Consider the following 108168-nt stretch of genomic DNA (forward strand, 5'->3'; position numbering starts at 1 on the left):
TAGAGGAAAGGAGGGCAGGGGGAAAGGGCTACGAGGATGGACATCTGCCTGAGGGCAGGTGGGTGAGAATCTTAGGAAGACCTTTGCTGACGGCTTCTACCTCTGAGAGTAAACTGGACCGTGGCTGCTAAGGGAGAAAGTCAGCCTGTGGAGTTGGGAGGTTTGAGATGAGAGACAAATTTACACTGTGAGACTGAAATGAGGAGGTTGCATACAGCCTGTGAGTCGCCCATAAATTTCAGTCGCTTGCATGGGGTCATTCAGATTTGACAGGATGTATATGAAAGAAATGACCCATCAAAGCTTTTCTCTGGGCGTTTCATGAACTGTTGAAGTAGATGAAAGTGGTGTGAGGAAGGGCTGGGTTTGGCTCTGGATTCAGTAGGGAAGAACGGAACACAATTGAATGAAAATGAAAGAGGAATGAATTTTGTTTTTGAGAAGAGGGAGGAAATGAATTTAGGGTGAATATAGCTCCTTGGAAGCGGACATGAATCAAAGAAAACTAAATGTTTTCTAAACCATCTCCCAACAGTATTACGTGTATCGCTACAGAGACACGATCAGGAAAACGTATCAGATGCTCCCTCTAGATCTCCAGGATGAAGATTACTACCTAGAGAGCCTTCTAAGAGAAGGCCAAGAGACGTGTCTGCAGATCAGAAAAAGGCAAGAGGAAATGATTGGGAAAAGGACAGACCTCAGAGCAATCCATAAAGAACTCACGGAAATGTGCTACAAACCAGATGTGGAGCTGCTCCAGGTAAGAACGGAGCAATTGCCTGAAAATATATTATCTGAAGCTCACACCTTTGACTTCCATCAGATGGTACCAGCCCTACATTTCTTCATGTCTTGCATTTAAGGGGGGAGTCTCCCCTAGTTGGAAATATGAGAAATAAATTTCAAACCATCCAAATCACGGGTGAGCAGGCTTTATGGAACTGTGATTATGCAGATTCCGCAGGGAACACTCCTGTCTCAAACTCTCCTTTTGTAGCTTGTCTGTAAACAGCATACAGGTACAACTTACGGACTGTCATTCAGTTTTTTTGGTCTCCAATTGCACAATGGGAGGCATTGGGGGAAAGCTCATGTATATTTGCACTTCCTGTTGGGGATATTTTACGTCTGAGCTGTCCTTAGTCTGGGGCATGTTACCCTTTAGGGGCAGACCTAGGTAAGACCAATGTACACAGAGCTGAGGGCAGCAGCAAAACAGAGTCACTGCCCTTGTCTTTTCCCTCCCTCTCTCCCTCTCTCTCTCCCTCTCACTCTCTCTCCCCCTCTCTCTTTCTCACTCTATTTCACACTCAAGATTGCTAATTTTTCAAGAATTTAGATTCTGTCAATATGCTGTGCTGGAAATTCCTTCAGGGAGGAGAAGGAAAATGGATTTCCCAGACTGCTTTCTGGCGGTGGTGGTTGGAACTCTTCTGAAGTCTTCCCCAGCCCACAGACCGGTGGGCTATTTTAAAAAGAAGTCTAATCTTAAGCTTTTTATTTTTTTCTTGACAGGAACTGGGAGACAAAATGAAATGGGAAGTCTGTTCTTCTGTTGCCGACTGGGGCACTGTGAGGGCTGTGAAAGATCAAGCACATTTAACAAAGTGACGATATCAGTTACTACATGACCCTACATTGCCTGGGTGTATGTCGTATGTGTGGCTGAATATGATTTCTTGTTATCCTTGAAAACTGAAATTAGCATTTTTTGCTCCTGTGGCTGAGGGAGGTGTGTATTGTGAAGTTCAATGCAGAAGTTTCTAAAAAGCCAGTTATTTCTGAAGTTAGATTTAAAAATCATAAACACATAGAAGTGCAAGAACTAGGTTTTCCCAGGAATTAGGTGAGAAATGGAGGTGGAATCATGCCAAGAAGAATAAGTTAAAATTTTCAAAAATGGCACGAATTTAGCCCATGATCGTGCAGAATGGGATTTTGATGAAGACCGTTGAGCTGAAGGATGCTGACTCTCCTTAAACGCTGTGTAACGAAGAGTCCTGGGCAGCAGGCAGATTAACCCGTCGTCCCCCTTGCAGGAGTGAGTCAGCACAGCGGCACGTGCCTCGGCCTCTGCTGCCGGAACTCCGCGCACCGCCCATCACTGAGCTGATGGACCAGCTCAACTGCTTCCGAGGTGAGTGTCACCCCATCGCTGTGGCCGCCCTGCAAGGTCCTTCAGGAATGGTTTCCTATAGACCGTCTTCCCCTCTTCCTCCTTCACCTTGTTCAGAGGAACAGCCTGCAAATAGGCATGTGCAGACATACTAGGTCATAGAGTCACTATAATCGGGACAAAATCATGGAGCTGCACAGGCATAGATGAGATTCAGGCTTCACCAATTACTTATAAATTCGATAAATAATTTATGTAATGCAAAAGTACATGCTCCAAAAATGGCTCCTTGAGCCTTAGAAATAGCATCACATACAATGTCAGCTGTTCCCCGAGTCGTACAAAACTGACTCCTAATCCAGGATATTCCAAGTCAAAGTTTAAGTGGAGTTACTAAGAGCTGAAATGTATCTGCTTGAATGTTTCTGAGCAATTGAATGTATGATGTGCTTTCCCAATGACTAAATCAGAAAAGACCCCTACTTGGCCCCAAAATTCAATGCAGAAACCAGGAATTTGCGAACAACCACAAGAAAGCAAACTGGTGGCTGATGACCCTACACAGAGCTCCGAGATGAACCTACCCCCGGGGGGTGAAGTAGCAGGAAGTGGAAGGAGAGCCCTCAGGTCGGAAACACACAGCAAAGGCAGAGAATTCTTACAAGGCAGCCTCTCTTAAGAGGTTTTGTTTTTTCTAGGTTTTGTTTCTTCAGTGTCTATTTGCTAATCTAGCTGGAATACCGCAGCACTCCTGGTAGGGCCATCACCAGTCCTTTAGTCTAAGATGCACTTTTGTCCCCTGAGCAGGGGTGGGGGAGGCGGAGGTAATCACACTGCCCTGGTCTTAAAGGTGATCGACGCCCAGGTGTCCAGGCTTTTAGATCACAAGGAACTATGACCTCCCCCTCCTTGATGATCTCTGAATTTCTAGGGAGGTTTTTTCATGGTAACCAGTTATCTGCTTCCCCAGACATGCTGACAACTTTGGAACTCAATGCTTTCCAGTCAGAAAGGACCTTTGAATCACAAGGTTATTTTCCAGTGACACCCTGGGTGGACCCTCCCCTGCAGCAGACAACTATGTTTAAGACAGATTTTGCTGGAATGTTCTCTCCCCTCTCCACAGGGAGCGTTTCATCCAACAGCGAGGCCAGCAGTCGGCACATGAGGCTGCTGGACGAAGCGCGGGGTCTGAGGTACCGGCTCGCCGGCCTGGCCGGGCCTTCGGACGCCGGGGCGCCGCGGTGCGTCGCTGCCCGGGCTCCGGGGCTCCCCCTCGCGCAAGTTCCGCTGGCAGCCGGCCGTGGCGGCGCGCGGGGCGGGGCCGCCGGCGCCCGCGAGGCCTCCGGGCTCAGGACGGACGCGCGCGGGCTGCGGGTCGCCGGGGGCGCGGCTTCCTGCTCGTGCGCGTGAGGGGGCCCGGCACCGCCCCTGGGCCTCCGCCCTGCACGCGGAGCGGCCTCGGGGCCGCGCGGCCGGGTTCCCGGACTGCGACAGCGGGAGCGCGAGCTTCGTGGACGCCGCCAGGCGCTCCCTCGCTTGGAGGTGCGGGGACGGCCGGGCCCCTCTCCCCGTCAGGCCCTCCGTCCGCCCCGGCCGCGCGTGAGGAGGGCCCGGCCGGGCCCCGGGACTCCGGCCCCGAGGGCCCTTCCGTGTGGCCGCAGACCAAGGGCCCCCCGTCGTGTTGCAGCTCCTTCCTCGCTCATGTAACCTCCTCGTGTTCTGTATGAAGAGCATGTCAAATGCGCATTTTGGTTTTTCTTTCCATTTATGGCAATAGAATCTTCCCTGTAGCCATGTGTCTGGAATATCTGATGTGGGTGTTCACCTGCTCTGTGAGCTTGCGGGACCCCCACAATATGAGGCTGTGCCTCCCCCTTCCCGGTCCCCAATCCGGGAACACAGGGCGTGCACGGCCCGGGCAGACTGGCCACCTACCAGACCCGGTCGGCCTGCACCCTGCTCCTCCTTCCTCTTGAGCCGGTCTGTCCTCACATCCACTCACCCTCGGGGGAAACTGATTTGACAGGGAAATCTCCACTGCCCCTGAGACTGGGATAAGCCTTTCTTTTGGAGAAACCAGAATCTGCAGGGCCTTTTATTTTACAATCGTATAAGGGACAAGAGGTAAAGAGGAAGTGCCTCTTGTAGTCACTGCTGCCTTCTCAGCGGGTTACACGTGGGCTGGGACATGAGGGCCCCTGAACCAATCTTTGGCTGAATAATTAATAAATGGATGAGACAATTATGTTATTGCAGAGGAGCTTTGAGGTCAAATTAGGGACCAGAATCTAAAGTTAAAATTTTCAGGATTTAAAGGTGGCTGTCAGACACTGAGCTTGAGCCTCATCAATTTTATTTTACTGTACTTATTTTTTTAATTTACACATATGTACTGTTCATTGTTTCTCAGAACTTTTATAGCTTTAGCTTTTTAAACTCACATTGTTATCAGAGGAATAAAGCCAACCACAAAATACAAATTAATTCAAAAAGATACATACACCCAGCTAATAACAGCAACATAATGTATAATTGCCAAGATATGGAAGCATCCTAAGTGCACATCAACAGCTGAATGGATAAAGAAGATGCAGCATATAAATGTGATGGAATACAACTCACCCATAAGAAAGAAGGATTCTGTGCTGAGTGGAGCTCTAAAATCTATATTTTAACAACTCCTCTAGGTGTATTAGTGCCCAGAAATGTTCACTTACTCCTGTCTCTTTAAACTAATAGGGCTGATGAATGAAATTAGGTCCAAAAAGAGATGGAGTTAGAGGGACTATAAAATTGCTTGGACAGTTGAGCTTGTGCTAAGAATCTCAGTTGCCAGTGCTGTAGAACCTCTGCCAAATGGTCTCTACCATCAAGGTTATAAGAGAACGTTTCACATCATGAAATCCTGCAAGTACTTTCCTCCGGAGAGGAACTGCTGCCTGACTTCCAGTGCAGTCGTGATTTGACAGAGTGGTAGCTGGGCTCGGCCGGAAGGTCCACTGGCTGGGATGCTTTGTAATGTTTTTAGTCTCTCTGAGGTTTATATCATTGTAATTGCAACTCAGTATTTCTTTTTCCTTTCTTTTAATCTCTCCAAAGGCTGTTGCAACATCATCTACTTACATTTAACCATGTGTACAAAACCTGTGAAAACATGGCATATCAAAAAGTAATAGGGTCCCTGAAATTCATGCTTGCTTTGAGCTAAAAGCTGAAAGTAGAATTTGTTCCTAGATTAAACATCACATTTTTCAAAATGTGTATTCTATTTGATTCCTATAATTGAGTATATAGTTAGACGAAATAAAAAATTTCAAAATCTAAGTCTGATATTTAAGGCCAATTTACAAAACCATGTTTACATAATTTGAGAAATGGAAAAGGAATGGGATTAACAGTGCTACAATTTTGATATTATTTTCCTCCAGTTTTTAATCCATGTGTTTCATAATGTAATATTTCTAAATGCTACCTTTAAAATAATAAGCTTACAGCATAAATTTTTTTCGTATTGCTATACACTATTTTAAAAATATTTCTAGAAGAGGGTTAATTTTCCATCTAATGAATAAACTGTAATTTGCTTAACCAATTCCGCTTAAGTGGACATGCAGGTTGATTCTGATTTTTGTTGTTGTTTTGCTTCTTTTTCATTATTACTTAAGGCTGGATTCCTATAAGGACAGGCAAAGCTTATGAACATGTTTACAAACATTGCTAACTTCAATTCCAAAGAGTTGCATCAATTTACTTTCCCATCAATAATACAGGAGCCATAGTTTCTGTCCTCCCTTTCCAGCATTTCCAGGATTCACAAAACGTTACCTTCTCAATAATTTATTCAAAAACAGTTATTGAACACTCTACTGTGTGTCAGAGTCTGCATGTACAAAGAAGAATGACATCTGAATGAATTTCTGATTAAGTAGGAGAGACAGTTATTTTTAAAAATAAATGTTCCAGTTCAACTTTAAAAGTCCAGTAAGAGAGATTTTCAATCAAGATGGCACTAGATAATCATGATGGCAGTGCCCCATCTGCTCCACATATATAACAACAATAGGCAAAATATAAAAATATAAAATTTAAAAGACATGGCTATTAAAAGCCAAATACAGCTGAAGTCCCGGCCAACTAGGCTCCTGGTCTCTGATAATTGTTTGTGGTGTTGGTGCTGGAGGAGACTAACGTGTTGACAAGTCCCTCCCCCAGCCCCAGTGAAGAATGCATCCTTCTGTCAGAGTGCGATGTTCTACAGAGAGAGTCAGAGTGGTTCATAGATCTTTTAGCTCCACAATGGAAAATACCACCTTCTCCTTTTGCTTTGTTTAATGCTTAATTCATCCACTTAGAACCTTTTTGTTATAAACATTCCCTTAAACATGGAACGCTCACAGTCTCTCTAAATATTTTTATTCCACTTATGTCGACACTTACTGAGTTCAGTTAAAAATAACTCAAATATTTAAACAATTATGAATTTATTTAATTTTAGTCTTCTGAATATTTAATTGAATTCCAAACATAGAAATATGAAATTCTCCTAAAGGCTTTAAACAGTTTGAAGAACAGAAAACCCACACATAAAACAGCACACCAATTACAAATATTACAGTAAAATTAAAATAGTTTTAAAAGTAAGGATGAAAACATGTAGCTACATTATTCATGATTTCGTTTTATATTTATAGTCTTGTTTTTGGTCTTCCTCTTTACTGTCCCAATATTTCAGTAATTTTACCAGATGCTGACTTTTATACCTTTTTAAAGGTAGTAATAATCTTTCCAAACCCCAAATTAAAAAAATACTCTCTCAGACTTGCCAACGTCTAGTGTTACATTCTTGATAAGTTGATTCTTAGTTGAGCTGAAGAACCTAAGCAGTTCAAAGTGATAAAACAAAACAAAACAAAACAAAACTAAGCCACTTACTGAGGATAAGTTCTTTCTAATAATGACTCTCCCTTGTTAGGTTATGAGCATTTAAGTCCATGAATTTTATAAAATGCTATGGTTTTGAAATTCCAGGAACAATGTGCACTTTAAAATGGACAATAATTACTAATTCATTATCCTGTCATGAGAATTTTTTGGCATCACTGGAAATATGTTTTTGTAAGTGTTTTGTTATCATTAATAGAGACAGTAGGGGTGTCAACTTCCAGAATGAAATAAATGAAGCAGTGTGGGAGGACCAAAACTTTGTTTTACATTTAGAATTTATGAGAAGCACTTTTTTTAAAAATTTTTTTATTGATTTATAATCATTTTACAATGTTGTGTCAAATTGCAGTGTAGAGCACAATTTTTCGATTATACATGAATATATATATATATACTCACTGCCACATTTTTTTCTCTGTGCGCTACCGTAAGATCTTGTATATATTTCCCTGTGCTATACTGTGTAATCTTGTGTATCTATTCTACATTTTGAAATCCCAGTCTATCCCTTCCCACCCCCCGCCCCCTTGGCAACCACAAGTTTGTATTCTATGTCTGTGAGTCTGTTTCTGTTTTGTATTTATGTTTTTTTTTTTTACATTCCACATATGAGTGATCTCATATGGTATTTTTCTTTCTCTTTCTGGCTTACTTTACTTAGAATGACATTCTTCAGGAACATCCATGTTGCTGCAAATGGCATTATGTTGTCATTTTTATGTCTGAGTAGTATTCCATTGTATAAACATAGCGCATCTACTTTATCCAGTCATCTGTTGACGGACATTTAGGCTGTTTCCATGTCTTGGCTATTGTAAATAGTGCTGCTATGAACATTGGGGTACAGGTGTCATTTTGAAGAAGGGTTCCTTCTGGATATATGCCCAGGAGTGGGATTCCTGGGTCATACGGTAAGTCTATTCCTAGTCTTTTGAGGAATCTCCACACTGTTTTCCACAGTGGCTTCACCAAACTGCATTCCCACCAGCAGTGTAGGAGGGTTCCCTGAGAAGCACTTTTTTTAAAATTCAGATTCATTTTAAGGAGTAGGTATTTGGCAAAAACAGTATAATCCAGATTTACATAGACTTTTGTCTTCTCTATGGCTTGAAAAGAGCTGCTCTCCAAGGGACACTGTTATATTAAAGTCCACAATAATATTAAAGACCAAAAATTAGATTCTAGATATATCTGGGTGATGGGGATAGGAAACAGGTTATTTTAACCTCTCTGAATCGGTCAGGTAACTCTATGCTAAGTAGCTGCTGGGAGCAGCAACAATTCCTCTGAAAGAATAAGTGAAGGCAATGGGCTCACCAGACCCCAGGATCATGGAGAAGGGCCTGCTCAAGCCATTGTTGAAGTCACAACTGAAGCATCACCTAAAACAGGTGCTGGGACCGCTGAGAGGCTGATATTCAGCAAGTGATGAGACTCTTTGCTGCAGGTGACGGAAGTGCTGGAAGATGAAGATGGAGTGCCATCGCTCTTGCTGCTGGAAAATGCTGACCGAATGTAGAACAAGAAGTAAATTCGTCTTCCGCATTCCTGCCTTCCAAACTCCTGTCAGTACTTCCCACTGGTAGAAACTAACCAGAAGCTTGCTGGCAAGTAACTGGGAAAATGGAATACGCAGGCCCCTGGGCTCTTAAAACACATGGCAGAAAGTAGAAGGGCAGAAGTGGGAGCCAAGAGCGACAGGCAGATGATTGCTCCTCAGGGACTGCCAGTGGGTAGAACACATCCCGGGAGGTCACCTGTTTCACTTTTTGAGCATAGATCTATTCTCTCTGAGAAATCAAGTAGGTGTGGTGCCTTTTTAGCCTCAGTTGGCTGGTTTATTGCCATAGGTTTCCATATCTCCACCAGGTGGCGTTAGAGGCCAGTTTATTAAAGGGTTAAATTTAAGGAGTAAATTTGGTTGAGGGCTCCAGTTTCAGGATGGATGAAGCAAAGATAAACTATACCAAGAGGACTACTTCTTTTCTCTGCTGTTTCCTTTTGGAGATATTCCTTTTTGACTATTATGTCAGTGTGTCCCATTCTCTGGCTGGGACTTAGCATATTTCTGTTGCAAGGAAGAGACTCATTCCAACAGGCTTGAAGGAGAAATAATAAAATGGATGCACTTAGGCTGACAAATTCTTGGCTTTCTGCTTGCTCTTAGAACAGTCAGCAAACCTGACCAACCCGTTACTTCTCTCAGCTCCAGGCCTATTGTTGAATCAAAAGTTATTGATTTATTGTTTTTACTTTACTCTGGCAATTACAATTTATAATCATGTTTGGCTTCTGAGTAGTTCTCTAAGAAGAAGTTCATGGAACTGTAACCCTGCAAAATAGGCTAATTTTTCAAAAACAGACATGCCACAAGATAAAAAGATTGGAAAAGTAACAACTACTAGTCTCTATAGAATTGTTGCCTGAAGACGTCCTGACGCCAAGAAATATTGTGACAAGAAAAATCATTTTGTTGATTGTTATTTTTGTTTGAGCTATGACTTTATAACCACCCCACCCCATCTCCAAGGTGGGTTCACAGTTTTGAAGTCAACAGCCTGCTGGGAGTCCCCTTTGCCCGGCAAAGCAATAAAGCTGCCTCTTTTCTTCTAAGCTCCAAGACCCTGCCTCTGAGTTATTTGGCTCATCAGGGATGGGGGCCGATCTTTCTACAACAGGCTCAAGGAAAAAGAATACTGTTATAAACATACAAGAAGGAATATCACAGACATTTTTTGGAAGAGAAACAATATATAGCCAAGGCCGACCAAGAGCAAAGGCTGCTCTTTGCTTTCTCTTAGGGAAACCACAGTCGCTCTCATCTCTGCTTCTCTTTTATTCATTATTCCTGCATTGAATATGCACTGAGTCTCCACTCTGGCGCTGAGCATTTGAAATGGCAGTGGGGAGGGGATCGGGCATTAAATGGGAAGAGAACCATTAAACAAATAAAATGCATGCATAAAAAATTCTAAATTGTTATAAATGCTATGAATAAAATAGGCAGCTTTTAAGATAGAGTGCAACATGGGAGTTTAATTATAACTAAGAGGTTAAGGGAAAAAATTTTAATGATATTTAAGTACAGAACCTAAAAAACGGCCAATAGTCAGTACAATCAGAGGGGAACAGAAAGTTTGCTCAGCTATAAAGTGCTTGAATGAGGAAGAATTAAGCTATTTCCTATGTATACATGAACCCTGGGCTTATTATTTAAATAGCTTATTGTTTTAATATGGGTAAACATATCTGCGGTAAATGGGAGAATTCTACCAAGTCCAAACTTGCTCTGCTCACTGCATGACAGGCCAATAAATCAAGAGAAAAGGTATTGGGGCCACAAAGAATAACAACTTTATTTGGAAAGGCCACAGACCAAGAGGATGGCAGATAAATGTCCTGGAGAACCATCTTATCCAAGTCAGAGTTCAGGCACATTTTATACTAAAAATGGGAGGGGGTAGTTGTTGCAAACTGCTTCTTATCAGAATCCTTTGTTCTTGGGGCTGTCCACCTAAGTCGGGTCATGATGTTCCTGTAAACCTCCAACAAGACAAATGTTATTGTCTATTTTGCAACTTTTAATCTGTATATGAATGGAAAAGTGTTACACCCTTATAGGTGAGAGCCTTGAGAATAGGCTATCCAGGCTGTAGGCAACTGTCAGCCGAGGGAGGCTGACATGGGGTTCTAGGAGGTAAGTGGCCCAAATGAAAAAATGCACGAGGAGTTGCCATACCGCCAGACAGACTTCAGCAGGAGCCAGCCTGCGTACTTCTATTTTCTTTGTTCTAAATCTTACATAATCGACACACGCGTACAGCAATTATTTACCGCATACTACAAACATGCTCTGATCGTGGACTTAGGTCCCACGGCCTTAACTCATCTCAAGGCCAGCTCACAGCAACATTCTTTTACAAAAGGTGCAGAATCAGCATGACTCAGCACAGGAAACAGAGCACAGGGGCAGAGCCAAAGGGACGGATCTAATACAGAGTCTAATTTGTTCTCCCCTATTCCAGGAAGTTGTCTCAGAATTAGTGGAAAACCTTAGCTGCGGAGAAAAGCGAAATATACGTAGTTCTCTTTGATTTAAATTGACTCTTCGTTTCACGTTTGCTTTATATAGAAACTGAAGGTAGAAATCATAACCTTGTTATTAACGCAATGCCTCCCAATGTTCGTTCCTAAAGCAATTTGAAAGCGCATGAAAATGCCTTGCATTTCTCGTCGACTGACTCCCTGCTTCTTAGGGGAGACTTGATGTATTAAACTAGCTTTTCTGTTTTGGTTTTTTTCCTCTCTTGAAATGGCACAGAGGCAAACCTGAGCCAGGCGTATAACCAATGTCCCACCTACAAGTGACTCTTCTTCTAAGTCAAGTTGTTGAGAGCCCCCAGACTCTCCCTGACATCCATCTGATATTGCTGTAGACTCGGCTGCCAGAGATCTGACGTAGGGTCCCTGTCCGCCCTACCTCTCCCGTGCAGCTGGCTAATTATGATTAGGGAGTTGGCCACCCTGAGTCAGAGTGTTGCTGCTGGTAGCTTTACTCCCCGGGTCCTGACTTTACAGAAAAGAATCTCAGTGAAACCCATGGATTGAATAAAGCTTCAGCGACAATTCTGACTCACAGGTGGATGCTTCTGTACTTACTAGAATCGAGGTAGTGTACTAACAGACCATAAATACAAAGGAAAAAAAAAAAAACACAAAGAGAAAATCCTAGTAGTCTCCCGGTGTAAAAGAATGACTATAAAATGAACGCTATTCTTTCCTAGCTATCTAAGCCTCGCAAAAGGACTATTTACAAACTTTCTATAAAGGAAATATTCCACTCAGAAGATTTCCGTTTCCTGAGAAACACCTAGAAATTATAACCACTGTAAATTCACTTGCATTTCTTGAGTGATAGACTGGCGATGTAAACAAAAGCTTCTTTAAAGAGGAGGAGAATTCCAGGTCTGCTTTTTTGCCTGTTGTGAAGCCATTCTGATGAAAACAGCTGAATGTCTTTAGTCTCAGTCAATATCATTTTATTATCTTCATGGATTTTTCTGATCTCCACTGAGTTAGAGATTGGACTGCCAAAAAGATACACCAAGATATGAAATCTGTTCTGTTCTTCGGAATTAAAACATTTGTTCTGACAAGGTCTGAGAATGTTTGTGGTGCAGTAGTCAGAGTGCATGTTTTAGAGTCAGCAAGACCTAAGTTTGCATTCTGCCCTGAATTTACCATTTGGCCAGTGACTTTGACCAGTTATAAAAGCATCAGTAATCATTCATTCATTCTATGAATGCTATGAAGATTTCACAAGACAGGCAGTGTGAAGTGCCTTGTTCAGGACAGTGGTTCCTAGCAGCCAGGACATCCTATGACTTTGGGCTAGTGCCCATCCTTACTTCCTCAGCCCACAGCCACAGTCTTCATCTATAAATTGGAGATAATAACTTCCTTGCATGAGCTCAAGGAATAAATGAAACCATGATGTGCTTAGCAGAATTTAATAAATAGTAACTATTATTATTATATTTTTATTTCAGTGGCAAAAAAACTCAAGAAAAGAGACAGTTCTCTCTCTTGTCCTTTTCACTTCTGCCTTCTCCTTCATTCAGACTCCCTGAGAGTGGAGGAAGGAAACAAAAAAAGGAAATCAAAGAGAGATATTTAAAAATATTTTGACATATTGCAAAATAGTGGATGAATTTAAAGTTTCTTCAAAAAAAGAGTTGAATGCCCTTGTCCTTGTAGCTACATCGATTGGAAAAGCACTGAGGATATGTGACAAGAAAAAAATTAAATGTGATGATTACTGTCACCTCCTGCCGCTCTCTCTTCTTTTATGCACAGAAGAAGCTGCCAAAACATTGAGAAGTGGTATATTTCAAACACATGGCAGTGCAGGGGAGAAGAAATAGTGTGGGAGCTTTGCAGCCCATATTTCCATCAATATAATATGGAAATATTTCCTATTTGTGAGTGTAGGTGTGAGTGTGCAGGTGGGAGCCTGGGTGTGAGAGAGAGAGGGAGAAAGAACAAGAAAGAGGTTATGTTTTAATCACTAGGTCAGAGCTGCAACTTAAAAGGAAACTCACTGAGCCGTACCTTAGGATGGACTCTATTTGGGCTAGACTGAGTTTTATGTCAAACCTGGGGAAATCTCAAGGAAGACGAATGGAATATTGTTTTCATCCCATCAGGAGACGAGTTCGCCACTCTGCCCAGAGGGTCAGATACGTTGGTAACTGTAAGTTCCCTCAGATCAATCCCCTTTTCACCCTTCTTTTCTCTTCTCTTTTCTTTCTAATTTTGTTGTGGGATGAGACCCAGTTTATTATCTCTCCTATGGGATCTGTTCTTTGCAAGAAATGGGAAATTTTAAAACATCATAATTTATCGGTGCATCTAAGAAGCTTACTAAATGATACCACCAAGTTGCTTTTGGTGACTCTGAGGCCAGGGTCTAACACATGGAGTGGCCCTCAGGGACCCTGGGCTGCCCAGGCAGCCATGACAGCCACAAAGCTTCCTGAAAGAAACTTTTTAAAGGGACTTTGGGGGCCTAGAATCCAGTCCCTGGAAACCAATATTAAAAGATTCACACCAATGAGGGCAGATTTACATTACTCCGTCTTGTTTAGAGAAGACGTCCTGTTGGTCTCAGATTCACCTGCACGGTATGTTCTCAATAATTAACTTCCTGTTGATTGAAGGAAGATAGAGTGAAGCTAAAGTCATGACTCCAATGTGAGATGCGGGCTTGGGGTGTAAATGGTCCTTTGGGCACTGAGTCATGCCACTATGAACTTGCAGGTCTGTTTAATGGAGGGGGGCTGTCATTCTAGTTCAGAAGTATTCAGCCTTTTCTATACCCTTTTGCAACTAAAAACCTCTTATTGAAGCACACTGTATAAACAGATGCAGCAGGATTTGTTCTGGCTGGAGCCTGAGGGAGTAGGAGGTGTTCTCCCAAGCTCCAAATCTGGCTCATTCATGCCTTGCCATGCCCCAGAAACAGCCCCTGCCCTGCTCCACCGAGAGGGCAAGAGGGTGTGTGGGCAGTTTGCACAAACCAGAACCAACCCATTAAAAAACGGGGTGTCACTTTGAAACAAGACTCTGTCCTAACGATAATCCCTTAGAAGCCAACACATCAAAATTGAGACCACAAGGCATTATACTAAAAATGCAGGATTGGTTCCACACAGGGTGAGCAGTCACCTTCAACTGGACCAAAATTAAACAGGTTATCGGTGTAGGGACCACGGCAGTGGGGAAAGGGGTGGGGAACCAGGCGTATGTAGTAAGCAATTGTATGGGCACAGGGCTGACTTTTTAAGGCCATGGGGAAATAAGAACCAGGCAGGCAGTGTGGGGAAATGTTAGTGGCTCCTGGGGCCTCAGGACTCACTGAAGGGTCCCTGAAGGCTGAACACTCCTGACAGGTGCCCAGACAGAAGGAAGTGAGGGAGGAGATCAAGAGGCATTTTCTTTGTATAGGGAAACCTCACAAGGAGACCCCAAGCAGGATGCAAGGGTGCCATCTTTATGTCCACGTTACAAATGACAACTTCAAACTAAACTTGATCATGGTCCCACGATCAGAACTGGTAGAACCAGGATTTGAACTCAGAGTTGCCTGGATTTAGAGCCTTCAACCTTTTAATCTTACATTCTTATCTACAAAGTAGCAACTGAATTAAAACCATTTTCTTGACGAAGAGATTCTTTTCAAGTGTTCTGTTGCCAGTTGGTTTTGTGCCACTCTCTTGCCGTAACACACGTAGTGGTTACGGTGGCTGGGGAGCTGGGTGTGGTGTGTGGGTCCAGACACCTCAGGACCCAGAGGGCTGGGAAGGAAGATTCTTCTGAGCTCAAGAGTCCCTCTGGGTGTGGAGGTTTGACTAAGGAGCGAGTAAACCAAAGGCTGTTCAGAAGTAGGGCAAATAACAGCAGAAAAAAGAGTCGAGTTAACAAATGAGTGAGAACACAAACCCATGAATGGAGAAAGAAACGAAATTTGCTGGTGGAGGGAAAGCATGTAAGGACAGAGGGAGCGCATTGCTTCATTCTTAGGAACCGGGCAGGGCTCTTATTCAGGGCTCTGATGCCATACGAGAAAAGCCTCAAGCCTCCCATCCTCTCATTATTTTTTTCAGCTTTCTAGAGGTATAACTGACAAATTGTATACTTAAGGTATACAATGTGATGATTTGATATGTGTCTACATTGTGAGCAGATGACCGCATTCAAGTTAACACGCCCACTACCTCACACACAGCTACTTTAACTACAGTCACCATGCTGTATGTTAGATCTCCAGGACTCATTCATCTTATAACTGGAAGTTTGCGCCCTTTGACCAACATCCCCCCATTTCCCCACCCACCCGCAGCCCCTGGAAACTACCACCCTACTGTCTGGTTCTGTAAGTTCCCCCCACGTGGCACCCCCATTCTCTTGGCTTCCTTCCGCCACACGTTGGGTCATCTCGGTGGAACAGGGTAAGTCTGTTTGTGATGCTTTCAGAGGCTCTGGAGGAGGTCTTGTGCAACCCTTTTTCAGTCTGGTGAGGAGGACTCCCTTTGAATTTATCCCAAATAGAGTCTGAATGCCAGCTTCACAAGCTACTAGACTTATGACCTGGAAGAACAGAGTGCTTAAACAGCAGGAGTCTATTTTCAACAGTTCTGGAGGCTGTGGTTAAGACGTGGACAGGTCCGGTTTCTCCTAAAGCCTCTCTCCTTGGCGTGCTGATGACTGCCTTCTTGGCTGTGTCCTCACAAATTCTTCCCCTTGTGTGTCTGTCTCGAATCTCCATTATAAGAAGACCAGTGATGTTCGCCCACCCTAACGGCCTCACTTTAACTTAGTTGCCACTTTAAAGCCTCTTTCTTCAAACACAGTCACATTCTGAGGTACTGGGGGTTAGGACTTCAACATATGAATGCGAGGGGGTGGGAAGGGGGTGCTGCAGGCACAATTCAGCCCATCACATAATGTGACGGGAGGGTTGTCAGGGCAGCTGTCTTAGATTCTGTCAAAAAGAAAGGTTGACTTGCTGACATTTTATGGCTATGGGTAAGAATAACTTTCCAGGCATAAAGAAGATAATATTCATTTTGTTGAGGGCATGGGTGATCTGAGAACCCCAGCACCGGAGTTTTCTAAAGAACCCACGAAACGTCCACAAGAGAAAGTCAGAGGCAAAGACCGCGAAGCCAGAGAACCACAGTATGAGGCAGGTGAGAACCTTCCTGCCGCCACGCTGCTCCCTCCTCCCTACTCGGCCCATCCTGCCTCCATCACTAAGTAGTTATGATTTTGACTGACTAGCGGGCCTTAATATTCTAAATCCTGAATGTTTCTTAAAAATATAAAGAAGTTTTTTTTCCTCTGAGAGGGAAAGAAATTCATCAGTCTCTTGAAGTTCTCATGCAGGATCAGAAGATCTTTTCCCACTAAATATATTTTCAGAGGAGAGTGGGAGAGTTAAAAAAAAAAAAAGCTGCACAGCACTTAGATCCCTTGTCTCACTTAGTCTGCAGGCTACCTGTCTTAGGGATCATTCTCTAGTTCCAGCTATTGTCTCAGATAGAGGTCTGATTGGCTTCGCTGTGGACCAGGTATGTAACTTGACACCAGTCCCCAAGCCTAGGAAAATAAGAGCTTTGACTGACCAGACTTGGATTAATGCCCACCCGCTAAGTGAGAGGAAGTGCATGGCTTCCCACTTTCCCAAACCAGACGGAGAGTGGAGAAGAGTTACTTCTTCAAACACATACCAAGCTGGCAGAATGAAACAATGACCAGAAACTCGCAAGGCAGTGCCAACTGAAGATGCAAATATTTTATGGTTAGAATGTGACAAGCAGAATGAGAAATGTCCCCAGTCTACAAAGCAGCGATCCTGGATTTCAGTCATGATGCTGAAGGAAGATTAATAAAATGGCCGCACTTAGGCTAACAGATTGCTTATTCTTATGCTTGCCCTTAAAACGGTCAACTAAGCTGACCGACTGGCTGCTACTCACAACTGCAGGCCTGTTGTTAAAGCTAAAGCTATTAATTTTACTTTTTCTACTTTATTCCGGTCATTGGAAGTATTAATCATGCTTGGTCTCTGAGTTGTTCTCTGGGGAGAAGTTCACGGGACTGTAACCTTACAAAATAGCCTGAATTACCAAGAAGACCACGCTTTGGACTCATTAGGTAAAGAGATCAAAAGAGCGACAATCACTAGCCTCTACAGTTGTGGTCACCTGGAGACACCATGACGCCACTCTGATCTTATGAGAAAAAAATGATTCTGTTGATTGTTATCGATGTTTTATTGTTTGAGCCATGGCTATGTAACCACCCCACCCCATTCCCAAGACGGGTTCACAGTTTTGAAGGCACCAGCCTGCTGTGAGCCCCGTTTGCCCAGCAAAGCAGTAAAGCTGCCTCTTTTCCTTTAAGCTCTAAGACCCGGTCTCTGAGTTATTTGGCTCATCAGGGACAGGGGCCGATCTTCCGGCAACAACGCTGTCACTAACTAGCTGTGTGACAGCAGCCACCCCACTTAGCCTCTCTGAGCCTCAGTATCTTCACCTACACAGTAATAGGTATGTGCTAGATCCTTTCCCACTTACAACCTTATCTATGGCAGAAATGGAAAGATTTTGTTTCTGGAGGAAGGGGTCTGACTTTGCAGTCAATTTATGCTGACTCAAATCTGTGGCAAACAATCTGTCACAATCCAAAAATAAAACCACAAACTCTGGAAAGTTAACTGAAATGTGGATGACTTACAGAAATGTAATTTCAGTGCTTCCCTTTTACCTGTTGGATATAATCATGTCATAGCTGCTTACATTTTTTTTTCTTTTTTGCTTCTAAAACATCTTATAAACCAGGAGAAGATCAAATGACACTTTTGTAAGCCCAGCAAAACCGCTATCTTTCTTTAAATTGCATCATCTGTCCCCCTCCAGAATGTGATTCAAAATGACTGGAGAAAAAAAAATAATGCAACAATGGAGAGAATATCCTATAACCTTTTAACACCCTCTGCACAGTCATTTTCTGCCTATTCTTGCATCACAGATTCTTGACAACCTAATAGCACTTCATGCCATTAAGGCAGATACTGCCTTTTTGTTTGATGTTGTTCGGAACATGCGATTTTCCCAAGGGCGGTTGTAGCTAAACATTTTCATCTACCCCACCCTTTCTTCCTGAGAAAGGCTACGGCAGACCTCTCAGTTTCAGTTATATGAACTAGCCTGGGATTTGCAAGGTTCAGAGATTTTACATTTCAGAATGCTCAATGCCATAAATCCTCTTGGGGGAGGCTCTTTGGCTCTTCAATAGTGACCATTTTGCTTCCAATATTTTTTGGGGTGAAAGATCCAGAAATGACTCTAGCTTCCCACCTCCATCACCATTTAAACTTTCTTTTGAATCTTCTGTCCATCTTTTAGATATAAAGGATTTACAATCAGATTCTCAGGCCCCCAAGAAGGAGCTCTCTGTGGGATGGAGAGATGGCACTGTGCAACATGCTAGCCTTCCATTCTTAGGCTGTCCTCACCCATCCTGATTATTATTAGAAATGGTAAGAGAACAAAAAGCAATTAGGAGGTCAGCCTTTTGAAGGGAAAACAAATATCCCTTTGGGAGTGATGTTATGGGGCTGTCATTCCCATGGCACTGAGCCCTGTATCCCTTCCCCATGCAGAACTAACCCCATGCAGCTCTCCTTTGATGTTCATGGGCCAAATGAAGGAAGAATATCCCCGCGCCCCACCTTCCTCCTTTCCACCCTTTCCCCAACAGTGAACTACTGTTCTTTGCCATAGCTGCTTCTCTGGCAGGCTCTGACCTTAAAAGCACAGTGGGATATAGAAGGATTACTGATGTGAAGGTGCTGTTAGGGGCCTCAAGTACTTACATGGATTAATTTTCACAACTCTCTTAAGTTTTCACTGTTACGTCCTCATTGCAGTCATGAGATGAAGAAAGTGAAAGCTAGACAGCTTATTCCACCCAAAGTAGCACGATTATTCACATCAGAATTAGGAACTGGCTCTTTGATGCAAGTCTGAGTGATGCTACAGTCAGCTCCCATGTGCAAAACCTTTATGGTATTTCTTGTGAGGGTTGGTGAGCCTGCCTGTGGTAAGGAGGCTGTATTTCTGATCTGCTTTGATGATTCTTCTCCACCTGCAGCCATGCGATGTGTAGGGGCTCTGGCTCTCTCCTGGCTTCCATCCGTGGATCACTGGTGTCCATACCTTTTCTGTGATCCCCAGATTTAGGACTGGGAAGAACAAATGGCAAAGTCCAGTTGTGGCAAATCCAACATCGATGTTTTACACTTTAAAACACATTTTTTTGAAGTATAACCAGGGCTTTCAAAAGACCAGGGAGACAAAGGGCAAATTCATTCTATAAGTTTTATTTGAATTCCAGATGAGTACTCAGCACCGTACTGGAGCAAGGAATGTAAAATAAAAGCACAGCTTCAAATCTCAGGTTGCCATTTCTCAGTCCAGTGTGTGAAACAAGCAAGTAAATGGCGGGGGGAGGGGGGCGGTTAACAACTGAAAACAATACATTCTAAGTGAGAGATTCACTGACTGATTAGCTACAGGACACATAGGAACCAACTAACTAGAAGAGCAGTAGAGAGATGTGTGTGGTAAGACCTCTGAATTGAGGCGACCACAGTCAGGGACCACTGACTTACGTCGTAAAGAAATAATCACCAAAGTTAACATTATAAAAAAATATAGTTCTTCCTCCCCCTTCAGTGTCTGTGCCTACAATCTCCCTGGACTTTCATTCTTTATTTCTCCAAATCTTCCTTTGATTTTTCCCTTGGCCATAATTGCACTGTTAAAAATTTTTTAGATCTAAATTTTTCTTCTTCTACCCTTTTCCTTAAGATTTGATTTGCCTAAAAATGGGCATGTCCTTTGTTGTTGGAGGACATGAGCCCTAATAAAACGATTTTATCTCTGAAAATCAGCCGAGAGTGGCTTAGAAATCTTGAAATGTTATAAAAGAAGCATAATCACTCCACTTGGTCCAACAAGACCTTGAACACCAGAGCTCTGGAGATCATGGTTCTGATCATCACCAGGCAGAGAAATATTTGGGTAAATTTTTGGCTGGTAGGGCCAGTGAATGAGCGAGATGACAGCTTCTTCCACGTGCTTGTACTATTCTGCAGTTTGCGATTGCTTGACTGAGCCTGGTGCCCAGTTATTGTGGTTCACTGGTTCGGAATAAGGAGGATTCTGTAGCTAGACTGCCTGGCTGTGACTCTTCATGCTACTAGCTACGAGCTGTGTAACTTTGTCAAGTTAGTTACATTTTCTGAGCTTCAATTTTCCCACCTACAAGAAGGGGAAAGTCGAACTAGTCTTGTAGGGCTATTGAGAGAAGGTAATGGGGTAAGTCATTGAGTGCGTTTAGAATAGTGCTTGGAGGGAACTAAATGTTCTTGGAGCGGTGCTGCGGTCCTGTGGTGTTCTGCGGTGTATGATACTGTTCCGTGATACTCGGTGGTGCTCTGTGGTGTCCTGTTGTCACCGAGTCCAAGCTTGTTCTGCTCACTGCCCGGCAGGCCAATAAATAGGGAGACGAGGTGCTGGGGCAAGGAGTAACGCCTTTATTCAGAGAGCCAGCAGACTGAGATGGCAGACTAACATCCTGGAGTACTGTCTTCTCCCAAGTCAGAGTTTAGGCTCTTTTTATATCAAAAAGCGGAGGGGGTGTGCTTGACTGATGCAAACTGCTTGATGGCAGAATCCTTTGTTCTTGCAGCTGTCCTTTTAGGTCAGATCCTGGTGTTCCTGCAAACCTCCAACAGGACAAGTGTTATTTTCTATTCTAAAACTTTTTGTCTTTATATGAATGGGAAAGTGTTACACCCTTAAAGGTCAGAGCCTTGAGAATAGGCTATCCAGGCTGTAGGCAACATTGTTTGTACAAAATGTGCAGAACCAGCATGACTCAGCACAGGAAACAGAGCACGGGGTTAAAGTCAAAGGAAGAGATTTACTATGGAGTCAGATTTGTTCTATTACACTCTGGTGCAAGTAAGTGATTGAAATTAATTTGCATCGTTTAGGGCTTTAAGAAAACTATCATTTAGAGTTTTTCCTTTAAAGACAAAAGAAATAAATTCCAATAAATAAAATACATACAAACAAAATGTCACAATGCATATTATATAACTTCATTTTTTTTAGACACAAGGAATAAAATATAATAAATAAAATAAAATAATGCATGCTACTTTTTTAATCAAATTCCAGTTAAACATCTACAATGCCACTTGGGACCCAGGCAGTAACACAGAACTGGGAGACAGAATACAGAGGACATTAGCCACACTCTGCCAATGGTAATTTAGCATCCATTCAAGTGTTTCCATTTCTCCATGCCTCTGGGAAATGAAGTTACTGGACTAGAAGATCACTAGGTCCTTTCCCAGCTCTGACATTCTGTGGTTACATGAATTTGGGATGACTGCACATTGAAGTAATGCTAAGCCATGTGCTCTTACATCCACTAATTCTCATTGAATGCATACAGGCTGACTCTGAATCAATCACCAGGTAACCAATGTCACTGTGGGCTCCTGTCCTGCGTTTGAAACCAGTCTTCTCTGTTTGTCCCTCTGTTCCTGACTATTAGCTTAAAGATTAATCATGATGTCTGGCAACTCAGGGGTGAAAGGCAATTTAGTTCATATAATTAGCACCAACTCCACTTTGGGATTAAATATATTCAAATTTCTAACCTCAGCTCTAAGCCAAATTTTTTTTCACATTCTTCTCCATCCTGTTCTGTCATTGATGGCAAATTTTAACATTTATCTGACGGAAATGATTTTTTTTAATAATGTAAGGAATGGGCAAATCACAAATATGGAATTCTTAGATTAGCTATGTCACTGAAAGACTGAGAAAAAGAGCATATGGAAAATTCAAAGTCAAGGTCAAGAGAAAGATACTTTCTTTGCTGTCTAAAGATACTTTTGTTTTTTACAACAATGACAAAAAATAAAGACACTTTATTATTTTTGTTGATATTGTTATTATTAATGTAAGACATTCATTAGCAGATCAGAAATGTGATGGACACTCGTTACATCCTAGGAACCCTGTGAAGCATTTTACAAACATTATTTCATTTAAAGAGTAATGCAATTAGTTAAGTATCACTATTAATTCCTTCTTAAACTTAAAGAAATTGAAGTTTAGAAAGCTTGGCTACCTTGTACCAAATCACAAGGTCAATGAATACAGAACAGAGATTTGAAACCAGATTGCTGGGTTTCAAGGGTTTATGTGATTATGTAGAACATTATGTTTGTTTTTGCTGTTTTTAATTTTATTGAGGTACAGTCAGTTACAGTGTGTCAATTTCTGGTGTATAGCACAATGTCCCAGTCATGTATATACATGGATATATTCATTTTCATATTCTTTTTCATTAAAGATTATTATAGGATATTCCCTGTGTTATGCAGAAGAAACTTTTTTAAAATCTATTTTAATATATAGTGGCTAATATTTGCAAATCTCAAACTCCTAAATTTATCCCTTCCCATCCCCTTTCCCCGGTAACCATAAGATTGTTTACTATGTCTGTGAGTCAGTTTCTGTTTTGTAGGTGAGTTTATTAGTGTCTTTTTATTCTTTTTTTTCAGATTCCACATATGAGTGATACCATGTGGTATTTTTCTATCTCTTTCTGGCTTACTTCACTAAGAATGACGATCTCTAGGTCCATCCATGGTGCTGCAAATGAAAGTATTTTATTCTTTTTTATGGCCTAGTAGTATTCCATTGTATAAATATACCACAACTTCTTTATCTAGTCATCTGTTGATGGACAGTTAGGTTGCTTCCATGTCTTGGCTGTTGTATATAGTGCTGCTATGAACATTGCGGTGCACATATCTTTTCGAATTAGAGTTCCCTCTGGATATGTACTCAGAAGTGGGATTGCTGGATCATATTATGTAGAACATTATGTTGCTATCAATAGCCACCATCAGCTATTTGAAGGATTGCTAAATGAGAAAAGTTTAATAATTTATCTAAGATAATACCACTAGTAAGCAGTGGAACCAGAATTTAGACTCTGACTCCAAAGGTCAAGAGCTTTATACCTTTGCACTTTGAAAGGAAAGTCATTTACAGTATTGCTATGTGGCAATGGCTTTGTAACTAGTTAAAATTTAAGTACCTCCCCAGGTGTCATCAGAATGTAGGCAACCTGTTATTAAGGAAAAATATTCAAATAAGTAAGCTAGGAAGTAAAATGAAAAGGCACAATATTGCAAAAATACAGACAAGGGACAATCACTGATATCTTCAAGGGAACATAAGGCTTTTCTTCAAAATCGTCCAAGGGAGAAGGTATCGTTTTCAGCTTATAATATCCTTGTCAGTTTATCATGGAGGATGGTAATTAATAATCAAATCATGAAGTACTCATTATTTAAAATTATTCAGCCTCCTTTTCTCTGGTTCTTGTTAATTCAGTAACTGAGTTTTGTGTGTCCTCTAGAATTCTCTCCAGGCCAACAACACAACTTGACTAAATATTAGGCACTTACAAAGTACAGTAAGAAACAGTAAGACAAAAGGAAACCATGGTAAATAAATACAATGCATGATCATGAATTAAGTTTTGGATCATGGGGAGAAGGAAATGTCATAAGGGATATTAGAGGGACAATTAGAGAGAATTGCATATGGATTTTTCATATTAGATATTAGTATTTTATCAATTTAAGACTTTCTAAATGAAATAACTATACTGGGGCTTTGTGAAATAATTATATTGTTTTTAGGGAAAAGATACTGAAGTATTTTGGGGTAAAAGTGCATGATATTCAAGAGTTATTCTTATAAGTTTGTCTTAGGGAAAAAAATGAATCTATATAGAGAATGAAAATGAAAATGACAATGTGGGAAAATGTTAAAAATTAGTGGGTAAAAGATATATGAGAGTTCTTTGTATTGCTATTAACAGCTCCCTAAAAAAGTTTGAAATTATTTTAAATAAGTTTAAAAAATTACTTGGCAGCCTAATTAGACTTTTATTTTCATATTTAATATATTTTTCTAAACCTGATGAATCTTTAAATAAGTGACGTGAGCAAAAGTAAGAAAAAATTAAAATCCTGCAACTCTAGTGAAATCACTTCAGGCTAATAGCATGTCAGCTTTCTACAAACATTTCTATAAAACTCAGAGATGTCCATTCAAAATAAAACTGATCAGAGAGGCCAAGATGGCAGAGAAGAAGCCAGGGCTCACCACCTCTCACAAACACACCAAAATCACAACTACAGAACAACTATCGATAAAAAAGACTGGAACCTACCGGACAAGATCTTCCACAACTGAAAACATAAAGAAACCACAACAAAACGGGTAGGAGGGGCTGACTGGTGATATAATCAAACCCCATACCTGCCCCCCGAGGCTGGGCGAGCCACAAGCTGGGGCATAATTAGATTGCAGAGGTCCTCCCACAGGAGTGAGAGTTCTGAGCCCCACACCAGGCTCCTCGGCCCAGGGTCCAGCGCTGGGAAGAGGAATCCCCAGAGTGTTTGGCTTTGAAGGCTAGCAGGGCTTAACTGCAGAACTGGGACATGTAGACTTCACTCTTAAGGGAAACATGCAAAATCTCGCACTCACCCAGACCGAGGGCAAAGGCAGTCATTTCAAAGGAACCCGGACCAAGTCCATCTTTTGTTCTTGGGGGGCCCCCTGGGGAGGCGAGAGGTGGCTGTTGCTCACCCCAGGGACGTAGACACAGTGGTGGACAGACTGCGGAGTATTCATCTGCATGAACTCTCCATCTTGGAAGCAGACATCTTGCTTGGGTCATTATCGCCAAGACTTGACCCCAACCAATAGCCTGCAGGATCCAGTGCTGAGACACTCCAGGCCAAACAACTAACTGGGTGAGAACACATCTCCACCCACAGCAGATAGGCTGCCTAAAGACTTCCTGAGCTTACAGCTGCCTCTAGACATGCCCTTAGACACAGCCTTGCCCACCAGAGGGTCAAGATTCAGCTCCTCCCGACAGTGGTCAGACACCAGCCCCTCCCACCAGGAAATCTGCACAAGCCTCTAGACCAGCCTCACCCACTTAGTGCCCAGAACTTTTTAGGAATTTAATAAATGCTTGCTGTAGGACCGCAGTCATCTCTCTGAAATGTTGGCTACTGTTTTCAAGAATTCCTCTAGAAAATAAAATTGGTTTCTTTACCCATTTGAGAATGGGTGGATTAGCCTTTTATTTTTAAACAGACATTTATGCTCAATTTAACACTTGTTTTGAGTAACAGGGAAAGTACATCACCATAACCAAATCTCCACTTTAAAAACTCACACTGAATAAGAATCATGCAAGATTGTTTTTATTAAGCTTTACGATTAGATTACAGCTAAGTGTCTCAGGCATTATTTCATTGACAAGCAGACAGGCCATTCTAGGAAGCATTTCAGCAAACTCCAAGGACCTCACAACTACGGGGAGTAGAGCACATCAACGCTGCAGTTAACAGGTACGGTGAGTACTCAAGGGGTCATCAAGGGAAAGACACTAAATAACAACTGGTCTTCTGTAAAATGATGCTCCTAGACAAGTAGCTGCAAAGAAAAGCACATGATTATGACAGAGCTAGGGAGATCTTTTATCCAAATCCATCCTTTTCATTACAGGTAGGACTTGGGGGTCACATATCAGAAGGCAAATGATTCTTTCAGAATAAGCTACATGGCAAGTTTCTCTGTGTAGTATTAATGTTAATATGATTCTGTTAAGTTTAAAAAAATCAAGGAAGGAACAATTTGTCATTTAAAGCCCACTAATGACATGTTGGCTACTGTAGAAGCTGCTTAGCCATTGAGGGGTCGTCTCTGCTCTCTTGTCGTTTATGAGTTCTTCTGAGAAATTTTTATGGTGACCGTCTTGATTTCTGTGTATTCGTGGAGACCGTATTCTCCGCTAGAGAGAGGGGGGAAAATGCACAGAATTTAGCACACAGTGCAAATGTACTATGGTCAATGTTTTGGTACAAGTTTGTTCCTGCCTATCTGGCTAGGGTCAATGGAAAGTATTTTCTGTGTCCAGAAGCATTTCAAATAGTAGCTGGCCAACGATAAGATATCTGGTCTTACATAAATACCCTTCTGGGAAAATTGTTGTTTTTTCATCTACTTTGGTTATTTCACCCCTTCTAGTTATTTGATCTTCAGCATTCCAAGGGAAATGTGTTAGAAGCTGGGCCAGCAATAAACGAACTGTCCTTCAAAATAATCTAATCTTTGCTACAGCTTCTTGTACAAAATAATTAGTTCTGCCAAGGGACTCTCCAGTAATGGATATTATAAAGGAAAGGGACTAGGGAAGGGTGAAACCATTTGTTGAGTCTCCACTTTGTGACACTTGCAATGCTAGGGAATAAACATGCAGTATATACTTCAACTCTATAACCACTTTAAGAGAAATATTAACATCTTCATTTTAAATGTGAGAAAATAGAGGCTCAAAAGTTAGGCAACTTGAATGGGTCTGCATGGCTAGAAACTAGTAGAGTCAGAATTCAAATGCAGGTCAGTAAGTCTCCAATAATGCTTTCTTTACTATGCCTTGCACTTTTTTGGTTGTTGTTGAACTTAAATGTATTTTAATGTAGTCTAACTTCAGTTATTTTTCTCTTTATTGAAACATTTTTAGATTTACAATGTTGTCTTAGTTTCTGGTGTACAGCATAGTGGTTCAGTTATACATATATATAGCTTCCTTTTCATACTTTTTTCATTATAGGCTATTACAAGATAATTGAATATAGTTCCCTGTGCTATACAGTAGGACCTTGTTGTTTATCTCTTTTATATATATTAGTTTGTATCTGCTAATCCCAAACTCCTAATTTATCCTTCCCCTCTTTTCCCCTTTGGTAACAAACAAACCAAGTTTGTTTTCTATGTTTGTGAGTCTGTTTCTGCTTTGTAAATAAATTCATCTGTATCATTTTTTTTGGTTCCACATTTAAGTGATATCATATAATATTTGTCTTTCTCTGTCTGACTTACTTCACTTAGTATGATAATCTCTAGGTCCATCCATGTTGCTGCAAATGACATTATTTTATTCTTTTTATGGCTGAGTAATAGTCCATTGTATATATATACCACAACTTCTTTATCTAATCTTTTCTTCAATATCTTTTTGGGGGGGGGAGTAATTAGATTTATTTATTTTTCTTGTCCTTTTTTTTAATGGAGATACTGGAGATTGAACCTAGGACCACATGCATGCTAATCATGTGCCTTACCCATGAGCTATACCCACCCTGCACCATCCAATCATCTGTTGATGGGCACTTAGGTTGCTTCCATCTTTTGACTATTGTAAATAGTGCTGCTATGAACACAGGGGTACATGTATCTTTCTGAATTAGACTTTTCTTTGGATATATGCCCAGGAGTGGGATTGCTGGATCATATGGGAAGTCTATTTTTAGTTTTTTAAGTAAGCTCCATATTGTTTTCCATAGTGGCTGCACCAAACTACATTCTCACAACAGCGTAGGAAGGTTCCCTTTTCTCCAAACCCTCTGCAGCATTTATCATTTGTGGAATTCTTAATGATGGCCGTTCTAACTGGTGTGAAGTGGAACCTCACTGTAGTTTGATTTTACTATGCCATGCACTTTGATGAACTGATCTTTTGCCACGCTACCTCTCCAACAATACTCTAAAGCTCTCCATGGCTTTTCACTTCTCCACTAATAAAATGTAAGCTGGTTCTCTTGAATTCAAGGCTTGTTAGTTTGTATCCTATTTAACTCTGAAATCACACTTCCTCCCCATAAGTCCCTGCCAGCCTACCAAATTCACGAAGCCCTCAACATGCCACATGAAATGTTCCTTCAAGAATGCCTTCTTCTCTACTTCCTAACATCTCACACTTGTTTCATGTCCTAGATCAAGTCCTATCTTTTCTGTTTGGTCTTCTCTTATTCCATCCACTGCCATTAAGTTTTCATCCACTGAATTCCCACTGGGGTTCAAACCATAGAATCTAAAGCATCAAAAGGAGCTCATAGATCTTCTACTTTCTTCTCCCACACCTACCCTCACCACAAATGCTGACCTGGTCTGCCAGATGGAAATGAGTTAGAGACATGCCATAAACGTTACACTCTAGTGGTGCCCAGATTCTCTGTCCTCCAATAGTGTGCTCTGCAGTTTAACTCCTTCCTTCCCTCTATGAGGTGTGGACTCCCAGTCTGTTACTGTTTATTTCATCATGCATGTAGGTTATTTTGCACTATGTACCTTTAAAATTTTTTTATTGAATGAAAGATTCTTTAAATTTTATAGTGCTTTACAATTTTCAAGTTTTATACATATGATTTCACATAATCCTTAATAACTCTATTTTTTTCAAACCCCTACCCATATATTTCCCCTCCTCTTCCCTCTCCCCACTGGTAACCACTAGTTTGTTCTCTATATCTGTGAATCTGCTTCTTTTCTGTTTTATTCACTAGTTTGTTATCGTTTTTAGATTCCACATACAAGTGATATACAGTATTTTGTCTTTCTCTGTCTGACTGATTTCACTTAGCATAATGCCCTCCAAGTCTATCCGTGTTGTTGCAAATGGCAAAATTTCATTCTTTTTTTGTTGCTGAGTAGTATTCCATCATGTATACATATATACACACATACTGCATCTTCTTTATCCATTAAATACCCCTCCTGCCACCACAATTATATGGAGGATAAGACATGGTATCAGGTCTCTGGGGCTCCTAGGGGCCTCATATACATAGTAATTTCCTAATGAATGTATATTGGGAAGGAGGTTGGACCATTTTAATATACCCACTTTTCACTGGCTCCCCAAAGATAGCTGTTTTATTGTAATTTTCCTGATTTAGTGAAATGACAAATACGTGGCTATTTAATGTTCTCGTGACCTTTAAAAACTAAGATTCATTTCTACTTGCTATTTACAAAATGAGTAGCTTCACTATGCTTGAATAGAATGTCTTTTTATGACTAAATTTTTTAAATAAATATAAGAATATTTTAAGAAATAAAATGGTTGAAATTGCTTGAACAAAATTAAGCAATCATATTGTCACTACTTTCTCTGTATAAATATATCTGTGCACATTTTTTTTAGTAAGTCAGTATGTCCTGGTTTGAAAAGCAACTGAAGGCTTATAAATGCTTATATATAATATATATCTCCTCAATCTAGTCATGACTATAAAACATGTTTCCCTCAGTCAAGTTCCCCTTTCAGTTTAGATTTTAATACCAAAAATAACTCATTCAGGTTATTTAAAATTTTAGAATTTACATCAAAAATATTTCTATATATGAGAATCATTTCTCCTACACTGAAACATTTTTTGAGGTAAAGGCACTTAATTTACTTATGTAAGAGGCATATTCAAGTAGCTAAAGTGTTCTTATATTTGCACACTTCTTACAATCACCAATTTGTAGTTTCCACCTTCTTGCTGGAAACATTTCCCAAGTATATTACACTCATGTATATAGCAAACAATTCTAAAAGTAGGCAATATTTCAGTAACAATGTAAAGGGCTTAGAATGATCCCTTATTAATCATAGGAGCTTAATAAGTTATATTTCCCTCTGCCATCACCTTTTTGCACTTATGGGGTAAATCCAGCATTTAAAAAGCTATTTGACAGTGTGAATCTTCAGGAAAAACCAAAGGCAGGTTCTAATTCAAACAGTAACTAAGGATTAATTCCCTGGGAGTGATAACCATCTTTATCAAGATAATTGTTTATCTTAATAGAAAGTTATTCTTACAGTTCTCGTCCGTTGCCAGACATCTTGAATCCACCAAAGGGGCACTGGGTGGGGAGCATACTATAGCAATTCACCCTGAAAGGAGAAGGAGGACGTTATAGATCGTATTTAACCCATGAAACACTCCTATATTTGGAATGTTTGAAATTCAGAGAGTTCTTTAACAACTCCATTAACTTTAATATTACATACTCATTATGGGAAAAAGTAGCATTATAAATTAGAGAAGTATCTGTACTTTTTAACTGATGTAGGTGTGACATTCTTGGGAAGGGAAAATAATCTTGGGCTTTTGCTAGGGCTGAGGAGACAAAGTGAAGTTTGATGGAACAAAAAAATGACAACAAAGCATTTCAGAGACAGAGGGCTGGGCAGGGGATGCAAGTTTGAGAGGCCCAGCCTTAGTACATACATCCTCTGCATTAAAATACAAAAATCAGAGATATGAACCAGGTCAAAAATGAGACAGACATGCAGCTCAAGACTCAATACGTGCTTCCAAATCAAGACCTTCAGACATCTCTAGTAATCCCAGAGTGAAAACCTGATAGAAGAACTAAGTGTTTGTATATATAAGGGCCGTGAATAAGTATTTTCTTACTATCTAATTACTTTGATTAAAACAGAACTTTTATCTTCCCTGCGTATAGCATGGTTCCAAGTGCCTAGAATTACTTAATAACACTCATATTGCATTAGTCAAATATGAGTAAAATATTTTGGGCAAGCAATTTCAGAAGGCTGGATAGAGTTATATATATATATATATTTCCTTCCAAAAAGGCTTCCAATATAGCAGAGGTTTTAGTTTGTTTGTTTGATTTTTAAGATAACAACTGCTTTTCCAGCAGGTCACATGATTACAAATGAAAGAATCAAAGTCCAGAAAGGTTCAAAGCAGCCTGTTAATGTGGTTAACATTGAAAAGATCACATGACATGGGTCCGACTTACCATACTACCCCGGCCTGCAGAGCATTGGAGACCGTGATGGCCTTGTCAAGGTCTTTGGTAAAAACTCCTGCCGCCAAGCCATAGAAGGTATTGTTTGCTCTCTTGATCACATCATCTAAAGATTTAAACTTCATGATTTGCTGCACTGGTCCAAATATCTAGACCACAAGAAATGAATGAAATAGATCAAAGTAGTAGGTTACAACTAAATATTCTATATGATGTTGCACTTTTCTTTTTAATCTACACACTGTTCTAAATTGGTTAAGATTTTACTTCTTATCTCAAACCTCTGCGGAAGAATCAAAATGGTAGCTGCTGGCATGGTAGGTTAGGACAGGCAATAGTCATATGTTAAATTCTCTTTGGAACAAGATGGGATACAAACGAATTAGGCAATGATCATTTTCTAGAATTGAAATCTGGCTTCCAAGAACTTACAATTTTGCAGGAAATTATTAACTTCAGAATTTCTTTCCCATTTAGGAACATTGTAAATTCTCTCCCTAGTTTTTCCTCATCTTCCAAGTCACTACATAAACAGTAAACCAGAGAAGGTGATGCTTATTCTACTGGATAAATGAGGAGGCAATGACTGGTAACAGTTATTATGCTTCAAATATCAACGTCCCATCAACTGAAGTATCACGTATCCTACTGGACTTGGATCTTTTTATAATCAGACAAGTTAGGTGAAACTGTATATTTTGCTCATATTCTACTCGTCAGCCAAATCTTATGCAATTCACAAATATCAAACAGAATGATCCATTACTGCAGGAGCGTAAGTCCTCAACCACCCTGTGCTAACTAAAGCATGAGTTCCTTGGCAGTGACTGTAATCACAGGACTGAAAACAAAAATCCCAGTTTGCTCATTCCAGCCTAAATCGCTCTTCCACTTTCGCTAGACCCTCTAGGCAGCACAGCTCGAATGCAATTTATCCTGTATCTCATCCCCCGATGGGAGAAAAATAACAATTTTCTCTTCAAAATTATGCTCCTATATTATGTTTCCATAAAACATATATTAAAATTAAATAAGAGAGGGGCTCCTCTGAGTGTTACCAGAATTTTCTGGGAGGAAAAAATCAGAAAAGACAGTTTTCTGGTGTTCATCATTGATCTAAATCTAAATGCTGAGGGAAGGGTGGGGGCCACCGTTCAATAGAGGTTGAGTACAAATGCTAGGGCTGCAAACCTAACCAGGATACTGTAACCTGGGAACCAGGCATATAGCAGCTACTGTGTGAAATGTGTTACCGTCTTACGTAATTTTAATTTGAACACATCACATGACTCCAGGTTCCTTTAAAGTAGCAAACAATAAATGTTTCCTTGGTTAAAGATTTTTCCCTCGTCCTTTCTATCTGGTGTTAATCAAAGCATGCAAGAACAACAGCTCTAATAAGACAAATATTTGTCAATAAGTGCAAAGCTATAATTCAGTTGTGGGCTGAATCAATGTAGTAAAACTAAGTATGTTTGATTATCCATATCCATGTGCCTTTGTTTTTTGATCTTTTTCATTTTTTCTATGTATTTCCTGTTTGCAAATATGAATCTGCACTTTTCTCCTAGTTTGATGACTTTTTTGGGGGTGTAGGCAATTAAAGAAAATAATCTTCTCAGAGTCTCTGTTATATCACAGACTTGAAATACAAGTTTATTGAATGAAAAGATGACGGTTAAGTACATTTGAGTTAGTGCCTTTTTACTATAGTGCATTATGTAACATCTTCATAGCCCAAAGCCAATGAATCTATTCCTGTCTTTATTTAAATGCCTCTGTGCCTATGAGGTAGGTAATTTCTAGTTCCTAAAGGCAAACTAGCCTTTCCTAGTTATTTGTCAGATCTCTGGATAACATTCTTCCTGATGTAAATTAGTTTGTGTTCACCAAATATTTAGCTACAATATATTTGTCTAAAAAAATTAGGAAGGGCAACAGCTGAAAAATACAGCACTGAGAGCACATGGAGGGTGAAGAGTAGCATAGGAGACGAATGCTATTTTCAAACATATGGCTTTTATGTGGAAAAAGGCTATGAGGCAGATATGGGGCCAACAGGTAGAACATAATGGGAGGGATTCCTAGGGAGGCAGAGGCAGAACTTTCTAATGCTTAGCACTGTCCAGACATGGAAATGACTAAGAAATAGTGAGTTATCTCTTGCTGATGTTGTTTAAAGAGATCTTGGCTGACCACTGGTAGGAACAAACAGATGAATATGATGGGAGTTGGAGAGGTGAGCTTAAGTAATCATTCTAGTTTTATGATGCCTCCATAATTCTGTAACAGTAGCAAGTCACTTAAGCTCTTTGGATTTTAATTACCTTGTCTATAAATTTGACTTTTGGTCTGAATTATTCATAATGTTCCTTCTAGCACTAATATTCTATCAGTTTTTAATAGAATGGTTCTCAACCTAAATGGTTCCAATCCTAAAACATGGGATTCTCTCATGTTAGGTGGATTGAATGGAGAATAAAGTTAATGTGAGCAACAGTAGGTCAAGTAGAAAAAGTTGGGGAATGTTAGTGCTGCAAAATAGGTGGTGATCCCAAGCTGCCTTTAACTAGACATGTGACCTAACCCCTTACTTCTCTGGGCCTTGGGTTTCTCTTCTATTATTTAGGATGATAACAAGAATATCTCTAAATTGTAGTTGACTTTGTGGCTCAAAAACGAATTAAAGACAAAAAAGTTGATAAAAGTTTGACATGTTATATTTACAAGAGTAATGAAATACATACAACATGAAGGAGCTGAGAACTACCATGTCATTGTTTAGGAAAATTCTTGGATCAGAATATTATGCTTAATTTTATTTAGTTTCCAAATAACATAGGAAATTTAGACCTTATAAATGTTCTGAGATTTTCTCTGGAAAAATCATACCACCCTAGCTATGTGAAAATAATAAAAGAGAGTATTTGATTGTCTTTGGGAAGAGAAGACTCAATAAAGACTTTCTTCTAGTGTTGGAGAGATTTCATGAAAAGAAAAGAATATAATAATATTACTCTCAAGACGTTGTTGGGAGAATTAAATGAGAATGTTTAATATTTACAGAAAATATTTGATATTTGTATATAAATATATGTATATAATGTTATACATTATATAAACATGTATTTATTGATATATAAGATACAGTAAACTTTATACAAGTGAATATAAATTTTATAAATATAGATCTATATATAAAATATAAATGAAATATGTATATTTATTATATTTCATGTAAATGTTTGTATTATATTTCATGTAAATGTTTGCTTTATATTGCCTATAAGGCACTTGGCATATAGTGAGTTATCACTAAATGCCTTTTATTGTTATCAATAAAAAAAATAAAAACTACAGACCATATTCCTCAAATCAGAGACCAATATCAGCTACAGCAAATATTCCTAAAAAAAATTAGCAGATAGTGTTTGGCAATATCTACAAAGAATGATGCACCATCACCAAGTAAAGTTCATTCTGGAGATGTAAGGCTGGTTCAGTATTCAAAAATCAATCAATATAATACACCACATTAATAGAATGAAGGAAAAATACCACATAATCATCTCAATTGATGCAGAAAAAGCATTTGACAAAATCCAACTTCCTTTCCCCCTCAAAAAATTAGAAATAGAAAGACACCTCCTAAACCTGATTAAAGGCATTTATGAAAATCTCACAGCCATACTCAGTGATAAAGACCGAACGCTTCTCCCCTCACACAGGGAACAAAGCAAAGATGCCCACTTTTACTACTCTTATTCAACGTAGCGCTGGAATTCCAGCAAGTGAAAAGGGCAAGAAAAGGAAATAAAAGGCTTACTTATTCGAAACAAAGGAACAAAACTGGCTCCATTTGCAGGCTGTCTGCATACAAATTCCCAAGGAACCTCTGAAAACCTCCTAGAATACCTGAGCTCAGTGACGTCACATGATACAAGAAAATACACAAAAAATCAAACGTACGTGTGTATACTAGCAACAAACATGTGCCTTCAGAAATCAGAAATACCATTTGCAATCACTCAAAAAATACTTAGGTACAAATCCAGTAAAACCTGTATGGGGCTTATATACTGAAAATTCCCAAATGCTACTGAAAGAAATAAGAGAAAATATAAACAAATGAAGTGACGTACTCTGTTCAGTAACTGGAAGATTTAACACAATTAAGATGCTAATTCTCCCCACATTGGTATATATATTTAACACAATTCCTTTCAAAATTCCAACAAGATTTTTGAATATATATGGACAAGGTGATTCCAAAATTTATATGGAAAAGCAAAGAAATCAGCTTGGCTAAAACAATTTTGAAAAGAAGAATAAAATGAGAGGACTCAGGCGTCCCAATTTTAAGACTTCTTACACACCTACCATAATCAAGAGAGAATCTGTAGAGAAATAGACACATAGATCAACTGAACAGAGTGGAGAACCCAGAAACTGACACAAACATGCACAACTAAATTTTGACAAAGTTGCAAAAGTAATGGAATGGAAGAAAAATTGCCTTTTCGACAAATGATATTGGAGCAATTGGACATCTATAGACAAAAACAAACACACAGCCTTGATTTAAATCTCCCACCTTGTATAAAAATTAACCTAAATGGATCACAGACATAAAGGTAAAACATAGCTTTTAGAGAAAATTTTTAAATTACACAGAAAAAAAGTCTTTTGGATATAGAAGTAAACAAAAGGTAGTTCATAGAACTGATACCAAAAACACTACCTGTAACAAGAAAAATGGACAAATTGAACTTCCTCAAAATTAAAACCTTTTGTCCTGAGAAAGACCTTGATAAGAAGATGAAAAGACAAGCTACAGCCTGGGAGAAAGTATTTGCAAACCACATAGCCAACAAAAGATCAATATCTAGAATATATAAAGAACTTTCGAAACTCAATGGCAAAAAGCAAACAATCCCAGTAGAACATGGGCAAAAGAAATGAAGAGATACGTCATCAAGAAAGACATCAGATGGCAAATAAGCCCACGTAAAGATGTTCAACATCATCAGCCATTTGGGAAATGCAAATTTAAACCTCAAGGAGCTATTATACCTATCAGAATGGCTAGAGAGAAAAAAAAGAGTCACAGCAAATGTTAGCAAGGATGCAAAGAAACTGGGATCATTCATACACTGCTAATGAGAGTGTGAAACTGTTCAGCCACTCTGGAAACATTTGGTAGTTTTAAAAAGTTGCATTTACTGTATGATCCAGCCAGCAATTGTAGGCACTTATCCCACAGAAATGCAAACTGAAGTTCACACAAAAACCTGTATCCTGATGTTTTTAACAGCATTATTCAAAGTAGCCCCCAAACGGAAACAACCGAAACTTCTTCAATGGGTGAACAGTTAAACAAACTGTTTACATGGTGCATCCATGCTATGGAATACCATGTACTCAATAATAAGCAAAAACAAGCTATTCTTACATGCAGCAACCTAGATGAATCGATAGAGAATGATGCTGAGTGAAAAAAAAAAAAAAAACAATTCCCAAAGGTTGCATGAAGTATGAGTTCACTTATTTAACTTTCTTGAAATGACAAAGTTATAGAAATAAAGAACCAATTAATGGTTAAGTGAAAGCCAATGGTTGAGGATGCAGTGGCACCGGAGGGGCATGGATTTGACTATCAAAGGGAAACATGAGAGATGCACGTGGTGATGAAATGTTCTGTGTCTTGTTCTGTGTCATCGATAGGGACATACTTACTGTGATAGTATACTATAGTTTTGTAAGATGTTACCATTGAAGGAAACTGTGTAAAGAGTACATAGAATCTTTTTGTATTATTTCTCACAATAGCAACTGAATCTACAATTTCCCAAAATAAGGACTTTAACTTAAAAAGAAAAACTGCATATCACTTTATTCTTTTCCAATTATTTTCAAATCTATTATTTCCAAAGGAAAAAAAGCAACAATGAATGTGGAATTTTATTTTCTGTGAGTTTAAATATGTGAAGGAAGCACCTAGAAAATGTTAAGCATGCTGATCTGTGTTTGGTTGGAAATTCGCAGCCTGCCCAATGAATTCCTTACTGTTTTTAGTCTTAATCAAAAATAACTAATCTTTTATCAGTATTAGAAATGAAGAGTAGAGGGGAGGGTATAGCTCGGTGGTAGAGCACATGCTCAGTATGCACGAGGTCCTGGGTTCCATTCCCTGTACCGCCATCAAACAAGCAAGCAAACAAACAAACAAACTTAGTTACCACCACCCCCCCACCATTAAAGAAAAGAAGAAATGAAGAGTAACATTTACTGACAAAGGGGTTCAAAGAGCTGGTAATGTTAAAGGGATACTTTGTACACATACATGCAGACAAAATATGGTAACAACAACAAAAATAACAGAATAAAACCATTTACCTCCTCTTTGGCAATGCGCATCTCATCGGTAACATTAGAGAAAACCGTGGGCTGGATAAAGTAGCCTTTATTCCCCCATGGGCCCCCGCCACACTCCAGTTTGGCTCCTTCTTTCTTCCCACTTTCAATGAGATCCAGAATTTTTTCATATTGTTCCTTGTTAATCTAATTGAAAAATACCACATTAAAAGGGGAAAAAATAGCAACTTGTAAAGATAATACATTTCCCAGCCTGTTACTAAGGGTTTCAATATGCTAGGACATTGTTATGAAGTTAAATATTCAGCCAAAACTGCTGACAGAGGCTCAGATTCATGCAGTTGAGTATATTTTATTCTCAGAACTTTTCAGGGAAGAAATCTTGGAGACAAATATTTGTATTTAGTGTTTGTTTTATGCAAAAACAAAACAAAACAAAACTTACCGGCACAAGTACATGTAAACCTTTCACACAACTGTCATTTATAAATAAATGGAAGAAATGCCGGTCAGTCATCAACCATACTTACCATAACTGAAATAAAAAAGTGGACGAATAAAAAGAGGACTTTGACCCTGGGTTTAATTAGACATGGCAGTTGGGAAGCAGATGCTTTGGAACTTTAGGAAGATCCCTGGACCTCTGATTCTCCTAATTCCTGACCACGCCCTGTGGCCAGGTCCATGCTGACCACAGCCTGGGTTCACACCCGGCTCAGGTGCCCTGGGGCAGTCAGTGCGTCTGGTTCCAACGTCTGACCTGTCCTGACCACACCATCCTGCTTTGTTAAATGAGCCACATCTAAATATAAGGATTACAGAACTTACATGGTTTGTTAAACAATATTTTAATAAGGAAAGAAATGACTTCAGAGTTCTCGCCTGGAACATCAGGAGCACGCACCTCTCCTCCATGCACTGGAACCGGGGTTACCTATTGCCTCAGTTCCTATTTGGGGAGGTTGAAGTATTGGGTGCCTTTTGGATTCTACATCACTGCCTTGCCTCAGGTGTGGCTGGGGTTAACTTCTAAAGGAAAAACACTGAGATTCAAGATGAAGGTCAGGGCCTCTTGCCAATGTACCTTGTCTCTTCTCCCGACTTAAAGAGAGTTGTTCTTTATCTTCCTCTTTGACTTTGCAATCTCCTCCGCCTTCCAAGGCCCAGAAAAAAGTTTCATAAAGCTCCGACTGCACATAATCCAGCTCCCATATCCAATTAGATTAAGTGCTATTTGAAATCAGAAACTATTTTCTAAAATTTGGCACAATATTTGGTGCAATGCTGTTCAATGCTTCTAAGCACACCATATTTAATTGAACATTCAAAAGAAGTTTCCTTCATTTGCAGCAGATTAAGGAAGTCGAAAGTGCTGGCTTAATAAAAAGTAATATTTAAATTACTGCATAATATTTAACACAATCCGACTAAGGGGTGGTGTTAGGTAGCTCTGCCTGGTCAAGATATTCTGGTTTGTCAGTAAATACACAGGGATCTGCATACTTCACACAAAGCTTCCCTGGCCTGTTCTGAGATATTAATCTGACTATGCCCTCAAAAGTTAGGCTTTTTAATGTTTATTTCAAGGTGTGTTCCCCAAGTCATATCTTTTCCCTGCCTGTGACCAGAGTGGATACATGGTGACACTCCAATTCCTGCTTATGCAGTGGGAGGTAGAGGCTGATAGGGCCTGTTTGTTAGTTGGAAAACTTAGATGGTGACTAACTTCTAAAAACACAGGGCTTCATATTTTAGTGTCTGGCTACTGACAATGTGGTCCTCCAGTCAGCAGCTCCTGCATTACCTCGTAGGAAAACGTGATTCTCAGGTCCCACCCCAAGCCTGCTGCAACAAAATGTGCATTTTAACAAGATCCTCAGGTGATTCAAGTGCACAGGAAAGATTAAGAACATTGCACTAGAGTTGAGGACTAGTGATAGGAATCTTCAGTTATACTCAGGGACATACTCAGTTTGGTCTGCCTAATTTTGATTCACCATAACCACAGACCTTCTTCAGAAGGTTTCGGATTGACCATATCTGAACTCGGCCTTTTGTTGGCCCTCAGGAACCTCTCAGTAAAGCTAGAATATAGCAGGGGCCTTTTCTGTGCGATGGGCCATTAGCTCATAGGCTAGTCTGAAATGTAACAGGGTATGATATTGTTGTAACAGTCACAAAGTATACGTTCTGAGGTGTCTGAATGTGCAAGTTCTTTGATTCCTTACAGTTAATGAGTTGAAAAAGATGATTTTTTATGTGGATATCATAACTTCTTTTTCAAATGAAAATACTGATTTTTCCAACTTCTTAAGGAAACGTATATTTTGGTGTATGAAATCAAACTAGAAAAGGACTTTACCAAAGGATGCATAAAAATTTACATTATGTAAATTTACATTACACATTAGAATATCTATTAAAGCTTAGTACATGAGCGTCTCTTCCCGTAAGCTCTCTCTCATGACAACAGATGAGTATTTTGAAGGGTAAAGAAACCCCAGGGGCTTTTCAGTCTTTTGCTTCTCTAAGTCCCAGCATAGCTACTGATTCTACTTATTCAGTGTAACCTGTGATAAAAACCTGTTTACTTACAAAGATTAAAGTCTTATGTTAAGCAGTTAGGTCAAGGGATTATTTACTTAAGAATTCTATGAACAGGAATTTCCTAAAGTCTATTTTAACTCCCTTCTCTTAGGAAAAATGAACTATTCTAGCTCAATGTTTGAGCTCTGGTTAAATTTTGCAGATCTCCTGATTGGGGGGGGGGGAATACTGCCCACTAATGTGTAATATTAAGTATTTTCCCTTCCTCTCTCTTCTTTCCTTTCCTCTTCACATATATATTTCTATCCATCTATCATCTATCTATCCATCTATGTCTCTCTCTATATATATATGTGTGCATATATATACCTCAAATGAGACAAGTGCTTTACCTTTACCCTGATAACTAGCTAGCTAGCCACAGCTTTCAACTCATCTAGATTGTAAACGCCATGAGATCAGGTAGCATATCCTCCTTGTTTCTTCTCGCATTGCCAGGTACCTATCCCAGGACTTAGCTGGTAGTAGTGTTCAATTAATGTTGGTTAATTCAATTTACTTTTGGCTTAGTGACTAAGTCAAGAACAGTGTATGTTTCAAGTCAATAGCACTGAACAGTGTATAATCTTTAGTGTTAAAGAATAAAGACTCTAAGCTTAATGTCTAGATTGTAGAGCAGAATTTCTCAGCATAAGCAGCCTTATTGGCACTTTGTTGTGGGACTCTCTTTATGCATTGCAAGATGTTTAGAAGCATCTCTGGCCTCTACCCACTAGGTGACAATAGTATCACCTCCTTCCCCACTTGTGACAACCAAAAATGTCTTAGTCATTGCCAGACGTCCCCTTTTGGATAGAGTGTAAAACAGTCCCCTGCTGAGAAACTCTGCTCTAGGTCAGGATCTCAAAGGGCAAGAGTAAATTTAAAACCAAAGTTCCAGGAGCTTGAAAACAGACAATGCACAGAGAACTGTGTAAGGAAGAGGGCCTTGGGATGAGAGAGACACTCTTATTGACAATGGTTGTAAGTAGACAGAAGAAAATGGGAACTCCAGGGAGTAACTGGGTTTGACAACTAAAATGAGAAGTTTGCCACAAAGTTAGGAACTCAAGACTTTTCGGGACATTCGTACATTAGGTCAGAGTGACTAAAAACTTTGAAAGAATTTAGAGGCATGCCAGCTGCCTGTATCTGTGGGACAGAAGCTGAGCAAAGGATTGATTCTGAGGGAGAAATAAGTGGTAGGCTTATGTAAGAACTTCCAAGTGAACAGGAACTGTATACAGGAAGCCAGAGACATACAGACTGAGGAGAACAAATTTACTGTCTATTATTTTTCCTCATATCTTTGTTTTCAATATATTTCTTAAACTGTTTCTAGATATGAAAACTGGGCAACACAGAAACAGGAAGCTTTCTTTTCCTTTGAGAGTTAGAGTCACTGTTTTTTAATCACCAAACTGATACAATCTTGTCACCTAAGAAGATAGATGGATGGAAAAGAATTGCATTCATTAAAAACCAGGCCTCTAGAGGATACTTTATTCTTGTGCCCTGTGAATGCTATTTCATCCATTTTATACTCACCTGGGGGCCTTGACTGACTCCTGGGGTCAGAGGATTTCCAAGAACATACTTCTTAGCCCGCTCAACACTCCTTCGAACAAACTCATCATAAATGGATTCTTCCACAAAGAGCCGGGATGCAGCTATGCAACACTGGCCCTGGTGGTAGAATACGCCGTGGTGTGCAAATTCAATGGCATTGTCCACTGCAAAGGACATATTCATATTAAAGAAGAGAGATTTTCTAAAGATTATGTATTTTTATAGCTCTCAGACACAATATGGTGGCATAAAAAAGCATGGGTCATATGGTTAGACATAGTTTCAAAATATTCTATCTCTTACCAGCCAAGTGACAAATTAACCATTCTGATCCTTTATTTGCTACACAAATGATAGCAAAAATAGTAGAGTTTGAAAAAAATAGTGGTTACTGTTACAGCTTTAATATGGACAATATCAAGAATGTGGAAAGTGTCCTCAGATCAAATCTCACCGCAAATGATCTTATAAATATCTCCATTCATAATTACTTAGATGACTGTGAGTATTTCTTTCAGGCCTCAGGTTTTAACTAAATGACAAAGAAAATATTAATTACCCATTATATTAAATCAAAATTTCAAAATATTCTTAGATACCTTGATCAATAGAAAAAAATGATATTTCTGGGGAAAAAATTCAAAAAACTAATAACTAAGATTCAGAATTGCTCACCCACCTTACAAAACTAGGGAAAACATTTTCAAAATTTATCTAAAATGTGCCATATCATTTCATATGTAGCCATAAACTCTTTTTATTGGTTTATTTGAGATGGTAGAATGGGGCCTTAAAAGGAAGACACAGTTTGCTTCGTTAGTAGATCCTAAATGACCAGGAGAAAGTTTTATGTGCATTTTAATTTCCTAAATGCAGAGGATTCCATTTTACATTCTAGCAGTTGGTTATTGTTATCTTTATTTTGTGAACTAGTCACATCTGCGTATGTTGTAGCAGAAGCAGTTTACAGAAAGGTTTGGTACCATCAGAAATCTTGTCACATCATGCTCTAAACGACTTCAGTTAAGATCGCAGTACCAGCACTGGCCAATTCCATGCACCACTTGTGTTTATCGCCTCATACCAGGAATGCAGCTGCTAAAGAAACAGCTGGATGAATGTTTGCCCTTCTTTTTCTGCTAACCAACTCCCATTTAGGAGGGGAAAAATTGTGGGATTCTACTCGATAATATGGTCAGAAGGGACCTAGGATAGTACAGAGTGGAGTCACATCATAATTATAGATTTAATGTATGTAAATTCAACTATACCTGCTAAAAAAAAATGAAGAGGTTACTCAAATCCACCAGCCATTTCATTCAATGAACGTGTGATCCAGAGAGAAGGGAGACGACAAATGGGCAACTTGCTGTCTCTCCTGTTGGTCTCAGTGCAACGTGTCCGAGGGTACTTCACCATACTTAAGGTGATGCTAATATTTAAAGGGATGGAATTTTTAAAAGTACATTGTGGCCCCTAAATGCAAAACAGTTAGCTTCTCCAGAGTTCAGCTGAGAAAACAGCAATCTATTCCAAACCAGGAAGAAATCGTGTCTGTGTTAGACTTAAACTTACCCAGGTGTTGCAAAATTAGAACAATTTAAGATGTTTAAGAGTAATTTTGGACTCCAATTAGCGCCTTATACCTGGACATTAGAAGCAAACTCTTCACTGTATGACGTTACCAGACACCAAAAAGGATGAAGGGAGAGAAGTGAGCAGAGTGGCTTTTACTCACAGTCGGCATCAGCAAACACGATGCAAGGACTCTTCCCGCCGAGTTCCAGGGTCACCCTCTTCAGATTGCTTTTGCCAGCAGCTTCTTTGATCACTTTGCCCACCTAAAATGGAGCGTTACAAAGAGGAGGCTTAATCTGCTCTCATGAAGGCAGGTTTACTTAGCATGTTAAATTTTTATGATGTTTGTGCCACAGTTACGTTTCATTTGGGAGAAACATTAAATGGCATTTTCCAGATTTTAGACTTTCAGGTATCAAAGGCTCCTCTACCCAAGCGTAAACATATAATGAATCAGAAGAACACTCAAGAAAACAGATATACTGAACACGCTAGCTGATCTTGATGCACATGGCTTGACAGGAGGTTATTTTCCATTTTAATCACAACTTCGTCTTTCTTCTGGTCAATCTAACATATCATGATCCAACCATAACTGATCTATTTGTCTTTTCATCCCTCTATTGAAATCCAGAAACCTCTATATAGACAAACTGATACATTCACCACCATCCCCTCATCTCATCTCTCCCTGCTGCTCATTATCTGCCCACCAACTGGGGGGGGCCTCCAATCCTACCCTCCTTTGGGGTCCAGCTCATATCTTAGCTTAGTTTCACCTCAATGACATCTGCTTATGTTCTAGAAACATGTGTGAAAACCAGAGTGAGGAACAAATTATTAAGAGAACTTTTGTCTTAAGGAAATGCCGGGTTAAAAATAGTAACATGAAGTGGGTGGGAAGGGATAACTGGGAGTTTGAGATTTGCAGATATTAACTACTATCTATAAAATAGATAAACAACAAGTTTCTTCTGTAAAGCACAGGGAACTATACCCAGCATCTTGTAGTGACCTATATTGGAAAAGAATATGAAAAGGAGTATATGTGTGTGTCTGTATGACTGAAACACTATGCTGTACACCAGAAATTAACACAACATTGTGAACTGACTAGACTAATAAAGAAAAGAAAGGAAAAAAATAAAATACTTGGCCCATAAAAACAATAGTAACAAAGCATGCTTCTGACAGTTAGAGACGCAGATATTCTGAACTACTGGCCGGAGTAGATGATCTTACCTGTGTGGATCCTGTGAAGGCCACCTTGTCTACGTCCATGTGAGAGGAAATGGCTGCCCCTGCAGTAGGTCCGTAGCCTGGGACAATATTCACGACTCCGGGAGGGAATCCTACCTAAACGGTAACAAGTGAAATCGTTATGACAGAACTGATGATTCAACTGCAGGGAGAAAAAGAGGAGAGGATGGGATCAAAGCTGCCTCTTTATGCTCATTTTATGAGCTTCTCTGCAATGAAAGATTCACATCAGCGGTTTTATTATTTATTGTTATATCATTGTTTTGCCCACTTAAGTTAACCTCCAGGGTTGCACTGTTGAGGAACTATTTCTCCACAGGTTAAGTTCACGTTTAACTCTTAGGAATCATTGCCTCCATGATGGCTGTCTTAAATTCCATAATAGTAACTCAGAAAGATAGTATGTGTGGAAGTGCTTGGTAAATTACTCACACAGAAGGAAAACAATGCATTTATTATTCATTTAAAAATAAGAAACTAAAGAGATCTTATATTTTTAGTTTCTACCTGTTGATTGCTCCGGGCATACCAAACTGGGTTGCAAATTCCTATTGGCATTAATTAATTGAAAAAAGTTAGGTAAGGGTGGTCACTTCATTCATGATTAAGCTTCAAAGATTGATTTCAATCCCGCATAAAGTATTATCAAGTCTAAAGCAGTGTGGCAACTGAAATAACACATTAACATTTCACGTTATTTGCATCAAAATGTCTCATTTTGACATCTCTTGTGCCTCCTTTTATTCTGAAGTAAAGAATATTTTGAAGATGTACATTCAAATTTCCTAAATTTTAGATTTCTAGAGACTAGCGCTCATTTTTACATTTTTGGTAAGATATGAAAGACAAAGAACAATAAGTTGTTTGCAAGAAAAAATATATTTTAAAACTATCCGGATAGTTGATGAAAATAAATTTTATGTGCTCTTTTGCCAGTTTTTGAGCAAGAAGGTAAATGCAGAGGGAACCCTAATAGAAAAGAGGATATAAGCACATTCCGTCACAGGTGAATGTGTTCAGAAGTAACGTAGCCCAAAGCCACAAGCAAGTGTATTAGCTCTGACACCTGCAGCCTTTGGACAGACAAGTTTAAACGAAATCACAGAATTTCTAGGTCATTAGCAGCAGTTATAAACCAACTTACATTTGAACATTTGAAAGAAACCTGTATCAGTTTCAACATGAATTTCCACTTTTGAGAGTTGGGCAAAGGGAATAAAAAAGTGACTGTTTGACACGAAGCTTTTGAGTCTGGCTTCCAAAAGCGTCCCTCCCAGACAGGAGCCATTGGCAGACAACGTCGTTTACAGCAGCACCAGATGAGGCGTTCCTGTTGTAAATTAGGACTCCTGACTTCTTGTGTGTATTTTGATTTAGGAAACTTACCTCTTTTATTAAAGATGCCACGTGAAGAGCAGTGAGAGGAGTTTGCTCTGCCGGTTTGACGACCACTGTGTTTCCGCAGCTAAGGGCAGATCCTATCTTAGAAATGAGCAAGATCAGCGGGAAATTCCACTAGAAGGCAATAGATAACAAGAGATTCTTTGTATCGCTGAAAGCCACATTTGTTCATCTAACTTCTACATCACACACTCCTGGTACATGTTAAATAGGAATTGCAGTAGCTTTTACTTAATCATCTGGTTTTATTCTAATTAAGTACATCACTAACAGCAATTCATAAATGCTTAAAAAAAACCTTCAAATAAACTGGATACAAGAAGGGAGCAGGAGAAAGTCATAAAATTTTATCAAGTGCTGTTATTTTGAGTTCTTTCCCTACCAGGAAAAAAAAAATCATCGCATGGTTTAGAAATAAAGCCTTTCCACTAAACATATTACGAATTATCTATAAGTGTTTCAAAAAAGGTAATTATTCCTCCCTCCCTGTTCATCTTTAATTGTAACTATTTCCCCAGGAATAATATTTAGTGGTATTTGTTTCCAAGGCAAGTATCTTGCTAAAGACAAAGACGTCTAGGGCCTGGAGGATGACAGCTTGGTTCAAACCTCAGCTCAGTCACGAGCAGCCCTGTGAGCTCAGACAAGCTGTGGGCATTTGAGGAATGATTTCATCATCTGTAAGTGCTGATAAGAAGGCTGTCCTGAGGATTCACAGAGAAAGTGGGTCAAATGCTTAACGCAGTGACTGGTTCATCACAGGACTGCAGTAAATATTAGCAATTATTAGTATTCAGGATTGTGTCGTTTTTATGGATCTTATTGGGGTTTCTGAATTAATGAGCAATTTCATTCAAAATGTGGATTTCAATCTCATTGGAGCAGAAGATATGTCATTTGCCACTTCCCCATCTGAGAACTTCAGGACACTTTACCATCTTTTGCGTGGCTTTGAATATGTCAGATAAATGAAATCATTGATAGTCTCCTAGCTGTTGTACTTTAAAAGGAAATCTTCATGATTCTGCTTTAAAAAATGCTACTTTGTGTAAGAAGAATTTGGAGCATCAAAGCCTCTTATCTAAGGCTAGGATAGATTCCATACTGTGCTCCAAATGACTGTGGCACAGTTTCTTCCATTTAATTAAGAGCTTTCACTCCAGATTTAAGCACTCTGGTTGCTACTATTGCCCACGATGAGCAGTCCCAGTGAGGGGCAGAGGGTGTTACATTGGTGGCCGTATTACACTGACATGGCTGGTGTCCGCTTGCAGCAGACGTGCCAGCAAGGACCACTTTGCTATGTACATGGGTCTTAAAACAGTATATAATACAGCTGTTTAAAAACAAATCGTACAGTAAAAGATTAAGATTTGGTGATGCTGTGATACTGAAACACACACAAGAGAATATAGATTGGTTTCTGGACTACCTGGTTCATATGCAAGGGGCTCATCACAGGGAGTTGAACAATTACTGTATTTGCTTCACATTTAGCAAATGTCTAAGCATTCATTTTTGCCTGAGAAAGCTCCATTATGAAATGAAATAGAACTCATTATTCTTTTCAAGATTGAAAATTATATAGGAGAACAACTTACAGGAATGATTTGGCCACACACACCAATAGGTTCACTTCTTGTGTAAGTAAAAATATTTCCATCTGGAAAATAAAACACACGATCATTTACAGACAAATGTGCTTGACATTCACAGGATGGTGGTTTGGGGTTGACGTGAAAGGAACACATAGACAATAAGTTACAGAAAAACATATCTCCAACCATTTACAAAATGAAAAACTGAGCCCTCAGATAGTAATTTGAAATGAGAAGAATCGTAAAACTGAGTCAGGTCAAAGCAAAGGTGCAAAACTGGAAAAGATCTGTAAGATATTTACTCTATCTCTGGTCCTATAGGAGGGCTGTTTTCTCAATCATACTTATTCCCAGTTTTCTTTCTTTCATGAAAAAGAAAATAAAGGTGTGTGGCTAAGAAAGAAACTATTAAGAGTTCTGTTTCTGACAGTTTTAACTTCTACCAGAAATGGTAACATGTTTTTAAAGTACATAATATAATTTTTAAAATAGTAAAATTGAAAGTAGTAGAATTAAAAAAAAATCTCCCCATGACTGATAAGCCTTTCCTACCGACCGGTTCTAACAAAGTTCTCTTTGTTTGCCGACCAACTGATAAAAGCAAACTCTCAATCCACACACACACACACACACACACACACACACAACAAATGCCAGAAGTAAAAGACATTACTTTTCCACCTGGATTTGACTGATTCACATTCCTCACAGGCTGATGCGATCATCCTGAGGCTGCAATGCGCTCTGTTTTGTTCTTTTCTAATTTCCGCAAAAGCTTCCCGACTATCATAGCAAGAAAGCTCCTTAGCAAGATCTATTTGGCTTTAAGTGGCTTTTCCTATTTTGTCAAAGGATAAAGTAAAACTTTCTAAAATAGCCACAGTTCTTGGTCCCACTATGGTTTCACTCTCCCCCTTTCATTTCCTATCACTTCTAACCGGCTGGGTGCTCCAGCTAGACTGGAATTACTCATCAGGGCCAGTCCTGGAGGCTACAGTCAGTAAGTTTACATGAATTAAATTCCACTCTTAGTGTTTTCTAAATTGACCCTTTTTCGTATTCCTATCCCATTATGCGCATACTCAATTAAAATACTAAAACACATACACATTCACTCAACAAATTCTTATACTGGGCTATAAACATAGGCCCCTCTTTCTTTGAAGCTATTTGAAACAGATCAATGTGAATTCATTTGTTTAATTCATCTGTTGTAATCACACTGAGGTGGATGAGGCCCAGGTGACCATAACTGACTCATACTGGATCATACAAAGGGGCTTAAATAATTAAGTTATAGAAAGGATATAAATGTCCCCATTGGAATCAAATACAAATAAATAATTTCAGAGGCCAGACTTGGAAAGGTTGAGCCCTTGGAAAGAAAACTGCCTTAAATCAGTTGTTGTGGGCACACGAATGTTCACACTTTAAATATTTTCTAAAATATCTGTAGTGTTATCTCCTGCATGAGTATGCTGAAACAATTCTAAAAGCCATCTGATGAATCTTCCAGGTTGAGAACTGCACTGTCTCAAAATCAAGAAGAAGATCATTTTGCCCTGTTTGGCTGACATCTTTAAAAGGGAGAGTTTGGGAGCGTTCATTTCTACAGGAATCTCCTCAGCCCTGCAGCTCCACCTGGGGCCTGCCCTGCGACCCCTGTTCCTGGGCTCTCAGATGTCCCCCTGCAACCCCGCAACAGAACAAAGTGCACCTTTCCTGACGGGCATTTTCCTTAGCACCGGTAGCCGCCCTGGGAAATGACTGGCTTCACCGTAGCTCGGACTGACCTGTCTCAGCCCACTGTCCTCCTTATGGGAACATAAATTCCACCTTGCTCGTGTCAGCCCGTGTCTCCATTTACTGGAGTCCTAAATCCACTCTCCTCCCATATACCAAAGCCCCTTACCTCACATGCAGCCAATCAGTGTTCACAGCCCCTCCCCTGGTAAAAGACCCTGCACACTCACACTCGGGGGACACGCAGGTACCTCTTGTCTGTGTAGCAATGTACCTCTTAAACTTTCATTTGTTCTTGAACTTTCCTTGCCTTTGGTAAATTCTTCTTACCAACCTTCTTGGTCCCCAACGCCACCAAGTGTCCCCCAAAAACTTCGACCCTCACCACTGGTGGTTCCCCAGAGCTGCTTACCACTGGGTATCGTGCGGCCCTGGATCTTGTCGGCCCAGCCTGCACAGTAGCGTAATATATTGATGGAATTTCCTAAATCCATTTGATATGCATTGGGAAACAGTTTTCCACTGTTTATCGACTCCATTGTCTGAAAAAGGGATCACATTCCAAATCTAAACTTCCATAGAAATCTAATATGAAAAAAATAGTCAATACTTTGGGTAATTGTGTGCTAGAGAATTTTAGCAAATAGAAGAAATTCAGCAAGCAATCCTGTCTAACCTCCTTTTCTGAAAAGTTAAAATGACTTGTTTTAGAGCTTACTTGCTTGCAGACATAGCAAGATCTAAGTAGAAAGGGTAGCGAGAGTTTTGTCTCTAAACCCTACTGCTCTGTCTGTCTCATTCTGAATGTCCCCAGCAAAGCAACTTCCTAGGAATTGGTCACAGTTTGATATACACACAGCTTGTAAGAGTGGCACTTAGTGACTTCTTAGTCAGATCAGAGTTCCAGCAAGATTTCACTTATTGTGTGATACAGCTGTGGGTGACAATTTACTGTCAGAGACCATTGATAATGCCTCAGTAATTATTTTTACTTTTTAACCTTCCATCTGGATATAACCAATCAATTCACACAAAGTTAAGTGACCCCTGGATTTTTTTATGCATGAGCTTTTCTTCAGCAAAATTTTAAGTTGTGAAACTCCTACTTTTGCCACTAATTTTGAAGGAGAAATAATAAAATGGCCGCACTTAGGCTAATAAATTCTTGGCTTTATGCTTACTGCTTGCTTTTGGAACGATCAGCAAACCTGACTGACCAGATGCTACTCCAGCCCCAGGCCCACTGTGAAAGCTGTTGCTGCTACTGTTTGATTTTTACTTTGCTCTGATAATTAAAATTTACAATCATGTTTGGCATCTGAGTTACTCCCCCGGAAGGGAGTCACGGGACGGTAACCTCAGGAGAATGAGCAGACCCCCCCGAGTTCCTCCGTAGCGCCAGATGACTCTGACCAGATAAGGAAGGTCATGGGCTGATGACCTTCCAGATCACGCGAGGTCCCATGATGCCAGATGGACTCATCAAGATTCAGGAGGAAGTTTCATCTGAGACCCTTGTTGATCGTTACCACCTCTTGTGCTCCCACCAGTTGTTAGCATCACCTTTCATGCTCCACCTTGGTCATCTATGAAATCACTAAGCCCTAACTCCAAGGGGCTTCACAGTTTTGAAGGCATTAGCCTGCTGTGAGCCCCCTTTGCTGAGCAAAGTAATAAAGCTGCCTCTTTTCTTCTAAGACCCAGTGTCTGAGTTATTTGGGGGCCGAACTTTCAGCAACAATATCATAATTATTATTTGAATGGTCAGGCTGTAAAGTTCAATATTTTCTAGTCTAGTACCCAATGGTTTTAGGATGACCTATCTCTTCTTTTCTTCCTTTTCTTAAGCATAACTGTGAAGAGCTCTTTAGGTCATAATGTTCTGAAATTGGTTCCTTATCTACTGTAGTCTTCTGTCTCTGCATTACACTGTATGCCACTTCAAAACTTAATCAAACATGATTTGGGGATGTTATTTTAAGAATTTTATTTTATTTTATTAAATGTCTATTTTATTAGATAACTTTATTTTACTGCGAGATAATTAGGTTTATTTATTTATTCATTAATGGAGATAATAGGGATTGAACCCAGGACCTCCTGCATGCTAGGCATGCACCTTACCACAGCGCTACACCCTTTCCCCCGGTATGCTTGCTCTTTTTTCCCCCTTAGGATCTTATGCTGACAGAGGCAGTCAGCATTCTGTAATCCACAGATCAGATAAACTGGCAAAGGAGAGTTTTAACAAATTCTGTTTTTTTCCTACAGGGCATTTTGGTTCAGGTTGTTGCGTTGTGCACAACTTCTAATTTCCTATTTTTGCATACTTTGAATTATGCTGTCCTTGGATAATAAATGACACTTTGATTAACTATAATTGCTAATGTTGATTTAAAAAAAATAAGCCTCTTGTTACTGCCAGTTAAGAGTCTAAAGGTAATACAAATTGACTCTGAAGTCTGACATTAGTGTGGCTTTATGTTAAAGTGGCTTCCCTGTAATGCCCACTTAAGGGAAAAACAAGGGAACACCTCCCCCACCATTTTATGTGCTGATTCATATAATTGTTCTGATGGAATTTTTTTTAAAAAGCAGTATGTGTAAAAATATAATTTTTATAAAGACATGAATGGATTTTTCTTTATTCTTCACTCCTTCACTTACAAGAAGAACATAATTTAATCAAGACCATTGTGACCATGCACATTTTAGGAAGAGAAAAAGTGGTCATTTATGAAGTGTCTTGGTGGGTGAAATTACAGAGAAATAAGCTTCATTTTAAAGAAGTATTCTGGGTACCTCTAACAAACTCTATGAGATTTTTCACTCAAAGGGTCAAGTAAGTTCAAGAAACCCAGTATATTATTCTAGGATCTTCATACTGCATGTGACTTTGTTAAAGGCTCAGAAATTCTAGAGTAAAGGAACAAAATTTGTTTAATCTGATTCAACTCAGGGTCTGCCAAAATTCAGACTGCAGAATCTGTTCTGGGAGTAGATACTAATGTTATCTGGAACCAGAATGCAGACTACTTACTGAGAATAAGCTCAATGATAACATTTATATACAAGAGCTGGTACAAGTTTTTTCATTCAGTTTGCAGAGAGTGTGTAATGATTACTAAAGCCAAAACAACTCGCCAATCCAAGCTATGAATGCTTTCTAGAGATTACGAGACCTGCCCGGTTTGGTTAATACTCACTGCCAGGAGCAGACGATCTCTTTCAATTAAATCAGCCAACTTGTATAACAGCCGTCCTCTCTCTGAAGCATCCATAGTTCGCCATGGAGATCCAATCTGAAAAGCTTCTCTTGCAGCCTTCACTGCTTTGTCAACATCCTCCTGTAAGTCACAGGGAGTTCAATTCGTGAGCTAAACGTATTAGCAGGTCCAAAGGCAATAACCCTATACAGTCAGTAGACCGAAGCCCCTCATAAGCAAGTACTGTGTCTTCATCAGCTCAAAGTCTACCACATCGTACAAACTCAAATACCACATATTGGAATTACACCTGCTGCCTAATCTTTGGAATGATGTGTTCCATACACATAGTACATGCTGGATTTCCTAGAATAGTAATATATTTCAATAGTTGCTACCATTGGAGGGCTTACCATATATCAGGTGACATTCCAATAGCTTTACACACATTAACTCATTTAATTCCCAACGATTTTATGAGACAGACACATTCTGCCTTTTACAGATGAAGAAACCAAAGCAAAGAGGAGATTTGCCTAAGCTCAATAGCTGAATTTTTAAAGGTATTGATTAATATTAATTCAATGATTTTTAATGAATAACTTGGCAATATATTGTTACAAAAGTTCTATATTAGGTTTTCTTTAGTTTCTCTTTGCAATTTAAGAAAAAATATATGAAGAAAGGATATTTCTGCTTTTTTAAACCTATGACCAATCACTTCATATGCAGTCTGTTTGTACAATAAATATAGACAAGATTTTAACTGAAAAGCAAGCAAGGAAAATAACATGATAAGAATCACCACACCCAGAAGCACCAGCTCATCATCATTACATGACTCCTGAGCGCACTTTATGTACCAAGACGCCCTGGAAACCATATTTTCATGACACGTCTATTTGAACATGGAATGAGGGTTGGGAGCTCAGAATGGTAAGAAATAAAGAAACCTGGCATAAAATGGAACTAGTGTTAGAAAACTCACCTTATCTCCTTCTTCCACCTCACAGAGTTTCTCCTCAGTTGCAGGATTAAAGACCGGAAATTTCTTGCCACTCACTGAATTATGCCACTCATTGTTTATGAAGATCTGTAGATACAGAGAGATGGTAAGTAAAAAGGCATTTAAATGTGCAGCAAGGTGGGGTGGGTATAGCTCAGTGGCAGAGTGCGTGCTCAGCATGCATGAGGTCCTGGGTTCAACCCCTAGTCCTCCATTAAAAAGAGAAAAAGAACAATAAAAAACAATTAAAATTATGCAGTAAATTTTGGACACTCTTTTACAAACTAAAGCACTACAGAACACCTAAGTGAAGCCAGTGTTACAACCTCACCTTCTTCACATGCCCCCTCCAAGAGGTTTTTGGCTGTTGAAGACACTTTACACACACATACACACATCACACACTAAAACAAAAAAATTTCACTGAGATGTGAGGTTATTTAAAGAACAGAAAATACAGACTGGAGAAAACAATCTAGAAAGAGATGCTGTTATCTGAAATAACCATGAATTTGAGGCAAAAGCAAAGGCTTAAGTCGGCTTGGTTTTTATGAATCACTGTTTTCTACTTCAGGTTCTGAACATGCTCATTTTTGGCTACTGGTGATTTGGTAGCATAAGTGACTATTTTCTGATCCTTTATTTTACTGTCTCAAAAGTAGCCTGAGGGAGGATTTTAAAAGAAGATTGCTTGGAAAAAATTTGGCTAGTGATATATTTTTCATTGACCTTTTGAAGACACATGGGTTTCATTCTCCTTTTTAAAAGATTATCTAATAATTTATTTGTCTTCAGATGAAATCAAGTACTAGATTTCTTAGTGATATCTATGAGAAAGAGACATGCATCTAAAGAAATGGAGGTGTCCAGAAAACACTGGAGTTTTGTTCTGTGTACGCAATAAAAGAACAGGAATATTAAGAAGTGTTAGTATGATTCAGCCATAAAAAAAATGAAATTTCGCCATTTGCAGCAACATGGATGGACCTGGAGGGCATTAGGCTAAGTGAAATAAGTCAAAGAAACACAGTTACTGTGTGATATCACTTCTTTGTGGAATCTAAAAAATACAACACTCTAGTGAATAAAACAAAAACGAAGCAGACTCACAGATACAGAGAACAAACTAGTGGTTACCAGTGGCGGGGAGGGGGCAACATAGGAGTAGGGGATCAAGAAAAAGTTATCATGGGATAATACGAAATTATGTGTGTGAAATTGCTGAAAATTGTAAAGTACTATAGAATTTAAAGAACATTTCATTCAATACAATTTTTCTTTTAAAAAGAAGGGTTAGTATGTTATCTTCAAAGTCTGCTTCAACTTTTGCAGCCCTGAATTTGCATTTCATTATGGAGCCTGACAGAACTTTGATATCTCATTCATCTTTTCCTAGAGTAAAAATATTTAATGATGCCAAATTAAGAATTACCCCTTTTGTTATGAATAAGGTTATACTTTGTTTCTGACAAAAGCTAGAATTTCTTCTCAATCCTCTCATCCCATTATTTCTTGTTTATTTTCCTTTTTCTTGTTAAGTATTGAGTACAGTATTGAATAATATGTATTGTAACTTTCTGTCATATTTTTACAACATGAACTAGTTTATTTAATTTTAAGCCATAAGTACTTGATCCATGTGGCTTTAAATAAAAGGTGACATACGCACTGGGTTTATAATATATATCTTAATTCAGATACCTCCTCTTATTTAATTTTTAAAGATGTTATTAATAGTGCAATTTTGAGGGAGAATGTGTTGAAATACTGCCCTCTAAAGTTTAAATTTGTTGTTATACTAAATATAAATTATTTAGCTATTAAAAATTCCCCAGTGACAGCTATCAAGATTACACATTGTTAAATTACTTACATTGTGCATATTTGAAATAAAAGTAGTCTTTTTAATTAAACTATGAGTTTGCACTGACTTAGCTATTCCATTTTACAGTGTCCAAATTTAGCTTAAAATTCTGCCAAACTAATCAAATGTATATTACCATGCATCCCCAAATGCTTAAGTATAGTTAATTCTATATTCTGTGATTTACAAGATTATTACAAAAAATATCCCTGGTCTCCTACATTTTTATTGTAACATTTGTCACTTTTTAAAAAGTCATTTTTAAATGTCTGCCTTCCCTTCTAGGCTATAAGTTCTATAAAATAAGGTCAAGGATTGTTTTTCTGGTTTATCCTCAGTGTCCACCACAATTTCAGCCCTGAAATGATTTTAACCTCAGTAATGAATTATTGAATAAATAACTTAAAATTGAATTAAACAACTCAAAATTCAGTAGCTTCACATGGGTGAGATCTATACTATACTACACATGAGTATAATATACTGCACATGAGTACACGCTGATTTTTGATTTGCTAAAACACAGAAGAAGGATATTTGCCTGTTCAAGCCAATACAACCCATTTATTTGGAGACATTCAGAAGAATTGTAGTACTGACAGCAAAAAGATGTCGGCATGAATAAATAAAGGGGCAGGGGGTTCCAAAGCAGTTCAGATGAAGAGACTAGATGTTCAAAGACACATATATGGAGGCTTGAGAAAGTTAGAAGTATCAAGAAAATCCTTGTTTCTCTGATGGGGTAATGGGATACAAAGACTGTAAAACTATTAGTCTTGAAGAAAGAAAAAAAAAAACCTGGCATCTTAGTTCAACTTGAAGAAAGATAAATTCAGATTAAAATACTGACTTGCCCAATGCCTCTTGGAGTGAATCAGCATTATAGCTATCAAAAACACATTTATGTATAAAATAGATAAACAACAAGGTCTTACTGTATAGCTCAGGGACCAGTAGCTACGTCCTACTGTACAGCACACACGTGTGTGTGTATACATATACACACACACACATATATACATATATATGAATCACACACACAAATGAATCACTATGCTGTACACCAGAAATTAATACAGCATTTTAAATCGACTATACCTCAATTTAAAAAAAAAAGTATTTGTTGCCTCAAATCCTGAGGCAACAAAACAGAATGTTGATACTCAAAGTAAAGTAAAAAAAAAAAAATCTAAAAGGAAATTAAGGAGGAAATAACGAAGGAGAGGAAAATATTTAACTGCAGTCAAAAGAATTAAAACAAAATGAGGTGACCAAATCAAAAGCAAGAGAAATAAAATTTTCCTTCCATTTCTGTTTTATATTATAGTCTGACTTCAGTAACATGAGTCACTCTTCTTTTTTGCTGTTTGAAAAAGCCTTTCAACCTTTTTTAACTCAATAAGGGGAAAAGAAATGATGCTAAAGTATTTCTGCTTTGAGCCACACCTACGTTTTGTCCCACAGATGACAAGCATGCTGGTCAACCATTCCCACGAATCATGTACACCCTATGCAGCGCCGCGTGCTGCGCCCTGTGAGGGGCTCGGTCAGTCGCGTCGGACACCGGACTGGGACAGAGGTAGAGTGAGTGTTAAATAAACGGGAAAATAAGTGTGTTCTCACTTCTAGCGGGGAGGGGACCCCCTGCTCCCGGTGGTCTCCGGTCCCTTTAAGGGTCGCACTCAGCGCGGCAGGCTCGGCGCGACCCTCCAAGCGCGGCGGGGGCGGGGCTGCGGCGCGCCCCGCGGGGAATAATTTAAAGGCGCCGCGCCTGAGGCGCTGAGCGGACGCCCGCGGAGTTGGTGCGGAGTGGGCCCCGGCGGCGGCGGGCTCCCGGTGAGTCCCGGTTTCCTTCGCCCTCTCAGAGGCGTCCCTTAGGAGGTCGTTAGCGAGCCCTCCGCCAAAGGCAGAAGCATTAGAAAGTTAGATGAGGTAAGATGCAGAAGCACTAGAACGTTCTGTACATATTTACTGTTTAACAATATCAAGACCCAATAATATAATTGCTTGCATTTAAGGCTTCTTTCTAAAGAAAAGTGCCAAATGTAGAGCATAATTTAGTTGTTTGATATTTGTATTCCTCTGACTTCTGAGGAAGTATTTGATAAGCATAGAAATAGTGAATGTACCTAGGGGGAGGCAGCTGCTCAGGCGAAGTTTTAAGAAGTGTGCTATTGTGCAGATACCCAGACGAGAAATTTTCATTAACAACTCCAATTTAACAAGGAAGGCATCTGATAGAGATATTATAATATGAGAGAACGAAATATTAGAACACTTCACATACCTTGCAATACCAGTATTTGCGGGAACTTTTGACGCACACACACACACAGCACGAGTGCACGCACATGCTCAAAATACCAGTATGATGAAATCCAGATTTACACAAATATTTACTTTTCTGATTTGTTTAATTAGGTGTTTAATTATGAAGCAATTATTGCTCATGTTCCTTTGAATATGGCTCTGTGTTGCCACTGGAATCGGCTAAATGTGTAATGCGTTTGGCCACAATTACAATAGCGTCATGAAAACCCAAACCACTGCCATCAGCACCACCACCCCAAGCCAGACAGCTGCTGTTCTGAGACAAGAGTATGGCTGCTTTATGAATGCCTGTATTTCCATGAGGTGCTTTTATGCTGATCTATCTGTATTACAACATCCCCATAGATTACCCGTGGCATTTCAGAGGCACTACTTTTTACTTGGGTTTGCTCTTCAAACGAGCTGTTTCTCATAATCTTCAAGAGGTTTTCTCACCCTGCTTCCTCATTCTGGTAAGTGGTTAATGGCAAATTCATTAGGTGTAGTCCAGTTTAAAGAAATCATGTGCACATTCGTAATACTGAGAGGCCTTATGAAATGGGGATAGCACCCTCTTTTAAGATACATGCTCTTTATGTTAGGATTCTTGTTGATTAGGTGTTCTTGAAGCCAGGAAAGTGCCAGAGAACAAAACAATTTGCCACGACACAGTCTTCAGAGATGAGCTAAAATATTGCATTCTTAGAGAATGTTTGTCTCCCAGGAGCAAAATCAGTGGTTGGCTCCATCACTGGTTTGTGGCCATGATCTAGTTCTTGCTGGACTCTGGCACTTTCTGAAAGAGAAAGTAAATGCTTCTGACCTGGCTGGGTGCAAGTGAGTTTCTGGGAGAAACAGGAAGTCAGATCCCTAAGTAATTAGATGGTGATCACTGTAGGTAAAGTTAGAAGGCTGACCTAAAACTGTTAGACAATTGCTGCTGGCCAACAGACCGTGCTTTGAGTAGCATCAGCAAAACTCAAAAGTCCGTTAGAAATGCAGAATCTCAGACGTACAGCATCAGAATCTGCATTTCAGCATGGTCCCTAAGTGATTCACTTGCACATTCAAATTTGAGATGTACTGCTTTAGAGTATCTTCTTTCTGTTGGTCCACTTGTTCAGGGATCTAGTGTCCAAATCACCTCTCTTCTCTTATCATCCAAATTTCCATTCTCTCAATCAGAGTAAAGGATGAATGGTAAGTAACATGTGCGAAAGCCTTTGTTAGAGACAAGCCAATGAGATTCAAGTACTACTATTTTTAGTGTTTAAGGAAAAAATGAAATCATGTGGAGAAGGATCAGATCTGAAATGAGGAGATTCAGGAATCCAGCTGACTCTATCTTTGCCTCTGAAAAGCTGTGTGACCTTAAGCGAGTCACTGAAGCTATCTGAGCTCAGGTTCGTCAGTTTTAAAATGGGACATGAGTAATATCTTCCCTTGCTCTTCCCCAGTGGTTAATTATGAACTTCAAATGAGAGCAATAGATGAAAGTAGTTTTGAACTGTGACAGAGCAGTGCAAGTATTCGTTCCACTTACATCAGCAACTGGAAACAATTTAGAATTCTAGGAGTCATCTTGGGAAGGAGAGGGTTAAAGAGAGCCTGGACTAAGGAGCCAGTGCCTGGCACTTTCTACAAATTACCTCACTTAATTCTCACAGCCACTTATATCGTTAAATACATAAAAGAGCTGGAAATCGAAGCTGGATTTATCCTGTTAAGCCACTGCACCCTGTAGCCGTCCAGCTATTTGTTCAACTGCTTCCAAGCCGAGAGCAAACAAAATATTGCTTTAGTCAGAAAGGAGCTAAAAAGATTTCCCTAATGAAAGCAGCATCACTGCACAATCAGCTTTGTCTTGGACCTAAGTCCTGTCCTGTTTAAGTACCCCTCTGTGGTTTCTTTCAAATGAAATCCATCAGGTAGTCGGACTTCAGCCTCTATCTGCAGTCTCATCTCATCCACACTTTCTCTTTCTTACTTGATTCCAGCCATGTTAGCCTTTTGATGGATCTTTGAACACACCAAGCTCTTGTCTGCAGACGTCCTTGCATGTGCTGTTTATTACCTATAGATCTTGGTTTCCCCTCATTCCATGGCCACCTTATGCTCTGATTCCCTCAGGCTTACCTCAGTTGTCCCCTCCTTAAAGAGATTGCCCTGACACCACATCAAAAGTAAGCTCTTCCCCTCACATTCTCTCAACTTTCAGTTTCCTTCTTTTCAGCATTTAGCATTTAGTCATTTGTGATTAAAGTATTCACTTACTTGCTGGTTTTCTTCCCACCCCACCCTCCACCCCCTCCAGGAATATAAGCTCCTTGTGGCAAGAATCGTACTAGCCTTTTTATATCAAAAGACCTAGCACAGGACAGCCATTCAGTGAACAATAAATAAAAGTAAGGGGAAATGGAAGGAAGGAAGGAAGGGAAAAGGGGAGAAAGGAATGCAGAGGCTGACGTCTTTGTCAATGCACGTGGCCTGAATTTGTTGGTTGTAAGAATTTAAAAGGAGATAATGATGAGGAAAAAAAAAAACAACAACACTTTAAATTGTGCCTAGCACATAGTATTCAATGATTTGTAACTCTCCTTTATCAAAAATAAATCTTTAACCCAGATGGGTTAAACAGTAATACCAGAAACCTGGGAAAGTATCTCCTCCTCCAACCAAAATTATTCCCTAGGAGTTCAAGAAATACTGTTCACGTAGAGATTGCACACCAATGTCAAAGTCCTCTGTACCACAGGCTCTCCCAGCCCAAACTCCACACTTTGATCAAAATATAAGGTCTGTTTGCTTCCAACCTTTATCACTGTTCTCCTCTTTTTCGAAGTTGGTGGCAAACTTCCTTCCTGTTGGCCTGGAAACAGCTGAGCGGCAGCTGGGAAGGCTCGTGGGCATGTCTCCTCTGGGAATCGAGAATGGACCGATGAAAGTCAGAGTAAGGAAGACAGGACAGGATGCCAGCGGCTCCACATCCCCAAGTCATGGCATTGGTCTTAGACACGTCACTGTTGGTGTGAGGGCTGAGACTGCCGGCATTCCAAGTCTGGCTTTGTCATTTACTAGCTATGGAACTCAAGTCCTGTCGGACAAAGTTCTTGACCCCTGAAATTTTCCTTTGCTCCAACGTGGTCCTTGTCAGGTGGGGCATGACTGTGCAAGAAAGAGTGACAGAAGAGCTAGGAGAAGAGCATGAGATGAGATGAGTCAGGAAACAGGACTAGGAAGGATTGAGTAAAAGAAGGTTCTGGAAAGGGGGAAAGAATTCAGAGAAATAAACAGGACTAGGAGGGTAGCTAACGTTAATCAATCACTTCCCATGTGGCAGGCACTATTTTAAGTGCTTTCTGTGGAGCCGGCCGGCGCTCTCTGGAGTCATAAAACCCCCCTCGGGGGCTCTTTGTACTTTCAGGATTAAGGTTAGTGTGTTTTGGCATGGCCTCCACCAACCTGGAGGAGAAGAGGGCTGGATTGTCATCGGGTGTCTGAGTAATCTCTCTTAGTCTGGTATAATTCACAGGTTTTATTATGGCCTTTTTCATTCCATTCAATTAAACAAGTAATCATATGATTACAGTATGTTGTCCCAGCGTCCCTTTCTTGATATGTCCATTGGGGATTTGAGTCGGGGACTGATTCTTTTCCAGACCTAGATGTGTTTCTAGTGTCAGAATCTTGGCCGGCTCGAGTGTGGACCTCGTCAGCCCAGCACTGAGCCAAGGACCAAACACGAACTTTTTCAAGTACAACAGGTGGTGAAAATGACAAATATATCCTGCTAGGTCAAGTCAAAGGCTGCGGTGGGGGCCTGAAGTTCTTGTATAAAGCGGGAAGGGTCCTGGCTAAAAGAGCTCACCTTGGCATGTACTTATGAGAGATAAGACACAGGGAAAGGGACATGGACCCAAAGGGTGCCCACCTGGCCGTCAGCAACCTCAGGAAGGGGTAATGTGTTTCCTTGTTTGGGGGCTTCAGGAATGGCAGTCTTAAGTGGGGATGCTGGTTCTATTGTGTCGTAAATAGCACCTGGCCTAGTATGTGATGGGGAGAGAGGGCTCTGATAGGGACAGGGAATAGGGGATGGTACTTGGAGGTCCAGGAGCCGAAAGGGAGAGAGGTGGAGGAAGGAGAGGGGGAGGTTGGGGGTGTCCCAGGGCTGCGGGCACCCGAGGCAGCAGAGGCAATGAAGGCTATAGAGAAGGGGTCTGGTTGCTGTTGTTGTTAGCAACCCGGGAAAGGAGGGGGTCATCTAGAATATCAGGTTGGTCATCAGATATTAAAGGTGGGTTTCCTAAAAATCCAGTGAGACACATGCGGCATCCTTTGGGGGTTCAGAATCTTGGCGTAGAGCCATAAAGGCCTGTACGTAGGGAACCTCAGACCACTTTCCCTGCTTGTGACAGAAGAGATCAAGCTGATGTATGGTGTTATAATTTAAGGTCCCTTTAAGGAGCCATGTCTCCTGATCTGGAACCTGACATTGCGGCCAAGCAGTGTTCCAGAATAAGACAAGCTGCCTTTTCATTAATGACTGGGGGTGAACTTAGGCCGGTTTTTAAATACAACTCAGGGATGAGTCCCAGGGAATAGAGAGAGTGTTTCCCACAGTAGTTAAGGGGAAGAAAGAGGAAGAAACCGCCCACCTAGGGCACTTAAATACCACCCACGAGGGGCTGGATGGCTCGCAAGGGAGCAATCAGGATCTATCCACTCGCGAAGGAAGCAGCCAGAAAAAGGCCACCAGGGCAGTCAGACTACTCCACGGGTGTCCCCACCCCACCCCCCAACCCCCACCTCATCCCTGAAGGAGAATGACAAGTTTCCAGCGTTCCCTAACTCAGGGCATCCCCTGAGAAAGGGAAGCTGTCCTGGCAAAAAGGCCACTTACTGGCCTGATGGCTGTGCCAGCGCGAGGGCTGAAAAGGTGGCACAAGGGGCCTAGAAGCAAAGAAAGGGGGGAACTTTAAAGCTTTGTACCCGGCGCAGCGATCAGAGGCTGGTCCGCATCACAGAGGCAGCATGGGAGGGAGGCGTGGGAGGGTAGTGCCTGGCCGTTAGGCTCAGGAACAGAGGCCACAGGGAGCAAGAAGAGGAGAGTGTGTGTGGGGTCCGAGTGTACTGTTTGTGCGTAGGGCTTTTCAGCACTTTTACCTGCTGAGCCGGCCTGACCCTATTATGTGTCTGGGGCCAACCAGGAGACAGGCTCCTGGGTGTCTCAAGTCACCGGATGACCAGTCCTTAGGTGTGGCCCTTCCCCAACGAGACACAAAGTCCCCTCTGACCCAGGGATGAGGTGTGTAGTAGAGGCATTAGAAAAGAAGAGGCGCTTTTCCCAAGCGCATCCACCAAACAGCCAAGAGTCACTTCCGTTTGTCAGACTTGAGTTTCAGATGCCACCGGAAGCAGCCCAGCCAAGGTTCCTCAATCCTCAGCAAGACTTCTGGGAATTCCTGAATGCTAGGGAGAGGCAGGAAGGTATGAGAGGGGAAAGGAAAGCAGAGAAGGAAGAGGGAAACCTGCCCTGGCCACCTGGCTTCCAGAACTGAGCATCCGATCAAGCAGGGAGGGGAGGGGGAAGACAGTGAGACAGAGAGATGCCGAAAGGGCTCCCTTAGAGTTTGGCCACATACGGGCCAATAAGTGCTGTGGGCACACATTAAACTCAATTAATGCTTTTTCCCACCTTAGGAAATCCCCATGTTACACGTCAGGAAACTGAAGCAGAGGGAGTAATGTAGTTTGCCCAAAGACCCCAAAATTACCAAAGAAGCTCTTCTTTTAAAAGCTCAGTAAAACGGATGAGTTGGCAGATGCAGGGTTTGCTTAGAATCAGAAAGGTGGGAAAGTGCAGATAGACATGGAATCTGAGTTTATGTGGGTTTAGGATGATACTAGAGAGGTGTTATATTCTAAAGACTTTTGTATCATTTTAGAAAGTATTTCTTAAACTCTGATCTCTGTTTTATGTACCTTGAAAAATAACCAGATTGAACTAGAAAGTAAGTCATAAAAGGTATGCATCGATGACTTCTTTTGTTTGAATGAGAAGCAGTCTCAAGCTTGAGAGGATATAGTTGTAATAATCTTCTGATACTCAGCCTTGCTTGTCTCTCCCCTCCACCTTGCCCAACAACCAATATACTCTAGGGATAGTAAATGTGAACACTAAAATAGTGGAAGAAAAATAATTAAAGAGTTTAGGGGCTGGCCATAGGAGGCAATTTCTCAGGCACTATTAGAATCCTTATTTGATTTGCAACAGGAAGCTTAGCTATGAGCCCTCATTTTCCAATTCCTCTGGCAAGAGTAAATCCAATACAGTTCTTCAGTGAGGCACAGGAAAAACAAAATGCAAAGGCATTTGGAAAAGCTCACCCGTTTAGATTTAATAACATATATAACTGGTGTCCTCCTGAGTGTGAAGCTGCTGCAACCAATAAATCGGACTGAAAAATGCTGTCTGAGCAGAACAGATTTATAGAGAAGATGGGTGAACAGTCAAAGTTTACTGACCTGCATTGGGTATTTTTACCCAGGAAAGTTCCTATACACGAGAGCAAACACCTGCCCTTTTGACCACTTAGGTCATTTAGTTTCCCTAGAGGGTGTTCTTGGGTAATGACTTTAAAGTAAACAAGAGATTTTAGTCTTAAAAACATATCTGTGTTAAAGGATCACAGATTTGTATTCAGATGTTGGATTTTTTAAGGACCAACTCATTTGTCTATTACTGTTTCTCACATTTTTAATTAATAACTAGTACATGAAGCTTAATTCAGTTTAAAGAGTATTTCACACTAGGGCTTCCTGGAGATTCACACACAAGGAAGACTGCAAACCAAATTTTTTTAAAAGGTGACATTCAGCCTACTTCCCAGGTATTATCATACAGGGGGGGAAGAAAAGACTCTGTAATAATAATAATGGGATAATTCAATTATTGCAAATGATATTTATGAAATGAATGTATTTTTTAATGTGCCTACTTTGGATTGAAATTTCTTGTGGATGACAGACTTCGAGTAAGAAAGTTGGGAAAATTGGAGTCTTGCTATCTTTTGGGCATACCTTTGCCAAGGGTAAAATTTTTGGAGGATATGGGCTCATCACATTTTTCATGTTCCCATTGGGAATAAAAATCAAATGGAAAAAAAATTTTCCCTTTTAATAAAACCTTCTGAAAATAATACTTTGATACCGTTTATAGCTGCTGGTCAACTATGCTAAAGGCACAGTCTGATCTCTGCAGACGCTTTCCTGTGAAAAAGAGCCAGTCAGCTAAACAACGTCCTCATTTGTTGTGCTTATGAAAGTAAAACTGTAACAGACTTGAGGATTTCAAAACCATCCATGATTACAAGCAAGGAAACAAATTAATAATAGTGGAGCTTTTACTTTATCATTATCTTATAACGCTCTTGGTTTTTTCACTGGTTAATTCAGAAAGCAAAGTGCCTCTCCCTGAGTTGAAATCGCTCCTTTCTTATCCTCCTTTCTGCCTCACACCATAAAGCTCGCTTTTTAAGTGATCCGGGTCAGACTGGTTTTGGTTGTTTCATTCGTTTTGCGGGGAATTCTAGGCTTTGACTAGAAAGCAGGAACGTAACAGAGTGAAACTGTCAAAGTTTGGAGATACTCTTGATCGACTCAAAATGGATCCATTTCCTCCTCTGAGGGAGCTGTGGGTTTTTAAGTCTGGGTCTGGCTCCTGCTCTTGTTTCTCTAAGTGTTTATAAGTTAACAATGACGCATTGGCTCCAATGGCAACGAATTTGGCTGCAGAAATGAATAAGAATGCTTTCTTTCGCCAAATATGCTAAATAATGCAAATCCAATGCAGTTTTTCGTAACTGGAGTTTTCTTCCTTTATCCAGTTACCAGACTCAGGTCCTTCAATTCGGACACTTGTTTAACATATGGAAAAATCAGTGGTCCTTCAGTATGCTCTGTTTCACTTCAGTATGCTCTGTTTCTCTCTCTCTTTTTTTCTTTTTAAAAATCATTTCCCATTTGTCTCTTTATTGCCAGCAAGTTTCTATAGTAATTATTTGCCTCTCTTATCATACATGCTGGGCCCTGCTGAAGGTTAACAGAACTGCTTAGTAAAGTCCACTCAATCCTGGCACAGGACCTTTTACACCAAAGAGAATTCCTTTCACTTAGAAATGTTTTAAGAAGTAAATTTATGAAAAGTTGCCTGATACGATTTAGAATTCATTATTCACTGAAGACACTAAACCTAGACCTGCATTTTGCAAGCCTTTTATTTTTGTATTTGCAAAGGGCTCAATACACGAGTTTACATAACCTGAGGCAAAGCAGCAAATGTAAATTGTACTAACCTTAGTATATTGAACCTTCAAATTGGTGAGTGGGGTAGGCACCTCCTGCATGTTTGAGGACAGTTCTGGTCAGGCTTCTGGAACACCGGTGGCAGGCTCAGCGATTTGGTTCTGATAGAGCACTTGGCTTTATTTGTTCCTCTTTATCTGCACGGGCTAAGGTTTATTTGCATACTGGGATATGATTGGACGGGCAAACTAGGAGCAGAAAGAAAACAGCACTACTTACTCGTAGCACTTAGGGCAGAAAGCCCTTGATTTTAAACTTAAACCCTTAAGAATCCAGTATTGAAGCTACATCTGGAGACAGCTTCAATTTGCAGATGAATTAATTTACAATACGAAACCTGTGATACGGATACAAAACACAGCTGCTCTGGCCACTGAGGCCAGTTAATCTTTTTTTTTTTTTTGTCTTTTCATGCTTTTTATGCTACTGAAATTTTCCATTCTCTGACAGTCTTGGAATCAGAGAATTTGAGGATTGAAAAAGAATCTCAAAGGGCACTTGTTCTCAGCAGAAGCTGGTGAGGAGAGGACCCAGGCCAGGTGACTTCAGGACAGTGCTGTCAGCAAATCAGTCCATGTCCCAGAAAAGCAGGGTGCTGTTTGTGGAAGAAAGGTTCAAAGTCAGCTTTAAAAAATCATACCCATCAAATGAATTTTCAGTGCTTGGAACGTAGACCTATTAGGATTTTTCAGGAGCTCTGAATTATCTCCCTTTTATAAGTGGAAACAGAAAAGTCAGCAGAGTTTTTAGGGAACTCAGACCACACTGTCACACACTGTCACCACAATGGCAACAGGGCAGTATCATCTGTTAAAACTCATTTAAAGTGATAGTAACCTCTGGTTTTGAAAGTTGACCGTACTTATCAATCCTTGATACAGGCAATTGTACAAAGAGTGAATTTAAACAGGACTCCCAAGTAATTCAAGTTCTTAAAATGCAGTTAATGTTTCAAGTTGGGAACACTCAAAACGGACAATTCTTAACTGTACGACTCCCGTTTTAAGCACAATAGTTTATTTTACTGGAGCTCCAGCCAAAGTTATGGTCAGAACAAGATGGAAACCTTTGGATGCTCTTAACTGATTACTAAGATTAAAAATATGTATGTATTTTCCATTGAAAATTGCAAGCTCCCCCAAATACCAGATTTAACTCCAAATAAAGCTAAGGCTGAGGGAAGAGTTAACTCCAAATCAGGTGCAGGAACCTTACTTTCTCTTTCCAGCCTCACCTGGTTCCCCATTTTACAGAGACAGAGAAAGTAGCTTGCTTATGGTCACAGGTCTAACATAAGGGCAAGACAAAATTCCCTCTCCGACCAGTCGACTCCCAAACCCTGGCTCTGACTCTCGTGCACTCTCACTGCCCTGCTCTTCGTTCGAGAATTCCCTGGTGGGTCTGAGAACTGCCTCTTTTACGTCTCTCAGGGAGGCACCACCCTCCCAGACGAGTAAGTGTAGCCTTTTGTTTATCTAAGATGGGAGTCGGCAAACCTTTTCTGTAAAGAGATACATAACATTTTCTGCTTTCTAGGCTAGATGGTTTCTGTTGTAATTTACTCAGCTCTGCTTGAAAGAAACTACAGTCGATAGGTGAATGGGTGTAGGTGGTCTGCAATACAATTTTATTTTCAAAAACAGGAGGCAGGCCAGGCCCCTAGATTTTAAGACAGTTACTTCCAGAGTCCTTGAGTCCCCTGAGCCTCCTGCCTGAATGCCAGATAGAAACTTCTGTGTTATTTCACCATCTCTCTCTCTTTCCCTCTTTCTTGCTCTCAATTTCATTCTTTTTGGAAAAATCTAATTGTTTTCTCTTTTAAAAATGTCTTTTGAGTTAAATGCACAATTACGCAACCGCGGTTACATAACTTGCAGAGCGAGGCTCCGGCCAGGCCCAGCCAGCTGTGTTGTGCTGCTTTCTAATGCTCCCAGCTTTGCAGTTGTTTGTGGATTCAAACCCTGGCTTATGTATATGAAACTTCCAAGCCCATAAAAACGAACAACACCGCACCTCCTTATCACTCTCTCTCTTGCCTTCTGAGACAGCCCGCACTCTATGGAGTGTGTATCTAAAGTTTTACTAAAAACCCTGCACCTCTTGGTCTCTCTCCCTCTCACCTCTTGAGATGGCCCGCATTCTGCTTGTGGAATGTGTATCTTCTGAGCAGCTCTCCCTTCTGAGTGAGACGGACCGCACTCTGTGGAGTGTGTATCTCCCTGAATAAACTTGCTTTCACTTAAAAAAAAAAAAAAGTCTGGTTTATTTGATGTCCAGGGAGGGAAGCTCAAGGCTTCATAGCGTGCTTGGTGTGTTACCTCACTGTTTCTGTGCTCACCCTTTGTTACACTCTATTGAGTGATTATATAAGAAGAGGTGCCTTTATGCCAGGCATTACTGAATGTAGTAGGTAAAAGGAGCAACTTTGGAAACAGGTTAGCACGCCTGCGCATTTAATTTTAACAAATATTTACCAAGTATCCTCTATGAGTAAAGCATTGTGATTGGTGTATTGGGAACTCTGCAACCCTAGTCTTACTTGAAAGGCAGACCTTTTCTGTCGGAAAGCACAGGGCCTGGAATAAGCATCATCCTGCCTCTAGAATAATATATTCTTGGGAGTGGTTGTGTTAGAGCAGGCAGGTAGCTAGATATGATCAGAGAAAGGGGGACATGGACAAATGACAGAAAACCATACATGCTGTGAACAGGAGTCCTTGGACAGACCAAGAAAAACAGGATCCTCTGGGCTGATTAAAAAACCATATCTTCTGGGTTGATAAGTGTCCTGGAGGCAGAAGGGTGGGACAGGACAGGAATCCCCACCATCCGAATGTAACCTTTCAGTCATTATGACTTCCGTCCAAATGTAACCTTTTGCTTATGGTACCCCCATCCGATGTAACCTCTTATTCATTATGACCTGATCCAACTTCCCGATCAAGACTAAATAAGGATGAAAAATCCCTCCCCCCGCCCCAACCTGAGAAGGTGGAGCTGGGATGGAGATCAGGAAAGACGACCCCCAACCCCTCCCACCAATGAATATTTTGTCCATTCATTTGTACACTCATGTAACAAACTTGCCAAGGAAACTTGGAGCAGCCACCCGCCTGGGTCTGCCTGCTCTTTACTTGAGAGCGTACTACCCATCCCATAATAAATCCTTGCTTTGCTTTCTTAACCTCCGCTGTCTTGTCTCTGAATTCTTTCTGTGACAAGAAAAGAACCTCTCTCCCCTAACAGCTCCATGGGTTAAAGGCCTAGGAAATCACTTCCCTCCCTTCCAAAGGGTAAATGGCTTTGGTGAGAGCACAGAGGCCTAGAAGGCTCACTTCAAGCCTGGAGCCAAACGTGTGTGTGTGTGTGTGTGTGTGTGTGTGTGTGTGTAACATGCCAGGATTTTGCAGCAGAGTAGGGGCTAGAACTTGAACTTGGGAGTAATAGATGAAGGATATGTAATACAAGCTAAATTACACACATACTCACGTGCGCACACACACAGCAGTGAGGGGCAGAAAGGATCATAATTTCTTTTTCTCTTGAATCTGACTTCTTCCAGCCCTTTGTGAATGCCGTTACTGTACCAGGAATCGTATAGACCAAGTCTTCAACCATTGCTGAAGCTGCTGTCTCATTTTACTGGGACTCTCTCCAGAACTCTAATCCTCCATCACTGAAGAGCTGGCAGGGCCTAACCTTCTCCCACCCATGTGAGTAAGTGAAATAAAAACCATTCACTTTTAGCAAACTTAACTTTACGGTGATGTTGCCAGAACTCGGCCTCCGTACCGATTACCAAATTAAGACTCAAAGACAGAGTTTTGGATGAAGTAGGAAAGGCAGCTTTAGTTCTTTGCCAAGCAAAGGAGGTCCCAGCAGGCTAATGCCTCCGAGACTGTGAGCCCCCCTGGAGAGAAGGTAAAGGGTTTTATAGTAAGAGTTCAGTGGGCAGCACTGGTTTCCATAGACATCAGCAAATGGCTGCAATGTTCTTGTTTTTGCAGATGCAAGGGCCCCCTTCCTTCTGCTGGGTTTGTTGTTTATCTTCAGCTTTGGGAATTTCCTAATATTCTTGTGTCTAGAACAAAGGGTGTTTAGGAAGGGGGTCTGTGGAAAAGTGCTCCAAAGAAAAACTTGTTGGGGGAGAGTATAGCTCAGTGGTAGAGTACATGCTTAGCATGCATGAAGTCCTGGATTCAATCCCAGGACCACTGCTAAAAAAAAAACAAAAAAACTAACAAAAACAAACAAACAAAAAGTGTCCTATTTAAAGCCAGGTTGATACATGTTTCTAGCACTGAGGCAGGCTGAGATCTAGAACCTCTTGCTGCAGCACCCGCCCAGGCCAGGACCTGCATGACAAGCAACAAAATACGAAGAAACCACAAGGCACTAAAAACAAATGCATACTTACACAGTTGGGCCGAGTTATCTTGTTAGATACAGAAAACAGAAGCCCAGCTGCCACTTCTGAGGTGTCGGGGGCAAAGGCATGGCACTGCACATGATCTCTCATGTGCAGCACCATGAGGGGGTTGGGCAGACCACCCAACCAGCCCCTCATCCAGCCCAACCCTGATGGGCAAAAGCAAGAGAAAAGCCATTTAAACTTTTGAACAGTTAAGCAGTTACAATTATCAGATGGTCACTGATGACAGTGAAATACAAAATAGCTTCTTTTCATATTTTCTGACTTCAAAATTCCGGATAGATTTGTTGAGCCAAACTTCTTTTGCTCAACACCATCCACCATCCCCAACTCTTCAGTGTTGCCTTCAGCACGACTGGGTGAGCCTGCTGGTTGGTTAACCCAGCAATGGATATATCCCTTTGCATTTGATCACTGCAATTTCAGCAGTGGCTCTTATACCTATTTCAGTTTTAATAATTTGGAAAAAGTGGATCTTGTATGTATGTGATAAGAGACTCTATGCTTGGTTGGCAACTTGGTGTTAAAAAATGAAGAGAGAAGGAGCATTTGAGTACTTGAACATAGGTGTTTATTAGCCAATTTCTGTTCCTCTGCCAGTCTTCTCCAATTAGCAAAATTTCTTTACTTCTGATTTCTCCTGCTCCTCACATATCTCTTTGTCTTGTGTTACCAAGAAAGGGCAGATGCCCCTCCTATCTGGTAACAATCAACACTAAGTAGTAGTGTCACTAAAAGAAACAGTAGATTAAAGCCTCAATAAGACAATTTTTTTAGTTTAAATAGGTTTTTGCCAAACTTCATGGGCCAAAACCATTTCTTCGAACTGGGCCTGCTGCTAAAGTTTGAAATAACCTTGCGCAAATTGTGTTCACATTGTTTTTGTTTCCTTAAAGTGCAAAAAAAAGTTAAAGACATTAAGACATCTTTGAGGCAGTCTGAATGTAAACTTCTTTGAGATTTTTATGAATGTTCTCATTTTAAAAAAAATTGTCTTAAGCACAGATTGTATAGCCAGTGTGTTAAATAACTTGATGAGACTGAGCATTTGTATAACACTCAGTTTAGTTTTCATAGAAATCACTTTCCCTTTCCTCCAAATAAAGCAACAACTTAACATTTAATTCAATCGTGCCATTGAAATCCTAGGTTCACATGAATGATCAGATTTTGGAGCAAAGCAGGGAAGACTGTGCCCAAAACTGAACGTTATGTAGACATGAGGGTCATAAGATTTTTTTCCTTTTTTCTTTCTTATTAAATTTTTAAGTCAAATATATCATATAGAGAAAACTGCAAAAATCATAAGTGTACATCTCAGTAAATAGTCACAAAAGGAACAAAACAAAATAACCACCACTGGGGTCCAAGAATAGTAACAATATCAGAGCCTCGCAGCCCTGGCTTTGTGCATCCTCTCTGTCACTGTCCTCTTCGTCCTCACCTCAAAAGACTAGTGTCTTAACTCCTAATGCCACACAGTCTTTTTTCCCTGATTTGGAATTTGTAAGTGAATTACACAGTCAGAATATTTTTACAAAGGAAATTCAGAGGTGCACGTTAATCTGGCAAATGAGTTAAATGGTGGTTATAGGTAAAGAAAATTTCTCAGGTAATGCTCCCCACCCCAGTTTACTCCAATAAATGTAAATGATAAATGCAAAACACACAGCAAGAAGTTAGCATTTTTAATAGTTGAGGGACACTTTTAAATCCCAATCCCAGCACATGTAAGGCTGCAGAGAAAGGACTCTTCTCAGAGTTGAATAGCACTTGGCAGATTGTATCAGAATATCAAAAATATTCAACCCTTGATCTGGTTATTCTACTTCCAGAAATTTACTTCAAGGAAACAATCAAATATGTGTAAATTAGAGACAGGTATCTTTAACATAATATTATGTATAAAATAAAGAAAAAGATAAATCATGGGCATGCAAAAAAAGTAAACAAATACTTGAGGAAGGACCTGATGAACTTTTGTGATATATTGTAAATTAACAAAAAAGAAAAAGAAAAAAGAAACAGGGTATAAACCTGTGTGCTGTGTGTAGGGATGCTAAGAAATTGTGTTTCACTCAATATTTGGCCAAAATCTGCAATTTGCCTTGACCTCGGCCTCAGCATTTGGAAAGCTGAATGGCTGAATTTTGACTACAGTGGCATTTCTGGCATTTTGAATTTATGCATGATAAATAAAAAAGTCTCATAATTTACTTGGTTATATTTTACATAACTTTCCCAGGCTGAATAATGACCCCCAAAATATCTCTGGAACCTATGAATGTTACCTTATATGGCAAAGGAAAGTTTGCATATGTGATTTAGTTAAGGATCCTGAGACTATTTTGGATGATCAGGGTGGGCCCTAATGCAGTCATAGGTATCCTTATAAGAGGGAGACAAAAGAGATTAGAACACAGAAGCAGAAGGCAGGATGACCACTGACGCTGCTAGCTTTGACAACTCAGGGGCTAGGAGCCAAGGAATGCAAGGAACGCTGCTCCAGAAGCTGGAAAACACAAGGAAATGGGTCCTCCCCCAGGGCCTCTGGAGGGAGCTGGCTTTGCCCAGCCCTCAGATACTGATCAGTGAAACTGATTTCAGCCCTCCTGCCTTTAGAATTGGAAGAGAGTAAATGTGTACTGGGTTAAACCACCAAGTTTGTGGTAATTTTTTACACTGGTCATGGGCACTAAATACACTAATCAGTGTAAGCAGGAGTTCAAGTTTGCCAAACAGTACATGCTGTCACTGGTCACGCACTTTGTAACTTCTTCTGGTTTATTGTTAGTATCTAAATATTCACGTTCAAATAACAGAAAGCTTCCCCTCCACCCCCATCTGCATCTTGGAATAAAAACTTCTCAGTTGCTTGTCATCTTGGAAACCTTCCAGTTTCAGTTGTAATGTAAGTGGATAGTCATTCTATTGCAAAAATAAGATGCAATAGTAATGATATTTATGAAAGCTATCAGTTTTTTTTAAATGATCATTTTAGCTGGATGATATCAAACTTGGTTTGCATTTACTTGCTTGGATTTTTCCCCACGTTTTGAAGTTACACAGATGTACCCAGATCTCATAAGCACAATCCAAATTGATCTTCCAGGCTCTGGCTTTACATTCTAGCTGCTTGTTGGGTACCTGAGCTACATGTCACGTCTGATCAGGAAGCTCTGGGTTTGAAAATTGAGAACCTGCATATTTGTTTTAGGTGGACCATGTAATATGAGAAAAAAATAGAAACATTTACATAAAAGTCCAGATTTTAACTTAAACAGCAGAAAACCCAAAGGGTGTTTTGTCCAGCCTGTTCACTGAAATCACCCAGGGAATTCAAAACAAAAGAAAAGAGAATAAAACAAACATTCTGATTCACTAACAGTGGTCTGAGCCCAGATACTGGCATGCATGGAAAGTTCCTCCAGTAACTCTAATGTGTGGTCAGCTGTCAGAACCACTGAAGCGGCTCTGGCTCTGTTTCTTCCTGGTGCTTAAAGTTGGAGTGACATCCACATTACTGGAAAAGTTCTAGAAATGCGAACTCACACCAGTAAATCAGAATCTTTGGAGACAGGGCCCAGCAATCTGTGTTTCGAGTCTGTTGGGTGATTTTGAGCCAAACTCAAGTTTGAGAAGCACTGCACTACAGCATAGACACAACTTACCTCTCTTCTTTAGTTCAGTCTATTCACTCAATTACATTAACTACCTAGTTGTTAGTTTACATTTTAAGACCTCCTAATTGAACTCATTATTATTTCACCCAGTCAAGCCCGTTTTCTTGAATTTTCTGTTTCTGATTATGACAAAACAACACCAACCAAACATCAGGCATTTGGACTCTTTCCCTTTTTCCTGTAAAATTATTAATTTTATTCATTGAAATAATTATTACTTTCATCTTTCCAGTGTCCTGATATTTTAGGTCTGGGTTTTAAGGACCACATAGCTGTAATATTTTTCAGTCCAGTCTAAGAGTCCGCCTATAACATGGATGTTTAGTGCATTCCTATCTAGTTCTATCTGTTGTAATGACAGATGTACTTTCTGTTTCCTGTCTATCTTTTGTCAACTAGGATTAAGTTTGGTTGCCTGTCATGAAAAATGCAGAACAATACTCAAGATGGAAATGGATTTCTCTATCACATAAATAGACATTGTAAACTGGTCATCTGGGGCATGCATGGGGACAGAGCTGAAAGATACAGACGCTCCTTCAGCTCACTGGTCCAGCATCCATGAACTGACTCCATGATTATGATGATCCTAAATTAAATTAAAAAGTTAAAACAATACCATGTGATCACCAGGATTATGATACACACAATCTCTCTCTCTCTCTCTCACACACACACACACACATCTGGTATCTACATCAATAAAGCATCCAACACACAGATGCATTTTTGAGAAGACAATTAAAAATCCACTGGGCTCAAGCTCAGTGGGGTAATCGGATGAGTTATTGACATCCACCTTAACATATGGATTTTAGTCCCTAACTTTTACTGCAAAACTTCTTTCCAGTAAGAACATTGTCCTATCTATTAACTTATTTATGCGAAGATTGGTTCAGGGGCCCTCATGTCCCAGCCCACGTATAACCGGCTGAGAAGGCAGCAGTGACTACAAGAGGCACTTCCTCTTTACCTCTTGTCCCTTATACGATTGTAAAATAAAAGGCCCTGCAGATTCTGGTTTCTCCAAAAGAAAGGCTTATCCCAGTCTCAGGGGCAGTGGAGATTTCCCTGTCAAATCAGTTTCCCCCGAGGGTGAGTGGATGTGAGGACAGACCGGCTCAAGAGGAAGGAGGAGCAGGTTGCAGGCTGACCGGGTCTGGTAGGTGGCCAGTCTGCCCGGGCCGTGCACGCCCTGTGTTCCCGGATTGGGGACCGGGAAGGGGGAGGCACAGCCTCATATTGTGGGGGTCCCGCAAGCTCACAGAGCAGGTGAACACCCACATCAGATATTCCAGACACATGGCTACAGGGAAGATTCTATTGCCATAAATGGAAAGAAAAACCAAAATGCGCATTTGACATGCTCTTCATACAGAACAACACGAGGAGGTTACATGAGCGAGGAAGGAGCTGCAACACGACGGGGGGCCCTTGGTCTGCGGCCCCGCGGAAGGACCCTCGGGGCCGGAGTCCCGGGCGCCCGGCCGGGCCCTCCTCACGCGCGGCCGGGGCGGACGGAGGGCCTGACGGGGAGAGGGGCCCGGCCGTCCCCGCACCTCCAAGCGAGGGAGCGCCTGGCGGCGTCCACGAAGCTCGCGCTCCCGCTGTCGCAGTCCGGGAACCGGCCGCGCGGCGCCGAGGCCGCTCCGCGTGCAGCGCGGTGGCCCAGGGGCGGTGGCCGGGCCCCCTCACGCGCACGAGCAGGAAGCCGCCCCCGCCGGCGCCCCGCAGCCCGCGCGCGTCCGTCCTGAGCCCGGAGGCCTCGCGGGCGCCGGCGGCCCCGCCCCGCGCGCCGCCACGGCCGGCTGCCAGCGGTGCTTGCGCGAGGGGGAGCCCCGGAGCCCCGGGCAGCGACGCACCGCGGCGCCCCGGCGTCCGAAGGCCCGGCCAGGCCGGCGAGCCGGTACCTCAGACCCCGCGCTTCGTCCCGCAGCCTCATGTGCCGACTGCTGACCTCGCTGTTGGATGAAACGCTCCCTGTGGAGAGGGGAGAGAACATTCCAGCAAAATCTGTCTTAAACATAGTTGTCTCTGCAGGGGAGGGTCCACCCAGGGTGTCACTGGAAAATAACCTTGTGATTCAAAGGTCCTTTCTGACTGGAAAGCATTGAGTTCCAAAGTTGTCAGCATGTCTGGGGAAGCAGATAACTGGTTACCATGAGAAAACCTCCCTAGAAATTCAGACATCATCAAGGAGGGGGAGGTCATAGTTCCTTGTGATCTAAAAGCCTGGACACCTGGGCGTCGATCACCTTTAAGACCAGGGCAGTGTGATTACCTCCGCCTCCCCCACCCCTGCTCAGGGGACAAAAGTGCATCTTAGACTAAAGGACTGGTGATGGCCCTACCAGGAGTGCTGCGGTATTCCAGCTAGATTAGCAAATAGACACTGAAGAAACAAAACCTAGAAAAAACAAAACCTCTTAAGAGAGGTTGCCTTGTAAGAATTCTCTGCCTTTGCTGTGTGTTTCCGACCTGAGGGCTCTCCTTCCACTTCCTGCTACTTCACCCCCCGGGGGTAGGTTCATCTCGGAGCTCTGTGTAGGGTCATCAGCCACCAGTTTGCTTTCTTGTGGTTGTTCCCAAATTCCTGGTTTCTGCATTGAATTTTGGGGCCAAGTAGGGTTTTTTTCTGATTTAGTCATTGGGAAAGCACATCATACATTCAATTGCTCAGAAACATTCAAGCAGATACATTTCAGCTCTTAGTAACTCCACTTAAACTTTGACTTGGAATATCCTGGATTAGGAGTCAGTTTTGTAGGACTCGGGGAACAGCTGACATTGTATGTGATGATATTTCTAAGGCTCAAGGAGCCATTTTTGGAGCATGTACTTTTGCATTACATAAATTATTTATCGAATTTATAAGTAATTGGTGAAGCCTGAATCTCATCTATGCCTGTGCAGCTCCATGATTTTGTCCCGATTATAGTGACTCTATGACCTAGTATGTCTGCACATGCCTATTTGCAGGCTGTTCCTCTGAACAAGGTGAAGGAGGAAGAGGGGAAGACGGTCTATAGGAAACCATTCCTGAAGGACCTTGCAGGGCGGCCACAGCGATGGGGTGACACTCACCTCAGAAGCAGTTGAGCTGGTCCATCAGCTCAGTGATGGGCGGTGCGCGGAGTTCCGGCAGCAGAGGCCGAGGCACGTGCCGCTGTGCTGACTCACTCCTGCAAGGGGGACGATGGGTTAATCTGCCTGCTGCCCAGGACTTTTTGTTACACAGCGTTTAAGGAGAGTCAGCATCCTTCAGCTCAACCGTCTTCATCAAAATCCCATTCTGCACGATCATGGGCTAAATTCGTGCCATTTTTGAAATTTTAACTTATTCTTCTTGGCATGATTCCACTTCCATTTCTCACCTAATTCCTGGGAAAACCTAGTTCTTGCACTTCTATGTGTTTATGATTTTTAAATCTAACTTCAGAAATAACTGGCTTTTTAGAAACTTTTGCATTGAACTTCACAATACATACCTCCCTCAGCCACAGGAGCAAAAAATGCTAATTTCAGTTTTCAAGGATAACAGGAAATCATATTCAGCCACACATACGACATACACCCAGGCAATGTAGGGTCATGTAGTAACTGATATCGTCACTTTGTTAAATGTGCTTGATCTTTCACAGCCCTCACAGTGCCCCAGTCGGCAACAGAAGAACAGACTTCCCATTTCATTTTGTCTCCCAATTCCTGTCAAGAAAAATAAAAAGCTTAAGATTAGACTTCTTTTTAAAATAGCCCACCGGTCTGTGGGCTGGGGAAGACTTCAGAAGAGTTCCAACCACCACCGCCAGAAAGCAGTCTGGGAAATCCATTTTCCTTCTCCTCCCTGAAGAAATTTCCAGCACAGCATATTGACAGAATCTAAATTCTTGAAAACTTAACAATCCTGAGTGTGAAATAGAGTGAGAAAGAGAGAGGGGGAGAGAGAGTGAGAGGGAGAGAGAGAGGGAGAGAGGGAGGGAGAGAAAGACAAGGGCAGTGACTCTGTTTTGCTGCTGCCCTCAGCTCTGTGTACATTGGTCTTACCTAGGTCTGGCCCCTAAAGGGTAACATGCCCCAAACTAAGGACAGCTCAGACGTAAAATATCCCCAACAGGAAGTGCAAATATACATGAGCTTTCCCCCAATGCCTCCCATTGCGCAATTGGAGACCAAAAAAACTGAATGACAGTCCGTAAGTTGTACCTTTATGCTGTTTACAGACAAGCTACAAAAGGAGAGTTTGAGACAGGAGTGTTCCCTGGGGAATCTGCATAATCACAGTTCCATAAAGCCTGCTCACCCGTGATTTGGATGGTTTGAAATTTATTTCTCTTATTTCCAACTAGGGGAGACTCCCCCCTTAAATGCAAGACATGAAGAAATGTAGGGCTGGTACCATCTGATGGAAGTCAAAGGTGTGAGCTTCAGATAATATATTTTCAGGCAATTGCTCCGTTCTTACCTGGAGCAGCTCCACATCTGGTTTGTAGCACATTTCCATGAGTTCTTTATGGATTGCTCTGAGGTCTGTCCTCTTCCCAGTCATTTCCTCTTGCCTTTTCTGATCTGCAGACACGTCTCTTGGCCTTCTCTTAGAAGGCTCTCTAGGTAGTAATCTTCTTCATCCTGGAGATCTAGAGGGAGCATCTGATACGTTTTCCTGATCGTGTCTCTGTAGCGATACACATAATACTGTTGGGAGATGGTTTAGAAAACATTTAGTTTTCTTTGATTCATGTCCGCTTCCAAGGAGCTATATTCATCCTCAATTCATTTCCTCCCTCTTCTCAGAAACAAAATTCATTCCTCTTTCATTTTCATTCAATTGTGTTCCGTTCTTCCCTACTGAATCCAGAGCCAAACACACCCCTTCCTCACACCACTTTCTTCTACTTCAAGAGTTTGTGAGACGCCTGGAGAAAAGCTTTGATGGGTCGTTTCTTTCATATGCATCCTGTCAAATCTGAATGACCCCATGCAAGCGACTGAAATTTATGGGTGATTCACAGGCTGTATGCAGCCTCCTCATTTCAGTCTCACTGTGTAAATTTGTCTCTCATCTCAAACCTCCCAACTCCACAGGCTGACGTTCTCTCTTTGCAGCCTCGGTCCAGTTTACTCTCAGAGGTAGAAGCCGTCAGCAAAGATCTTCCTAAGATTCTCACCCACCTGCCCTCAGGCAGATGTCCATCCTCGTAGCCCTTTCCCCCTGCCCTCCTTTCCTCTATGAACGGGTTTCCACCTCCCCTCTAGGGCCACAGGCTCCTTCCCACCATGTCCGGAAGGTCCTTGGTCCTCACCCCCTGCATGTTCCCTCGCAGCGTGGATGGAATCGCTCACTCTCTCTCTCACTCTGCAACTCTGACTTTCTCTTTCCCCTTTTGTTTTTGTTTTGTTTTTAACACATCTCTTTTCCTCCTACTTGAACCGATATCATTCTCTAGTTAGTGAGCTGCCACTTTTCACCATGACCGTCTCACTCCTCAAACTGCTGTTCATTTTCCGTTGCATCACCTGGGCTCGGGTACTAATCAGACTGAAATACTCATGGTTCTCAGGGTTCTGCCCTTCTCTTTCTAGAATGTATGACGTACCGAAATATCAACCTGAAATAATCCATGGATTTTTAAATACCTATTTGAACTCCAGAATTGGGATGGATCTTAAGCCTGAGAAACTTCCCCGAGACCCTGAATCCTGCTTGTGGAATTGTCCCCTTCCCTCGAGGTGCCTCCACCTTAGCACTTGTTGCACATCCCCTAGTGGCTCTCTTGTTGTAGTTACTGCCCCATTAGAGTCTGAAACCCCGCGAGGCTGCGAGGGTAGGCTGCAATGGTGGAAGGAATATGTATTTCCTGGTGATCAACCCACTCTCAGAATTTCGCGGCACGTGATGATTTCACCTCGAATTATTATTAACAGATACGTTTCTGGCATGTCTGTGTCAACCTCTTGCAAAGAGAAATACGTTCGCGTACTTACCATCCAGGGGTCAGTTCCTCTGCCAACTGTCGTGAGATTTTGTTCGATTTCTTGTATCTTTTCCCATGAAGATCTCATTTGGTTGGCCAGCTTCTCCTGTAACGAAGAGAACTATGAATTTCAGCACCAGGAAAGCAGACAGATGGGGGTTTCAGAGCCCGAACGATGGGTGTCCCAAGGCGTTAGCTGCCGGTCCTTGCGGGAGACCGGACGGGCCGGAACGGGCCGCCACGCTTCCCTGCTCTCCCCCAGAGACGGCAGCGTCAGGCGGCGCCGCGCTGCAGAGCCCCGGGCGGCAGGCGCTCCCCCCCCGGAGGAGCCGGGCGGCCGCGCTGCCCTCCCGCCGGCCGCGGGCCCTCGCGGCCTCGCTGCCCCCGTTCCCCCGCGGCCTCGTCGGTGGGCCAGCGTGCGTGCGCGCGCCCTGCGCTCCCGGGAGCCGCAGCAGAGCCGACAGAGCGGGCTCGTGTCGGCTTCACGGAAGACCTTGCTTGCGCTCCTCGGAGCTCAGGCGCTGCCGGAGGCCGGCTCTCCTGGGACGGACGCCAGGTTCCTCGGAAGGAAGTTGCTTCGAGGCGTCTCTCCTCTGACCGTTGCCTGCACACGGGGCAACTGGCAGGCTCTCCGTTCGCTCCCAGAAGAGACAGGGGCAGGACCAGCAGAAGCTGGGCCCGCAGCCTGTGGTCCCCGGGTCTAGAAGGTAGTTGAGGCACACGGCGCAGGTGAGTTCCTCCTGGAAGGTTCCTGGGATGCCCGAGTCCATGCTCCTGAGGGGAGAAAATGAGGAGTTTATTCCTCTGCCCGAAGGCAGACGAGGCCTAAGCAAATTTGGACTCAGGCTCCGACTCAGTAACGCGCTGCGTCTGGGGCAGAAGAGGCTCTGACACATTTTGGCTTTGACACAAATGGAAAAGCGAGACGCAAGGAGGGCTCCCAAGCGCTTCGGAACGTTTTCCCCGCTGCCCGACCAGCACCGTCTGCTTCCTGTCCCCTTAGCTGCTACCTGAGGTGGGGCCTTAGGTTTGCTGAGGTCATTTTCCTGCAGACAGCTTGAGCTTCAGGAGCTTGACCGACTTCAGAGCTCCAGGTGGTGGGTCCTAAGTGTTCTAAAGGCACCGGTCACAATGCCCAGTGCCGGTCGCGGGGCACAGGACACCTGACTAAGGGTGCGTTTCGTTATTTCTTGTAGTTGACAGGCCTTTTCCTTGGATGTCCTTTTTCATCTCAGTCTGAATCCACACCCACAAGCACTTTGTGTTTCCCAAAACCTTCCTGAATACATTCAGAGTTCATGAACAGGAGACTAAATGCCGTCACGTTGGCTCCCGTTCTAACCAGAATCTACTGGCATGAATACGCTCATCAGCTGCATTTTCCCTCCTGTTCTTGTTTTCTCTACCACACTCATGAATCAAACCAAACCTTAAAGAGAACATATACCGGCGTCTCCACTCTCAGGGTAGCCTGAAGTAGGCACTGCATATGGAGGCAAAGAGTCCTAAAAATCGTTTTAGGTTCTACATCAAACAGAAAACTGTGAGACGCCAGGCACCCGCTTTCTGAGTCTTTTCCGTGCACGGAAATTACTAAGAGATGAGTGAAGCCAGAGAACTAACAGTAATCACCGTATTAATTCCAACTCGCATGCCAAGACTAGATGACAAAATGGAAATGGAATCACTTCCAGTAAGTGGGCAAACAAGGTTATTTCAATGAAACCACCTCAGTTTTCTGGTAAAATTAGGAAATTTTGTTTTTGTTTCCCTCAGGAGGGTCACAGGAGCTGCTCCAAGATGAATGGTGTACCCACCTAAGGAGAGGCGGACGACTCTATTGTGGGGAAGGCAGAGGACAAATCCAGCCCGGGGATTAAGGCTTCCAGGTGCGGGAGCGGCAGCTTTCAGAAGCCTCCACAGCCAGGTGAGCTCTGAACACTCGCTCTCAGTTCTGGAGAAAAATGAGTTTGGCCCCTTGAGTCTCCTTATATGGAGCCTCTGAAGACCACGCCCACGTATTCAAAGCCTTTTGTTGGGTGTTAATATGAGTGATTAGATTTCCTCAGACCTAGGACGAGATTGATTTAACACCTTGGCTTATCTGCATAAACACATCTCTGTGACCCTTGTCTCATCAAGAGCCACTGATTGGACCACAAACGCCTACCCTCACATGGGCCTTGTTATCTGAGTTTCTGGATATCAAGGATTTTTATTTTTAATTTACCAAAGAACTTGGAAAGTTTATCAGTTAAGGTGATTAATAAATTTCTTTGAAAACATGGAAATCTGTTTGCTGAGATTTGTTTAAATACTTTTTGTCATGAATAAAGTGCTTTATTTTATTAATTGGTGGATTTTTGAATTTTAAAGCAAGACTTCAATGCAAGAACACTTGAGGCCAGCATGGAGATTTCTCCTTCCCCTCACCCACCCAGTATATAATACAAAGAAGAATGTAAACGATATTTACTAAGCATTTTTGATAATTGCTAATTATTGGGAAACCTATAAAAATGTGTTAAGTTTATTCTTCTTGAAGAAATTCAAAAACATATATATTCACCGTCTTTCCTCTGAGGGTGGTCTGCCTTCAGTGACTTGACTGCACAAAATAAAGTAGGGAAAGTGAAACGTAACTTTCAGTGAAGAAATCCGGCTCAGAGTTCCATGACCAAGTGATCAAGGTTAATGTCACCAGTGATGTCATGTGGGGACTCTGACTTGATGTGAAGAGTAGGGCGCGTCACCACTGTGGTCTTCCTCCCAACAGTTTATAAGCCCAGTCTAGTCATACAAATATAAGAAAACTCAAAATTGAGGACATTTACAAAAATGCCTGACCACTACTTCTCAAAAATGTGAAGTTCATGAAAACCAAGGAAAGACGGAGAGGACAGTAAGGAGACATGCCCATTACTGCAGTGTGGTATGTAGATTGCATTCTGGGGCAGGAAAAGGACTTTAGTAGAAAAACAAATGAAATCTGAGTAAAATCTGGAGATCAAGAGTAGAGTGTCCCAATCTGGGTTCTTAGTTTTGACAAACATACCATGAAAATGCAAGAAAATAGCATTAAAGAAAATTAAAACTGGGTGAGTGCTACATCCTTTTGGAACTACCTCTGCAACTTTTCTACACATCTAAAAAATGTCCTAAAATAAGACTAAAAGCTTACTAAAAATAATTGTCAATAATTAACTGGTCAAGGAAACTGTTTCACGCATACAGTGCAATATTCAGTAGAGGTTGAAAAGAAGACATTCTCTGTAGGTACTAACTAACAAGTTACATGATGTATTTATGTAGTGAAAAAGGCACATTTAAGGAATATATTTATAGTATAACCGTACTTTTGCAAACAAGTCCACATAAACTAATGATACTGTCACAGGTGGCGTGTGTGGCGTGTGGAAGCCTGATTCGGAACTGCGTCTCTGAAATCCCATAGCTGGTGTTGCTTTCCTTCTCAGTTCTGCTCTGTGTCCTACTTTCCGAGGTCCTCGCCGCTCTCCCATGCTCCCTGGGGAAAACTAGCCTACACACCTGGAGACGTGAGTGGATTTGAATCTTGTGGACACGGGTGGCCGTCGTCCTGCAGTTCCTGCACTGAGTCCTTCAGCACATACCTCTGTGACACCGGAGGGGGAAAATCACCCAACGACTCGGGGTGAAGGGGCACAGGGCATCATACGCACTGCAGGGAACATTGGGCTGCATACATCTTTTCCAGTTAGTGTTTTCGTTCCCTCAGATAAATACCCAGAAGGGAAATTGCTGGATCGTATGGTAGATGAGGGTCACATGGCGGTCATGCCCTGTGACATTGAAACTTTAAAGATTTGATATACTTTGGAAACATTTTAAATGCATTTTTTAATGGAGTACTCTTTCTTTTAAACCACAAAAATTTTACTGTCTGAAATTTCTGAAGATGCAGTTTTATTTTCTCTATCAGTGTCATTCTGTTAAGATATGATTGCATTACTATTTTCTGTCTGTAATGGAGAATTTGTCCAGCCCATGAATTCTGAAGCTAGCCTATTTCACGTTTCTGTTAGGTAGTATCCCCCGTTTTTCCATCTGATTACCCTTACATTTAATGAGACTTTTAACAGTGGAATAGCATGTTTTTGTACATGACCTTGTACATCTCTTAATTTACTCAAACAGATACATTTCCAGCAGGTAGGTCTTTGCTACTTGTTTGGAATTTATCTGTACATGCTATAGACATGAACCTTCTTCTAACAAGTCACCTAGATGGAAAGGCCAATAGTGGGTTCTGAGTTTTAAAAAGAAAAGTGTCAGATGTGGTGAGTCCCTACAACAAGATGGCCTCGTTTAGGCCAGAAGGTTTAGCAATAATTCCACGAAGGAGATTTTAAAACTGAGACTTGAAGGGCCATGGTTTGTAAGAGGCACAGCAGGGAGAAGGGAATTCCAAGTCTGCCCGTGAGATGAAACCTGTGCTCTTGCCTTAACCCATTAAGCTGGGGAAACACACCCAGGTCTTCTTTTATCTCCAGCCACCCTCAAAATCAAGCAAAACACCAAGACATAGAATAAAGAGGGCACAGTGTTCTAAGAGAGATTATTTTTATTTAAAGAAAATGGAAACAAATTTATACACTTAACATATCAACCCTTTAAAATCAATCAGTACATCTCACAAAGGAAAGTGAAGCTAAAGAAAATCAAGCAGGCACTAGCTTCGTGATCCCAGTTATTGACGTCCTGATGCCTGTGGTCGGATTTCTGACTTGTCCCAGATTACGGGTGTCCAGAGCAAAGAAAAGGCTTGAGAGGAGACGAGAAGGAGCATGAGAGAAAACTGCAGATGAGAGAACGCCTGGCCACATTGACAAAGCTCACTACACCACCTTCATAATCCAGGAACACCCCCACATGGCCCAGAGGCCTTTTGGCGTATTGAGGTAGCAGTGGGGAGGAGGTAAAGAGATGGCACTGGTTGTTCTCTTTGATACAGAAAAGGAGAAAAATTCCTTCTGAGTCGACCACCATGTCATTCTTCCTTGTCCAAGAATCATTACAAAACCCAATCGCCCAGTTAGCACAGTCTGCCACATCCACCTCCCAGTAGTGTTGACCGGAAGTGAATGACTCAGCTCCCCACGCAAGAAAATATTTAGATCTTGTTGGATTGTTGGCGACATCAGGACGATCAGACAGCAGACGTCTCAGATCTTCAAACAGAGGGACTTGACAAGTGACTGTTTCATTATCCAAGGCAACATACACTGCAAGAAGAAAGGGAAATTGTATTAATGGTGTCATAAATTTACGACGGACGTGAGCTTTACATAGTGTCTGGGTTTCCTAGCTCATTACTAGAAGTAGGAGACAGAACAGCAAGAGAGATCTAGAAAGTCCAGGGTTACTGGTCTGTCCTCATAAAAAGAAGATTTTAACGAGACAAGATGGAAAAAAAAATCATGATTTTTAAAAATATACATAAGGAAGAGGCATATTGCTAAGTTTTAGCCATGCTTTTCCCTGGAACATTTGAAATTGGCATTTAATTAAAACTTCACAGTCAGAAACAAAAGTAGCCTGGCCACCTCCTCAGAAAACATACAAGAAAAATAATAGTAATAATAACTCCCAAGGAGCTTTTCTTTTCCTAACGTAAGGACTTTCCCCTAAAGCCTGCAAAGCTAAAATATAATGAAAGAAAAATTCACAGTTTTTGAAGTGGTTCCTTTGTGAGAATTTTCTGCCAGCATCCCTTGAAAAGAAAAGGGAGAAATCTAAGGAAATGAGTTGTCAGCTTACTTTGCCAATGTTGCACATGAACTGTGTATAAAATTCCATATTATGTTTTTAATAAAATTGATCATAATGTATTTTTATATCATGTGAATAAAATGCGTTCTTTGTAAAGTGGATGTATTACAGAGAGTTTCATAAATCAAGTTAAAACTCTCCAAGCATCTCACAAGCAGTGATAACTCACCTAGAACCTGGAATGTACTGAATGTGCATGCAGATTCCTGCTCCATGTGAACAGTCAACACTGCACCCCTGTGAGCTGCAGGCTCATCTTTCCCTATTGTTTACCGTCCAGAAACCTGTTTACAATCTATCATAAGCGGCTTTTCCCCTCAGGTAACATATATATTATTCTTCTATAAAGGTAACCTTGGTTATAAAAGTTCCAGCGAAGAGCCCACAGACTGAGCGATGGGGAAGGGTAACCCACGGGAATCTAACAGAGGAGAATGTGCAGCTCTGTCACCCAGCGGCTGCCTGTTACCTTGGAATTGGTCGAGCCAGTTTATCAGTCCGGGCCTGGGACATGAACCGAGCTCTGGGACTAGAGGCTGGGGCATGTGCAGCTGCGCTGACTCACTCCTGCAGGAAGAACACTTAGTTACTCTTTTTGAGCTCAAAGTTTTCATGACAATGATTAGATTTGCATCCCCCCCCAAGACGCTTCATTGAAAGCCTCATAATTAGGTTCAGGGCCATGAGGGTGACGCCACCAAGTGGGGACTGAAGCAAATCACAACTTATTTCATGGAAAATAAAATCCCGTCCCGTCTCCTAACACAGCAATTGCAGCGACCAATTCAGGTTCCTCGTGACTGAATCTGATTCTTCTCAGCCAACCACTTGCCTATGCAAAATGGTTTGAAATGGAGGACTTTGGAGAAAGGCAGTTTGATCTGTAACCCACACTAGTCACCACTGAAATGCTCGGTGTCTGCGTGACCACAGCTGGGGCAGAGGAGCTCTGCCGGGGCAGTGGCCCTGCTTCCCAGGACCCCGTTCACAAGGTGCACCCTAGGATCTTTCCTTTTCAAGGTGCCGTGTGCGACACCTGGAAACCCAACCCCCGATGGCCCTCTTTATGCCTGGGCTCTCCCTGCATCCACCTTAGTTTTTCTCTGAAACTCCTAATTCTTGCCCATAATCGCGTCAGGACTTTGGGCACATGCTCACTGCGTTTGCATGTCTAATCAGGAATGAGAGTTGTTTTCATGCCACCTTTGCACAGAACCCTGCGTAAGCGCCCTCCCTCACTCCACCTGAGGCAAAACAATGAAAGAAACTCTAACTTCTGAGAAAGGGAAACATAAATACATTACGAAGGAGGTTCTACATCATGATAACTTGTGCTCCTGTTTCAACATCAACTGACTGATCACAGATTCAATTCTCAAAACTTGAAAAGGAGGGCAAACTTACTTTTCCAACACAGTTTCAAAACCCTGTAGAGAGAAAAACAGAGAAGGTCAAGTCTTAGCACTTTCCACAAAATTCAGAGTGGAAACTTAGTTTCTTAATCCCAAGGGTGGGTGACCCCAAATTTCAGCAAACTGGACATGAGAATGGGAAGGGGAAATGAGCTGCAGAGATTCCCCAATTTCTCATTGCTGCTGGGACCAGATACAAATCCATCTCTCTTCAAAGAAGCTTCTTTGTTCAGTAATCTAACATGTATTAGGAGAATTTAAGAAGCATCGTCTAGGATTAATTTAACCTACTTCTCCACAAAGTTTTGTTATTCTTGTATACGGCAGGGATGGCCCTCAGTCCTTAGCAATACCCAGACCCATCAAACTCTTGTACCACAACTTCAGAGAGCGTCTTTCCCACACATGATGGAAGGCAAAGAGAAGGTGGACATTATCTGAGAACCACACGACTCTCCGCTCCTCAGTCCTTACCTGGAGCAGGTCCATGTCTGGTCTGCGGCACAATTCCTTCAGCTCCTCGTATATCCCTCTTAAGAGTTGCCCCTTCACATCCATATTGTGTTGACTTTCCTTAAGTTGTTGAAAAATCTCCTTGCTTTCCTCCTCTATTCTCTCTAAATAACGTGTCTCTTCGTGGTCGCCCAAGGGGCACATCTTCCAATATTCAGCAAAGATCATCTTCCTCCACAGAGTCACATAACCCTAGAGTGACCATGAATTAATTAGGTCATATAGTCTGGGAGATTTCATCCAGCCTAGTAGCTACTATTTGTCCTGATATTTAGAAATGTTGGTACATTCATTATAAACAGAAATTTTGGAACTCCTTTTTAAACTATCCTCATTTTTTAAAATTTCATTGCGCCTGCAGTCAAAATCTTGACTCTAACTACTTTGCCTCAAATATCCACATTTTCTTGAAAACAGGTACTTGTGATTTAATAATTGTGTTGGATAACATACAAAGAACTCCAATTCTCAAATCTATTTAGTCTGTCTTATCCTCAGATATTTTATCTACAGGCTGACTCTTTCCTTTTAGGAAATAATAGCAAATAGAATTAGATAAGCCCTTTCCATAATGCTTAGTTCCAGGTCCACAAACTGCACGTGGACCAGAACCTTGTGTGCGTGAGTGTGGCTTGACTCTTTCTGACCGAGGCTTCACCTTCCACATCTTAGCTGACTTCCACCCTAGCCTGAGACACTGGTCAATAGACAGCCAACTTCTGGTCTTAATTTCCATCTTCTCTCTCTTTTTTTTCTTTTTTCACTTTCTCTCTTCCTTCTTTCTTCTCCACTTTTTAAAGTAGTGGCCCCCATTGTTTGAAGCAAAACAAAACATCCACCATTGACCTGATGTCTCCATTTGGTTCTCGTGCTGTCATCTTTATCTCCCAGGAGCAGATTTTTGAATCACAAGTGTACAGTCACTGCACTCATTTATGAAACTCTCAATCTTTCATCAAAGCAATGAACCATCTTCAATTCCCAGCACTTTAATGAAACCACATTCATCATATCAAGACCCTCCCTTGCTGAATCCACACATTTCTTAATACGCAAGTTCCTAATCTCTTCATCTCACACCAGTCCTTCCTTCTAGAAGGCCTGTCCACCCTGGGTCAGTCAACCCCCCTCTCTCTGTTTCCCTCTGTCAATTTTTTTCCACCTGCTCCTCTTTCCCAGCTGGACCCATGAACACAGAAAGTCCTCCAGTTATCTTTCCAGGTGGGAATTTTACTCTTTTCTTTTAAAAACTCTCCTGGACAATTTGTCAATATCCCTGCCCAGACCAACTCTTTCACATAAGCACCAACCTCACTCACCCAGTTGCCTACAACCTATTTCTGTTAGGATATCTCCCAGAGACTCAAAGTGCAACATTTCTCAAATGAAAATTTTCTTAACCCAAGCCAGCACTTCCTTCTTTGTTTCTATCCTCAGTGATGCTCAAACCTCAAAGCAGAAACTGGGTCTCAGTTTTTAAAGTTTATCCTCTTAACATTATACATCACATAAGTCCTATTTTCTGACATTTCTCGACTGTAAAGAATATCCCTGAATCTGATCATTTCCCATTGTCTGTAGTCAGTGTATCCCTGAACGTTCCTTTAAGGATTCCTCAACTTTCAAGTCTGACTTCCCATTTCTCCATGCTCTCTCATTCTCCTTCATATCAGGGTCTGCGCGATGGAGAAACAAAGGCAAGTGTGGAGTGGGAGAAGCATAAATTTAGTCGGAGATGTCGTGGGTTTCGTTACCTCTTCCTAAAAAGCCCTTTCCCCAAATAGACACCTGCCTCGATTGCTACCCTTCTGTCCAAAAGTGATCTTCCATAGTGAGTCTTTTCTCATAGTAGGTAAAATTCAGTTTTGTCAAATTACTTTTCTTACTTGCCTTTACTGCTGTATTTTTCTCAGAAGCACTCATCACAATGGGTCACACCATAGATGTTATATTTAGACATGTTAATTCACCTCCCGCATTACTTTCTGAGCTCCTTGAGTACAAAGAAATCTACTCCTTTTTGTCTGTTTCTGCATTAGCTTAGAACAGTTACTGTGCTAAACGGCACAGCAACCACTCAATATTTCAAAGAAAAACAGTGCAAATTATAACCCCAGTACATCACCTTTAAATAATTGGGTGGATTTTGTTACATCTCTTTGCCATTCATACAGCCCCATTCAACTTTCCTTCTTAGTGGGAAGTGCTTGTTTTTTACCTTTCTATCATTAAATCTTTACTTCTTTGAGGGTATAAGTGTACTTTAATTTCACTCTTGTATCTGTGATGCTCAATCCACATTTTTTAATCAACAAATGTAGACCTAAATTCATCAGCCACGTATTTAGGTCACATTTTGACCTGAACTATCCTACATTCCAGCCATACCTCTCAGCCCTGCGCCTCTTATGATACATGTGACAACCAACATGAACTTTGTAGAATTCTAACTTGATGATTCCTGTAGTTTCTAGTCTTCAACTGTCACAACCTGCCTGACATCCCCATGTATTTCTGACTTCAAATTGCCCTTTACCAAGTAGCCAGCTAATGTCTTCCTGAATTTTCAAAGATTTTCCTTTGGAAAAACCTTGGGTTTATCTCATTCACTAAGTACAGTATCCCTTGATAATTCTGGTTTTTCTCTGTCTGTTGGTGTGTTATGGTGTTACACAGGAAATAAGCTCTTTTAGCTCGGTATTTTGATTTTTAGAAAGAAATCCTCACAAAGGGACATACTCCGTTGTACATGATTAGATGAGAGCCTTCCACTGTTGGTTACCTACTCCTAGAGGATGATGAACATTATGATTTTTAGTTCAAGAACTTACTGAATAATCAGCACGTGTCCCAAGCCGGTGCTGAATGAAACAGAATTTCTTGCTTACCTCCCACATCCTGACTTTGCTAGTTTCTCTGTTTAGATTTCTTTTATTTTCTTGTGTCTTTTCCCACACAGACCGCATCTGCTTCAGAAGTTTTTGCTGCAAAGGAACCAACCATGTGATTATCAGATAAGGTGATACTGACCATTTGAAATCCTAGTGGAAGAATGGCAGGAAATATCAGATAAACAATAACTAAAGATGGCAAAGGACCAATTTATTTTCACTGTGAAGCCAAGTTACCTAGTGTGTAGCATGTGTCTGTCCACAGACTAGACTTAAAGTGGCAATGGGTGCTTCTCCATAGAGGAAACTGGCCCTCGTCCTTTATTTCACCTAGCCAATTTGCATTAAGTGACTATTGTCTCAGATTAGAGTTGCTCTGCTGCTAGTTTTCATCTCCCACTACTGTTACTTTAGCTAAAAGACAGCGTTTCTAAGTATAGATTGTTACATTAGGCTTGTTGCGATCATGGTTATAGGGACCAAAGTCACTGAAATTACCAGATTTGTCCACCTTAGTCTCACACTGAATTATCCCGATTCCAGTCATGATCATCATCAATGTCAAATCGATTGGTAAGATTTCAAGATGTAAAAACTGAAGTGTTTAAGATTGGGACCATCCTTTCTTCAATAATAGTCCCTGGCATGTAGTACTAGTTGGGATCTGCTTTATATTTTACACGAACGGAGAATAATTATTCTCACTTCAATTGCATTCGCTCTCAGATCCAGTCCCCCAGATTCAAACTCCTCTCTCAGCCACTGCTTACCCGGTATTCCTCAGCCATCCACTCAATGGAACAGTGCCCGTGAGTCACGTGCGCCTTCGACTGGCAGCAGGGGAAGCACAGCGCATCCTTGGTGACCTCACAGAAGAAGCTCTTCGTACTCATGTGTATCTCACATGTCTGTTCTGCAGAGCTGGGTAATTCATAGGGTCTTGTCCTCCTGGCAAGGAACACCCGTGTCTTCAAAATGATATTGGTTTTCAAATTTACTGGATGGGACGTTGCCCTGCACACTGGGCAGCGAGGGGGATCCTGGGCTTCCTCCCAGCAGATGCAGAGACAAGGCATACAAAAGCTGTGCCCACAGCCTAGAGTGACTGGGTCAATGAAATGCTTAAAGCATATGGAACAGGTGAAGTCATCCTGGAAGCTGTCGGCACTCATGTTTCTGAGGAGAGAGAAGAGAAGAAAGAGAACATTATGTTGTCATGAGCATTAAAAGAAGTTTCTTTTCAAAACCATTAAACGTACCAAGGGGCATGAGAATTATTTACTTCCCCTTCATACCAATGGGCTTGTGTGTACAGCAGGACAGGCTATGCACTGCATTTAAGAAAGAGGATGCTGAGCAACGGAGCGTCCTCATGATACTCAGACAGCCCACTGCCAGGTCAAACACAGCTTTCCCATCAGAGTTTCAGCTCTCTAGTGCAGTTTCAAAACAATCCCTGGCCACAGAGTTTAGGTCATATTCCACCTAAAATAACCCTCTTTATACCTCTGCTGGTTTATATGCTCTGCTAGTTTATATGGCCATTAGACCCTACTTGGCCAATAAGATTTGAAGAAAACATTATTAGAAGGATTTTGTCAAAGTTTTTTTTGTTTTGTTTTTGCTCATTAAAAGAAAAATAAGAGTCAACTGTCTCATATGCTTCCACATAGTGCTTGAAGGTGAGTCACGGGGCTGTCGTTTTGTGACCAGAAAGTGCACTTGCCTAGACACCAAAGCCTACAACCTGGGGGTGACAGAGAAATGGAAGACCTGGGTCTTTGATAATGTCATCGAGCCAACAAACTAACCAACTGTGAGACTGCCAATAAATGTGAGAGGAATCAAGGAAATAGAAAAGTCATTTCACAAACATCACGATTAATGATATATTTGGTAGGGAATCATCAATGGACTTGAGAAACATTTGGAAAGCCAGTATCAACCCTAAGACTGTTAACTCGTTCCTGTCACATCATGTCATGTTAAACTGCTTATCTAGTTTAAAGGAGACAGACTTTACCTTATCATGCATTGTGAGTAAACATTTTCTTTAGTTATAGGGTAACTGTTGTATTCCCTGCCTGTGAGCAACTGAATGGGAGAGGCTACATATTTCCATGGTTGAGAATTTATTTTTGGTCGAAAATGGACAGAAAGTAAACAATTGCTTAATTGAACAAGTATAAAATCAGCTTTAAGTTACCTCTTAAAACATGAGTAGCAATGAAGGGAAGGTGCATAGATACATTTATAGAGAAAAACTTTTGAGAGGGGAGTTAAGGACTTCTGATCAGTGGCCACAAAATTATCAGTGATATAAAACATGAAGCCATGGACTCAAATATTCCTCAAACAAGGAGATAGTTTTGAAGACCAGGGAGAGTATATAGGTAAGCCCTGCGTAGAGTGGGCTAGAAGCTGGCCAAGACTTCATTATGAACATAATCATTTCTAGACTGATGATGTAATGATAATGATAACATCAAAATGGTAATAGGAGAAGCTAATATGTGTTATTTACCATTTCTAGGCATTAGATTCCTTCCTTTTACATGCATTAACTCTTTTAATCTTCTGAACGCTATTATTAACTAATTTTCCTTCTTTACCAGCATTTTACAATGAGGTTATCTGACATTTGCTTGCGGATAAAATAAGTACCTTGTCTAAAAATCACACATTGAATAAATGATTGATCCAGTACTCACATATAGATACTACTGATAAAAAAAAAACGACTTAGCTCTAGTGTCCAAGATTACCAGTGAAGTTTCACTTTTAAGTGAAAATAGCAGAAAGGCACTGTACATTGATCGGGACTCACCTTTGGGTACCGTTCATGAGATGTTCACTCTTGTTCATAAGTAACTCTGCTAAATTCAGTGCAAGCGTAAGGAGCTCACCTCCCAGTGTTGGGAGCTTTCAGAAGTCTTCACAGCTGGGCCAACTCCAAACAGGGGCTTGAGAAGAATGAACTTGGCTCTTTGCTAGAGGTTTTGTATATTCTCTGAAGACCACACCCATTTCCTCCAGGTGATTCAATTATCAAATCTTTGAAAAGGTATAAGTGATTAGATTTTTGCAGAGTTGAAAACATAGGAAACCGTTTGAAATTTACTTAATCCAATTGCCATAATCCGATCTCATAAAAAGTCACGCCTTGAGTTCACATTTGTAATCCGCTGAGTTGTTGTTTCCAAAATAAGTGAAATCCCCGAAAATGAATTTCCTATCTGCATTTAAGGAACCATATTTTAGTCCTAATTGCAGCGACTCATTACCAGGCAGTATACTTGATTAACTATCTGACTTTGCGTGCATCACTTCCTTGATGTTTCTTTCCTCAGGAGGAGGAGTCACTCACCAGCCATTTGTCAGCCCAGTGCTGTCAAATTCCCCAATAATCCCCTCACGGCCCTGGCAGAGTAGCCTTCTACAGTTTTATGGATCTTGTCTACATCATCGGAACTAAAATTCTCTGAAATTTTATACTTTTCATTGAGTTCTTCACAAAATTCATCCCTCTGAGGGTTTTTTTCCCCCTTTTTGGTAATACAGTATTGCTTTTTCTTTCCATCTATAACTGCACATACAATAGATGTTGCTGGTTCTTCTCTGAGTCTGTTCCTTTTCCTAGTACCCTGCACATTATCTCATACCCTCTCATCCTATTATTCAATATATATTGCAGAATTAAGATATTGATGATATGTTGTGGAATTAATGATCATATTATGAGTTTATACTATATAATTGACCAAAATAAATCATAGATGTTTTTGTGAAAGAAATAATTATATTGTCTGTTAAGTTTCCGGCAACCATCTCTTAAGGGTTTTTCTTTTGTTTGTTTTTTATCTTGGCTGGCTTTGCATCCTATTCAGCCTTCTCAAAACATTTCCCTATTTAATCAGTGATAGACCATGATGCTTAATTCAAGGAAGGATACTAGAAAGGAAACCTTTAAACACTCTATTTCTACTACATCGAATGTTCAGTAATCACAAATCTGCTCTTCTCATAAAAATCCATGGCTAAAATCATGACGTATTTCATAGGATTCCAAAATTTTTATCTTCAGTATTCTCTTCTCTTGGAAATTACAGATTGAAAGTAATAAGTTTATCTCTGGCATTGCTTCATTATTTTGTGTGCTTCTGCACATACAACAATGGAGTTAAAATTTCTACTTAAATGTGAGCTTCTTGAGAAAATGATCATTGCAAATATCTTTGCAGTTCTACTGCATAAAATATCCTGAAGTCCATGTGAGATATGAAACACTGTTCATTGCCCAGCCTTCCATCCCCCTGTCCCTCCTCCCACACACACAAAAAAAACCCCTCATTTTGAGAAATAGCCTGATTGGAGGCACTGTTGACCGTGTACCAGTTTCATGCGCCCACCCCAAGGGCTTCAACTATCTTAGCTGCCAGTTACTTTGCTTCCCTCTCTTTTCTAGGTCCTCTCCTTTCAGGTGACACATCAGAATCTCCCATAGTATGGGGGATAATTTGACCCACAAGAGGAGATTCGCAAATGTGCTCATGCTGGACTCTGCCACCAGCAATATTTACTTATGTGAGCTGAACGGAGAGCTTGGACAAGGTCGGATGAGAGGTGGAAATCCAAAACGTTGAACACACCATGCAAGCTGAATAAACTACCTATAAAAGAATTTTGTATTGGATCTTCCTGTCTGTTCACCTCTTTGATAAGAATTTGACACTTATTTCTATGGACCAAGAGTAAGATCTGAAATGTGGATTGTTATAAATAAATTAGCAGGAAGAACTCATGGAAATGAATGAAAAAAATATCAGATTCTTCTCCTTCATCCTCTCCCCCGTGAAACATCAGATAACAAAATCAAAGTCTAAGATTTATGATTATTTTGTGTCCTTTCCATCTAGACATCTGTGTGTGTGTGTGTGTGTGTGTGTGTGTGTGTGAGACAGAGAGAGAGACAGAGACAGAGAAAGAGAAAAACAGAGAGAGAAACAGAAAACACAGTTATTCTGTGATTTAATTATCGTAGAAGCCAAATAATCTAAAGAGAAGTCTATGCTTGCTCTCAACATGACAAAGTTCCCGGAGAAAATACCATTTACAGAGCCTTCCCAGAAAAAGCTGAAAAATAACTCAGGACTGAAGTCTACATAGTTTCATGAGATATTTCTCTCCCCTGTAGATGATATGGTTTTGTGTTCCTCAGACTTGTCTAAAGGTGAGAAAATTAGGAGACAAACATTCATCTGGACTTTTGTTTCCATCCTAGATGGAGTAACAGGCACAGCATAATCAAATAACTCAAAATTAGGGATAAGGAAAAAAAAATGTGTGAAAGGCTCATTGGAGTTAACCTTAAATTTTTTTCATATAGGAGAAGTTTATGCTATTGGCTTCGTTGACAGCCTGATCCTTCCCAACTTCAGAAGCCTCCAGTGACCATGAGTCAGGGCTAGATTCTGCAGGTGATGATTTTCTCTTTCTATAAATCATAACCAACACAAAGAGTCCAGCAGCAACATCCACAACACGAATAGTGCCAGTGTCTCCCACTGAGTGGCGGCAGGAAGACACGATGAGCTGGGAAAGGAAATTTAACTTCTCCCAGTAGGGCATGTGGGATTCAACCTTATTCCCTGCCTGGGATACTGAACCTGCCAGAGGGTCAATCTGTTTCTGGGTATAAAAAGTCCCATGCCAGAGGTCACAGGGAGCATTACATTCAATAGTATTGTTTTATGCAGCAGGTCCCTCTCTCATCCCGTCCACTAAGCAAAATTACAATTTTTAAATAATACCAGTATGTCAAACAAAATGTTAAAAAATAAGAATACCTGAAAATAATCCTTGTTGATGAGGATATGCAAATGTTGGCATTTTAATACCCTTCTGTGCAACCACCCTGAAGTGTGGTTTAGTAGTATCTTCTGTGGCTGGGCATATACCCGCCTAATGACACAGGGAAGCATACACTCAACAGAAGTGGGAACACGTGTGCACAAAAAGACACGTACAGGAGTATTCACAGCGGCATTCCAAGCAACAGGCAAAATCTTTAGCAACACAAATGCAACACCAACGGTAGAACTAAAGTGTGGTATGGTTACAGGGAAAAATGCAGCAATGATGATAGACCAACCACTGCAACGTGTAAGATCAGAAGTGAATCTCATTTAAGTGAGAAAAGTCGCAAACTCAACAGACTGAATAATGAAAATCAGTTGATGTAACGATCACACTAACAGGCTAAAAAAGGAAAATCACATCAAATCAATAGTCACAGAAAAAGCATTTGACACAATCTGAGTTTCATTCGTGATTTTATCAAAAGGCTTAGCAAACTGGGAATGAGAGAGTTTCAGGCACTTAATAAAGAACACATCAAAAAAATCTTCCAGCTAGCATCGGACTCAACAGTGGAAAACTAGATGGTTTTCTGCTAAGAAAGAACCTCATCAGGTATTATTAACTAATCCATAGGTAGCCAAAATGAAAGACGTTAATTCATTGATTCACCTCTCTCAAATAAAAAAGGTCCCTCCACCTGAATGAACTTTGACCTCTATTTCTAGAACCTGGCTTCAACTATGACAAGCATCAGCAAGCTAAGAGGAGAAGACAGCAGTAGCAGGCAGCCAACCCGAGTCCGGACCATGCCCGTGAGACCCATCTTAATAGTGCCACTGTGCTGTCTACCAGACGTCTAGCTCTCCGTCAGAACTGCAAGCTTGCTTTTCCCTAGTCTTTATAACTAAAGGAGAATGCATCAATAAATTTGTTACAACGTATAGCTTCTGGAGACAGTTTAACATTTGTGTTCATATTAAGTTCTTTTTTTTTTTTTTTAATCGAGTTAAGCCTGTAAACACTGGTGAAGTCACGTTGGTTAACTGTTGCAGAATTAGCACACAGGAGTGGGCGTGGCTCTTTTCTGCTTTTTGGCAGGCTCAGTGTTGGCCATCCCAGGGGCTCAAGTCATTTTAATAAATGTGTTTTCAGGGGGCTTTCCCCATGGAAGGATGAGGGGGGAAAGAATGGCAGGTTCAGCCAGGTGCTGTCTATTGTCTTCTCCAATCTGTACACGGCAGATTTCTCTTCCTTATCAGAAATGTTACACATTTTTCAGTTCTATATATATGCATTTGCTTTCCCACTAGTCTATAATGTCCAGATTCTAGGGAGATTTTGTCTCACCTTTGATGACTAGGTTGCTGGAGGATAGGGTAATCGAGAAGTTACTATGGTATTTAGTAAAACATAGGAAGGGTAGCAACGGATTAATTACTGTATTTATTATTTGAGGTAGGGATGAGACCACAGAGTCTGGTGTATACAACTTTGGAATGCTTTGTGAAATAACCACTAATCCAGGGAACAATGGCGCTTGCAAATGTTGGAGAAAGCCCTCTAAGAAAGAGCATCATTTAATAGCACTATACACCCAACCACTTAATGTCCACAGAAAAATGAGATTAGAAAGCTCTTCCTCTATGTGCTTATGTAGATGATATGTAACACGTGAAGAAACATTTGGCGCAATTTTCCGAGAATGAAATTTCAGGAAAAGCCCTCATGTACACATCTCCATATACCTTAGTAGTATATAGACTGCTTCCTTTCCTTTCCTTAATCTCTTGAGGACACATTATTGAAGTATAATTGCTAGACAAGTGAGGCTTACGTTAATTTACAGTCCTACGCTTGGAGTAAGAGGCCAGCTACTTTTCCTCCTTCTAGCATATGCTGGCTTGCATGGCTATTATTTTTTTCATTTTGGTAATTTTTTAAAATGTGACTTTTATTGACATTTTCACTTTTTCAATTTCTAGCAAGGTTAGATTATTTTCCTATGTCATAAAAATAAGGCCTAAATCCCCAAACATTACATAACTTAATGAAACATCTAATATCTAACCACGGGTAATTTGTTGAACTGTGATAAGTGTCAGCAAAATACAGATAGTCTGGCACCTGTGCTAAAAATAACATTCCACAGAATGCTCAGTATGGTGGCCATAGTTAATAATACTTTATTGCATATTTGAAAGATTCTAAGACACTAGATCCTACATTCTCATTACAAGAAAAAGAATTTATAGCTATGTACCATGACAAATGTTAACTAGACTTATTGTGGTGATTACTTCACAGTATATAAAAATACCCACTTTTTAATGTTGTATATGTATATGTTTATGTTGTATACCTGAAACTTATAGAACATTATATGTCAATTATACCTTAATAAAACAACAATTTTCTTTATGCATTTTATTAAACATAATTATTATGCAAATAATTACTACATTATATTAATATCTAATATAAATATACCCACTGATATTAATTAAATATATCAGTTAACTAGGAAAGTTAATTCAACAAATTATTAGATATACAATTACTATACAATTATTGAAACCACATTTGAGTGCCTAGTTACATTTTTTTTATGAGAAAGGTATACAGTGCCGATGTGTCCAGTTATTTCAGTGAATGTTTTATTATTGGGCATAATCAAATAAACAATGGCTAGAGACTTCGTTGGCTATTACAAATGTTAAAAGTAGAATAGGAAAATAAATTTGAAAAATTGTGATGCCATTGCTTGTAGAATAAAAAATCATTTCATGAAACCACGGCTTCCGTTAAAATGCATTTTCAAACAACTTGTGCCCAGTCACCTTCTTCCGTTTACCCTAAAAGGAGTCTATATTCACTGTGCTGCACACCAGAAATTGACACAAAATTGTAAACTTATCACACTTCAATGAAAAAACCCGAAGTCTACATTCTTTTAGGGTCTTACTCCCCAGGTGTTGTTTCCTATAACCTAATCACCCACTTGCACATCTTTCCGAGTGATCCAATCAGTGTTTTCCAATCCCCTTTGAAGACAGGACTCAATCTCAAGACGTAGGTGTGGCCTTAGGTGAGTCTAACGCTTTATAAAGCACCTTTGTCCAGTGGTCACTGCTTCATCAGCGTAGACTGAGGGAGTTTGCTGCGGCTGGGCGTCGGAGAGTTCTCGTTGACCCTGACAGCCACAGACTTCCAGACGTCCAGCCTTCCAGAGCTGAGACCGCTCGCAGGAGACTCTGGTGAACACGGAATTGATTGTAAATATCTCCGTGCCTAATTTCTCTTATCCCAGTAATTTTAATTTTCCTGTTGGCCTGCTTGAGTCTTGTCCAAACAAACAAGTAGTTTTCTTAGTTTTTTTTTTTTTATTAAAAAATGACATCAATGTTGAAAATATCCGTAACTAGAACAATTAAAATATACTGATATTTGTAATATTAAGTTACTTAATCCTTTTTATTCTATTACCTTATGGGTTACTAGATGTTTTTAGGTTTTTAAAAGAAATTTCATATGTATATATATATATACACATACACAAAACTCATAAAACACCAAAAATGTTCAATATCATATATACATTTCATGGTCTTTGTGCAGATTAACCCAAGCGTTAAATGGGTTGGATTAATTAGAACACCTTGTTGTAAGGTCTTATTTGCTATCTGTTTAAAGCCTTCAGTTTGTAGTCTAGATTTGAAAAGTGTTCAGAATAGATCTAACCAACTGGTAGAAACTCCCAGGTGGCATTGGTCACGTGGGGAAATATCAGAAACAAAGAGGACACCGTCACGCTTCCATTGACTTCACCTCTGGATATTCTAGTATAGAGAGAATATCCCAGTGTTTATTCTAACTTTTTTTTTAACTATTGATTCATTTTTGCTGATTATCATTGTCGCTGGAACATTCAGCAGTTGAAAATGCGAGGGTGCGCTGATGTTCCTTTTATCACCCTCTTTTACTCTCTGCTCTAATCTTTAAACTTTTCCAAGTAACTTCAGTGTGATTGAGAACATGGTTTACCTTAAGCAAAAAGTTGCAAAGGACTCTCTTATTTTATCATTGTTTCATAGCAGAAACCCAACCTGTCTGTATTCACCATTTCTAGGTTTGTTCTGGAGATAGGCAAGTAGGTAAATCACACAAGACTTTGTCCAAAGGATTTTTTTTTTTAATAAGGGTAGAAGAATGACTTTCTCTCTTACTCTCTTTTTCTTGTTAATTTATAGAAGCATGGATTCAGGAGGCTTCATGCAAGCCTTCCAGAATGAACTTATCTGCTCCATCTGTATGAACTATTTCATAGATCCTGTCACCACAGACTGCGGGCACAGCTTCTGCAGTCCCTGCCTGCACCTCTGCTGGGAGGAAGCCCTAACCCCACTGAGCTGCCCTGAGTGCAGGGCAGTGTCAGAGAAGCCAGAGTTTAAAACCAATATTGTTCTCAAGAGGCTGGCTTCCCTTGCCAGACAGGCTAAAGCTAACCACATCAGCAGCTCTGAGCAGCAGATCTGTGCGACACACCAAGAAGCGAAGGGGCTCTTCTGTGAGGTGGACAAGACCCTGCTCTGTGGGTCCTGCTCTGAATCCCCAGAACATGGGGCTCACAGCCACTGGCCACTACGATGGGCTGCTGATGAATACAGGGTAGGTGATGCTTCTAAAGCTATGTGGAGTCCACAGGCTCCCAAACAGGAGAAAAAGATGAGAATGATAATGAAGCTGATGGGAATGGAGACGGTGGTGGTGGCGATTGTCCAATGTGAATCCCACGATATAAGTGTATTGTTGCAATGTTGCTGACCAGCGGTCCAAATATGTGGGACTGCTGCATCCTGGGGCAGGTGGCAGCACCAGGAACACTGGCTTTGGATGTAAGCTCGATGCTTTCTTAGTCAGTTTATATCAAAGGCTGAGTTTCAGTTTCCTAGGAAATGGATTTTCTTATCTGTGGATTTCCCTCAATTTGCTAGTATACATTCCAATCACTTTCGGTATTTGAAATATTAGAGTCAGATTAGATTAATGTGGAAAAATCAGACCACCCCATTCTGACTCAAGATTACTCTTTTTCTCAATTTATGAGCCTTTGCTAATAAATAAGGGGATGAAATTTACAGTGTCAACTTCTGGGTCACTAAAGCCCAAAGTTTCTACTTTGCAGGAGAAACTTCTAAAGAGAATGGGCTCTTTATGGAAAATGAATCAAGAAATGCAAAACAATCTGAACCAGGAAACTGACAAAATCCAGTCATTTGAGGTAAGAATGAAAATGTTCTTTTTTTTCTTTTTTTGGTATGGAGATTGATATAATTCTGGCTTAGACTTTCAGCTAAATTCAAGTTACCAAGTCTCTTCCCTGGAAAACTAGTGGCTTCAAAGGACCGATCAGTAATCACAAATATACAGGTCAATACAGGCGAATTCAAAGAATGCTATACTATGGGCAATCAGGTCATGAGAAGTATTTTGGTGGCTGGGATAAACTTAACAGACACGGAGTAAAAGACAACATGGCCCTTGTGTGGCTGTGAAGGAGAGGAAAGGGCTAGAGGAGAAACAAGAGAATTTTTTTTAAACTTTACAATATGGAGTTTACCTGATTTTTAAAAATATTTAGAAAAGATTTAGAAAAATCAGGTAAAGGAACAAGAGGAAGAGAAGATTCAGGTAAGAGAGAAAATATTTGATGGGATAAGAACCCTGAAGAAGCATCCCAGGGAGGGAGCCTGGGGCCACTTGATGGCTTGATTTAAACTGGGAAAGAGACTAGGAACATAGACAAAGGATGGACAGAAAGGACCAGCAAGTATTCAAGACGCTTTCAGGTGTGAGGCAGAAAGTTTGTCAAGATCTTGCTTGATGCCATTAGGGAAGTCACATTTGAAGCTTTCCTTTGAGAGTGAGGATGCGTAACTCTTTTTCATCCACCATCTCTGCAGAACTATGTGTCCTTGAGGAAGGTGACGGTTCGAGCTCAGTATCGGAAGATGCATCTATTTCTCCAGGAGGAGGAGCAAGTCCATCTGGAGGCACTGGAGAAGGAAGCCAAGGAGATTTCCGACCAACTCAAGGAGAGTGTATTCAGAATGGCTCAACAGAAGGAAAGTCTGAAAGAAATGTACAGAGAGCTGACGGAGGTGTGCCACAAGCCTGACATGGAGCTGCTCCAGGTGAGAAGGGAGAGCCCATTCTCAGAGGCAGAAACACTTTTCTGGGCAATGTCACCATGATGTTGCTGCATATACAGTTACTCCCACATAAGGGAGGATGCTCTGATCTCTTACCCCCTCATATCCTGGTAATCTTTGGGAGGGTCTTCCCTTTTAGTAGCTGATGTAGGACAAAATTATTTCAGTGTAATCAGAAGTATGATCCACATTAGATTTTCCAAAATCAGCGAAACTCTGTGACCAGGGGAACATTAACCTTGTGGGAGAAGGTCTCAGTATATGTTTCCCTAATCTGTTGTCACTCTCTCTTATCCCACAACTGCTGAAGACTTTGAAGTTTTGCTCCTTGTGTAGGCAAGATTTTTAGAATTGGTCATCAATTTCAATGCATTCTATAAATAGTTTTTGACGATTCCCTGTTTTAACTGTTATCGTAAATGGTGAGATCTCTCCTTGGGAATAGGGCTGGGCAATGAGTGCCTGGGAACCTGGAGGCTATCGCCTCGTTACACAGCCCTTTCCTGACCTTCTTCCTTCCTTAATGCACCCTGAGGAAGCCTGTCATAGGCTTTGAATTTAGCTCCTTTTATTAATATAGCCTGACTTTCTTAAAGGGGAACTAAGGAAAAAGTACCTTATTGAACAACAAGAATACTAAAGAGGCAAAAGGACTGAGCTCTCATGATTAACACGATCTTACTTGTTTTCATTGCAGGACTTCCGAAATGTAATGGAAAGGTGAGTTTACATTAATGATTTTTAATTTCTGAGAAAATTGTCATCTTTTCGATGAAGTGTATGTACATTTGTCCCTTGGCACCATGGGGAACTGGTTCCAGCCCCCACCCCACCCCCAAATTTCAGGATGCACAATTCCTTATACAAAATGGCAAAGTAATTGCATATAATTTACAAACATCCTCCCATACACTTTAAATAATTTCTAGACCACTTATAACACCTAATATAATGGAAATTAAATGCTATGTAAATAGTCGCCTCATGTGCACTGTTTTCAAGTTTTACTTTTTGGGACTTCTGTATTTTTTTTTGGAATATTTTCCATTCAGAATTCACAGATTCAATCTATGGTTGAATTCACAGGTGTGGAACCCTAGGATGTGAATGGCTGACTGCCCATCTTTTGAGTTATTAACATTAATATTTTCTATTTTATTTAAAAAAAATTTTTAAACATTTTTTATTGACTTATAATCATTTTACAATGTTGTGTCAAATTCCAGAGTAGAGCACAATTTTTCAGTTATACATGAACATATATATATATTCATTGTCACATTGTTTTCTCTGTGAGCTACCATAAGATCTTGTATATATTTTCTATTTTATACCAAAAAACCCCAAGGTCTTCTATTCCTTGGTCTCAGAAGTTTCCTTCTCATTTGACTGAATTCAAATACATGTAAAAACCATCCAATATTCTGTCCTTGTTCTACACACTCACCCCATCCTCTCCAGCTTCACCACAGTAAAACTTAGGGAGTTTTTCTAAGGTATCACAGAGGAAACACCTGTCCCAGTGAGCGGGAAGATGAAAAAGACAGGAAAGAGGAAGACTCACTAAGAATGGGAAGGGGGCCTGTGATTTTGCTCCTAGGAGTGGTACAATGACTCAGCCTGTTCACCAGCACGCCCCCTTGTAGGCAGGACCTCAGAGGGAACAGCTTCCCGGTGCCACTGGGAAGCGAGACCTTGAGGACCAGGGTAGCCAGGCTGGATTCTATTACTGGCAGACAAGAGCAAAGCTGTCTGGCTCAGTGCACTCTTCCTTTTAATGAATGTATGCTTGGTGACTACTTGCTGACTGAAGTCCCAAAGGCTTTGCCTGAATTTTCTGCTGTCTGTAAAATGCCCTGTGTCTCTGCATTCCTGGACGTGGAACGGAGGCACTGAATGAACCTTAACAACTTTACAAATGAAATAATATCTAAGATGAATAGTAAAGTTGAAATTTGGTATAATTTATATTTAGGGAAAAAAAATAAAGGAACATATTATATTCCCAGGAGTTTAGAATATAATATGTACCCTCTTTACCAAAAATGGAGAATTCTGTTGAAATATCTTGAATTAAAAATTGTTTTGTTGGTAACGGCTGTGTTACCCTTTGGCCCTGAAGTATAACTGATGTCATTCTTCACAGGGCTGAGCTGGTACAGATACAGAAGCCTCAGCCAGTGAACCCGGAGCTCCCTTCCTGGCCCATCGCTGGAACCTTAGACATGCTGAACACATTCAGAGGTGAGACTCAGCCCTTTGGTGATCAGGCCTCAGTTTCATTAGTGCTTCTTGCGAAGGAGCCTTCTTTTATTTTCATTTTATTTTTTCTGACATGAAGATAGTACCTGACTTTAAAAAATTTTTCCATCTTTTCTGCCTGCATAGCTATGTTACAGAGATCAAGACTGAACTTTGTATCCTATACTTCACTGAGAATGCAAATCCAGACACATGTTTAGTTACATCTGACATAGGCAGAGCAGGGGGAGGGTAATCAGCTTGGTCCTGTGGTTACAGAGAGAGAGTATGTAGTTCTCAGAGTAGCAGTCAGGATTGTGTTTAGTCACTTTATTTCACTCTGGAAAGCATGAGGATAGCACTGGTGCTGTTAATTGGTTCTATATTACAAGTGCATTTATCATGCATTCTACAAAGAATATTTATTTCTAAAGTTAGGAAGATTTGACCAAAAAGGACTATAATTAGTGTAAGCAGAATAATTTTAATGCCATTAGATCAATCTCAAAACAACTGAAAGGCAGGAGATATGTGAACTTGCTTAGCCAGAACATTCTTTTCACAAGCTTCCAAACTATTCATTTATGGATTTGTATCAAAGTTTTTGACCTCTGCAAATTTAATAGCTAGATACTGTAGCCCAATAAATACCCATATAATAGCAAAGTGCTGTCTTATATTGAATAGTATTAAAGACAAAGGACACAAGAAAAGTTTTCTAAAGAAAAAATATTTTCAGTGTGTCCTGAAACAAACTATCAAGAGATTCATGTTACGTCAGTCTTCACACAGTTTGTCATGTGTCTGGACTTTTCTTTTCTCTTTCTGTAAGATTTGAAGGGTTTCTCCGTGCTGCAGAGGTAGTAATAACTCTTGTTCTTCATAGAAGAGTCAGTCTGAACTCTTTGCTCCCTTCGTTTTTGTATTTGCTTGGAGAAGGGAAAATGCAGTTTCATTGGGTGGAGAGCCTTTGCCTCTTAGGACATGGAAAGCCCATCGCTGACCTGACTTTTGCTCTTTCTGCAGTGGATAACATTGTGAGTCTGAAAATGACCATTCCAAACGTGAGCCTTTCTGACGAGGATGCACGTGAGACATCTGGAGGTGACCATCACGGCGAGGCCGCAGACCCCCAGAGGGCAGAGGGATTTGCGGTGTGGGGAGCTGAGGCCTTCACCTCCGGGAGGCATTACTGGGAGGTGGATGTGAGCCACTGCCCGAACTGGATCCTGGGAGTTTGTGAAGATGGCTTGACAAATGTTACTGACATCATTAATAATTCTGTGGAAGCATTTCTTCTATTTTCGATGAAGGTGAACAATCATTATATTCTCTCCACCAACTCCCCACCGTTAATTCAGTATGTGAAGAGGCCTCTGGGTAGGGTTGGGGTGTTTCTGGATTACGACAATGGAACTGTGAGCTTCTATGATGTTTGCACGGGGTGCCTCATTTACAGTTTCCTCCCATCCCCCTTCTCTTCCCCTCTGAAGCCTTTCCTTTACCAGAGATCCCCATGAATAGTCACGTTTTGTGACCATTTATTTGATCAACTTCCATGTCTGAGGACATGGCTGTCCTGAGACCTCATATGAGGCAGCAGAATGACACGAGATTGCTTTTGAGCACATTGGGAATTTAAGGGAACATAAGTGTGGTATGTGTATAAAATGGCATAACCATGTTGCATGTATACATGTGTTAATCAAATTTTCTTTAAATAAAAATTAATTATTATGGAGCATTTCCTAGAACATAATCAATGGCTCTTCTTTTTTTTTTAATAATAGTTTTATTAAAATAAAAGTGACATACCATAAAGGTCACCCCCTTAAAACATATAATTCAGCTGTTTTCAGTAATATCCAAATAGGATTTGTGAAACATAACTATGTTATTCCAGGACATTTCCTTCACCCCCGAAAGAAACCAGGGCCCATTAACATACACTTCTCATTTCCCCTCCCTCACCCCTGTGAACCTCAAGTCCACTTTCACTCTTTATGTATTCTTCTATTATATGTGCTTCATGTACATAGAATCACACAACGTGTAGCTTTTTGTATCTGGTTCCTTTCGCTTAACATAATGCTTTCACGTTTCGTCTACGTGGTAGGCAATGTGTTTTACTTGCATATCTGAACCAGACTGGGGTAGAAGAATGAAGTGGTATATCATTCAGCTTAGCAAACAAAAGGAAGGAAACCTGAGTAACTCCAAAAACTTAGTCATTTTAATTATTAGCTGCTACTTTCTCTACCTCCCACAACCCCTTTACTAGTGATGATTTTTAACGGCAGCAAAATTTGCTACTCCAGAATGTCTCTGGCATGTGGATTGTTTGGAGCTGAAAACAATCAAAGCCCAAAAGACTCAGGAATAAACTTTGACATTCTGCCACTAACTGCCTAAAGTAATTTCGATAGAGGAACTGTTCACTGAACAGCTATCACCAGATATATCTGCAAGGAACATGGGTTGGGGCGGGGAATTGGGTCAGACAGAGAACAAAACAAACAAACAAAAACCAAAAATAACTGCTTTGTGGTTCAGATAAAAACAGATAATAGCAGATAGGGAGGTTGAGAGGAAGGAACAGAGATTTCAGAAGTTCAGTTTGCTTCCTTGGTGACAGATTCCATGAGCCTGGTAGAGAACACACAGTGATACTGAGAACATTTAGAGCTCAGAGTCCATTCTGTGTCCCATTGTCTCTGCATGTCCCGGCACACTTTTTTTTTTTTTTTTTTACCAAACATTTGCTTTTGCATCACCATGTGAATTGCCTTCCTCCACTTGAGGTTCCAAATTACTGCCAACATCCTCTTTTGCCTTTAGCTGAAGATGATACTTATTTGAGAGGTTTGGGCAATTTTGGTGCATTACTCAGTTCTCCTGGGTCTCTCCTATGTATACACGCTATTAAACTTTTCTTGGATTTGTCCTGTTACCCTGTCTCATGCCAATTTAATTCTTAGACCAACCAGAAGAACCTAGGAAGGGAGAGGAAAATTTCTTCCTTCCTGACAATTTTATTCTGCTTTTTGAGAGGTATGTCATCAATAGCCCATGGTCCTATGGGTAGCAGACAAAAAGTGCCAAGGGTATAGAAATTAATAAATTCTATAATCAATTCTCAAAAAGTTTATGTGTAACACATTTTCTATATACTGACACAAATAATATTTGATCTTGTTTTTGGCATAGAGGAGATCCCTGTTACCCAACTGTTATAGAAGAAACTGGATTAGCTATTGAAATCTTAATATTCTTTAGTTATGGGACATAAAAATAATTCTGGATGCTCTAGGGAAGTTGCTCAGGCTGGCTTGTTTTAGCCACCTTATCAGAGTCAGAA

General features: G+C 40.8%; 3 protein-coding genes across 3 annotated transcripts; 1 reads left to right on the top strand and 2 right to left on the bottom strand.

Moving 5' to 3' along the window:
- Positions 1 to 25501: 25501 nt before the first annotated feature.
- Positions 25502 to 65895, bottom strand: LOC102539813 (aldehyde dehydrogenase 1A1-like). Its single transcript, XM_072969026.1, has 13 exons — positions 65778 to 65895; positions 53232 to 53336; positions 52244 to 52384; positions 49450 to 49579; positions 47298 to 47359; positions 45682 to 45810; positions 44278 to 44391; positions 43196 to 43298; positions 41437 to 41621; positions 37324 to 37488; positions 30919 to 31076; positions 29966 to 30040; positions 25502 to 26107 (listed from the first exon to the last, which is right to left on the bottom strand). The coding sequence occupies exons 1-13, from the start codon at positions 65826 to 65828 to the stop codon at positions 26035 to 26037; spliced, it is 1491 nt and encodes a 496-aa protein (XP_072825127.1). The 5' UTR covers positions 65829 to 65895; the 3' UTR covers positions 25502 to 26034.
- An 18755-nt stretch (positions 65896 to 84650) lies between these two features.
- On the bottom strand, positions 84651 to 91394 carry LOC116282105 (tripartite motif-containing protein 77-like). The gene is made up of 6 exons (XM_072970710.1): positions 91272 to 91394; positions 90499 to 90594; positions 87572 to 87802; positions 87090 to 87112; positions 86155 to 86252; positions 84651 to 85138 (listed from the first exon to the last, which is right to left on the bottom strand). The coding sequence occupies exons 1-6, from the start codon at positions 91392 to 91394 to the stop codon at positions 84651 to 84653; spliced, it is 1059 nt and encodes a 352-aa protein (XP_072826811.1).
- A 9217-nt stretch (positions 91395 to 100611) lies between these two features.
- On the top strand, positions 100612 to 106330 carry LOC140698942 (tripartite motif-containing protein 64C-like). Its single transcript, XM_072970762.1, has 6 exons — positions 100612 to 101025; positions 101543 to 101638; positions 102321 to 102551; positions 103267 to 103289; positions 104716 to 104813; positions 105837 to 106330. The coding sequence occupies exons 1-6, from the start codon at positions 100612 to 100614 to the stop codon at positions 106328 to 106330; spliced, it is 1356 nt and encodes a 451-aa protein (XP_072826863.1).
- Positions 106331 to 108168: the final 1838 nt, after the last annotated feature.

Source organism: Vicugna pacos, chromosome 10 (genome assembly GCF_048564905.1).
Source record: "Vicugna pacos chromosome 10, VicPac4, whole genome shotgun sequence".
NCBI lineage: Eukaryota > Metazoa > Chordata > Mammalia > Artiodactyla > Camelidae > Vicugna > Vicugna pacos.

Bases quoted from the DNA above. Each gene is read 5' to 3' on its own strand.
- LOC102539813 (XM_072969026.1), bottom strand. From the start codon at position 65,828: ATGCAGGAGGTGCCTACCCCACTCACCAATTTGAAGGTTCAATATACT. The intron at 53,337-65,777 runs GTTAGTACAATT...CTGTATCTACAG, and splicing joins TGAAGGTTCAATATACTAAG to ATCTTCATAAACAATGAGTG. The intron at 30,041-30,918 runs GTAAGTCGGACC...TTCTCCTTTCAG, and splicing joins CTGCAGGCCGGGGTAGTATG to GGTGAATTGCTATAGTATGC.
- LOC116282105 (XM_072970710.1), bottom strand. From the start codon at position 91,394: ATGAGTACGAAGAGCTTCTTCTGTGAGGTCACCAAGGATGCGCTGTGC. The intron at 90,595-91,271 runs GTAAGCAGTGGC...GTTCCTTTGCAG, and splicing joins GGATGGCTGAGGAATACCGG to CAAAAACTTCTGAAGCAGAT. The intron at 85,139-86,154 runs GTAACAGGCAGC...TTCTTCTTGCAG, and splicing joins CTGGCTCGACCAATTCCAAG to TGTATGTTGCCTTGGATAAT.
- LOC140698942 (XM_072970762.1), top strand. From the start codon at position 100,612: ATGGATTCAGGAGGCTTCATGCAAGCCTTCCAGAATGAACTTATCTGC. The intron at 101,639-102,320 runs GTAAGAATGAAA...CCATCTCTGCAG, and splicing joins ACAAAATCCAGTCATTTGAG to AACTATGTGTCCTTGAGGAA. The intron at 102,552-103,266 runs GTGAGAAGGGAG...TTTTCATTGCAG, and splicing joins CTGACATGGAGCTGCTCCAG to GACTTCCGAAATGTAATGGA.